General features: G+C 45.2%; 2 protein-coding genes across 2 annotated transcripts; one reads left to right on the top strand and one right to left on the bottom strand.

The window, feature by feature from the left end:
- The first annotated feature begins 42,158 nt into the window (after nt 1–42,158).
- Nucleotides 42,159–95,937, top strand: B3GAT1 (beta-1,3-glucuronyltransferase 1). Its single transcript, XM_020792165.3, has 7 exons — nt 42,159–42,277; nt 43,311–43,436; nt 76,003–76,420; nt 82,639–83,147; nt 89,318–89,614; nt 90,711–90,838; nt 92,225–95,937. The coding sequence occupies exons 3-6, from the start codon at nt 76,234–76,236 to the stop codon at nt 90,795–90,797; spliced, it is 1,080 nt and encodes a 359-aa protein (XP_020647824.3). The 5' UTR covers nt 42,159–42,277; nt 43,311–43,436; nt 76,003–76,233; the 3' UTR covers nt 90,798–90,838; nt 92,225–95,937.
- Nucleotides 95,938–97,548: 1,611 nt separating this feature from the next.
- Nucleotides 97,549–142,039, bottom strand: LOC110078235 (beta-galactosidase-1-like protein 2). The gene is made up of 19 exons (XM_072979152.2): nt 141,847–142,039; nt 133,736–133,933; nt 132,609–132,677; nt 131,228–131,323; nt 125,892–126,000; nt 125,085–125,177; nt 121,062–121,143; nt 114,605–114,669; nt 113,126–113,210; nt 111,442–111,579; nt 110,759–110,839; nt 109,783–109,889; nt 108,989–109,135; nt 107,310–107,381; nt 104,876–104,954; nt 102,951–103,038; nt 100,897–101,011; nt 100,500–100,616; nt 97,549–99,947 (listed from the first exon to the last, which is right to left on the bottom strand). The coding sequence occupies exons 1-19, from the start codon at nt 141,990–141,992 to the stop codon at nt 99,861–99,863; spliced, it is 1,974 nt and encodes a 657-aa protein (XP_072835253.2). The 5' UTR covers nt 141,993–142,039; the 3' UTR covers nt 97,549–99,860.
- Nucleotides 142,040–144,179: the final 2,140 nt, after the last annotated feature.

The following is a 144,179-nucleotide window of genomic DNA, read 5'->3' as shown; positions in this document are numbered from 1 at the left end:
GGGGGGTTGTAACTAGATTCAGGGCTTAGGGACCCTCTGGTTCTCTGTCGCTCCTTGTTCTCCACAGGATTGGCACTTCAGTTTCAGACGAACGAGACACTCTGGTGGATGGACTTTTTTCTTTTTCTTTTGCTCTTTTGTGCTTGTCCTCATTTTTGTCTCTGGAGCCCAACAAGAGAGAAGATGAACGGCAGGCAGCTGCAAGGTCCCCTCCTTCTGCCTCCCATTCCAGAGCATTATTTCTCCATGACAGTGAAATGGATCCTTGTAATGAACAGGTCGTTCATTAGAAGGGTAAAAGGAAAGCAAAGATGGACAGCTGGTGGGGGAGTGTCTATCTCCCAGCCAGGGAAATGAAAGGACTCTTGTCCAAATGGCCTGTTCAAGAGAGACCAGCTCAGGAAAGCTAAACTGACAAAGGAAGAGTCTAATGAAAGTCTGTCTCTCAGATGTGCCTCTTCTCGTGGTGATAAGCTTGAGAAGAGTAGTGTTATCAAAAGTACTAGTCCGTCCGTCCGTCCGTCTGTCCATCCGTCCGTCCGTCCGTCCGTCCTTCCTTCCTTCCTTCCTTCCTTCCGTCCGTCCGTCCGTCCTTCCTTCCTTCCTTCCTTCCTTCCTTCCTCCCTCCCTCCCTCCCTCCCTCCCTCCCTCCCTTTTTCCTGCCTTCTTTCCTGTTTTCATCCCTCCCTCCCTCATTATGTAAAAGGGAAAGGCTTAGCCACATTCTTGACCTTGGTTTATCTCCAGTTCAGCCCTCCATCTATGACATGTTGGTGCTAATGCTACTGGCCTCCTTTAGAGATCTCCATGGAGACCTTTGTGATGCTGTTTGATGTGCTGCCTCTCAAATCTTGACTCCTGAATTCAAGGTCCATAGCACTAGGTGGTAACTTAACAGAAGTATCCACATGAACAGAATCAGCTCCCAGGAAAAGTTCTTAACATGGGCTTGTAGCAAAGTTTTTCCTCATCTAAAGGACAAGAGGGAAGTATTTGGAGGCTGGGATGTGCATGGACAGAAATGCAGAGTTAAACCCAATGCATAGGAATTCAGAACACCTGGAGGCATCTGGAATCCCTTGCATTTTTCTGTTTGAGCAGCTGTGGTACTGATCAAATAATAAGCAATTGCTACTGCTCCCAGTGTTTATGGAACAGAAAGGTGAGATGTGCTATAATTATTGCTTTAAATAAATAAGTAAAAGAAAGGTCCTTAGGGAGAAATAGGGCAGAAGGCATATTGTTTCTCTGAGTTTTTCATTATGTTGCCCATCGCTTGCATGAGGGACCCATGAGTAACAGATTTTGCATTAATATGCTTCTGTTTTTCCACTGCCTGGTTGCTTTTCTGCCTTTTCTCTCCTCCCCATGGGGCTGAATCAACAGCAGGCTAGAGAAGGGACAGAAGCCAAGAGATGCTCAACAGTGGAAAACTTATCAAACATCAGCCTTTTTCATCAGCAAGCATGTTTACAAAGCTACACTCCTTTGGATGAGGGTAGTTTGAGAGACTTGTTTGCTTATCTGCAAACCAAGCCCACTAGAGAAATAGTGAAAAACCGAGGGCCAGGTAGATAAACAAAGCAATGAGAAATCAGCCTCTTGTCAAGGACAAGGTCTATAACGATATGAAGTGACACTGAGGGTCATTATGGAGATCTGAATCCAAGTTTCATATGGGAAAACTCCACGTATGGCAACTGGAAGGTTCTTTCTGACTGGAGCCCAGTTCTGGTACCCCTTTGTGATCCCCATCTTTCTTATAGGAGCAATCTGGAGATGCTCCTTAGGTAGACATAAAGTTTTCTAAATGTGCACTCAAGATGCTCGTACACCTAACAACGTCTAACAGTTAAAGGACAGAAGACAATCCATACAGACACTAAAAGTGGACTCAGAATTAGCTGATGTAGACCTTTATTTTACCACTTGTGTGAGGAGAGAACCATTTTCTGCAGGTAGCTGTGCCATGTGTATAATGACTCACCAACTTAGAACCAACACATAGTGACCCTGATAACAGCTTCCAAAGTAAGTGAGATATTTAAGCAATGGTTTTACCAGTTTCCACCAATCTGCCCCTTGAATTTCCATGGGTGAGACAGGATTTCAACTCAGGACTCCTGAACCTACGTCCATTACTTTATTCATATGTGTTGCCACCTTTAGCCCATGATGCACAAGCAGTTCTTAGCCTGCTACCCCATCTTCAGTTGGGAGTCTGGGAGGAAATCACTGTTTCTCCACTGTCATCAGCAGTAATGTTTCTCAAATTTAAGGGGACCAAGGTGGAATGAAGGGTCTCTACATCCTTTTCCATTGATCCTGACCTGTTTTTTTTCCCATTTCTGCTAACAACACCGAAGGAGATATCTCTATCAGGACTGTAAGCACATTCAAGTGCCTGCAAGATTGTTTATGTACTTGTGTGTATGTGTGTACATGCAAATGTGTGTGCATTTATTCCCAGTCATCCTGCCCTAGACGTGGCTCTGGCATTAGTCATCAATACACAGTCACTCTCCTGTGTGACAGCTTCATATGCCTCTGACAAGGTTGTCCACTTATAGTTTCAAGGGTCTTGAACTCCCAGTCTGGGTTTCTTCCAATATCAGGATGGGCAAATGGTTCAGTTGCATTTCTTCCTGTATTTAAAATTTTAAAACCTCAAGTTCTTTTCCTCTTCAATATATGCTTTGAGAACTTTGGTAAACTCCTCAAAAATGACCTGAATTTCTAATTTCCCCTGACCATCATAGCTAAACTGAATCAAGTACAGCTATGCCCAGCATAGAGAGGACCATGTTGTTTCTGGCTGTCATACCTATATTAAGGATATTAAGGGGATTCATCAGCCTTGGAAGACAGCCCATCTAGGAGAAGGAAAACTCTGATCCCAAACCCCCATGCTGTGAGGAGAAGGAGGAGGTGTTGCCATCACCCATACGGTGAGCAAGCAGCCCGGGTAGGTGGGGCTCGTTAGCCTGGGAAGGCAGCCCATCTAGGAGAAGGAAAACTCCAATTTCAAACCTCCACTGCCTTGTGGCTATATCCACTGATGGAAAAGGCTTCAGGAGTTAACCTCAAGGCAAAATCCGGAGCCGGAGTCCCGGAGGCAGTTCGTGTCATTCTGGCAACTCCTGTGACGTCACCGGAACCAGTTGTATTGGCTCTTGCCTTTCCATTGGACTATTTCAGCGATGTGGAGAGGGGGGATTTGCTGCTTGGGTAACAGCCTATCCTCCATATTATTCTACCCAGGCTTCATGCTCTGGAGAGGACGCTTCAGCTTCGCATACAGTCGAAATCCTCCATACAGAACACGTTTCCATAGTTTCTTGAGACTGAAAGATGCTTATGAAGGGGCTTTTCAGAAGACCAACCTTGATTTAGCTCAAAAAACATGGCTGAATAGACAAGGATTCAAACCCAAATTTGCAAAGAGTTCTGAACAGAGAATTCTAGCAACTCTGTCATGCAAACCATTCACTTCTCCCCCACTTCAGTTCTTTCCATTCAAAGTACTGAAAGACGCTTGCAAATACTGAAAATTCTGACAAGCAGAGTCCCTGAAATAACATTCTCCCCCAGCCCTGCTCCAATGTAATGTGTGAAACATCTTTCACCGAAGACTTACAGGGCTGAGATTAGTCTGACACGTTGGCCTGGTACAAAGACTGCATTGAGGAGATAGTTAATCGCAGAATTGTCTCTTCTTCAGATTGTCACTCACGTAACGTTTGCAAAACCAATAGTAAGTGGGCCCCTTCCATTGCCAGCTCTGCTTGGTTCCCGCCAGCACATGAGGAAACTGGAATGAATTTTATTAATGTCTTCAACTGGATAATCCATCATCCCCTCAACAATGCATTTCTGACAGTTAATTAGATGCCGCTCAGTGGAATAACGAACACCGTGTTTCGAATAGTAATCCATTACTGAACAGCAGCCCGCATCATGAGCCATCTTACCAGTGTGAGGCCTTGGACATCTTAAGTGCTTTTCATCCCCGACGTCTGTTTAACCATGTTTGGTAAATATTTCTGCCGCATGTTTGCAAATGGCTTCATTAGCACAGAAGGGACTGGACTTGGTTCACTGGATGACGTCCAGGAGTCATTAACGCATGCAGTTCGTTACCAAGAGATGGGGCAGCAGCTAGTAGCTAAGTTGACTTTTTCAAAGGGAGCCGACATAGCCATGGAGAAACAGGTCTGTCCGGTGGTGAGCAGCCATCCTTGCTGAATGGAGCCTTTGTGTTCAGATGTTTCATTTCTCGGTGTGCCAGATATTGGGAGGGAAAGGATGGATCATCACCACCACCTTCATGCACCATGTGACAGCTTGTCACAACACTGCTGGGATTTCTTCAAGAAATAAATTACGGTGTGATTAAGAGAGGCATCTTGATGGCAACAGTGGTTACCAAACAAGGTTTTGAGCATGGTAGGTGACTCTCCCTTACGGGGGTCTTTTCAAGCTGAGCCCAAACAATCATCTGTCTTAGTAAGAAGGTGACCAAGAGAAGATGGTGGGATTCCCAGAGGCAACTGGTTGGCCACGGTGTGGATATAAACGCTGGACTAAAGAGCCATCTGAATTATTAAGAGATGCATCTTGATGGCAACAGTCGTTGCCAAGCAAGTTGTCCAGCAAAGTGGTGGCCTTCGTCTCCAACATGGTTCTTGTTTTGTTCTCCTGGGGATGCTGTAGCTTGTTCGATCTGATGCCCTGCCAAGCCCCTCAACCCCGGTGGGATGCATGAAATTCTGGAGGTTCGTTTGCAAGGACCATATCTGAAAACTTCATATGGAGTGCAAAGGCCATTGCAGAGTTAAGCTTTTCTGGAACTGGCAAGGATTTTCCTTCTCATTTCTTTTCTGCCACCATCCAGTGTTATCAACAGTGTTTGTCTCTCAGCCAAGGAGAGACAAAAGAGACCCCCCACTGAGGAAATGATGACAGCCGGGCTTGAAGGCATGAGCTTAACACACTTCCATTTATTGCCTGATGGCTGAAGAGCTGCTGTCGGCCAATGAGAAAAGAGCTTCCAGAGCGAGCCAGCCTGTGGCCTTGGAGAAACAATAGCCGCCTCTTACTCCGGATGCAATGAAGTGGTAATGGATTGCCATCTGAGCCTTGTAGAAAGGGGTAAACATGAGAAAGTGGCATACTTTCACCTGAACAGATGGCCCAGAGAAGCTACATATTTCTCCTTTGTATTCATTTTTAACACACCCCCTTTAAAAAAAAACATGGATGAACATGAACCCAGAACAGGCGTCCTAAACCTTTGTTTCTACCCTGCTAGTGACAAGCAACTGACATGGATTCGGCATTTGTTTGACCTGAATTCCCTCATGAAAATCTGTTAAGCAGCTGGACCCCTGCGTCCACACACTTGGCCTGCCTTGCTCAGCCAGGGGGACCCTGAGTTTTCAGCTATGCTGGTAGACTGATGCGCTCCACAGTCAGTTGAGTCAGATACTGCTCCTGTTTGGCCTGTACAACATCAGATTGTGTGGCAGTGCATCCTTGAACGCTCAGACACAGAGAACTGTGAGAAAAGGTACCTAGCAGAATAGCCCAGTGTCTTGAGGTACTTGGCGAAGGGCTGGGAGTAGATGTGGGATACTCGTCATTGTATCCCTGGGGACACGAATATGAATATTGGCACTACCGATGCTTGAGATTAACAGACCCTCTCCTTGGACAGGGGGGTCCACTTACAGCACACCGTGCGGCGTGCGCACTCAGCATCGGTCTCCTCGCACCAGTCCAGGAAGCAGTTTGGCCGGTGCTTCCCCATCATTCTCCATCCTGGGAATTCTATTCACCTTGCAGACACTTTACAAGCACCTCAAGGTGATGTACCGGGGAGAAAGGAAGGTAATTCTTTCATAGGGTTGCCATGGGTCAGAGGTGACTCGGTGGCCCTGAACAGCAACAGCAGCAACAAACTATTTTAAAATTGCATTCCAAGGATTAGAAGGATTTGAGAATTAACTAAACCACTGACCTCTCCCAGGACTTCCATCTCAGAAAGAAAGCTCCCAGCTAGCACTGAGGAACATGAAGCTAGGGTGCAGCTTGACCTAGCTAAGACTCTAATAATAATGAATGAGCCATCAAGTCAATTCAGACTTTTTTCAGAGTTTTCTGAGTAAAGACTATTCAGCAGTGGTTTATAATTCATTTCTTGGGACTCTCCAGCTTGCCCAAGGCTACACAGGCTGGCTCTACATCGCAAGGAGGCACAGCGGGGAATTGAACTCCCAACGTCTGGCCCTGCAGCCAGAGGCCAGAACCACTGAGCTATCCAGCCAGCTCATCGCTAAGCATCTAAACCTTCTAATTTAGGCCTTCCTCCCATATATGTAGGCATCACAGTGTTTGTAACCTATCTGCAAGGTAGGCAGAACTTCCACAATGGAAAATTGTGATACAGTGGACCCTCTACTTAAAGAATTAATCCGTATTGGAATGGTGGCTGCAAGTCGAAAAGTCTGTAAGTCGAATCTCCATTGACCTACAATGCACTGAAAACCGATTAATCCCATAACCAGTGGTTTTTATTCTATTTTTATTCCATTTTGGTTTTTTTCTGGTCTGTAAGTCGATTATCTGGCTGCAACTCGAATCTAAATTTTGCAGCCAAGTCTGTAACTCGAAAAGTCTGTAAGTCGAGCCGTCTGTAAGTCGAGGGTCCACTGTATTTCTAGTCCAAAAATCTGGATATCCTGTCTCTTATTGTGACTGCATTTGTTATCCATATTGGAAATCAAGTTGTTTCCCTTCCATTTAACATTGAGAGGAAAGTGGGGTAGGGGACCACCTCATTTCTGAAACGAATGCCTTGTAGCCCTGTACAGAAAGACCTTTCTCACGCACATCACTGAATTAATCATTTAATTCCAGATTCATCATAATATTTTAGAACATCTGCTGTAATGTGGCTCTTTTCCCTGTCACTCTTGCCTTCTCTGGCTCACCTCCCATTTCCCCCAAGAAATGGGGTGGGTTGTGGTTTTTTTTGCTGCATGCAAACGAAGAAAAAAATACATGAGATGTGAAATGTTTATTCACAGACAGATAGCCGGGAACTAAATGAAAAAGAAACATATGTGATTGCTTGTTTGTTACTTCTCCGTTAAAGCCCCTGGAGACTTTATTCCTATCACATTCCTTTATTAGATAAGCTGCCAAATAATCTCCCCCAAAATGGGTCTGTCTGATTGGGATAGAAAAAAAGAAGAAGAGGTTGTTAGCTTCAGGAGATAATATTTCCCCATTAAGGAAATGAAGCAAATTAATTAATTTGTATTCAGGCTGAGCGTTTCAATGGTATTACGGGAACTTTTGCTTTAGTGGGGTCCTTTCAAGAATAAGATTGTAATGCCTTTTTATACCGCTGAATGGCCTGCGAAGCTGTGCTTTCTTTCCTTGATTACTATTAGGATGTTACCAAATACACTAATATTATTAGGCGAGGCTGAGCTGGAATGCCTGCTGTGCAGATAATTTTGGATGAAGCTGAAAATATTGTCCCCATTCTGATCCTTTAAAAAAAATGCTTTTTGCATTCCCTGCCATCAGGATTGCCTGGGTTTTTAGGGATGGGATTTTTTTTTTTTTTTTTGGATTACAAGTCCCATAATTCCCCACCTCTAATGGTAAGCATATTTTGCCTCCATGTCGCTAGCTAGCATTTATTTCCTACACTCATCCTTTTGTTGGCTCCAGAGGTGAACCAGGAAATGCAGACCGGGACTGCCTTGTGGGATAATTCTACAGGATGTATCCTAAATGCTTGAAGGAGGGCCACACCCTTAATTCTTTCTTTGAAAAAGAATGCAAAGATATGTGGTATGTTCAAGTGAGGGCGGCTAAGCTAATTCTAAAACAGAATGTCTTCCAAGGAGCAGCTGCTAATAAAAATAATCGTCTCTGTAGCTTCAGCTCCTGCTCTGAGGATCAAAGAGAAAAGCTTAGCAGATTATTATTATTTTTTTCAAAGTCAGAAGCAGATGCCATAAAAGAGGATCCAAGAAAAAATTGGCAGCAAAGCCAGGAATTGTTCCAAAGTCATATTTCATACACCATGGCACAAAAGCAGAATATATTTAGCTATTGACAATGATTCAGTTTTAAGAAAATAGACTTTGTCATTCTGTTTCTCTGCTGATTGCTTCTTTTCCACGGCCACTAACGGGGACCTTTGTTGTTTCTATTACTGTTATTACTGCTCATTAGTAGCAAAGCAAGGGGGACCTAAGACGAAATATGACTGTAATCATAGGCTTCCTTTTGCTGTTCTGGTCAGCCGGCCATGCCCTCCTTTGTAACACGCCATTTCATCTGTCCACTCCCCTAAACTAGTTAGCAACCTCTGTCTCCTGCACAGCTTCAGCCCTTCCTGGGCTGTATTTTCCAGATAATACTTTTCCCCCTAAAGAAAATTTTTGGTCCCTTCATTTGCAAAGCTTGGTCTTCCCTCAGAGCTGATGAGACTTCCCTCTCATGCATCGATGCCGCCATTTTGACTGGACGTGTCCTTCTCCGCTGAAGGCTCTTTCCTCTTCATCCTTCTCCAAGTGAGCACACGTCTCTGCATCAGGTCCAAGACCTTTCAAGGGTCTGAGAAGAAGCATGGACTCTTAAACCCCTTTGGTTGCTACCCAAGCCTTTCAAGGACCCTGTAGACAATCCTCCCCATCAGGCCCAGCTTGCTTGTTTTTCCCCCACCTCTTCGGCTAATCTCCCAGTCACAAGCAAGAGCACAGACTTCTCTGCTCCACCCTTTTGTCTGAGCAGGAGATCAGCCTACAGGATCAGGCAGAGAAGTCTGAGCTGTTGCCAAAACTGGAAGATCAGTTGAGGAAGTGGAAAAAACAACAAGTAAGCTGGGCCTGTGGTGAGTGGCTTTTTGAGCCAGAAGAGCCGCCTTTACAAACTGGGATGAACCCGTTCATGTCCATCTCTACTCCTTATCACTGAATGTAGATCTACACCCATAAATTAATATGTGTATTTTTAATGCAAATCTGTGCCTTCATTCATTCTCAGTGTTGGTCAGTCTGAGTTCCCAGACTATGGTTAGACACCAGTTCCTAGAATCTCCCAAGGGCCTTGTTGGTTGGGGAATTCTGGGAACTGTAGTCCCCCCAAAGCTAACTTTTCATGCTTTCATGTTTTGTGGGGGCAGACATGAAGGGCCATCAAAACCTCAATGTCTGTCACCAAGTCTTTGCAGGATGGGATTCATCAGATGGTTGCATGCTGCACACTGACTTTGGAAACAAAGAGTATCCAGTCTCTCTCCTTTTCTTGCCATTGTTGAGCTCTTCACTGCCAAATCCCTGATCTGTTTCTGTGGAGGGTTTCTCAGATCTGGGCTCGATAAGACATCACTGTGTAGGCATTATATTAAACTGTTCTTCAACATCACAAAGCGGATATTTTCTTGCCTCACTGATAATTTTCAATCACATCTTCTCCTAAACAAAGTTTCTCAAGTAAAGATTCAATTTAGATTCTGTCGGGTTGCTCTTAAGTGTTAATTAAATGGCAGATGATTATGGAGAGGAGGGGAAATCATATTTATGAGGGTCCTAAAGCTCCTCACTAACTTTGTTAAAGATCCTCATAACAAATTATTTCCACCCCATATATTTCTTTTCCTTGGCCCCTTTTAAAATTTCCTGCAATATTCTTTATGGCAGAATGTATTTATGTGAAATTTTCTTACTTTTGTCTGCCCATAATAGCTTGCAAATCATAAAAATGAAAAAGAAGCTGATAGAAAGAGAAGTATTGTTCACCCACCTAGTGTGATGAATTAAAGCAGTTTTTGAAGCTGGTGGAAATGAAGCTCCTTAAAAGTAATTGGCTGACCTGCCCCGATGTCACAACAGAATGACTTCTGGTTGTCTCAGGGTGAACTGCCAGAATCTTAGAGAAGACGGGGAAATACAGAAGGAGAAAACAGAAATAATTTTATCACATGCCTGACGGGTACAGTAGAACCCCCATATCCACTGCGGATTGGTTCCAAGCCCCCCCCGACACACACACACTGATACTGAAAACATTGGATAATAGTGAATACAAGAGAGAGGGAATGGTAAAAAAAAATCACAAAAAACACATTATTTTCACATGCATTACCAGAACTGACTGCTAGAGAGTGCTGGATACTCTGCTTTATATTCTTCACTAAAAAGTATTCATAGCATGTTCTTTACCTCCTTCTAGTGGCCGGTTCTAGTAATACATGTGAAAACAGGGTTTTTTTATTTTACTATTTTCAGACTGTGGAGAAGTGAATCAGTGAATACTGATCCCGTGGATAAGGGAGTCCTGCTGTATATTAAAATGGTATCTAACACTTCATGTTTTCTCATCCAAATTGCATCCATGCTATCTCACTAGAACATCTACTGTGGAGAAGTGGTGCTTTCTCCATAAACTGAATTGTTATGATAACTGAGTTGTTTTCATATTGTTTTTATGGCTGCACTCAGCTCTGAGATCATAAGATATAAGGTGGAATATAAGTAAGTGTTCTAAATGTTGTTAATTTAAAAAAATGTGTTGGGAAGCCCTACAATGACATTCAACTTTATGCAACACCATAAAATGTGCTACCTACTACTGCAGATTCTCTGAGGAAGTCTGAGAAAGAAAGGTAGGGACAAACGGACAAATATTAAGGAAACCCAACCTGCTTAGCTTCTAATGTTAAATTAAATTGGCATGTCCAGGACTATATGACGACACCTGACTTCATGTAGTGAGTAATTCACCAGTATAGGTTGATGGCAACTGAGTCGTTAAACTACATCTTCCACCTACAAAGTTAGGTCTCTGATAACCAGATACAATGGGCAACATTAGGGAATGGTCACCCTCTTTCTTGAAAAAATACTTTGCTAGGTATTCTGACCAAGCCAAGCCGTTCCTATTGACTTAATTATTGGCCCCAACTAGAGCTGAGCCACCAGATCAATGGGACTTATGGAAGCATTGATTTATCACAGACTATTGATTCAGTGCATTTTCTCTGCTTGAAACGAATAACTGGTTTCAGCTCTATATTTTTATTTTTAAGAGAGAATAAATCATCATGAATTTCCTGACTACGAGTTGCAGATCTCATTCCTTCCAGCACTCAGATGGAATATAGAGCCTTCATCAGGATGTCTTGGAAGACTGATGCTGCCTTCCTTTCTTAGCATCATAACTATGGGGTGGGAGGGAGGTCATGAGTGTTTGATTTTTAAGTCTCTCCTTATTTGTAATGCAATTTCCTTAATTGCTCAGTTTTCACATAATTCATCTGCTCTTGCTTTCCGCAGCATCGTTTTTGCTAATAGCAGAGCTCTTGATGGGACCATCCTCTAAGGGAGAGGAAAGACCTAGAGTGGCATAGATTAAAAATGAATGGAGTGTTTACCTGTATGTCATTTTAATGGATGGCAAAATCCATTCTTGTGATAGACCCATAAATGTCACTTTCTGTCTGCCACAGCAAAATATGTAGGTAATGGATGGCATGTTGTGTTAATACCCAACAGGAAGCCTTTTCGACAAAGCCCGACGTGCATCCGTCACACTAAGAAGCTCAAAATGGGACCTTTATCAACTGAGGCAAGGAGAAATATTTATACTCCAATGATATGCCAATGATGGAGCAGATGTGGGATGTGCAGGTGAACAGGTAGATGCTGCTAGGCCACATGAAAATAAGTAGCTACTGTAACTGCAAAAGAGCCCCCCTGTTTCACCTCCCTTGTGTTCCATAAGCAACAGTACAAACACTGGTCCAGGCTAAAGAAAGATATCTTAAGTTAACATTGCCCAGAGCGTGCATTGGGCCCTTATCTCTGTGCACCTTTATTTAGCTGCGGGAGGCATCACACATACAGTGGACCCTCTACTTATGGAATTTAATCCGTATTGGAATGGTGGCTGCAGGTCGAAAAGTCTGTAGGTTGAGTCTCCATTGACCTACAATGCATTGAAAACCAATTAATCCCATAACCGGCCATTTTTGTTCCATTTTGGTTTTTTTCTGGTCTGTAAGTCGATTCTCTGGCTGCAAGTCAAACCTAAATTTTGCGGCCAGAGAAGTCTGTAACTCGAGAAGTCTGTAAGTCGAGCCGTCTGTAAGTCGAGGGTCCACTGTACCTGATTTGTAGAATTATAAACAGAAATGCATTTTAGAATATTTTATGGGAAAGTGTGAGGCCAAGAGGAGAAGCGGACGACAGAGGATGAAATGGATGGACAGTGTCATCGAAGCGACCAACATGAATTTGACCCAACTCCGGGAGGCAGTGGAAGACAGGAGGGCCTGGCGTGCTCTGGTCCATGGGGTCACAAAGAGTTAGACATGACTTAACAACTAAACAACAACTAATTGTTTGCTACAGTATGGTTTGGGATTCCCAGGGTTGAATTGTGGGTGGAGTGATGGGCTAGGATTCTGGATAACATGCCCCTGACCTCACTGGGGGAGCAGAACTGGTAAAACTACTCCCGAAATATCTTATTCACCTGCCAAGCCCTATTAGGGTTGCTATAAGCCACTTCCAGCTTCAGAGTACAGAACACACACCTAGCATGGTTTAAACAATGGGGCTGCAATGTGATGGGATGAAATAGCAGTATATGATTCTTGCAGTCCTTCCCTTAGTTCTGGTTGCTTCATGTTACCTCTCTTCTCAGGTCAGACACACTCCATTGCTGTCACTAGTTTGGTTCTTTCCTCCTTTACCGAGAACAGGTATTCTCTGGAGGGGTTCCAATAAATCACAACAGAGTTGTTTATCCATCTATGTGTTTGTTTTGCTTCAATCTGTTGCAATTTCCCTAAGGCTTTAATATTTTGGAAAAAAAAATTAAAAAAAGGAAGAAAGGTGAATTTTAGAGAGTAAGGAAGGAGGCATAACAGGTTTTTACAGGAAAACCAGCCAAGAATCTTATAGCACCTCTAAGATTAACGAGTTTTATTTGGGAAGAGCTTTTGCTAACAAAACCCACTTTTGGATATGTCTCTGTGTGAGGTATCTAGCTGCAAAGTCATTGGTCAAGGGTTCGATTCCTCTCTGTGCCTCCTGGGAGAAGAGCCAGCCTATGTAACCTTGGAGGAAGGGGACGGTAAACCATTTCTGAACACGCTGTACCTAGAAAACCCCAGAAAGGGGTGTCATAGGTTGGAATTGACTTGACGGCACATAATAATAATAATTATATGCACACTGGTTCTGGATAGGCCAAAGGGATAGAATGAAATGGAACACAGAAAGTAGCAATTGCTATTAATGCTGGTCCTAAACATTCAATACATTGGGTTACGTTGGAGCTTCTATTTAAATTGTAGGATTTCCTTGTATATTTGCATTTAGCCCCCCCCCCCCCCCAAAGTAAGCTTTTCCAAGTCTGGATGAACTGCAGTGATTGTAAGCGTGCCTCCTCCGTGCGAACCCAGTGCAGACTCTGAATTCCAGGAACCATCTGCAGCGACTTTAGTGTGCTTACCTCCCATCACAAGGAATATAGAAAGCCCAAAGGTGAAAGCCAAGATCCCAAGCCTGAATTGTAACACAGCGTGCTAGCTGTTTTGATGTTGTATTTAGGAATGTTTGTGTTGTTGCCCCCCCCCAAAAGCTCCAATACTAATCCTCTTTTTGGAACATAAATTCTGATGAATTAATAAAAGGGGGGGTGGGGGTGCCTGAAAAATAGGTGCACAGACTAATTGTGGAAGAGAAGACTCATTAGTCACTCAATAAATAGTGCTAAAGCCCCTTGGGGAAATTTTTACAAGATCACAGTTATTAACCTTCTTCATCTGACTAATTGCTTTTTATCTCCTCCCAATCAGCTGGGCCCTCTCCATCCTAGTCACTCTGTCCTGATGCCACCATTTCCACAGAACTTCGGCAATAGGGAAGGCGGGAGAGTCAGAATCCTCAGAGCCACATTGGCCCGGCTTTCAGGAAGGACTCAAGACTGCCAGGCTGTCTTTACGGCCAAAGACTTGGCAGCTTTAGCAGAAACAGAGGTTTGCCTGCCAAGAGTTAAGTTGCTTCTTGGATCATGCTTCCAAAGGCAAATATGCAAAAGGAAAAAATGCAAATAGAGAATCTTCTGTGGGTTCTGCCTTAGATCAGGCCAGGCTATTTCCCTGTCTAACCTAGTACAGTAATAATTCATATAGCACTGTCCTGTGTAGCGCTGATTCGCTATAGCATGTGTGCTTGGGTGGCCATCTTGTGTTTCTCAACAACATCTTGTGTTTCTCCAGGAGACTTGGGGACCAACATGCCCATTCCATATTGGTTGGTTTTAATTGACCCTATTTGTTGCTAATTCAGTTAGTACTCTATTTCCTTGGAACAAATCCTGAGCACTAAGTGGGGTATTATTGCATTGTCTACTGAAGACCAGCTACCAGATTATCACTAGTAGCAGCTCTCCATTATCCCAGACAAATGAAGAGCTGGCCTTCTGCTTGCTAGTTGTTCCTTTTTTCTTAGAACCTTTTGCAAACCATCAGTCTTGCCAAAGGGTTGGGAACCCGGCCCTGGTCCTCTGGCTACAGTCCTTGAGTCCAAAGTTGTAAGGCGATGGAAGAAGAACAGGAGATGACACCTTCAGGAACTAAAGAGGCAACTAGAGTCACAAGGAGAAGATCATCGAGGGCAAGGTGGACAGCACATGTCATGATTCACAAGCACAAATGACTGATAAGCCTGTTTTGGCTTAAATTCTGAGTCCTTGGAGAGCATTCATACAGATGTGGGTAAACAAGACAAATCTCTGTCACTGCCTAGTCTCTGCATAGATTTTCCTGGGGCTAGAGAGTAGAACCTAAATGTTTGAGGAAACCCATGGACCTCCAGTTAAGACTGTGGTCCCCAACCTTGGGCCTCCAGATGTTCTTGGACTTCAACTCCCAGAAATCCTGGCCAGCAGAGGTAGTGGTGAAAGCTTCTCGGAGTTGTAGTCCAAGAACATCTGGAGGCCCAAGGTTGGGGACCACTGAGTGAAGAGACAAGCCTTCGGAGCAACCTTCGATTTCAATCCAAGATCCAAGACACCCATGATGTTGCTCACATTAACATATGGATAGCAGAGAGTCTTGTGGTACCTTTAAAACTAGCACATTTTAATCAGCATGAGATGTCCTGCATTGTGGCCCACTTCATCAGAGACATAGAATGTAAACAGCCTAGGTGGATACATATCCAAGCGGATGTTGGATGGGGATGTGTGTATACACCCAAACAAACTTCTATGTATCTTACTGCTCAGTCAGACTCCACGCATCTGAGAAAGTGGACTGCAATCCACAAAAGTATGAAGACTTCTTAGTCTTTAGGGTGCTTCAGGTCTCCTTGATGCCAAGTTCAGGGCTGAGCAATACTTTTCCTGGATAACCTTGACCTTGCCACAAGATGAGTTCTCTGAAACTCTAGATCAGGCATGGTATAAAATTTGGGTCTCAGCTTTGCCTGATGAAGCATTCTAGAAGACTCAAAAGCTCTCCATATTTATAACTTTATAATGATCCAATAAAGTAATTGCCCCCCTCGGAATATTGTTTCTACACATGGTAGCTTTTTGAAAGACTGTTGTATTGTTGCAACGGTCTATCTCACTGATACTCCAAATATACATTTCTTAAAATTCCAGGTAGATACATTGGTCTGGAGCTTGTGAGCTGCACACTTAAGAGAAGAACACTGGGAATGCAATGACCAAATTTCAGGTCCAAGCTTGTTCTTGCATCTGGAAGTGTTGGAGCCTCTTGTGCAAAAGATATTCTATACATACCATTGGGCTATAGTGTTCTGTGCACGGTAAACTTCTGCTCCTGGGTGCTTTTGCTCACATGCAGGCAGTGGAAAAATTCATCACAATCCACCCCTTATGGATTGGCATCTGAATCTTGAACCTGTTGCCACTCTCAGGTGGCACCAGGAAGACTTGGAAGGGCAACGCGAGTCAATGTTTCAGCTGGCCTAGATCCTGTGCCTCTCCTCCAACACCTAAGGACATCTGTCGGGTTAGGAGATGCCAACAGCAAAATCAGAACATATGGCAATTAGCAGTCCCTTTGGCAGAACAGAACTGTCCTGTCACAAGATCTTAATTGCCCAGAGCTTGAAGAAGTTACTTTTTTGGACTACAGCTCCCAGAATCTCTCAGCAAGGATGAAGTGGCAGTGGGATTCTGTCAAAGTCCAAGATATCCCAGGCAGCCTCTCACCATGGACAAGGGCACCAGGACCCAGTCCACCATGCACAGTATCAAGTCCAAAGACACTCCCTGCACAGCTGGCCATGACCAAACAGAGGGCAGAGACCCAGGCTGGGAGCCGGGTCACAGGACCAGGAACACAGAGCCAGAACAAGGTGCCAAGATGCAGGAGACCTGCAGGAGCAAGCAGGAGCAGGAGCAGGAATACTGGAATGCAGGGACTCTAGAGCAAAGCAGTAAGCCTAGCCCAGCCAAAGACCTTTGTTGCTGAGGCCAGTTCTGGGAGGGAGAGCCGCTCCTTCAATAGGCCTTCCCTCCAGCTTTCCAAGTGAGCCTCATGAATGGCCCAGCAGGTGCTACACAGGCCAGGGCTTGATCCTGCAAACATCAGGCCATTCCTGGGTCAGGCTAGCCCTGATCCTCCCGCTGCCAGGGTGGTACGGGCCAGATCCTGACAGATTCTTTTGCAAGTTCTATATTTGGCCTCTATTGTTTTCTTATATAAAAATATCTGGGTGGTTTTAAGGCTAATTGCCAAGGTCTCAATCCATGGACTTGTGTACCACCCAGTTGAGTGACTGGTTGCACCTTTCCAAAGCTTGTGAAAACGGGTAAATGGCTTCTCGCCATTTGCCATTCTGTTTCCCTTGGCAGCATGACGGGCTGACACAGAACCACTGGATAGCTCAGAGGATCAGGTCTCTGGTTGTAGGGCTAGAGGCTGGGAGTTCGATTCCCCACTTTGTCTCTCTGACACAGGGTCCCTTCCAGCTCTACGATAGTGGTGACTATGATGACAATTAATACCTTTCATTTGGTGCATGGAACATCTTCCCTTCCAGGAATCCAGGTTGGGCACCGATTGGCTCACAGGAAACCATGGAGCCTCCCAGCCAGATTTACAGAATCTAGAATAGTGGCTCACAACCTTGGGTCCCCAGATGTTCTTGGACTACAACTCCCAGAAATCCTGGCCAGCACAGCTAGGGGTGAAGGCTTCTGGGAGTTTTAGTCCGAGAACCTCTGGAGACCCAAAGTTGGAAACCATCGTTCTAGAGTACTGGTGTCCAACCTTGGCCCTCCAGATGTTCTTGGACTTCAACTCCCAGAAATCCTGGCCAGCAGAGGTGGTGAAGGCTTCTGAGAGCTGTAGTCTAAGAACATCTGGAGGGCCAAGGTTGGACACCAGTGTTCTAGAGCAACTTGTCTGCATCAGGTCTCCTTGAGTCTGTAAGAAACTGGTTTGCTGAAGTATGGTACCCCTTTTGCAATATGAGGAGGAGGTGGAGAGCATGCACTGATGATGCAAGCTGGGTTTGATGCCTCCTTCCTACTGTCTAAGCCTGTGATCCCACACACAGTACATAGCCATATAATTGTTCCCTTTTCACTCCCGAAACATTGAATGGGATCTCATTCCCTGTGGACCCTTTGGATAGACTTGGTGCACGATTTCTACAGAATCATAGAGATCCTTCTGTTATGCTTTTTAAAAGAAGCTAACTTATTTCACTTACTTGGCTTACATTTTTCCACGTCCTTTACTCTGACAACCAGGACTCCTGTCTTGTTATAAGATTCAAACAAGTACAGGGGGAAAAAAACAAATTCAAGCAAATTTCAGATGCATAGACAAAATTTTGATGCTAAGACACAGCTAAATGACGGGTACAATGAAACATTGTCGAGTCAAAAAGCACTTGAAAAACACATTTAATAAATCATCCTGCTGTGACTCTCCCACCCCCGTATGTTTAAGGAGACTGAGTCATCATGAAACGGGTGGATCTCTCTCTTTGCCCCCCCAACTCCAAACACACATACTAGAGAATCATCTGCCTACATGATAATTAAAAGCCTATTGTAATCCTGTTGCAAAAACCAGTTTAATTTAACAATCAGTGGGGTGGGGGTTGGGGGAATGGCACTTTACAAAAACACATATCAGGTGTTGATTCCTTAGAATAATCATCACTGTATGGAAACCACTGTACCAGGTAAACACAATGCTTCCCTCATTTACTTTGGAATATATAAAGGCACACAGTCTAATATGCAGAGTGTGTGTTCAAGGTTATTTTGTTTTGTGGCTGTATTTAGGAAAGCACGACAATTATTGGAATCCATTCTCATGGTCACCGATCCAGATTTATATATTTAATTAATTTTTATTTTTTTATGTAGCCTGCCTGACGTTTCTTGGAACCAGCAGGAGTAGAAAAATAAAATAAAATTACAGGTGGATCTGTATTCTAGTGTAGCCACATTGATTGGATAGAGAAACACAGTTAACAAATGGTAATTGTATCATGATATTCCATCCAAGTTAGGCCCTTCCCTAGATGGAGTGATAGACTGATTTTTGGGTTCATGCAGTGGTGGGTTTTCTGTTTTGTTTTTTGGCTCTTGTGTTCTGTTTCCTTTCTCTTGAGGAAATGTTTACAACCTGACCTCATAAGAACTGAACACAGGTCATAAATTACTGCAGTGTGAGATGCAAGCGTACACCACTGACTCTCAAAGCTGGCTTGAGTGTTTTACTTGCGATCTCTCTATTTTGCTGTAGTTCACTCCATATGACCGAAAAAGTGGAACTGTCCACAAAAAATTCATGTTAAAAGATAAGAGTTAGTCTTTAAGGTGCCATGTTTTGTTTTTTTGGTTTTCTTGTCTTTTTCTTATTATTATTTTTATGACTTCTTGTCTATTTTGATTTTTGTACATGTTTTCTTGTATTATTATTATTTTTCCTTTGTGTTTCGCCTGAAAAGCTTGCACAGGCTAACATGGCTACCTCTGCGAAATGTATAAAAGGGGCAACCCAATTGGGGACCATAAGGTGTTCCCCGGGGAAACTTCCCATCCCAACCTTCGACCAACACCGGACTCGTCTGCAATTCTTGTCTCTTTTCTTTAAGGCTGCCCCTTATTTGAAACAGGATGTTAAGCAAGATGGATCTTTGGTTTGATCTTGTGGTGCACAGCCTAAGACTTGTCCACTTGCGGCGTGGATGGAGGATGACCTGTTTCTTCACCATGGAGCTCTTAAAATTCCTGCAAACAGAACCTCCCATATTCTGTGGCACAGATTCCATCCTCTTTTTTTTTCCTGTGCATCGTCTTCCCAAGAGACAGCTGCAGGCAGCCCTGGGCGCCCCCTCCTCCTCCTCCTCGAGTCCCTGTGTGTGCTTTTGCATGATAAACACGACGTGATTCAGTTAAATGGGAAAGCAAAGCAAACTCATCATCGCACGGTGCTTTCTTGTTATTTATTTGTTTTGTTTTTTTGTTCTTCTTATTCAGCAACAAAAACACCTAATACCAGCTGCTCGTGTAGGAGACACAATGGCCAATTTTGATTGCTTATGAGAAAAAGCGATGATCTGTGTCTCTCGAAGAGCGACGCTGCCTGCCTCCAGCTGCCTCCAAGTACAGCTTTAACCAAGTTTCTGGAACGATGTGATAGATTGGATCTGCATAATCCAAGGAGCGCAAAGGCGTCACCCAGCTACCCCACTAATGGGCAATAAAGCGAAAGCCCTAACATGCACAACATCAAGTGCTTAATCAATTACACATATATTTATGCAAAAGGGCGGGGATAACGGGGAGGGAAACCGACCCTATGGGTAGTTCTATCAGCAGAGAGGATTTCTGTGCTCTTGGGAGCAATGACTGGAGCATACCACAAATCCTATTAATGAATTAATTTGACTTTGGATTTGGCACAATTGGCTGCTCATACCTGGGGAATGAACCCTATTCTAACCCCTAACTTGTGCTAGAAGTCTCCCAGTCTCTGTGGATTAAGAAACCACTTCATCAGGTGCCGAGCTTTCGTGGATTCAAGCGCCACTCCATTCGTGCCACTGTGAAGAACGTAAAAGTCCAAACGTACGTGGCATGATGGGTTTTGCCGGGCACTTTGCTGTTGGGTGTAAAGAGGTGACTCCAATGAGCTACACCGAGTTTACTAAATGGTCACCCCGGATCTCAGATGGACGACTCAAGTTCTCTCTCTCTCTCTCTCTCTCTCTCTCTTTCTCTCTCTCTCTCTCTCACACACACACACACACACAGAGTCATAAATGGGGGAGGTGGGTGTATGCACAGGGCCTGTGATTCTTTGTTTGGAGAAATGGGTTGTTATACTCGATCGAGGAATGCCTAAGCAGTAACCATTAAACAGCAACCAGTCTCTGGACTTACATCCAAGGGAGACATTGAAGAGAGACCTGCCTGGCCATTTCCACCTTGCTGAGAAATTTTTGGACATTATATCTAAGAGTGACATCCCTGGCAAAATCCATCTTGTCATGAACTTTTGGACTTCCAAGTTTTTCACACGGGTGCAAACCTGAGGAAGGGGTGATTTAATCCACGAAAATTTGTGTATCGTTATGACAATTTTTTAGAGGTCTATAAAGGGATTGCCTATTTTAGTGTTTCTATCTTACAGACACGTGACAGCAATTTTAAGACACTGACTCCGTAAAGGAAGCCACAGCTCAGAGTTTGGAAGAATTGACTATTGATGTCAGCGCACTTTGGAGGGTGTTCATTCGTAAGGTTGCCATGAGTGAGTGGTGGCTTGATGGCCCATAACAACAGCAGCAGCAACAACAAAAAAAATCTGAAAATAACATTCAAATAGGTCTTGAGCTGAGGAACCTGGTCTTTCTTAAACAGTGTGACTCCATTTAACATCAGAGGCACACTCCATATATCTGGCTGTCTCTCACTGGAGAAATTCTATCTCCCTCATACTGGGAAGACCCTAAAGATTTCATAGTCCAGTTGGCTTTTGAACGATGTATTTTTTTAATTGTGTGATCTGCCCCCATCTTTTAATATTGCTTTTTGTTATCTCCTGCTGATAGTTTTATTTGATTTTTATTTTTAACACAAAAAATCTGATTTATTTATGCTTTTATTGTGTGGCTGTGTCAGCTACAGCTTGCTGTTGTGAAATTTCATTACACGGTTTTACTGACTGTTTGTGAAGCAGCCTGGAAGGACAATTTATCGTGACAGGCAGTTTTAAAATCCATTAATTATTATAATTATTTATTATAGTGTTCATTAATACTACACCAACGTAAACAACAGCAAAAACAACAACACTGTTATCATGACGAGTGACACCAGGAGGTCCCCCGTTCTTATCTGCTCCTACCTATTCCAAAACTGCCCCCAGACGGCTGTTCTGAGTCTTCACAACTTTCCTCAAGATGAGTCAATGGAAATGTGAGGTAGGGTCTGCACGTCATCCATGTACAGATAATACTTTCGTCCAAATCTTCAAACTATTTATCCCAATTTGGTTTGGAAACTAATTCCGGATTTCCAAACTTACCTCAATTCTGCCCAGAATTAGTGGTGGACCACCTTATTGGACTGGTGAACTCAATCCAATTTGATTTGCGAATTGATGAAACCGATACATTGGAAAACCAATCACCAAACTGTTTTTGCTTATCTCACTGATGAACATGAAATGTGAAGATAGGACATTTCTGAAGAGAGTACACCTGCCAGATTCTAGACAGCCTTCAAGGGGTTATGTGCTAGACACATTTGCGTTCGTTTGGGTTTTTTTTTCCCAAGAGAAGGAGAGAGAGAAAAAGCTGAAGTGATTTGTGCCCCATTCGACTCTATTTATGTCCCAGATCCAAAGACATCTATAAATTTGCTTCAGTTTGCACCAGAAGAGAATCTGTCACTTCTGCTCTGATCTAGACCTCATACATGTTTTGAATCAGGCTGATTCCATTTGTGTTCTATGATTTGTCCAAACCTGGTGCATAGCCCTGCCATGTGTAGATGTGAAAAAAAATATGGTGTAATTTCATGGGATCCCAAAGACACATCATCACAAAGCATGTGATGATGGGGTTCACAAAAAAATTGCATTTGCTAAAATTATATAGACTTTCTCTGAAAAGACTGGGGACAGGGTAGTAATGTGTGTGTGAATATATATATTTCATTAGGCAGGCAGGCAGGCAGACAGACAGACGATAGAGATAGATAGATAGATAGATAGATAGATAGATAGATAGATAGATAGATAGATAGATAGATAGATAGATAGATAGATAGATAGATAGATAGATAGATAGATAGATAGATAGATAGATAGATAGATAGATAGATAGATAGATAGATAGATAGATGGACCGACGGGTGGGCGGGCGGGCAGACAGACGGACGGATGGACAGATGATAGATACAGACAGACAGACAGACAGACAGAGAGAGAGGACAGACAGACAGACAGACAGACAGACAGAGACAGACAGAGACAGACAGACAGACAGACAGACAGACAGATAGATAGATAGATAGATAGATAGATAGATAGATAGATAGATAGATAGATAGATAGATAGATAGATAGATAGATAGATAGATAGATAGATAGATAGATAGATAGATAGATAGATAGATGTTGCCTCACCTATGACAGACGATACTAAATAAAGCCATTGAGATTACATAAAGTGACCAAGGAAAGTTTTAATTCACAGGATCCTGCTCCACAGACAGATGGCCATTTCAGACTTTCTCTATTTTAATCTTTTGCTCAGCAAAGCAAACATTCTAAATCCCAGATAATGTAGGCTTTAACCTCGCTGATGTAGCCAAGAGCATTAGGGACGGACCTGGTGATGGGGTACATATGCTTGAGCAGCTGGAAGCTTAAGCATTCTAAGGCAGCGGACAGCCATTTACCTGGCTGCACGCAGAGCCCTTGGGAGCGAGGGGTGTATCATGCAAACCGGACAACGGGCTCTACTTTGGGCCGTTTAACAACCTCCATCGTAAGGTATAGACATTTCATAAAGTGAATTGTTCCCCCACTATTTTGCCTCTCCGCCTTGCAAATTGAGTCTATAACTAAGGCACATGATTCTGGCCTCTACAAGCCGATTAGAAGGAATCGTTTGTGGTGCCTCTCAACAGACAGAAAAAATCAAATCCTTTTTTGGTTTTCTTATTCCAAAATTCCCTATCCCTGCTCACCTCGGTTCCATTCTGATCCATCAAAAGGAGTACTTAAAAGGCTGTAATGTGGATGGATAGGTCAGTGAGTCAAAGACCTGGCTGTGGAGCCAAAGGTCAAGAGTTTAATTGGCTACTGACCTCCAGGGAGAATAATTTGTTTTATTTATTTGTTTGAAATATTTTTATCCTGCCTTTCTCCTTTAAAAGAGCCAAGAACCAGCCTGTGTAGCCTTGGACGAGCTGTATCATCTCAGGTTCATCCACAGAAGAATGGAAGGGTAAACCAACTGTCAATACTCTTTAACTAGCAAACCCCAAAAAACAGCCAGCTTAAGTCAGAAGTGATTTGGGGGCACATGCTTATTAATGATGAAACCGCGGACGGTGAAGGAAAAGTTACTCTCAGGCTTGTGATCTGAGCACAGACTGCCTCTCACTTCAGGATATCAAAGATGATCTTCCTGCCATCTATTGGACACAGATTATGTCTGTTGCTGCATGAATCAGATCACCTCTACTACGAACATAGAACCAAAGAATGAAGAGTTCTGGGAAAAAATGATGTAAGCTGCAAGAAGGGTGTAGAGTTTTAGACAAAACATTAAGAAGACTATCCTGATGATAGGAGTTGTTTGATAATGGAATAGACAGCTTCGAAAGATGGTGGACTTCTTCATTAGAAGTATCCATTCACTCATTTCAGTATTTCACATTGACCCTAAAACTAGTAAATCTCAGGGTGCGGGACAAAACAATAACATCAAATTAAAGCCATCTTTTAAAATGCACACCCTTTGAACAATGTTACCAGATACTGGATGGCCACTTATCAGACAAGTTGTGGTCAAGGATTTCTTGTATGTATTGAAAGGGATCAAGCTACCTAGCCTTTAAGATTTGTTATTCTCTTTTTCCAACTGACTGCTTCCTTTTCTCCTGCTCAGTGTCTATCAGGTGGGCTGTATCTTAAAGCCAAAAGAGCAGAGGTGTGTTGATTGTTGCTGCTGTTAAGTGGGCAGCCTTAGTCTAAGGGTCAGAATATATATTACAGATACAGTGGGGTCTTGACTTGAGAACTTAATCCGTATTGGAAGGCAGTTCTCAAGTCAAAAAGTCTGTAGGTCAAGTCTCCGTACCAAAGGAGCACAGGGCAAATCATACTGACTTGGGGAATGTCAGACACCAGCAGAGAAGCAACCTAGGTTCAACACTGACACAAAGAGCAAATATTGTGATGAAATTAGTCCTGGATTGTAACATACAATTGCATGGGGAAGCATCTAAAGGTAGAATTTTGCTTTCAAATGGGAGATTTTGTCATACCTACAAAACTAGCATACACTTCCTTCCTTCCTTCCTTCCTTCCTTCCTTCCTTCCTTCCTTCCTTCCTTCCTTCCTTCCAAATTTTAATAGCATACAATATACAAAACCATAAAATAGTTATAAACCATCGTACTCTACATAATAAGCAGATCAAATGGTGTTCATAGTTAATATAACACATCTTTCCATAAATCAGAATGAGTGGCTGGGGAGTTACTAAGAGAATCCACATGATTGCAATACTGAATAAAAGGAAGTCACATTTTAGAAAGCAAGTCTATACTGAAATCCTGGTTGGTTGGTTGGTTTATTTTAATAAATGTAACTGTTTGTCCTTTGCTGCATTTCAAACCTGGGTTTTCAAAGTTCCCAGGATCTGGGCTCCACTTTTGAATTAATTCTCACCCTTCAGATGTTGCCACGTAGACAGAATTCTGCCTCTTCATGATCTATGAGATGCTCATTTATGTATTGCCCCAAATGTGCCACCCAAAACTAGGACAAAGGAGGAGGCTGATTTGCATCACGTTGCATCTGCATGTCCAGCTGCAAAATCAGAAATGATGTTTGTCATTTTTTTTTAAAAGACAAGATAAGAATATTACCAAAATAGTGACCCAGGAGATTGTGTGCCTGCTGAGTCCATCATCCAAGTTCTAACCACGGGAGGACAACATCAACATTCCAGATCTCTCTACTTGGACTTGAGAAGTCCTTCAAACAGAAGATCCTTTCAAAGGAGGATTTTTTTTTCTTGCCCAGGCCTTTAAACAGAGGACTAGCTTGCATTAAAAAAGAGCACAGCCCCATCCTACTTGCAACACTCCCACCATTCAGCCTGCTCTCACTGCCTCCACTGTGTAGACAGACGTGTCAAGGAGCCAAGGGCCATGATGGATGGAACTCAGCGGGTGCCGTCTGCAACTCTTGGCATTGATCAGCGCTGCTTTTTCCTGCATCCAAAATAACTCTTTGAGCGTGTAACTCTGACATTTTTCGAAATAGGCTTCTGACTGAGATGTCCTCTGCGGATGAAATGTGGCATTCTGGAATGCAGTTCGGTGGCCACTTGTAGCTGGGAAGGGAAGCCCGAAACGAGGTGTGGAAAGCAAAATAACCGAGCAAGAAAGAGTGGGGATGAAAGTTATCCAGGGAACTTGAGATGTCCTCTTCAGTTAACTTCCAAAATGGGAGACTGTATGAACTGGCAGAGTGTGAACGAGTACTCTTTTTAATTCTGTTGTAGGTGTAAATTTCAGCAAGCAGCAACATGGAGGTGCTACCAACACTTTGGTTATTTATATGTTCAGTGTCCTGCTAAATATAAAGTGCAGAACTTTCAAATTTCCTTGTAGTTTGGGGTGATCTTCTCATGAAATGGAAATGTTCAGTGGATTTTGTCCAGTGGGAGTAGGTGTGAGAGATGGTGTATTATGTGAACTTTCCTGTTCTCTGTATCTCATGCTTGCAGCTACTGGGTCTTCGTGCTTAGGAATTTTGGGTACCATGGGACAAAGGAACAATGTGGCAAAGCATCAAGATTTCTTGCTTATCAAGAATAATGATGTCCTCTGCCATCTATATCAAGATTCTCTTCTCTATAGCTATGGGAGAGCATGGAGGGGAGAGAAGGATGGATTTTCCAAGCCCCAAGAGGTTGTCATGAGTTGCCTCTGTTGTTTTACCAAGTATTTTGAGTGGAATTGGTATTCGGCCATCAAGACCCGCTGGCTTTACAAAAGACTTACTCCGGGTGGAAATGGAAACCTGGTTTGCTGATATGGACTGACAAGGGGACTGCATTATTTGAACCAGGCAGAAGGACAAGCAGGAAGGTCCAACCTGGCTTCTCAGGTGAGTGCATTCCATAGTCCGACAGCTGCTCAGGTGATAAAATGTCACATTCCAGATCTGCCAGTCCTTCAATGCATGACAAGATAACGATGGCCACTGCTATGTGAGCAAAATGCAGAATTGTCATAGTAAATTAGCAATGGCTGGAAAAGACACTTTTCAGGAGAGTAGTTAATCCAACTAACAAACATGGCTGTGAACACAATAGTGAAGATCAGGTAAGTAGCAGGCTACTGGTCTATGTGGGATCTTTCAAAGTGCATGACTTCAAAGGCTGAAGAGACCTCAGCGTACGCTAAGGTGGAGTGGGTGAGATCCTCTGAAGTAATTAGGTAATTATCCTGTGCATGTCTAAGAATGCCATGCCCATTCATTTCAATGGGACTTACACAGGAACCTTTCCAGAGGACTGGCAGCATCAGAGAGGGGAAGTGTCTTGGGTTTTCCTCATCTGGTACCCAAATACCTTCATCAGGCAGCTCATTCTTTCCCATCCTCAGTTTACCAGCTGCAAAAGAGGAATAAGAAGTGCCATGTACACAGTCCTGGATGAGGCTGAAGGCCTAACTGGACAATACAGTTAGCATGTCATTAGAACAGTGCTTCTTCAGCTGGTGAAAAACCACCATCACAGATTTTCCTTCTCCTTTGTATCCTGCCTTCCTGCAGGTTTTGTTTTGTGATTGGCTACTGCAAGACAAACAGGAGCTTAATTTACATATCTGACTGTGGAGGCACTTATCTCTGAAGAAAGCACAGTGTGAGATAAAAATGGCTAACCATAGGGGATACACATTTTTTTTTACCATCTAGTTGGCTCTTAGCAAGATGAAGGTTATTAAATGCTTCATCCATACAAGTGCCCAGATTTCAATGAAAGCAACAGAAACTTTCATTTGTTTTAGGAGAAACTCACAGAGCAGAACGATTTACAGAAGAGATTGCTTGTGTACCTTTCTTGGACATGGGTCGCAATCTGCCGACCAATCCAACACGTTTGAGCAATTCATTTATTGATTTAAATGAAGTGACTATCTGGCTTTCAAGAGATTTGTTAATTAATAAAATGTAAAGAAAATTATCTGCTGTAAGACCTTCATTCAGATCCCTCTTTGACGTTCTGAGAGGAAAACTGAGGACAGCAAGTGTGAAATAACTTCCTGATTCAAGCTATTTTCTAGCTTTAGAAATTATAAGAAATGTTTTCTTTAAGCTTCTTTTCACACTCAATTGGGCACAGTGGAGACCATCTTGTTGGCTTGTTTGTTTATGTTCCTAACATGCCCCCAAGGACTCAGCAGATAAAGCAATCTCTAAGATTTGGCTCTTTTGTCAGTTCTATAGATTTGAGTATGTGTGCGTTTGTGTGTACATGTGTGGAATTTTTATATATAAAACCATTAGTTGTATTATATCATCCTGTCCAACCAATTACAAGGAGGTGGAAGACCTTCTGCTTTATAGGCAATGATTTTGGAAATGAGGCTGTCAATCATGATCAGTTAATCTGTGGGATGGTTTTGTAAGGTCCTTGGGGCACTGATCTAAGAATTGCATATTGACACATTGCATCCTATGCACGTTTTCGTTTTCAAGAGTTTACAGTGTATGCAACCGGCCATACTGAATCACTCCCGACCCCTTTTGAGTGAAAAAACTGGGCTCCGTGTTTTCTTAAACTTGTATAGCAGTAGGTGCTTCTTAGTGACTATCATCATCAAGTTTCAGTATGTTGGGTTCCTGTATGAATTTAGCTGATATTATTTGCTCATGTCTAAAATCGACCAGCAGGGGAAGACTGGGGTCAACGTCAGTGCTGGAATGAAGGAACATTTATAGATGGCAGAAAAATATGCAGGGGACTGACCTATGGCCATTAATCACTAAAATCCAAAATGCGGAAATTTTGCTTTGGGAAGCCAAAAGCTCAGAATTCTTCTCCTTGTATAACAATGATGGGTGGAGAATTTTGGGAGTGGCGGTCCCTCAAAATTAAAATTTCCAAGCTCTGATGGTCATTCAGTGGAACTTCCATCTGTAGGAGTAGCATATCTCCAATATGTTTACTGTGATGTGCTATTTGCCAATAAGGAGGATATTATATAGCATTAACTAAATAGCAGTGGCTGCAGTCTGAAAAGATCAGGAAATTGCCATGCCCTTCCTGTAAAGGAGACACTGTGGCATTTTGTCCAGTCCAGCAAGACTACCAGTGTCATCAACGTTCTCCTGGCCTCACTGTGGTCTGCACCTCCCTTGTGCACCGAGGGCCAGAAAGTGATGCCACTATATTTTTTAACATGAGAAGAATTGTTTTCAACTGTTTCCAAGAGGGAATGAAAGATGGTCCTCGGCACTAAATAAGAATGTTGCCATTTAGCCCATAACAAATGAAGTAGGGTGGAAGACCTGGCTTGCCCAAAGAGATACTTATTAGAGGTTCACTGTGCGTCATTATTGGACTAAAACGTGCCCATGGGGCACCTTCCTTTGTCAATTGAGAAGAAAAATCAATGATGAGAAAAGTTAGTAGAAGGAGAACAGAAATGGCTATATGATCTGATCAGACCACTAAATCCACCCCTTGCAGGCATCCTAGCCTACGTTGCTGCAGAAGCATACATAAAATTTCCCCGGCCGTTATTACTTTGGGGTGGGTGGCCAGCAGAGAGAAGGAGAGAGGAGGAGACATAGATATCAATGACTTCTCCTTTGACTTAATGTGCCTGTGACGCAGTTGTCAGTGTGTATTTTTGGAGGTGTGCGTGGAATTAAATAAGTGCGCGGAGACACCTCCGAGGGGCTTTTCAGATGTTGGTAAATCTTGCTCACCTTATTTATTCTCGGCTTGCTGAAAGACATCTATCACTTTATCAATAGCAGTGCAAGGGGAGAATGGATGGGAAGCCACGCTATCAAACGGGAATGTAATTCTGGATCAGCTTGGGAGCTGAATGGTGATTATTTGGTTGCGCCTGACGCTCGGATTAGGCCAGCAGAGAGCAACCTATACCCCTCTGTGCCGTGGGAGGGAGGGAGGAAGGGAGGGAGGGAGGGAGGAAGGAAGGGAGGAGGGAGGGAGGGAGGCAGGGAAGGAAGGAAGGAAGGAAGGAAGGAGGGAGGGAGGGAGGGAGAGAGGGAAGCAGGGAAGGAAGGAAGGAAGGAAGGAGGGAGGGAGGGAGGGAGGCAAGGAGGGAGGCAGGGAGGGAAGGAAGGAAGGAAGGAGGGAGGGAGGGAGGCAGGGAAGGAAGGAAGGAAACAGTCTATCTCCCAGTTCAGTTTCTTGTTCTCTGGATGTTTTGGGTTGGGTTTTTTGGATGCTCAGAATCCTGCAACATAGCGAGAAAGAATAGAAGTAGGAACCATGACTTGACTCTGAATTACGCACAGACAACATTGCCCTCTTCTAGAGATCCAGGATTCCAAAATAATCACATACATGACACTGTAATGTAGGGAAGAAAATATTGTTCTCCATTCATCAAGAATCATAATCCATGTTCCCCTAATTTATTTATTTTGCCTTCTAAAGGCCCCTTCATTTATTGGCAAGCACCCACCCCACCCCAGCCCACCCTACTCAGAAAGGCTCTGTGACAAAAGGCTAGACATTTTTAGAATGTTGGTTATCCAGTGGTTTAGGTATCTGGCTGTGGAGCCAGAGGTTCAGAGTTCGATTCCCCAGGGTGCCTTTTGTGAAATAGAGCCAGCCTGGGTGGCCTTGGGGAAGCTGCACAGTCCGGGGGCACCAGAGGAGACATGGCCGGGTTAGCTGAGCCAAGCTTAGTTTTTCTGGGCTCACTAGAAATGGGTACCACAACTGGACACACACACACACCAAGGGGGGAAAAAAACTTCTTGGAAAGAAAATGAAGGGCAGAAAGGCCTTGTCTGGTCACAAAAACTGGGGGATTGACTGGTACCCTTTGAGTTCTTTTCTTCCCCTTTGCTTGAGCTCATTACATATCTCTCTGCCTGATTTGTATTTATATAACCAGACACGGCAGCATGGCGTGTATGCCTATTAATTACAGCCCAGCGACAAATGGCCTTTAGACACTGTTCTCTCACAGGATCTGGAAACTGAAATGTGGATATATGGAGAAATAAGTGTTGCATAAATGTCCTCAAGCGTGATCTACAGTCCATTCCTTCACTTGATGTTGATAGCAGGGGAAAATAACCAAGGAGTGGGGTTGTTGCTGGATGCTTCTGTCCCCAAGCTAGGACTCTACCCCAAGATGTTTTAGTTCTAAGGGAGAGGTGCCCATGGGGCTGCCCCCTCTACCCAAGCCAAGATGTGTAGTGCCCAAAAAAACAACCCAACTGCTTTGTTACATAAGGCAAAAACTCCCATGAGCGTCTCCTCCCCATCGCTGGCAATAAAACAGCAATGACTGGAATCCTGCTGGTGTTTGCCTAAGGCTGGCATAACTTGCTGCAGCTACTTGTACAATGAGCTGTGGCACATCTTGGTTGAATGACTGGGCATGCAGCCAAGCGTATGCCACCACCTCCTCAACTGGCCTCCACTAGCCACAATGTCACTAGGATCCTGACCAGTAACATTCACATGAATAACTGAGTATTTGTTACCTTATTTATTTATTTATTTATTTTTGGATCCTCTCAACTTTGCTGTCCAAGGCAGCTGATTTATTCTGCCTAATGATAGGGCTGGCTTTGCAGTATAGGATCCCATCACACATCACTCACTCACAACTTTGCACCAGTTGGGTTTGACTCCATGTGGCAGTTTCTGCCCTTAGTTTTTTCCCCAGAGTTCCACCTAGTGGAACTCAGAGATTAGAAATATTACTTTTTAAAAAACCTGCATCTCCAACAGCTACTATCCACACTGGTTGGGGTGTTGTGAGTAGTCTTGCAGAGTTGTGGTTTCTGCTTAAATTCCTCTAGTTGCACAGCAGAAATGCAGAAATTCACAGAGCAGAAAAGCTTCGTGTCCTCCAGATTGGTTCATCCCTTTTCTCCTTAACTGGCACTCGAGAGTCTCAATAACTCACTCAGACATTGGTAGGAGAAAGAATAAAGGGTTTCATTACTTACAAACCAAAAGCAAACTGACAAGCATGGCTTTCTTCCACAAGACTTCACTCATTGCTTCCAACAGACAAAGGAGATGGGAAAAGCTCCAAAGCAGAGAGGCGTGACTCTCTTTGAATTCAGAGGGAGATAAAGAATGATTGGTTGGTGCTAGATAGATTGACAGCCACCCCAGCCCAGAAAAGGTTCCTCCCAGCCATACCTACTAAAGGCAGCATGCAAGGCTGCAAAATCTCCAAGAACTGCAGACAAAAAAATTAACATTTTCCAGCATCTTTTTCATGGCAATAAGTGTTGTTATATCATCCTGTCTTTTGCACTGGCTTGGGGTTTTCATCCCACTTAAACTGCGCTGTTCCTAAGGAATAAATAGTGGTTTTCTTTGCCTGGCTTTTCCAACTGTCAGTTTCTATATAAATATAATACACACACCCCGGAAGAATAAGCACCGTTATGAATACATCCACTGGGACAGTCATAAGGGCTTAGTTGGAAACATATTTTCCCCTCTCACTACGTATTAGGACAATCTAATTTTCTCCCTTAGTTAATAATGAACACTACCTACAGAGTTCTCCCTTGCGAGCGGCTGCTTGAACTCTTTGTTCAATATTTTGTTTGCTGTTCTCAAGGATGTGTGTCATGTTGTCTTGTTCCTTTATTACCACTCCTATCAGCCATTAATGAGAAGCAGAAAGACGGACTGGGAATGCTTGACAAAAGAAATGACAGCTCTCTCTCTCCCTCTCCCCCTCCCAAGCCCCTCCATCCCACTCTTGGCGTACAAGCGTTTGTGGCTGTCAACGTGTAACAGCGCTATAGCACTCGAAACAAGGCTTTGGCCTACATCTCCCGCCGCAGGAAGAAAGACGACTTGCTGAAAGCAATGCATAATGATGGACTCTTTCCCCCTCCCCCCTTTTTTTAGTGCCTGTGGTTCCCTAATAATGCACAGGCCATAACAGCAAGAGGGGAGGGACAGAAAAGCAATTAGTGGGAAACGAGGAAGCAATTGAATGCAGAGGGCTGAGGTGGCCAAGAACACGAGGTGCGGTGGTGATTAAAAGCTCCATGCAAGGGGAGGGGCTCATATTGTTGGGAGAGAGTGTGATGGCGCTTAACGGTGAAGGTGACTCAAGATGATGATTACCTTTCTGAATGTTTAAAACCAGTAATGGAAATGCTGATGATCCCATCTCTGAGGACAAAGTTTTATTTTCAGCGCTTCTCCTGAGGGAACATGAGACTGTTTTCCACAACAGGTTGACTTTGGAGAAGTAACAGAGCAAGAATGAGCAAGAGTTCCAATGGCTTGAGGCAAGATGTTCTGCTCCCCCCCCACCAAAGACCCATCACTGACACACCCCCCCCAAAAAAACAGCAAAAGGGAGAGGAAGAGAAAGAAGGGAAGAGAAGAGAAGAGAAACAAGGAGTAAGCAGATACCCACTTCCACTTTTGTTTATGCTTTGTGAGATTAAGGACCATTGAAAGTCTTGTGAGAGCAGAAAATCAAATATTTGGCAAATATTTGGGGTCTTTATGATACTCTGAGTGGCTCAAAAAATAACCCTTGGAGGCCATATGTGGCCCCCAGACTCCCTCTTTTACCCACCTCTGCTGTAGAACCAGACTAGTTATCATTTATGGGTTTTGGGAGCCAACTTGACTTGAATCAGCCAAGTATGGATCTATTCCATACCTGCTTGAAGGGTTCTTGTTTGGATTAAACAAAGTAGAAGAGAACAGAACGAGATATAGATAGACTTCCTCTTTCCGTCCCACCGCTTCCACAGGTTTTTTTGTGATGAAAGGGTTAACAAGGGAGCCTGGAGAGCTAAAAGAGAGAAGTAGGACATTTTTAATTACAAAAAAAGGATTCGAGTCATTGGGTTTCGGCTAAAGCAAATGTTTGAAGCAAATTGTCGCAGGCGGCAGAGCTAATAACCCTGTTAGCCACAGACACTCCAGGTGACCTCAAGTGGCCTCTCTCCAGGGTTGCAGGGGGACAGTAGACATCCAGACTCCCAACCCCTGGCTCCATGGTCAGGCCGTCCAACTCACTGAGTTCTACAAGCTTCTGGAGTCCTAACAGTGGTGGTCTAATTCCCCAGAGACCAACAGTCTGTGGATTTGCAGTATTGTGGTTTCCCATATACTGATTCCTGAGCTCATCTCCAACTCTAGAATCGGAGCTTCTGGCAGCCTTTATTTGATTGGGCACGTTCCCTTGTATTTTTCCCCCTTCTAAACCTAATCCTGCTGCTGCAAGCTTCTGCTTCTGGACTGAATCCTCCAAGCCAGAATCATTTTATTTTTTTAAGACCAAAGTCTTTATCTGTGGCTTTGCACACTCTCTTCTGGCTTAGCTTTTTTTAAATGCAGTTGGTGGTTGCATAGCTCAGCCTTGCCAAAGACCTTCCCCCTCTGCCAGGAAAAGAGGGAAGCAAAGCCTCCTCAACCCACCCACCCCTCCCCACCTGTTGCAATAGCAGGCATGAATACCCTACCTCTGGCTAAGACTCAGCATGAAAATCCCACCCACGTGACAAGATATTTGCAAAAGGGGACAAAATCAGGAAGGAGCAGATGACTGGGAAAGTTGAGGTGCAATGCAGTTCATGTGCTAATAAAGCAAACAACATCGAAGTTCAGTGGTTTAGGACTCTGGCTGTGAAGCCAGAGGTCGAGAGTTCGATTCCCCACCATCCCTCCTTGACAGAAGAATCGGATCACCTTTGTGGAAAGAAGAAGGGGGATCTCATTGACTTTGTTCCCTTTGCTTTATTTTTCTGCTGCCTGCATTTTGTCTCCCCTCGCCTTCCCTCTCCTTCTGCTCTCATGATGGAACCAAAGGACGATCATGTACATGGTGAGAAAGCAACAGAGGTCCGTTTCTACTCACCGGAGATTTTGGAAAGTCTTTGGGTCCGACTCCTGAACCCATGTCTGGGTCCAAGTCTGAGTCACTGAAAAGAAAAGTCGAGTCTGAGATGAGTCACTGGCATGACTTGAGCCCAACTTAACAGCATGTTCTGCAACTCACGTTCCCATCCCTGCTCCTAACCCTTCAGTGTCCATAGGAAGAAGGGATGGCCAGCCATGTGAACCTGCCAGAGCTACTCAATGTGTAAGATCTACCACAAAACCAGTGATCTCTTTTGTCGAGTTTTGAGGGGAGGGGATGAATGGCAGTCTCTCTCTCTCTCTTTTGGCGATTTGTAGGGTCCCCCTCCTTCCTCCTGGCTCCCACTTCACAGCCAATGCTGCCCACTTTCTGTTTTGGTGAGCCTCGATGGTGATTTTGGCCACTGATCCTCAGATGGAGGAGCCTAAGTGAAACCCAAGCACTGAAGCCAGTCTGCTTTTGCAAATGCTCTTTGTTGGTGTTGAAGATAGGGGAAGCCGGGGCTCCCTTTGATTTAAGGGCAACTTTGTTGTCAAAGGAAATATAGTGAGTCTGGGCAGGGTGTAATGAAGGCTTTAACAGACAAAAGTGTTGAGTAAGTCAACGCTGCACCTTTGAATCCACAAGGGGCACAATTAACTGATAAGTGTAAACTAATTGTTATTCATATTAAATTAGAGCTCAGGTGATCTGGAAAATCTATAGACCCTCCCATATGTTTTGGTAATTTTTATTATTTTTTCCCCTTCTCTTACATGCATATGCTTTTTTTTAGCATTGTAAATTGCGTTTTATAGGGTTCTTCTGGGATTTAGCTTTCAGAATCTGGAACACGAAGCTATCTCTAACCCGAACACTTCTTTCCTGATTAACGATGTGATAAAAGCATAAATGTGCACATCAGAGGACTTAATCTGTTTTTTTTTTTTTTTTGCATATTAATTTTTTTTATTATTAACTTCAGGAAGTTTTCAGGGATGTGAAGAATGTTCATTGCTTACATTAGCATCGGTTGCAAGGATGCAGCTTAAGTAACATGATTCCAGTGTCTCCATGAATAATAAGATAATTTGGCTCTGTAGAGCCAAATAAATATTAATGGAATCACCTTTACACATATTTCTGTAGTGCAACATCACATAAATGGAAGCAAGGTGCCCTGTAGATCCTTATTTCAGGTAGTTATGATGTTCTCAGGCACTGGCTAAGCTTTTTTTTATGTCATGGAATAACTTGAGTAGGATGTATCAAGAAGCCACAGCCTGTTCACAAAGACTGTGGCTTTCATGGACAAAGTGAAAGGTCAATTTGCGGTTTGTAATTTGTGTGATACCTGCCCACAAACCCCACAGACATTGTACCGTTTGGGAAGAAAATAGAACAAGAGAATGAGGGAGGTGCTTGGTAGGAAAGGAAGTTGTAAGAAAACAGCCGAGGATCAGGAAGGCTGAGGAAAGCAGAATGAGAGGAGGGAATGTTATTAGAAATCTTGATGGAAATGAGGCAGAGGAAATGAAGAAAGAAGTCAAGGGAACAAGGAGCAAGCAGGGGTTGTGAGAGGAAAATTCACACAGTGCCCGCAAGCAATGCAGACGGCTGTTACTAGAAAGGAAAATGCCAGAGATACTGTAGATGTGATGGCTAAAAGACTAATGGTAAAACCGGACAATATGCTTAGCACATATTTAGAAAGTGTGCTCCCTCAAATGATAAAAGATATCTATTTGCTACAGCACCTAACTTTCCTCGGTTCCACAGTCTTGCATTTAGAGTGCTTTGTTTTATGATTGGTCATTAGAAGGTAAACCTTGGCTTACTTTGCAAGGCTGATTGACATAGCAGCTGTCTCTGAGGAAATCCTGCTGTCAGAGAGGAAATGACTGAGAATTAGTGATTAGTCAAATCCACAGAAATACAATTATTGGGATCACAACAGGGCACTAGTAGCAAGGGCAGGGAGTTGGAATACTCAACTTTTGTATTTTTTTGCACCAGAGTGTTGCACAATTTAAAATTATGGACAATTGGTAAAATTAAAAACAATGTGTTAACTTTTGAATGGAAGCGGGCTACTTCCATCGTGTTATCTCAGCCATTTGCATGATCTTGTTTTGTACGCGTTGTGGGGCGTAAATTGCTTGCACATAACTGCTGCCTTTGACTGGACTTCTCCACAGTCATGGAAAAAATATTCTTGCACGCAAGTATGCTTTGATCTTCCTATTTCACTTCAAAATTGATTAAGTGACTCCCAGATGGTCCAGCTAGAGTCTCATCCTAGTGGGATATTCATAATCAACACGGACACAACATGGACCCATGACACCTCCTAGGCATCTCCTCCCTACCAAATTCTGTACCTGTTAGTAAACATGTTCCGATGTGATTCAAGGGGGAAATGTTCCATCCCTCAACAGAAATGCTGAGGTAGTCATCCTAGCAGAACGATCTCTTGTGCCCGTGCAGCAGCTTGCAGGACTCTGCAGAAAGAGGGTGTGCACATTTTCTGTGCATCCTTCAAGGCTTGGAGAAACTCACTCTGTCTTCCTGGGGGCTTAAAAAGTCTGACTTCCACCTTGTTATAGCTTCTTGAAGCAGCCGTAAAAATGAATATTTACAAACTATGCATTTAAAATTAGATACCGTGGATCTCTGCTCCCACAGAAATGTTATGGTTGTCTGCAAGGTGTTCTGCCTCAATTTTCTTTTTTGCACAGAATTCTCTGTGTATCTGCTAGATGATTCTCTCTCTCCCTCCCTCCTCCTCTTCACTGAATGCTTGAAATTCTGTTAATATATAGATGTCTGGATGGGCAGTTTTTGATATTGCTCATTGTTATGTGTATAGCATTTTGGCTAAGCTAAAAAAGCAAATTGGGCTGCTCACCCCATAACACTTCAAGCAATCTCGGGGAGGGGGGGTCACAATTTAATTATGCAGGCTACACATTTCACTCCCCCCTCCTGCAAGCAAACTGGGAACTCAGTTTACCAACCTTGGAAGGATGGAAGACTGAGTGAACATTGAGTCAGCTATCTGGAATTGAACCTAGGCCATGAGCAGAGTTTTGGCTGCAGTACTGCAGTTTAACCACTGCGCCATGAGGCTCCATGAGCTATTGCTCATTGCTGGTTTCAGACAATGGTTTAATTGGGCACAACTTTGCACATATAATCACTTCTTGGTCTGGTTCCCCAAACTACACCACACAAGTCTTGGTTGGTCATCTCACGTCAGGCTTGGAAATGAAACCAATGTGTATGACTTAAAGTTGGAGTGTTCTGCTCCATCACACCAACCCCATTCAACACCCTGGTGGCTCCCTTTCCAATTATCTGAGATCAGATGGAACCTTTTGTATGCTTGCCATTTGTACCCATCAGAAATTCTGCAACCAGCCAGTCCCTGTCTCCAGAATTAAGGTGGACGCATCAAACAGAGGACAAAGTTCCTGAACCTCAAAGAGTGATGCTGAAGAAGGAAAATCCCGTTTGCTGAGATCTTCATTCTCTCCAAAGTGTTAAAGGCACAGAAATCCCATCCTCCATTTCAGGCAGCTACCCTGTCTTAAATAAGAGCACCAGCTGCTTGTTTCCTTCCATCAGCAAGATGATTGGTCAAAAATATTTGGACATGCTTACAGGATGCAGCAGAAGGAACCAATGCTACTGTGATTTTTTTAATTGGTTGGAGGACAAGTTTCCTTGTTAGCCTCAATCCCGTCTTTGGCTGACGATCCTCTGTGACTGGAGCGAAGTCAGGGCAATACGTGCAAGGAAATGGTTTTACCAAGTGGCTGGAGCTGGCCGGAGTAATCTAATAACTGCTGCGTCCACCGTCCATGACTGCAGCCTCTCTCTGATCATTACTTGGCGAAAGGCCAAGGTGAAGATTGTTTGGAGGCCAATTCCTCCTGCCCGGTGCTAAATCAAAAGCCTTTATGAATTGTCCTCAGTGGGATTTTAATTCAGTGGGAAACATTCCTCAAAAAAAACAAACAAACAAACACAAAACAATCTTCTGGCTCGCCCTGCTTTACTTCTCAGTAAAAGGGCCATTTTCAACCATCAGCAGAACTGTGTGGGGCAGCTTTCCTGGGATTCTGTGACTCCAGGAGGAGTCCCTTGCAAAGCTGAGGGTGGGGAGCTACCATTACACATGGGAATCTAGTAGGTCAGAAAGAAAAAGTAAACTGATCACACTTTCAGGGAAGGACAAGAGCTTGGTGACAAAGCACATGATTTGCATTAAAAAGGGTCCATGCCCATCATTTTACAGGGAGAGCTTTTATTTCAAATCCTAGACACTTTGTGCCTGTCCCAGTAGATGTTCCTGTATTAGATGCACCAATGCATCTAACGAAAGCAGCTTCTTGTGTCTTGGGTCTGTTGGCTTTCTACATTCAGGGAGACTTATCTATAGGTGAGCACCCCAGCATGCAATCTTCTCCTCCATGGGCACCTTACCTCCTTCACGCCCACCCTTCTTCTTTTTGTGCCAGGCTCAGGAGAGGTCGATGATTCGTATTTCACTTACAGGAGGATGCTGAATCTGTTCAGGGCTGTACTCTGAATTTTACCAGAATAGTCCATGGTGCTAAACCTAAATTTGGAGCGTTGCAATGAGCAACTTGGCTAGCTTGAAAGCCTGGACAAAACTTCAGAGTTGATTCATGGTCCCTGTGAAACCAGAGTTGCCACCCACTGAGCAATGTTGCCTATTGGGGGGTGGTGCCCATCCTTTCTGAGCATTCTGACATTACAAATGCAGCCCAGGCCATCTCTACAGTTGTAGATTTAGTGTTTGGTTCTCAGTCACCCCCTAGCATTACTTAAGTTCTTGACCTCTTCTTTGCTTGGCTTTGACCACATGCCAACTTCTGGGCCTTGGGTGGACCGCTCACTCTTATTGGTCTTAGCACCCAACATCCATTCTCCTTCCTGTGAAGTGCCAGTTTGAGGGCTTTCTCTAGCTTCCCAGCACGTGGTCTTTTGAAACTGTCGGGGCTGCAACAGAGACACAATCCAAACCAAAGACACAAGTGCAAAGAGAGAGTGTAACCAGCACAGGTAGCCTCTTGGCTTAAGTCAGCCACAGAGAGAAGCATTTTCATGGAGCAAGTGTCTACATCTTTGCCACTGTCCTGTGGGGCTATGCCTGTCCCCTGCCCTCTCCCTCCTGCTCCACCCCTCAGTTGCTCTAGACTGCCTCTCTGCTAATGAGGTGGTTCTTTAGAAGCAGAACGAGCCCTCTGGTGCCGCTGGCCTTGAGCTCCAGCTGGTTTGGGAGGAGATATCCTCTGGAGAGCTTCAGATGGTGAGCTCTGTGTGAGCTGGGGGAGACGGAGGGAAGCAGCAAACTTGCCCAATACTGGAAAAGGCCAGAGGAACCTGGCTATGCTATAGGCTGACTTTTCATTCCAGGGGATGGAAGAATGAATAAAACAGACAAGCAAAGGTCCACGGCTACTTGATGCTTGAATGAGCTTGGGTAGCTTCCATCTACTAGCCTGGACCTAGATGTACCTTTCCATCTCAGTTTTATTGGCTTCCTGTAAATTGGCCACCTGCATTTTCTTCCCATCCTTCTTCCACGTGACATTACAAGATTTTGTCGGGATTCCCTTGCAGAAAAATTCATTCATTCATTCATTCATTCATTCATTCATTCATTCATTCATTCATTCATTCATTCATTCATTCATCACCCCATTAGTGCAATGCTCTATTCTGGGTGGTTTACTGCCATGTGAATTATAATAATCATGTGCTTTCAATTCAGTTCTGACTTATGGTGACCCTTTTCAGGGTTTACTAGAAATGGTTTGCCATTCCCTTCTTCTAGAGGTGCCCTAGAACTATGCAGTTTTCCCAAGGTCACACAGGCTGGTTCTGCATCACAGCAGGCACAGTGGGGAATCGAACTCCCAACCTCTGGCTCCACAACCGGATATTAAACCACTATCTACCCAGCTGCCTAAACCTCTCAAATATGCAGATTTTTGAGGCAAGGTGTGTGTAAAAAAAGGCTATGATGGATGATATATACACAAATTTAAGAGTGTGAGGGTGGATTCAATGAAAGATATATCGAGTCCAACATTCTGTTTACATCCTCCTCTTAGAATTGCAACCGGTTACTTCTGGGAAGTGGAGCATAGGTTTATCTTGTGCTGTTTATCTTGTTGCTAGCCGCCCAGAGTGGCCTGGTTGCCAGATGGTGTGGGGTATAAATCCAATAAATAAATAATAAATAAACAAGAGTGTCCTGTCTCTTGCTTTCCCCAACAACTGATTTTTTTCCAGAGGAAATTTGCGTCTGATACTGAAGCAAAATGGACAAAAAAAAAATACATATAAGGCTCCAGAGAGGAGATGGGCCTGCAGGGAACCAGGGCAGAGCAAGCTTAAATATGGGGAAAGACGGAGCTTTGAGGCAGTAAAAGAGAACAGGTCTGCCAATCCTTCATGGAGAACTAGGATCTGAACCCATTCCTCTCTGCCCCAAAGCCAAAATTTATTTATTTATTTTATTTATTTATTTTATTTCTATCCCGCCTATCTGGTCGTATTAGACCACTCTAGGCGGCTTACAACAAACAACAACAACAAAATTTTAAAACATTACAATTTAAGAAAGATAGAAATAAAAAGGAATAGAGAGAAAATCGTCAGGAGTTTTCTGTTAGAAAGGCCCGCTTATACAACAGCGTTTTTAGTTGTTTCTTGAACATGCCCAGCGAGGGAGCCGCGCGAATCTCAGGAGGTAAGTTGTTCCAGAGGCGAGGAGCCACCGCCGAGAAGGCCCTATTTCTGGTCTTTTCCTTCCGGGCCTCTCTCGGCGTTAGGCTCCTCAGCCTCACCTCCTGGCTTGCACGAGTGACACGGGTAGATCTTGGTGGGAGAAGGCGTTCCATCAAGTATCGAGGTCCTAAACCGTTTAGGGCTTTGTAAGTAAGCATCAAGACTTTGAAGTCGATGCGGAACCGGATGGGCAGCCAATGCAATGCGGCCAGAGTGGGGGAGATATGTTGGTATCTTCTCACTCCACTGAGTAATCTGGCCGCAGCATTCTGCACCACCTGTAGTTTCCGCAGCAGCCTCAAAGGTAGCCCCACGTAGAGCGCATTACAGTGGTCTAATCTTGAGATTACAAGCGCATGCACCAAAGTGGTGAGAGCCCCAACATCAAGATAGGGTCGCAGCTGGGCTATCCGCCTAAGATGAAAGAAAGCGGTGCGGACCACGGACGCCACCTGGGATTCCATGGTGAGCGCCGGGTCCAGATGGATCCCCAAGCTGCGGACCCCATCCCTGGCGGACAAAGTCACCCCCCCAAAAGTGAGAGAGTTTCCCATATCCCCAAGTGTGGGGGCGCCCACCCTCAGTACCTCCGTCTTGTCCGGGTTCAGCCTCAGCCCGTTCTCCTGCATCCATTCCAGTACGGACTCCAGGCAACGCTGAAGGGACAGAACGGCATCTCCGGCATCTCCCACACATTGGGCCACAACTGCAGTTCTTCAGCCATCCCATGGTTTCTTCCACATCTGACCTCACTGGACAGCTCCATGGAGTCCTCCATTCTCTGTCCATGGTCCTGCAGCTTGAACGGTCACCAAGCACTTATCCCTAACTTAGGTGCCATTTCCTCAACTTATAAAGCTACACTTCAGCTCCACCTTCTGGTTTCCGGGCTAACACAAGGGAGGCGAGATCCATGGGATGAGGGAAATGGGAGAATAGTGAAGAGTTCCTTGAAAACAGGGTGTGACTGATGCTGGAGCAGCCTGTGGGGTTCACTCCCGGAGGAGTTTAAAGGGAGGAAGAAGAAATGAAGGAGATCCAGAATATGGTGCAAAAAGATCCCTTTTTTTTTAAAGAGAGAGGAGTTCTGGGGTGGAAAGTGTGGGTTGTATGTTGCAAGGGAAAAGGGTGGGGGTTAAAATACAGCTGGGTTGAAATAACTCTGTGTTTTCCAGTAGCCAACCTCAGAAACCTGTTTGAATCATACAAAGCCCAGCTCTTTTTAAAACGACCCAGTGAGCTGAGCATCAGGGTTGCAAAGCACCATGTGCTTTCGAAGGGAACCGTACCTGCCTCCACCATCCACTTTGATCCTCCCTTTCCATGCCAAGGGCAGGAATTTCCCACAGAGGCCCCTTCCTCTTTTCTGTTTGTCCCTCATCCTGCATCCTCGCTCCCCGGGTTGGGGCAGCCTCTCCCCTCCCCTTCATCCATTCCAAGTGCTTTAAAGTCTCCTGGGGATGGTGTTGCCAACTGGGCAGCGCAGGAACCAATTCGACTGGGGGAGTGGGGAGCATCGGGGAGGCTGGCTCGGCTTCCCTTCCCTCTTGCAGGGAGATTTGCCCCCCCTGCTTAAGTGGGATAAATTGGTACAGGCCATTAGCAGCCACAGAGGACCTCCTTACTGTGACTCTGGGAGGAGGGGGGCACGTGCATGGTGGGGAGGGGGGATTGTCAGTGTTTCTCTAGCCATAAACCCATCAGCCACAGATGGGAATCCAAGCTCTGCCTCCTCTCTGATGCTCCCTCCCTCTGGCCTTTCCCCCTTCCCATTTTCTCTTTTTCTTCCTCAAGCTCTCTCTCTTACACTCGCCTATTCATCCTTCCCTGCTTTCTCTCCATTAAACACTGCGCTTTTGCGCCCAGACGAGCCGGAGGGGAGCGATGGTCTTTCCAAGAAGATGGGGAGCGCCAAGGGAAGGGGCATAACTGTTCTGCTGTGATTCTTGGTTTTTTTTCCCCCTTCCAAAATCATCATCATTAGCCTCGCTTGGAGGAAGGGGAAACAGATTCTGGAGAGGTGGGGGATTGGAGGTGATTTTGCTTGGATTTTTTTTATTATTATTGTTATTTATTAAAAGAAAAGAGGCTTTGGAAGGACCGCGTGGAAGAAGATGCTTTGAATTGTGCCTCTGTTTCCAAGGATTAAAAGATGAATAGGCGCTGCTGAGATGGAGAGAGAAGGCAATTCAAGCTGCTGGAATAAGGTACAGCTTTCTTTCTTCCTCTTGATTGCTTCTGCTGAGCTAGACAGAGTTCCTTTATGCTCAGGAAATCTCCGTTTTTGGGGTTAGAGATGGGGAGAAAAGGGGAAGGGTGAGGGACTTTGTTTTTGAAGGATACAATTGGCTCTTGCTTATCTTTATTTAGAGCAGAGAAAGGAGAGTATTTGGGGGGTTACTGCAGGGGTTGACTGGGGTACAGGAAAGCAGCTGGTCTTCTGCCACCTTGAAGTGGCCAGGATCCCTAATTTTTTGTCTCCTACACTCTCTTTATATCTTCCTCCCCCATGGGAGCGACCTGGATTTTCCAAGCCCCTTCACTGTCTCACACTTGACATCCAGGTTTTCCCTTGGCTAGCCTGCTGGTGGTGGTCTCGAGAAGATATACCCCTTTTTGTGTGATCAACCCTTAGAGGCAAGCAGTGGACAAAGCACTGCAACCCTTTGGCACTTGCCTTCTCCCTGCCTTGTTTAACACACACACACACACACACTTGCACAGAGCTGTAGATATAGCATGTCAACCTTGATGGGGAGAGAACTGAGAGCTCGCATGTGATTTTGCTTGGGTGAGACCTCTTTTCTTCCATTCCCGCCTGCCTTTTTGACTCCTTGTAGCCAACTTCTAGACAGGTTTCAAGAGAAAGGTGGATGAAATGTGTGTGTGTGTGTGAGAGACACACACACACAAGGGAGACCAAGTGCAAGCAAAGAGGGGTGAGTGGCTTACTTAAAAAAATGGGGTGCAAGTGTGGAAATCAATGTGGAATTCATTGCGCAAACAATGACTCTTTTGTGTTGGGCCTCCCTTGTGCAACTTGTTTCCTAAACTAGAATCCAAAGAAAGAACTCTGACATTTTAAACTTGGGGCGTATGTAGGGTGGAAACCAATTTGGGAAAAAACAAAACCCTCCTGTTCTCTTAACCATCCGTGGCTGGCCCTGCCCCTTGGCCCCAGTAGTGTAATTCCATATGATTAGCACTTTTGTTCATGTATGTAAGCATCCCAGTATTTTAGGTGTCCTCTGAGCCACTGGGACATTTGAAGGTGCAGTGTATGTGTGTTTGCAGATAGAACCACTGGCTTGTGACCTACGGAGAAAGGTTGCCTCCTTCAATCAGGAGAGTTCAGTGATCAGGGCGATGACCTCCATGCACACATGTCTTCATCATAGTCTGGTTTGGCAATTAGTAAAGAAAAGGTACAGTACGTCAGTGCAAGGGTCCTGATAGCTTGGATCTGCAGTTTCCCCTGTCTTTTCAACCACTGATGCATCACAAAATAGTAGAACCACAGTAACGATGCATGTTTGTTTAACTCTAGCTTTTGTGCTGGTCTTAGAACTGTGTTCATCGTCAAACAATCTGGAGTGGATGAGAATACGATGATAACAGAATGATTTGAAATTTTGGGTTTTATTGCAATGTCAGAAGGGACCACAGTTCAATCATAAGAACACAAATGTGTTGCTTTTCATGAAAAAAAGGTCCTAAGGTTGGGGCTGCTGGTTTTTTCCCCCTCTGGGGATAGTGTCTCCAGTTCCCCAGAATGGTGAATTGAGATTTTACTCTGAAATTTACAGGAACTATCCAAGGTACTGAATTCTATCCCCAAAATAGGTTCAGTAACTTGTGTACTTACTGCAAAGTTCAGACTAAAAACTGGACCAGAGTCACAGCCATTATGAACCTAGAGTCACCAGCCGTGTCTGCTCAGGTTTGGTCCTGCTATCTCCAGATATGACTGAGATCCTGGAGCATCTCTGCCAGTGGGTGCAGATGACACTGAGCGAAACGGACCGATGGTCTGATTCTTTCTCCGACAACTTCCTTTGTTCCTTCCTATGATTCAGGGACAGTCCTGCTTTACACAAGCACCCACCCTGTAGATTATCATGGCCATATTGCTTCTAAAGGACAGGAGACCCCCCAAACCACTCAGTGCTTCTCATTTCGATCTAACATGGAATGACATGGGACAATATGCAAGCTTCTGAATGTCACCGAGTTCTTTGCCAGGCAGAACACCCACCCTTTGCAGTCAAGGCAAAGACATGGGCAGTTTCTGTGATAAATCAGAAATTATCTAGGTTAACCAGTTGAAATTATAGGCCCCAAACAGATGAGAAGAATTATTTATTCCAGGAGAAATAAATGTCAAACCCTGGATCCTCTGTCTCTTTACCGTGTTGGTGAATCAGTGTAGGAAGGGGAGAACAGCCTTGGTTTGGTGTGTTTTCAAGAGGAAAATGATATTTTGAAATGTGTGTCTTCCGTTAATAATTGACCCAGCATGCAGTCTGTGGTTTTGTGTCTATGGTGTAACTACGTCTAAGTTCAAAATATCTTGGGGAAAACAGCTCCAAGTCAGCTTATCAGTGCTTAATACTCTGAGCAAAAGAGACACTGACACAGTGATTCACACAGTGTGTTTACATGCCTTTTCTGACAGAATAATTCATCTCTACAGCAGAGTGGAACGAAGTTCTGTATGTCTGGGAGAAGGAGGGAGGGCAAGAGTACATGTGTATGAACAAAACTCACAGGGAGGTTGATGGCTTTGGTGCTCTCCCTCTCTCTCTCTCTCTCTCTCTCTCTCTCTCTCTCTCTCTCAAATTACATATTCCCCTAAAATTAGGAAATCCTGATTCAATGATTTCAGCCCTTCCACCATAAGGGCTGAAAGATTCCCAAGCAACTCATCGACAACCTTAAGGAGAGGTCTTCTTCACATCACTCAGAAATAGATGAGAGGCAGGATGAGGACATTCCCAGTGGCAAAAAAAAACAACAACCCTGAGCTTTGTGGACACTCATTCTGCCATTCTCTTCTCCTGCAGTGCTGACTATCAACATCCTTCCCAGAGGAGCTCTCTGGGAAGCCTCTGTGAACATCCTATCTTCCTCAGCAAATTGTTGGTCAGAAAACAGTACTGGATCACTATGAGCTTTGGTATTGTTGTTTGATAGGTGCTCCACTAACACAGCAAACAGCCATATACTGAGTCAAAATTATTGGCCCATCTAGCCCAGGATTCTTGACTCAGTCTGGCAGTGACTCTTCCAGATTTCAGAAAAGATTCTGTTCTAGAGGAAAGAGGTCTTTGCTACTCTCCAATGGTCTCCCATCCGGGTATTAACCAGATCTAATCCTCCTTAACTTCTTGTATCAGTGGCAAATATATGTATTCTGAGTATGTGGTAGCAACTCTAGGTCAAAGTTGACCTAACTTCCTGTAATACACAGGAACGTTATGTATCTGTGGTCTTCCACATCCTCTTGAATTTGATTTCACATCAGCCTTAGCTAACTTAGCCAGTGGTGAAGCATGATAGCAGCGTCAACATCTGGAGGAGTTCCTCAACATCTGGAGGAGTGAAGGTACTCCTCTACTGCTGGTGTAATGTAACAGGTCCTACACTGTTGTGGTCCTGTTCTTGGCCTGGAATTCATCCTTATCTATAGAATGTCTTTTTCATTTTTGCACAGTGCAAAACCTTGTTTCAGCATGAGCTGTTTCTTGACCCATCACAATTTGCTCCATATCTGTACAACAGGGCTTATTCAGGGGGCCAACAACAACAACGACAACAACATGACATCATGTCAATTGTTTGCAGGGTTTTCTAGATGCAGAGTATAAACAGGCAAATGCCATGTGATTCAAGCAAAGTGGGGAAGGACAACTATAATTGCCATCAAGTGCCATGAAATATGACCCTGAAGGTCTTTAACCAGGCGAAACATGCAGAGGGTTTGAGGGAAGTCTTTTTCTTTTTCTTTTTGTTTAAGTGACATCTCAGGGAAGGAAGAAGAAAAAAATAGAAGATAGGATGGAGTGTTCAGACATTGCTGTGTGTCGCCCAATTTTTGCCTGAAGTTAAATTTGAAATAAAATGGAAAGATCTTACAGTGGGGATTCTGAGCGAATTGTAATGGAGTTTTGATAAGAGTAATCACATTTCTCAGGGTGCTTTAGCTGTGTCCAGGACACTGTCGCACAGCCTATTCGCAAGAACAACGGGAGAAGATTTTTATGAAAAACATTTTCAAATGGGTGATTCACACAACCCGAGACATGCTGGGGCCTTCATACTGGTCTTCTTTATGAAATCTACTCAATAGAGAGATGACAATTATTTCATTGGCAGACAGCTCAAAAGAAAATTCTGGAATGAGAGTCGGTTTATGACGGGTCCGCACCAAGAGCAATAGAAGAGAGAGAGAAATTTTTGCTCTATCATGGCAGCCCCCTCCAAAACCTGCCACTTAAAAGCAATCATCTTCATTCCCCTCGTGACAGGATTGGCTTGGTGGAGAAACTTAGGGGCTTGGCTGGAGATAGGTGGTGGGTCATCTGCAAAATGCTGCATATCCTCCACAAAGAGAAACTCTTGAAGAGTCGGATGGTGTAATCAGAGTGGCTAACAAGCAGTTAAAAATGTGGATTTAATCTACCGTCTCAGTGCATACAAGGAAGAAACAGTTACTCTGTCTAGTGGGTGGTAATGGCTGTGGTTCCATTCAAGTGAAATACAAGGGTATGATCTCTTATAAGTGACTTACTTTATCTCCACAGGCTGAATGTATTGTTTCACTCTGCTGTCTCTCTCTCTCTCTCTCTCTCTCTCTCTCTCTCAATCTCTCTCAATCTCTCCCCTCTTCCCTCTCTCTTTCCCTCTTTCCTGACAGCATTCTGAGGCCACAAAGGGGGTTCCTCATCCTCTTCCTTAAAATTCATTGATATATACTGTCTGGTGGTGCATCAGTATTATTAGTTATGACAAGTAACAGTAAGGCTGCAGTTAGTATAATGACATATGAAAACTTGCCAGTGGGAGAATGCGTGCAATATAGATCTACAGATCTGCAGGAATGGGGCACTTCCTCCCGCCCCCCTCCCTTTGCATTTTGGAAATCTTTTTGTGAAAGAACAAAATAACTTGCTTTTTGACAAAATAGTCTCCGCCATCCACCACTCTCTCCCTCAACCTTTTCAGTATATTATTCTTTGAATTGATGCGTAATGATACTAATGAACTGACACCACGAGGTTTATGAAAGTGGAGGAAGTAGCCCAGTGTAGCCCAGGTTTGGACTAGAAGGTGGGATGGCAATGTTACTGGCAAGCAGACAATATTGCTTCTAAGGTAAAACCCATGCAAGAAAAAGCTAGGCTTTCAGGGAGTTGATTAGCACAGTGATACTTTGTACTGGTGTTCTACTTGCCATATCTTTTCCACATGGATTCCTCCACCCTGCCCCACCTCAAAGTGGTGCGGTCCATTGTTGCACCTCATATCTCCACCACCTCAGTCTCCCAGTCTCCTCATTCCACGGCTTGTTGCAGAAGAAACCAAAAATTTAGAAGGGGCAAACACTGAGCTTATTGCAGATGGGTGGGTGTGAGACCTCACCCTGAAAAAAGACAACGGCCCATCCGGTCTGGCCCATTTCCAGAAATGGCCATCCATCCAAATAGACTGAGAAGCTTCTAGTTGGCTGGAGTTGATTCAAGATGTTGACATTCATAAATACCTGGAAGACACCAAATTGAGAAAGGCTGTGAAATGTATGAAAACAGATATAATCTTCAACAGCAGGCACTCTGAATCATACTTGACCAGATGTGAGAGAACTTGCCTTTTTTTTTTTTGGACAAGAACTCCCAGAACCCCTCAGCTGGCATGACCACTGTGTATAATGGCTGGAGAATACTGGTAGCTCTAGTTTTTAAAAAAGTAACTTTCTCCTCCTCTCCTCTCTGGATGAACCTGCTGTTTAGCTACCCTGATTATACACTGCTAATGGCTCTGCCATCCTTGTGTAGGTAGATAGACATTATGTAATGTGCCATCAAGTCGGAACTCACCTATAGTGATCCTAATTGGGCATTCAAGGCGAGTGAGATATTTAAGGAGAGTTTTTAAAAGTCCACCCACCCATCCCGGTCAGTTTCTATGGCTGAGAGAGGGGATTTGAATCCAGGCCTCCTAGTCTGTCATTTTGTCCACTACACCACACTGGGTATCCGTAGGGGGGTATTCACTTATATCAAATCTTTATCCCAATGCAAGAATTCAAGGTGGCCTACAGCAGCTAAAAAGTACATGATTGCAACAAATTAAGATATTGATATTGAAATATAATTGCACTTAAACCATGTTAATATACATCTTGTAAAAAGAAAAGAGATTAAAGCAAATTCTTTCGTTTGCACAGAGAGGTGATGCATTTTTGTGTGTGCTTTTAATGCAACTTCCAAAATCCTACTAGTAGCACCATCCCTAGCCATGGTGACTGTGGGATTCTGGAACTTGTAATAAAAGAAAGAAATTGAGAGAAAGAATGAAAGAGAGAGAGAGTTCTCATCTAACCCTTTTTAAAAGCTATCTACACTGGCTGCATTCACTGCTGTGTCTTAGAGGAGTTAATATCCTATCTCACAGCTGTTCAGATCTCGCAGCATCTTGTACTTCTAATCAAAAGGAACGGGCTTTGAAGGGTTCCTTCTAACCTTCATACACAGCTATTTCCATTTTTAAACGCACTTTGGGCACTCCAGTTTCTGATCTTTACCTACTGAAGTGAAAAGCAACCGAGAAGTTTGGGTCATCAGGCTTTAGAAGCCAAATCCCTCCAAACAAATGACTCTCTGGTCCAGCAACCCATCTCCTTTTTTTACTTCCCCCCCCTCTTGTCCATGGTGATTCGTTGCTGTTCCACACACAGAGAATGGGAATCGCTTTGTTCCTGCTTGGAGTTGAGTTTCAGGCCAATGAGCCACAACCTGGCATACATCAGCGACCATGTTCAGCCAAGCAGGAACCATGCATTCCAAAGGTAGGCAAGAACCACATCCATCGTCTCAAGCCACTGAGAGTATTACAAATGCCCAGAGAATTTGGTATTCCATTTACTGGTTTGCTCCAAAGTCTTCGTCGTCATGTTATATACAGTTGTCTCTGTTTCATGCAAGCCAAGCTACATGATCACCAGGTCAGTTGTGTTTGGAATGTACCGTTGCAGATTGGAAGGGCGGGTTGCTTGCTCAAGTATTCCTCATTATATGCAGAGAAAAACATGCACTTGGATTTTGGAAGCCAGTAGAAGCTGCATGTCGTAGTTTTGCCCATCCTGTTGCTTGTCTCTGGGGACTCCTGAAACTTTCATTTAAATCCTATAAATTAGCTCTGTTCATAACATTGCCCATTAGTGGGAGTATTATATCTAGCAAAGGAACTGCTCTTCTGGTGTCTCTGCAATTGGTTCGGGTCTCTTTCCATTCTGCTAAACAATGCAATTTTTTATGCCTGCCCTTCCAACAGTGGCTGCACTAAGAAAAAGCCGCCAAGCACATAGGTTTTGCTAACAACCAAGCATGCTCTTTTCTTCCTCTGCCCAAGTCAATTGCTCAAAATGTGGGGGAGCAGTGGAATTACCTGCAAACTGTGCTCCAAATAGCATCTCAGATTTGCAGGCTGAAACTCGGGCATTTAGGATTTGGTTTGTGAACAGTTTGGAGTTATTGTTTGAAAATAAATAGAACAGTGCAACGAAGCGGAACCTAAATGAGGGCTGTAACAGATGTTTGTCAAAAAGTAGCAACCTTTCCCAATCGTTGTGCACGCTGGATTCAGACCGTGTAATTTGTATAGGCTTCTGGAAGCTGATGATTGAAGGTCTCTTTCAAAATTTGGCGTGACACAATAAAGTCGCCAAGAGAAGGGCTACGGTGACACATGCCTTAGTTGCATCTCAACAGGATTACTGTAACATGCTATATGTGGGGCTGACTTTGGAAAGTGCTTAGATACTCCAGAGGATTCAAAATGCAGATCATAGATAGATAGATAGACTTTTGTGCATTGCAACTGGTTTCTTCAAATGTATGCAGCCCTTGATAGGTTTTATTTATTTGTGGGGGAGGGTTGTTTGGGTTTGTTGTTTTTTGTTTGATATTGTGGCTTTTCTTGTTTTGATGTACCTGACTAACACAGCTTCATCTCTTGAAGTGCCACCAGTACCTAGAAAGAGGCATGAAAAAGCAACTTATGCAAAATGGATTAAGATGCTACAGGAATCAGGTTTACACCATACTTGAATCGGAACTTAGAGGTACTTTCCCAGGCTCTGCATCTGGATGACCCACCCAATAAGGTCTACATGAAATGGACTCTTGCTGTATATATTCAGGAATTTAGTTTTTTTTCAGCCTTGAAGGTGGCTCATTACCCAGAAAACCTCTGGGTAATTCACTAGCAGGTGAAGTAAAAGGAAGCTGGTTCTTCCAGGTTCATGGAGGAAATGAATTCATTTTAGGCTTCTGTCTGAAAATTTTCTGGAGCTGTCCAGGGTTCTGAACCCTATCCCCCCCCCCAAAGAGATTCATCACCTTGGATAGCTCCCATAAAGACAAGACTAAAATCCTGGGCAGGTTCTCCTGTGAACCACTGAATACCAACTGCTGTGGAGCAATGGTGGAAGAGAGCTAATATTTGCACATCCTACTTACCAATATCTAGTTGACCACTGTAAAAACAGCCTCTTCACCTACATCAAAGGTGGATAACAACTCTCTATAGTTTGTCCAGCTCTCATCACCTCCAGCCTCTGGCTATGTTTTCTGGGACTGATGGAAATCTGAGTCCAGCAGCATCAGAAGGTCTTGTAGGATTCCCATCCTTGATCTTGATAGTCTAATACACCAAGTCTCTTTCTATACCCTTGTGTTTGGATGTCACCTACAAGACACAAGGAACTGAATTCCTTCATTGCTTCAACAACTGAGCAACCTTAACCTGGAGACTTCAATATAAACTAAGGAGCATCAATTCTGATCCTGATGCATTCAGCCCAATTCTCAAGAGGTCACAGTCCTGGTCTAGCTGCTTTTGCCAAATTAACAAACATAGGACTGAAGTTGCCTAATGCCAGCTCAAACTCCTTGTCCCTCTCTAGCTCCATGTTGGCTACCCTGATTGTCAGACATTCTCCTGGATTTTTATCAGGGATCTGTTTTATCAGCTTGCCACCCAAGATTTTTAGACTACAGGAGATCAAACATGGGACTTCTCCATGCAACGTTGGTGCTGCTATGACTCTTGCTTGTCCACACACACACATATAGACACAACCACATGTACATCCACTCCAAACATTCCTCCTTTTGATTAGAGTGAGTCATTGGCATGTCCAGAGTTGGGGAAGGGTTCCTTTCTTGATTCTGACTCTCAGCCTGTGATTCTGGGAGGTTTATTTTGTTTTATTTTATTTTATTTTATTCATTCATTCAGTTTGTATCACACTCCCATTAGTGTCAGGGCACTACTCTGGGTGGATTGCTTACAATATATGTAATAGAAAACAAAAATAAAAATAGCAACAATAACCCTAAAAAAGTAAATAGCACCAAGTAATCATATAAACCCAGAGAGGATAGAGGAAGAAAGGGGAGGGAAGAAGAGGAGGGGAAAGAAAAAGGCAGCATCAGGGGAGGTGCTCAGCTGAGGTCAGTGTGGAAAGCTCTCTGAAAAGCAGTGTTTTTAATTGCTTCCTAAATGTCAGCAGGGAGGGGGGCTAGGCAGAGCTCCTCCAGAAGCTGGTTCCATAAAGTTGGAGACATCACAAAGAAGGCTCTGCCTTTAGTAGAAGATTTATGGGCCTTCCTCGAGGTGGCCACCCAGAGGAGCTTCGACTGGATGATCTTGTGGGTCGGGCAGATGCCATTAAGGAAATACACTCCAACAAGTAATATTCGTATAGGCCAAAAGGATAAATTTTCACTCCCCTGACTCCAAATTTAGGATATGCTGGAAGTTCAAATTCCAGCATCATCTTGTGGACCTTCTTTAAAGTTGCAACCAGCATTGGCTTTACATCACAGAGTTAGAGAACCAGTTGGGATCCATCCATGAATTATTTCCCCCCCCTCCAAAAAAAAAAAAAAATCTAAATTATTCCGGAAATTTCTTTTGCATGTCCTCACAGCACGTTAGCCATACAGGGAGCTATTTCCAGAAGCCATTAATAAAAGTGTCTTATGAGCAAGAAGATTAATTTAATAATTCATTTAGTATGTCTGAGGACGAGTTAGCAATTCCGACAGGCTGTCGTTAGCAGGCCTGGCCCATAACCTCTCTGAGTTAAGTCTTTTCCTTCCCTCCCTTCATCAGGTAAAATGACTGGATTTCTCTCGACGTGTCTGCCTGTAGTTATCCACTCAATGATCCATGAACGTATACACAGAAAAACATAAGAGCCGAGCTTGTAATTGTATGCATGGTAATGGCGCGTCTTGCGTCTCCCTACATTGGCATGCATTCATAATTCAGGACCTGTTTAAGCAATTGACAGAATGGCAGAGGGCAGGGTTTTTCTGGAAGTACAAATAATAATAGTAGTCTTGTAGGCGTGGCTTCACTGCTTTGCTTGAGCTTCCTTATAAAGGCAAAGAAAATCTCCCTGGTCATAGAATCTCAGGGTGTCAGGGACTGTGGGGTTCAGCTGATTCTCAAACCTCAAGGAAGATCTTCCTTGTTTTGATAGTGAGCGTTGAAACCAAAATTAGAAGAGTATACAGCTCACGTTGACTTTTACCACACAATTCGGACACTCATTTTAAAGACCTAGCCTATGGTGCGAAGAAGGAAAGACATCATGCAATTTTGAGGACAAATCCGTCTGATTTTATTAGGCAGGAGTGCAATTTTTTGTGTGATCAAGTCCATCTACCAGGGATCGCCATAAGACAGTGGTTCTCAACCTTGGCCCCCCCAGATGTTCTTGGTCTAAAACTCCCAGAAGTCTTCAGCACTAGCTATGTTGGCCAGGATTTCTGGGTATTGTAGTCCAAGAAACATCTGAGGACCCAAGGTTGGGAACCTCTGGCTTGGGAAAATGACTTTTGTCTAGTGGAGAAACTCCATTCCCACTCTCAGTGTGACTACCTGGGATCGACAGCTGAACAACTAATTTGGCTGAACTTGGGAAAAATATGCACCCTATAAGTTGAGAATGTGGCTAGAACCCCATATTTCATTTGTGACTGCATTGAGTGTTGGAGGTTTGTTTCTCTCTCTCTCTTTCCATCCTGCCCTTCCCACAGCCAAGAAATAAGTCAAGCAGAATCTGGGCATCAAGAATGAAATTTAATGGAGCCATCTTCATAAATGTTTAACAGCCTCTGGCCTCTGGAAAGTCTTAAAATGGAACTTGCAGCTTCAGATTTTTAATTGGGGAACTTTTCTGCATTACAGGCCAGGCAGGCACCTTTGTGGATGTATCTGCTGAGCTTTTAGTTTCCTTGTCAAAAGTCCTCCAGCCGAGCAATTCAATTCTCCCCAAGTGACAACATAGTTATTATTATTATTATTATCAGAGCTTCCGGAATTCTTCAGGATTCACCGACCATAATGCCAGCTGGAGAATTCTAGGTGAAACTGAACATGTCCAGTCTCTCAGTCCAGCTAAACCTCTTGCATGTTTGTGAAATGAGAGGACTGGGAGAGATGACCTCCATTCAGGCATCTTTCTCTCTATAGGTCTAACATGGGACATGAGGCTTTAGCTCAGTGATGCTTAAATTTTGGTCCCCAGATGTTCCTGGACTACAATTCCCAGAAATCCTGACCAGCACAGCTGGAAGTGAAGGCTTCTGGGAGTTTCAGTCCTAGAACATCTGGAGACTCAAGGTTGGGAACCACTGGTGTAGCAGAACAATATGGGTGGCCCCACTGAGTTCAGCTGAAAAGACTCAAGTTAAAAAATGGGATGAAATGAGACTGTCTAACTTGGGCCAGGAACAGAAAGTCTAAAACTGGGCTCTAACCCAAGTGAATGACCTCAGCCTAGGATGGCTATTTGCACATATATTGCAAAACAAAGAAATGCAACGCCAAAAAAGTGAGCAAAATAAGACATTGGTTTTCATAAAATGTGCATGAGGAAATTTGCAATTCCTAATGCAAACACAGATTGGGATAGAAGTAAATAAGGAAACAAAGCATGTCCTTGTAATAGCATAATAATGGTTCCCAAAGCCTACATGGTGTAGTAGATAGAATGCCAATGTCTTGGCAGATCTGGGTACAAATGCTGTTCAGCCACGGAAACTCACTGGAGGGCGGCCACAGCAAACCACTCCCATCTCACATAACTTGAAAACCAGATGTGGGTCATTCTAAGTTGGCAGCAACTGGGTGGCATATAACAACCACCAATGTATCTCAACCTATTGGGGGCATGAGAGTCCCGTGTGCCTGATCTGCAGTTATGGTCCAGGTGTGAACTTTGGAAGGACATCTTGAACAGTTCTTCCAATGGAGGATGCCCATAAGCAGTGGCTTGTACTCTGTTAGATCTTGAAACAGATTATTTGTCTTTCACGACTAAGACACATGGTCCCCACCATTTAGGCCAGGTTGGCTCAAGTCTTGGACTCCTTGTTCAGCTGTCAAAGGGCAACAGTGTAAATAATGCAAACAATCGTAGAATTGAGAAATCCAAAAGGTCCCACGCACCATCTGGTCTAATCCCTACCAATGCGGAGAATGAGAGAAGCTGGCAGACTGCATAAAACTTTGGAACCGGCTAAGCCTAATGTAAATATTAGAAGCCTTACCTGGAACATCTGGGGCTGGAAATGAAGACAAAGATCTTATGCTTTTTAACCTTCACTCTCACTCTTGCTTGAGACACATCATCATCTGCTTTCTCTGTCATTTGCTTCTTGGCAGCTAGGTTTGGGATTGTCCAAATGAACTTTATCTTTCCTTTTTGGTTGAATTTGGTGGTGGAACTGCATGTATGGGTCACAGCTTTGTGGTGTCACTGCATTTTATCTGTTCCTCTTCACTTTTCATTATTTTGAATAGGCTTTCTTCTTCCAATACAACTCATGAAACTGCCCTAATGCCAGCATCTCCAAAGCTGGTGCCCTCCAAATGTCTTGGCATATATATTCCATGAGCACCACCAAACCTATTAGCCAGTGGTGCTGTACTCTGATGCAGTGCATAACATCTGGAGGGAACCCAACTACGATGGCTTATATTAAGTTAGAGAGCTACCAGCCCAGGTACTCTAGTTTGCTTGCTCTGATGAGCAGCTTCAATTAAGATCCAGGCAGAGGTCTTTCTATTCCTGCTTCCTAAAAGCCATTGAGAAACAGGTGGTATAGTCATGTAGATCAATAGTGATCAAGGAAAGTAAGGATACCACCCCATTCTGCTTTGGTCAGATCTTACCTGGGGTGCTGTGTCCAGTTCTGGGCACCACAGTCTAAGAAGGAGATCAGCAAGGTGTCATGTATCCAAGGTAGGTCCACCAAGATTGTGAAGAGTTTGGAAACTAAACCTTAGGAGGAGCAGGTGAGGCAGCTGGCGATGTTCAGCCTGGAGAAGAGGTGAAATCCAGGGACAATATGATAGCAATCTTCAGATCTCTAAAAGATGCAACTGGAGCAAGTGCATCTTTTGCTTCTCCTAGACCAGTGGTCCACAACCTTGGACCTCCAGATGTTTTTGGACTCCACCAGCAGAGGCCAGGATTTCTGGGAAGTGAAGTCCAAGAACATCTGCAGCCTCAAGGTTGGGGACCACTGTCCTCGACTGTTGGAGACGAAGCAATGGATTTAAATTACAAGTAATGAGGTTTTGATTCAGCTTTTGGAGGAACGTCCTGGGCCAGTTGGTAGTGAAATGGACTTCCTCAGTAGGAAGTTATTAGAAGCACGTAAGCAGAGGTTATGTGTGACATCCACATGTTTTAACTCTGGATTCTTGTAAAGGCAGAGGGCTAGACTAGATATAAGAGTGCTGCTTATATAGTACTCCATAGAGCTTAAAGCCATTTTTGGGTGGTTTACAATTTAATTATTCAGGCTACACATTGCCTTCCCCCCTACAACTAGGTTCTCCATTTGCCTGCTTCAGAAGGGTAGAAGGCTGAGTCAGTCTTCTGGCTACCCAAATCCACTGGGATCGAACGCAGGCTGTGAGCACAGTCTTGAATGCAGTACTGTAGCTTAACTCCCGTGCCATGAGGTTCCTTTGGTATTCCTTCCAATTTTGGTATCCTAACTTACAATGCTATGATTCTATCATCTACCACTGTGTTATGGGCCCTCTGCTGTAACTCCTCTGAGTATCTTTTTCAAACCCGTAGTGTCAGTGGCAACAGGAAAATCAAGGAGCCTTCTCACATTGACCTTTTAGCATTGGACAAGGTTGTCCAATAGGCACCTGTAACAGCCAGGGTTGCAAGATAAGCTGATGTTAAGGTATCACAGGACCCGTTTGTCAGGAGGTTGTGACCACCAGGTCCCGCAGTTACTCTTCTCAGTTGCATATGTGCAATGGTGTGTGAAGGCGTCTGTGCCGCAGGGCATGTCTCCGATTCCACAGCATGCCCCTTGCACCAAAAGACAGAGGGCTGAGGATGATGTGCTGAGCAGGCAAGAAGAGGACTGTTGTCCCCATGAATCTCTTTTTTTCTCTTTCTCTCTCTCTCCCCCTCTGCCCTCGTATTGAAATAGCGGAAGTGACAGCTGCCCAGGGCCAGGGTTACTTTGCCCAGAGCTGGGCTATAAATACAACACTCCCGTTCTAGCGCTATGGCTAATGTCTGTGATCACCGCTTTGCCCCGTCTCCCTCAAACCCATCTCCCTCTTGCCAAAAAAAATCCAGACCAGAAAAGAAGCCTGTGCATAAGTTTCAAGTTATGCAAAAGGCAGGTGACCTCGTTGGGAGCAAGGCTAAAAATACAGGAGATGAGTCAACTTGCGTCCTGGCAGAACGATCCGGTGGCCTTGAGGAACTGGAGTACCGAGGCTTTCGGAAACATTTCCCAGGGCTGGCCTTGATTAGTAGGGAAGCAAGCTCTCTGATTTGCACACAATATTGCACCCCCCCCCAAGAAAAAAACCCAGAAGAGAGAGATATGCCTCAAAGTAATGGAGCAGAAACAAAGAAGAAAAATCCAGTTAAATTGGTTGGTGGCAGGGAGTGAGAATCAGTCTGCAAATCCAGCATTTTAAATGATCCATAGGAAGATAATTGCAAAGTGGAAGGAATTTTTTGGAATCTGTTGCAGGCCTTTTGGAACTCAGAACTTTTGAGACTTTGATGAAGCTAAGCAGAGGGATATGATTGGTCCACTTGATGATATCACCATGGCCCTTTTACTTCTTGATGATGTCATAAGCCTCCCCCCCCCACTGCTCCTAGAATTGGAATTTTGCAGGTTTCAGAGATGACTGTTTTCCAGACGTAACTTCAGTTCATCTGCTCAGCCCTTTCTGATCCATAATGGTCCTTATATTTGCTTATGCTGATAAATCAGATCAGGGAGAGGAGAGGGTGACTGAGCAGAACTATTTCCAGACATCAGGAGGATTAGTCACTACACAAGGGTTCTTACAAGGTTAGAATCATAATGCAAGTCGTGCTGATGGTGTACATGTTTGTGTGCGTGCTTGCTGTCTTATGAAATATGTCTTTACCGGGAAGGAAGGCAGATATACAATATCCCCCACCATGTCCAAGGAAGAACATTTTCCTCAAAAGAAAAAAGAAACAGTCCCAAAGGTGACATTTTTCAATATTGTAAAGATCTTATTTTTGAGTGAAACAAAGTGTTCCTCACTTCTTTTAAGGGAGCACCATTCACCCTAGAGCAGTGGTCCCCAACCTTGAGCTTCCAGATGTTCTTGAACTACAACTCCCAGAAGCCTTCACCACCACCTCTGCCGGCCAGGATTTCTGGGAGTTGAAGTCCAAGAACATCTGGCGGCCCAAGGTTGGGGACCACTGCCCTAGAGGTTTCCAGGAGTCTGATTCTCCCTTATTTTTAGTGAGATGTGTTGGAGGTAGAGGGAGTCTGCAGGCTCCAAGGTAGTGGTGGTCGGAATGACCATTTCCAACCATTTCCCAACCCAGTATGACCTGCAGCAGCAACTGGGGATAAAAATAAATAAATACACCACCCCTTAGCCCTGATCCACCACCGATCGAAAGGGTGCAAATGTTCTAAGACAGTGGTTCCCAACCTTGGGTGACCAGGTGCTCTTGGACTGCAACTCCCAAAATACCTGGCCAACACAGCTAGTGCTGATGGTTTCTGGGAGTTGCAGTCCAAGAACACCTGGATTATCCAAGTTTGGGCACCATGGCTCTAAGACCATTAAATTTGGAGTCTAAATTACCACACTGCATGGTTGGTAACTTATATTTAGTTTTGTGCACCATTTCCCAACTATATACATCCATATATGTACATTTTCTTTGATGTAGAGGTATTTTTGTACAGTTTCCCCTAAAAGCGCTATTTTTGCAGGGAGCTTTGGCTGATGGGTCATCTTTGATGGTGCACAGAAGTCCACAGTCCAAGAAATCACTGAGTCTAATCTATTAGCCTCAATGTGGATTGGGTCAGTCTGATTTGAAACACAGACCAAAAATATGGTCTCCCATCTCTGCAATTCACTATAAATTACAAACCAAATAACAGCAGTTTCTTCATTGTCACTCGATCTTATTCGCTACATTTTCTGTGTGGTGCAGACTTGTTTCCTGGCACTTCAGTCTCCTGTCTCTCCCCTTATTCTGCCCTAGAAGTGAAAGTGAGGAGCTGTGGTTGAAAAAGACCCAGGAGAAAGGGAGAGTTGGCAGGGCACGTGGGGTGGGAGGCAATGGCCACTGCTGTGGCTGTTATTCAGACACATTATCCAGATGATCAGAGAAAGGTTTGCTGGTGTTATTAACTCTCATCTCTTGCATAATGCAAACACCAGAAACTCATCAAGGGTTGGCTGTCAATTGATCCTTCAGCCAGTGTGTAAATCTCACAGAATAAGTCATCAAGCATGGGGATTCTGGGAAATGTAGGGTGTTTTTTTGTTTTTGTTTTTTTGCAGGGGGAATATTTTCTCCATCCCTGATGTGTTGATAATTGAGACGGATTCATTAGAAGGGCTGTTTGGGCCAAGCCGATTCAGAGAGAGGCAATTTCTCCATGACCCACGCTGGCTTGGGCAGATGGGATTTGGAGTCCAACCATGCCTGGCAGACCCTGTGCTCGCCACCCTGCTGGAAAGGACCCTAGATGCAATCATTTCACCCTCCGTCCGTAGTGCAGCAGTTGAAGCCTCAGCTTCTCCAGGCAGAACTAGAAAACAGCAAGCTTTGGAACCCTAGACAATTGCTGTCAAACAATCCCTATTCCATATAATGAGGCTTTCCAATCCTGGGCCTTGTCTGTTGAAAGGTGATGATGACAGTGTGGAACTCTGGCTGAGATCCAGAGTAGATAGCCCTGGGTTTAGGCCACTGATGGTCTCACTCAGCAGAAAGGTGCTTCTTCCACCCAGAACCCTTTGATTTCTCATCTAGCCGGCACCACGATATAGGATATTTTGCACGGCATTCCTCCTTGCCCTGCCGTGGCCTCTGCCTCTTCTCTTCTCCTACTCGTCTCTGATGCTGTGCGCTGACAGCCCTGGTGCCCTAGGTGGTCGTGGATTTGTTACAACATTCTAAACCCTTCAGTCCGTCTTCCCCCACCAATTTATCTTTTAATAATGCTGCCAACATTATTTTTCATCTCAGCTTCACGCGGCGCTCTCCGCTCGCTCGCCGCCCGTCAGTCCCTTTCTTGTCTCGCCCAGCTTCCTCGCGCGACGGCTGTTTAATGGGAAGAGACACCGTCTGCTGCAGTTAATAACTTATGGTGCAGCCTGAATCATCCTTCTCTCTGGGAGAATCTCAGAATCTTCACTAAGGCAGTCTCGGCCCAAGATCCAGGGTGAAATACAGGCAGAACCTCTCCATCCACTGAGAAACCTCACCAATCACAGACTTGCATCCCTTCTGGTGCCCATCCGAACCCTTCAGGTGGTTCTCCTCCATGAGAACATCTCAGCTGACATCCAAGCTGGGGATCGGATGTGGGCCAGGACAAGACAAAAAAGAATCTGTGTTGCTTCTCAGTGCCAAGGAATACCCTTAGAAATAGAGTCCTAAGTGCCTCCAATTACTTGTGAAATTCACTGGCTGTCTTCATACAGTATTCTGGAATTTGTTGACATCTTGGGACAGCTTTAAAAGGACCTGTGAGCAGACATTGGGAAGCTTGTTTTGTTTTGTTTTTTGTTTTTTTGGATCGTAACTCCCATAATTCCCTCAGCCAACGGAAACATCAATCAATAAATTAAATCAATAAATTAAAAAAGAATAATTAAATCAAGACAAAAGTTTCTTCACTGTGCCATTGACCAGCAAATTTTAATCTTGCTACTCAGGCTGGAGAACCGAGCGCATGTGCTGCAGGCAATAAGGCACTGAAATGTGTTACGGGAGAAATCCAGGTTTTAAATCTGAATTTGCAGGAGTTATTTAACAAACTGAACTCTATTCTAGCTGTAGCACCATGGATAGCTCCTTGACCATTTGGACAAGGTCCGCATCTTGATGCCTTCTGGGTATGTTGGGCTACAACTCACATCATCCCCCATGAATACGGTCAACAGGAGGCTCCTCTATCAAAATTCATATCAGTTGCCATCAACTCCTCAGACACTCCTCCCCGAGCAGACATTTCTATATTGGCCTCAAAATTCTGCGTCCTGAGTGGCAATTGTTAAAACCTGTTTTTAGCAGAAGACAAAAGCGAGTCATTTGTAAATGGGCTTCCATTTCAAAATGGACCTGTTTGCACCATCAAAAGAGAGGCCAAGGGGTTGTTTTGCCCGTGTACTTACTCTGAGACAACATCCTTTGCTTAGAACAAAGAATGCCATTATGTGTTCCGTTCGCAAGATGGTGCTGAGATGAAGAGCGAATTTGCAGCTGCCTATAGGTGTTTTTAATGCAACCGGTAGTTTCTGAATTAGTAGGGGTGTGTGTGTTTGTGCAGTCATATATCTTACCTTTCTTTAAACAGTTCATTTGCTTCTACAATGACAGACTATGGAAACAGTCATCAAAGAAAGGCACGCCGGGTGTTTCTGTCCTCATTTTCAGCCAGAAAAAAAGTGTATTTCCTATAGAAAAGGAAGGTGATGGCTTATATTTCCTTAGACAATTCCTGATGGATCGTCGAGTCAAGCCCCTGCCCAGGAGGCACAGTGGGGGCGGGGGATCCAACTTGCAACCTGTGACTCTTATATAAAAGGGCAAGATATTCTCAGCTGGCTTGAACAAGAGTTTTTGCGTGAATAACTCAAACTACACAAAACTGCCCATATGTCCAAAACTATGACCGCTGCTGCTTTGTTTTATGAATTTTTAATACACAGAAGCACACGATGGGTTGCTTGCATGTTTTTCTACAAGGATTCAGTCTTTCTGGGCTGTATGTGTGTTTGTGTACTCTGGCCCTCATATGGAACATATGCAAAGGCATATTGCACAAATTGCAGAAGCCTCTTTTTTCTTTCTTTCTTTTAAGGAAGTGTTCCTTATTTGCCCTCCCCCTGGAGGGGAGAAGTCTGGAATGGATTCAAAATTCCCCAACAGGGTTTCTCAGTGTGATGAGACAGTGTGAACCACCAAGAGCTAGGGATTTATAAGGAATTCTTTGCATCCCTAAGTTTTCCCCAAGCCGGTGCCAAATGCTTCAAACTACAGCTCCCATCAGCTCCAGTGGTGAAAGGCCATGAAAACTGATGTCCATATTATTAAAAGGCACCATGTTTTTTAGAAAGTGACTGGAGACTCTGCCACCCCCCTCCAGCTGCTCCGTGCTGATATAATGACCCGTCTCCCTCCTATGCCATCAGAGTAGTGATGAGTGTAATAATAGCAATATAATTTGGCGGGCTGATTTGAGACATGCCATAATCACCACATGATTACAGTATTCTTACACCAGCTGATACAAGAGGGTGGGGGGGGGAGAAAGAAAGAAGAAAAATCACCAACCTTCCGCATTCATTTACATCTTACTCTTGAGTGCTCATCTCACTGGCATGTGTTCCATGCCAACCTGCAGGAGCGCGCTCGCTCCAGGGCTGTCTGTCTGTCAGCTGTGCCACTGGACGGTCTTTGTGTCTGGCACATTCAGCTTTGGTTCCTTGTGACACTTAATAGCACCTCTTACTGTAGGAGTTCAACAATACCTCGGCATTTATTTCCTGAATCCAAACGAAGAACAGCCCAGCCTGATTCTGTGCCTGCATTTTCCTGGCAGTGACAAAACCACATCCTCCCTTACTGAGGGTATTTTTTTTGTTTTCCTTAAACCTGGCATTGAATGATTGGGAGATGCATTGGGATAAGCAGGTATGAGGCATCAGCAACACAGATCCAAATTATCCTTGCACGGTGTGTCAGTATTATTCTCCAAAATTAGCTTAATTGTTTATCTCATTCTCCCTTTGCTCTCATCAGTATAATGTACTTCTCAGCCACTGGTGCCATCTTGTCCCCCTCAACTGTTTGTTAAAAGGGCAAGCAGACTGCACAAGACGAGAGGAATGGACCCATATTTAGTTTTCTGTTGCTGCTCTCCACACAGAGAAATGACTGTCTGGTGAGAGAGGGACTGTTTTATCCACACAGACCAAGGACAAAGAATTGTTCAGGTTCCAGGACTGGATTTCCCATCTCAAGAGCCATCATGGACCAGCAACCCAAGCAGATCCAGGGAGACAGGTTTTCCTTGCTATAGACCTGTGTTCTTCTCTCCATCAGTCCTTACCCCTTGGGAGAATAGTCTAATTTCCATGAACAAAAGGATGTTGCAAGATGTGGGCCAAATAACACCATATTAGCTGAGCACCATGGAGACCATCAAAGAGTATATTCCTGGGAGGAACTAGGTGAAACATCAGCTTTCCAGTTAGAAAGTCTTTAAAAAACCCCACGTTTTTCTTTTAGAGACAGACTGAAAATACCAAAAGAGCAATTGGTGACCTTTGACTTCTTCCAGTTTGCGTCATCAAGCTACTTGATTTGTATGGATGACAGCTACAGCCACACGGCACACATGTAGATGACATTTGAATAATCTGCCAATGTCAAATGCACTTTAGACATATCTCCTTGCTCCCTTATCCTCACCTGTGAGGTAGGAGCAAGCTAAGGGAGAATGACGGGTCCAAGGTCACCCACTGAGCTTCAGAGCTGAATAAGAATTTCCACATTGGTTTCAAGGGTCTTAATAAAACATTTTAACCACTGTACAATCCTGCTTCTAGGGCAGCCTCCTCCCCTTTGTTGACTTCTAGATATATGGGGAACAGATAAGTGGGATCATCCCCACCAACAAATTTTGCGCAGGCCATACACCTTTCTAAAGCCACGTTAAACAATGATGTACTTAGGGCAAACACATTCCCAAAACACTGGACCACAGTGGCAGTGTGACTCAGCCCTAAGTTGGGCTTGCCACATTTTCTTCCAGGAGCGTTCTTGTGTCTTTAATAGCTACCCATCATCATTGTCATCTTAGAACTACAGAACTGGAAGGGACCCTGTAGATCATCAAGTCCAGCCCTTTTCTAGAAGGCTTAGGGAATCAAACTCTCAACCTCAGCTCCGCAGCCAGAGACCTAAGCCACTGAGCTATCGTAAGACACTTCACCTGCTGCATTTCCGCCAAACATCCAGATTTTATAGGCAGAGGCCCTTTGATAGTAAAAAAAATAATAATAACATCGACCCCCACCATAGATCTTAATCCTAATCATTTCTCACAAAGCCCTGCAGCCATCAAGTATCCAGTATTCTTTCAATCTGACAGTGTTTGTGAATTTAAAGATGCAAATTTTGCTGCTGCTTTATTATCATGCTCACCAAGTTCCCAACTGCAATGTGTTTGCTTTATGAATGGGCAATTTATTCTTCATCACTCATTATGCCAGCACACAATTAACTACCGTAGCTTCTCCGTGCTACCAAATACCTGACTGTTGATATTAATAACTGCGACTTCCAAAGTCGTCCTGTGAATGCTGTGAATAAAGATTCAGCAAATTTCCAGCGAGAAGCAAGTTGTTTAACACTCCCTAAACTCTTAAGCAAAATGGGTTGGAAATTGATTTTTCAAGTGTTAATATTCAAAAGCTTTTGTTTGGCTGGTGATTTTTTTTAAAGACACCTCTACTCCAGAATTGAATGTTTAACTCAGTTGGTTAGTTCTTTCAAACAGATAAGCAATGCTTGATTTCTCAGATGTAACTTCCCATTGTGTTCAATGGTTCTTACTCCAGGTAAGTCTGCAAAAAAGTACTGCAGTGTTTTAAAAAAGCTTGGAAATAACTAGTTATACATTCAAAGTTATTTGTAATTAGTTTTGTCACAGAGGGGAGAGAGGATAGCACTTTTCAAATACTTGAAATGCTGTCATACAGAGGAGGGACAGAATCTGTTCTCGATCTTCGAAGAGTTCAGGTCACATAATAATGAACTCAAGCTACAGGAAACTAGATTTTGGCTGATTATCAGGAAGAACAACCTAACTGTTAGAGCAGTATGACGATGGAACCAATGACCTTCGGAGGTAGCAAGCACTCCAACGCTGGAGACATTCAAGAGAAAATCAGACAACCCTCTGTCAGATCTGCCCTGGTTTGGATTCCTGCACTGAGCAGGGTGTAAAACCCGATGGCTTTAGAAGCCCCTTCCAACTCAGTTATTGTATGATTCTAAGATTTTATGTCCTGTTGTTGTTGTTCAGTCGTTAAGTCATGTCCGACTCTTCGTGACCCCATGGACCAGAGCACAACAGGCCCTCCTGTCTTCCTCTGCCTCCTGGAGTTGGGTCAAATTCATGTTGGTAGCTTTGCAGACACTGTCCAACCATTTCGCCCTCTGTCGTCCCCTTCTCCTCTTGCCTTCACACTTTCCTAACATCAGGGTCTTTTCCAGGGAGTCTTCTCTTCTCATGAGATGGCCAAAGTATTGGACCCTCAGCTTCAGGATCTGTCCTTCCAGTGAGCACTTAGGCTTGATTTTATGTCCTAAACCCCCAGAAGACTACAGAAATCTAAACCAGAGGCCAGAGTCAGTTTGGGGGGGGGGGGTTGATCCAGAATTTAGGAAATGTCCTTTGATGGCCTACAGGCCCGGAAACCACCCGTTCTCCCCTTGCTCCAGCTTTTTCACTTCCTGTGGTTTTGTTGGCCAAGCTCGGTGTGCAAAAAAAAAAAAGCCAGCCGATCTTGGGTTTCAGACAGAATTACTGCTTGCTTTCACACTCGCGCACCTTACATTTTTCATGGAGTTATTAATAAATGTTTAAAATAGACCAACAGAAGGTTACTAGAGATTTTTCGCCTTTCTTTCGTGTCTGTGTATTTAAAAATAAATGACGACAGCTGGCGAAAACTGCCTCTGATAAAAAGGAGCTTGAAGGAAGCCTTGAGGTGGGAGAAACCTCCTATATCCATGATTGCTGGGAACTTGAAGGCAGAGAAGGAAGGGGCTTCCCATGGCAGTACCCTTTCCTCCTCATTTTTAAATGTCAGAAGCCAGCTATGGGTCTCATTACTGATGCCCATTTGGTTTTATTTCTTACTTTAAAAATGTATTTTTCTGTGCTGCTTGTTGCAGAGATAGAAGAACTCCATCACTGTTTTGCTGCGTAGGGATGATGGGCTTTGCAATCCAGAAACATCTGCAGGAGAGACACGGAGGTCTAGTGAATAGAGCAGTTGTTCCCAATCTTGGGTCCCCAGATGTTTTTGGACTAACCCCCCCCAGAAGATTTCACCACTAACTGTGCTGCCCAGGATTTATGGCAGTTGTAGTCCAAGAACATCTGAGTAACCAAGGTTGCAAACCACCGGAACAGTGTGCCCAAGAGAGCTAGGCTCAAATCCCTGCTTAACCATGAGAAATCATGGGATATCAATGGTAAACCACTGTTTGAACATCTCATATATCTCAAAAAGCTTATTAGAGTCAGAAATGTCACGATGGCACAGAACAAAAGTATCTGCAGGGCGAAGCAGCAGTTGACTCCAGTTTCTGGGGTGCAGCGAATCCATCCCAGTTTTTAGTCTGTACTCTATGGAAGCTATCAAAGCCGTTGAGCCTCCGAATAAGTTCAACACCTTGCATAGATTCCAACTGAAAGATGGAATGGACTCTCAGTACCTGCAAAACTGGCATGGTCAGCCACCACTGTCTGGAGGGGACCACCCCTGCTCCAGGCCAGGTCTAAAAGGGATTAGGGTGCAAGAGGCCATGAAATCCAGAGCCTCACCATTGCAAAGAAGGAAGTGCTTCCAGAGAAAGGCATGGCTTGCCCTCTGCTGCAGACTTGGAGGCAAGACAGAAAACCAGAGTGGAAGATGGGGGATGAAGTGTCCACGAAAATAGCCACAAACTGAACATGAAGCCATCTGGGGGATAAAACTAGAGAAGTCAGACCTAGGGGAGAGAAAATGAGGCTGCTAAATCCTCTATTGAGCCACTTACATTCTCTCCTTGCTTTTCCAAGGGAAGAGAGCCAGCCTGGTCCCTGTGACATTTTAATCGCCCTTAATTTAGCATGCCAAGGTGCCACTTGGCCACTGGCTGCTTACTCTTAACTAGATCTGTGAAGTAAGAGAAACAGCAGATTTGGCCTCTCTGCTCCACACCACCTGGGCCCATTCATCAATTAGGACTGCCATGTCTGAAGTTTCAAGAGAACAATGCTGTTTCCTTGGGCTTCTGAGCAGAAAGACGAGTCTCTTGGCAAGATGTGCTGGGCGAAGAGAAAGCTTAATTTTTTTTTCTGTGTGAGGTGGCTTTCAAGTCTGGAGCCCCTGTCTCCTTTACACTCCCAACTGGTGCCAGGTCCACCATGAACACGTTTATATACTTCTCTCTTAAACCTTACCTGCTCCATTTAGTAGAATCATTGGGTCCTCTCCTCATTGGGTTATAACTACAAGTCATCCCTTTGATACTACAAAGGGCCCACCGAATGCTCTCTGGTTTTCGTCCTGAAATCATGGCAAATGGGATATCACTGATTTGGCAGTCCATCATCCTGCTGCTACGAAGCCCACCTTGTTCAGTCTGCCCTGTTGCTTGCTGTATATTTCACACCGATTCTTCCTTGCTATCTCTCTGCTCATCCCCTCTTTAATTGCATTTTTTTTCTCCCATACCTTTTCAAGAATGCTTCTTCTTAAGGTGGCTAATAAATTCTAAACTTCTTCCTGTGCTTTTATCTTCAGAGTTAACCTGTGAAGTAGATTAGCCAGATGGAGAGAGAGAGAGAGAGAGAGAGAGAGAGAGAGCTTCCCAAGGATATCTGGTGTATTTGGAGACTGGAAAATAAATGATAGATAGCTCTGAGATGAGATCAACCAGCAGAGTAAGCATTGGCTTGCTAACTCTGATATCGGTCCCTGTGATGTCAATGCAACCTGCTCTCCAAGTTACTGGTTACAGATTATTGGATCTCACCCCCCCAAAATACTTGCCCCCCCCCAAAAAATAAGTGAGTCTTCAGGTGTGAACCAACCATTCTGCAGTTAGTCCTGAAATCCACATGTACCTTTTGCAAATTAGTTCATGATGAATGGGGCATTTTCTCTTGATTGGGGCAGACTGTCTCACTGTGGTGAGATCGCCCTGATGAGGTCTTATCTCCATCACACCCAAGGGGTGTTGTTTTGTTTTGATTTGGTTTGTTTTGTTTCATTAATTTATATACTGCCCCGTTAGTGCAATGCACCATTCTGTGTGGTTGGTCTCCAGTATCAAATTATTCATAAAGCAGCAAAAATCATAAAGATAAAAATCAGATCCTGTCAAGTTTAAAACCAAGATGGCACAACATTTTCAGAAGATAACGGCAGGGCAGGAGGAAACAGAATTCTTACGGAGTTGCCGTCAAAAGCCTCTTTGAAGAGCATCGTCATCAACCATCTCTTAAGGTAGACAAGGAGAGGGGGCAGGGGCTGTTTGAGGTACAGGCCCAGCTTCTAGTTGATGTTTTCCTGGCCTCCTTCCACATGGTCACCTGGAGAAGCCTTGCCTGGGAGGATCTGGTGGAGCAGATCAATGATCTTGGGGAAAGACGCTCTGCCAGATTTTTTCTTAACCAAGTTTTCTACAATTTGTGCAAAACATCGACACATTAGCACCAAAAGGCTGATGGAGCTGAGTGTACAATTTATCCAGCGCTAAAACGTTGATCATGCAAGAAGGCAATAACAGTGGCTCTTCCTCACATTCCATCATGTCTCTTGAAGACGAGGGAAAAAGCATTGGCACTTAATGGCCAAGAGAAACGTTGGCGTGTTGTCTTCTTCCACAGCCCGCGGATGAACTTGATCAGAGTTTGCAACACTTAAAACGAATACCTGCAAAAGATTCACAGCTACATGCATAGGCTTCCTTCCCTAGAAATAGCTTTGCCATTTGTCTGGATCTCTTCTTCTGCTTCTCTCGCGTGGCATTATTATCTCCCCCTGACAGGCTGGCATACGACGCATTTCATGGAGAAAGGATCAGAGAGATAAAAGGGACCAAAAAACACAAGGAAAACACTAAGACATTTCCGATTATGATACGTGTGATGGACAAGTACCTCTCTTGCACAGATATTGCATCTTCATGGGATCCTGCTCAGAACAAGATAGCTCTGGAATGAAAACCCACCAGTGCCATTTCGAGCACTGGTGGAGGGGAGATAATGATTCTGAATGATACCCAATTAAGAAGTTAGAAAATTAGCACCTCAGGGATATGTTTACTATTTTTTAAAAAACTGTTCAGTGAGGTCATTCTTGGGGAGATGACCCTCCAGTTGTAGCCTAACACAGTCAATTTTATTGACCTAGGAATCTGCCATTCTTTTGTAGAGAGAGAGAAACCACGTCTGCACTGCTGGCTGCTACCAGAAAAAGAGAAGGTGCTACCCTTGCATTGTTTCAGAACCGGAGGACTCTATTTTCCCCTCAATGAAGGGCAGGTCCTGACTAGAGATGGGCACGAACCGCAACATAGAGGGTTCATGATGGTTTGTGGTTCATTACTAACCACAAGCCATGAAAAACTGTGAAACCCCAGAAAAAAAATGAACCAGTTTGTGGTTTGTTTTTCCAGCTCCTGTCTGGCTTGGGGGCAGCGGGAGGCTGCCTGTTCCGGCCACCTCCGCCATCGCTGGCACAAGCAGAGAGACAAGCAGCAGGCGCCTGGCAGGGAAGCCAGGTCTGTTGCCTCTCAGGATGGCACCTGCAGCCGTGGGAGCAGGAGCAAGCCGGTGGAAGAGGCCGGTGCAGTGGAAAGGGGACCGGAATCCCCTTTGGCCAAGTCAAATGAAACACCAAAGGGAAAAAAGTTTGGCATTTCATTTTGCTTCCGCAAAACGGGCCGTTCGTTCATTCGTCTGTCCATCCATCCTCCTCCTCCTGTCCATCCTCGCTTACTGAGGGCGCGAAAATGGCTGCCGCTATGGGGAAACATCGCAGAACGGTGAGTTTTGTGCCCATTTGGAATGCATTAAACAAAGTTTAATGCGTTCCAATGGGTTTCCCCGTTCCGTATAGCGATGTTTCCCCATAGCGAAGGTTAATCTGGAACGGATTAACCTCGCTATGCGGGGCACCACTGTATGTATGTATGTATGTATGTATGTATGTATGTATGTATGTATCTATCTATCTATCTATCTATCTATCTATCTATCTATCTATCTATCTATCTATCTATCTATCTATCTATCTATCTATCTATCTATCTATCTATCTATCTATCTATCCCTTCTTTCTTTCTTTCTTTCTTTCTCTTTCTTTCTCTCTCTCTATCTCCCCCTCTCCCTCTCTCTTTCTTTCCTTTCCTTGGTTCGTGGTTCATTTTGTGCTCATACCCAGTATTGACATCTCAGAGAGGCCCCATACAGAAGTAACAGGGAGAGGTCCAGAGCCTCCCTCCCAGAACGTGCAAACATGACTTTTCCCCCCCTTAAAACAAAGAAGAAACCACAGCCTCCAGGAAACCCCAGCAAGCCTGGCTACACAAGTTAATATTTCCCAAAGCTTTGTTCTTTCCCCAGCTGTTGAAAGTAAAAAAAAAAAAAAAAAAAAAAAAAAAAAAATGAAGTCAAGCAGAAAAGTTACGGCTGTGTACTTTGGTTCAGTTCCCCTTCCAAGGCGGGCATGCCCGCTCTGTTCTCTCTAATAACTGCACAGTAATTAGTTTCACAATTTTGCTGCTATACTTTATAATAGTCTCCATTAAAGTTATGGGTTTTTTAGGCAGTAATGGCTTACAGAGTAATTAATGGGCAGGAGGCTTTATTGCTACCTTTGGTTTTTTGGCAGTTTCCCCATGTCTGTCTTCTCCATCAGTATCTGCTTTTGCAAAGTGTGAACTCAAACGCAACCCCACCTCGTCTTGGGCAAAGTTCTGGGGTTCCTTACCCCCATTTCAAACAAATCATTATTTTTTTTCCCTGTCAGCTTTCTTTACTGTCCAGCCTTCACACCCATACATGGAGATCAGAAATACAAAAGTGTGGACGATCTTTGTCTTGGTCTCCATTGACACCTCCTGACACTTGATATTTTCTAACTCCTTGTGGTTCTTCTGAGTCTCAGTCTTCTGATTTCTTGGCTGCGGTCTCCTTTGGACTGATGACTGAACCGAGCTAGACCCAACCTTTCTCATGTTTGCCAACATCAAGTTCTGCTGTAGTCATGATTTTTGCCTTCTTCGTTTTCAACTGCAGTCCTGCTTTGGCAGCCTCTTCTTTCACTTCCACTACAAGTCATGTCATGTCCTTGCCGCTTTCTGCCAGTCAGAAGGAGTCATCTGCATATCTTAAATGACCAGTGCTTCTTCCACCTCTTCCACCCACTTTCACTCCTTCTCTGTCTGAATCTGGTTTGATGAAAAGCCTATTAGTGTTGACCTAAGTCAGCTCTGATTTGATGGCATATAACAATGACAACACACATGTGCGCACACCAGAGTCACAGAATCAAGCGACAATTCTCAGCTCTGGAGCCTTGTTGAGGGAGCTATTGTCCGACCACCTTTTGCCTCCTCCAGGGCAGAAGGGCTGGAGAACAACAACAATTATGTGTTGCCAACTTGTTTCTGACTTACACAATCCTTCCCAGGATTTCCTATATATGAAGGACTCAGAATTGGTTTACCATTCTAGTGTTGCTCTGGGAACATGCTGCTTGCCCAAGGCCTCACATGGGGCAAGGTATATAACCGACTTATGCGCCAGGTGATCTTGACTGCTCTCTGGAAGCACAATGGGGATTCAAGCTCCTGACTCCTGGCTCCACCGTCAGGTGTTCCAACCCACCGAGCAGCACTAAGCTCTCAACTGCAAACTAGATGGGGAGGCTCAGATTTGAAAAGATCTTTTTGAGCTACTGGTCAGGCTGACCGCAGTATTCTGGGAGGTTTTGTCCAAAAAAAGTCCTTCTACATCCCATTTCCTTTTTAGGGATGTGACGAATACGCACTAAGTGCCTCCGTTTAGGTTGTCTCCTCCCGAGTAACATTGATGTGGAATTTTTAGGCCTCGTGTGATTCCTCATCTCCAATGCTAAAGCAAGACAAATGAGCATTTTAATTTTCGTCAAGGTTTCTGACCTTGGCTCACACAACGCCTTTGCCTAAAAGGAGTGTCTCCTCCCTTTGTGAAGCTTTGTGAAGCTAGGTGTGCATAGCAAGTGCAGACGGACAGACTGATTGAGAAAAAAGTCGCAAGCAACCCATGCTATGCTTTTAATTTTTAAGGGTCCGCACAACAAGGCAGCAGCTGTTGTGGAACTGCTCCATTGTCCTTATTTGCGTACAGACCATCGACTGTGACAGAAAATATCTTGTCATCTGATACATGAAAAGAGAATTCCCATGGGGTTTTCCCTGACTTCAAGCACAAGAGGTTTTATATCCCTTCTCTTTCCCAGTAATACTTTCACGCCGTCTGCAAATCCTGTTTATATCTGTGCTTTCGCGCCAATTGTATATCTCCTGGCTTCCACTGCCCTTCCTTACAGGGTGCTCACACGTAAGCCACTACCAGTCTCTTGTCAATGTAAGATAAACCCTTCCTTGCTGTTGCATGGTGGCTTTGCATTAATTCAAACCATCACCACCCTTTCCTGCCAAAATGTTTCCCAGCGCCGGGGCAGAGGTGGCCCCTGTCTGCCTTTCTCCCGTTCTCCCTGATCTGGATCTCTACAGTGGTGGTGCTGGGGAATAACACAGGCAAGCATCCCGCTGGCCTGCCTGTGGACTTCCCCTTTCTGGAAAGTCGACATCAAACCATTGACCAGGAAACAGTTAAGCTTTCTGGGCCCAATTACAAGGAGGAATTGATAACCAAGTGAGGACGGGCAGAAAAAGCAACCTGTCTCTCTTCCTCCTTTTAAGCCTTTCCTGCAAGATGCTGTAGAGAAGGATGGGCAAAATATGGTCTTCTTAATGTTGTCGGACTCCAATTTCCATCAGCCCTAGCCAGAAAAGGATGCTGGTGAAGAACCTCTAACAACATTGAGAGGGTGTTGCATTCAGCCACTCCTATCGTAAACATTTTATTAACTTACTTCTTTATTTAAAATATTTTGATCCCAGTTTTCTCCGTCAAAAGGAGACAAGGTGGCTTACGTCATCCAAAAACCATATTTAAAAGCTAAAAACAGTAAGTATACAAAAGTTCGACTAGAGTTCTCAGATGCTGGATCTGACTAAGTTGGTGCTCCCCTTTCCTATGGGGAGGCAGCTATAAATGTGTCTGTTTCCTACCGACAACCGCCGTACCTCTATGCAAGAAAGCCAGCTGTAGGGGCTTCTGTAACCAAGTTTAGGATTGTTGCTTTTTCCTCCTGCATGATCACTGAATGGATTTCCTGGTGCAATAAACCCAGGGGAGCTTAATGGCTCCACTCTCAGTGGGGATGGTGAATCAATTCCAGGTTTTAGTACGAACTTTAAAGACCATGCCATCGCAATCGTAGGGTATTTTTGATCAGCTGGCGAGCCAGCAAGCGCATCAGTCCTGCCTCCCTTATCCCAGAGTGACTGAATTTAACTGCTTTCCCATCTTCACAAACTGTCAACCCCCTGTGTCACCATCTAAATGCTGCGCGCTGCCTGCCAAGATAACCCCAGGATAAAATACAGCCCTGCTTAAATCTTACGTGTGTCCCTGTTAGAGCATCGGAGCTAAGCTTCAGCAGCAGCAGCTTAATAATATCCTCCGGCCGTGAGCATTTTGGGGAGAAGGAGCAGAAGAAGGCAGGGGCAGATCACTTCAAAAGAAGTGGCAGGACCCATCCGGGAGCCCTCTGGGTGGTGGTGGATGACACTCCCCATCATCCCGCAGCAGCCACAGGTGTTGTGGCTCACATCAGGGCTGTATCAGCTTTCTAAAGGCAGATCCACACTTTCTTGCATTCCCCCCCAGTGCAAAAATGAAAAATGTTTCTTTTTAACAAGGAAGGAAGGAAGGAAGGAAGGAAGGAAGGAAGGAAGGAAGGAAGGAAGGAAGGAAGGAAGGAAGGAAGGAAGGAAGGAAGAGCCAAATATTTATAAATACTTGATGCATTACTCTAAGGTAGCCAGGTGTCTTCTTTGGTCAAAGGCAGTCTTGTATCTAAAAGGTCATCCCATGGAAGTCTGGTTTGTAGGTAAGGCGCTAGGGGTCTCATCGGTATTTGGTACCTGGCTGGCAGATGGAGCTGAAGCAAATTTCCCCCTGGTTCCCATCATTAGGGAGAGGCAATTACTGTTAGAAGGATGCTCATTGTTTCTAAATTTGCATCTAAGAGCATTTGTGCACACCTGGGGCAAACAGGTGTCCTCTTTGTTTGCCCTGTTTGGTCGCCATGGGGCATTGTTCGTACTGCACGTTTGCCAGGCCTGCTGATTGTGATGGCTTTAAAAGATTATTAGAAGCCGAGGAACATGATCGGTGAATGCTAGGAGTATAGATCGTCTATGGGAGGCTTCCCTGAGTCTCACTTTCTGTGGGGAACATGGGTGGGTGAGTGCTGCTGCACCCATGTGCCACCTGCTGATTCCCTGCAGGCATCCGTTCGGTTGGGAACAGAATGCTGGACTGTGGTGGCCTTTGGCCGCCCTCCCATGCAGCCCTCCTTGTGTTTTTAACACCAGGGAGTTATAAAAGACTGCGTGGGTCCAACCTGCCATTGTGGATCAAGGAGACCCGGCCCGTTGTCCTACAGTGGCAAAAGCCAGCCCCCCCGTGCATGTTCAGAGTTCTTCCCTTGTATCTCAGCTAGAGCTGGGGATTCGATCAATCTCCGGTCACTGTTTCAAACGGGGGAGCCAATGATTACCGAGCCAAACTCGGAACCCATCTCTCCCTTTGGGTCTGAGCCCCTATTAAAAGCAAGCTTCCCCCCTCCCGAAAAAAGGGAAGGGTGGGTGGGTTTCAAATTAGGAGTCTGATCTGAGTCATGGGGGGGGGAAGTCTGAGTCAAGTCCGGGTCGAGAGGCCAGTGGGACTTAAGCTGACCGCAAGCCCCGCAACTTGATTCCCCACCCCTGCTTCTTTCTGCTCCCCCATCTCTCTCTCTCTCTCTTTTTTCTCACTCTCTGCCTTTTGCTTGCAGGTGTCTTTATGAAAGGGACCCTGAAAACCTCACCCCCCAGCAGCTCCTCGCCGTCCCTCCGGAGACGCCGCCTTCGCTCCTCACCGGCAGCTGCCTCTGCAAACCTGCTTGTGCAATGGGTGGGTTGTGAGGGCCGGTAAGACCGACGAGCCGCCTGGCCTTAGCCACTGTCTTTTCTCTCTCTCTCTCTCTCTCTCTTTCTCCTTTCTGGCCCATTTCTTCCTCTCCTCCATGTGCTCTGCTGTTCTGTCTCTGGGGTTTTCGCTGTCAGGTAATGAGGAACCCTGGGTCCCGTCAGCCTTGGAGATGCCGAAGCGACGCGACATCCTGGCTATCGTGCTGATAGTGCTGCCCTGGACGCTGCTAATCACCGTCTGGCACCAGAGCACCATTGCGCCGCTGCTTGCAGTGCACAAGGGTGAGGAGACCGCCACCGGCCCGTGTCCCCCCCCCTCACGCCCACCTCTTTGCACTCACCGCCATGGCTCATCCTCATCTCCCTCCCAGCCATCTTGCTCATTCCACCAACTCAACTAGCAGGCCCACCATCACACATTGAGCTTTGCAAGAGTGTTTAAAAATCAGTGGGTGGGGTTGGATTACAATGCTCAGTATCCCTCAGCCGCTTGTCATGCCGTTTGAGAGGTGCTAGTGCTTGTTCTCCAAACAAAGAGGAAACAAGGGATCCCACCTCTGGTGACCTCCATGGTTCTGTAGCAAACAAGGAGCTGAGTTTGACTGTGTTTTTCTTTTATTTGGACCTAAACTAGATTGTCTAGTGAGCACATCATTAGAAGCAGAGTTTGCTGAAGCAGCAAAAGGCTGTCTGATTGTCCTCTCATGAATTGGCCACGTTTGCTTTTGTTTCATGGTTGATTCTTAGCAGGTAAACACAGGCTTCATTTGCTACTCTGATGCTTTGTATGAATTGCCTGCCTGGAGGAAAAACAGGAAAGCAGGTTAGATGTCTTTCTTTTAGTGCCGAATTTCACTCTTAAGAGGCATTCAGATGAGTGTTTGTTCATCTCGTAACTGCTCCGCTTCAAACAGGATTTTGATAGAGGATCCAGAGAATGACATCTCTGTCTACCTTTTATGTTTCCTGCTCTCTTCTTTCCATTTTTCTTCTTACCATGCATACACAACTACGATATGTCAACGAGGGATAGATGGAATAGCTACACAATGTGTTTCATGCTAAGAGCCATCTTCCGGAAAACATCCAGCCAAGCATTTTAACAGAAAACCATCAGGTATGAAAGCCTATTTTTGAATCCCAAGTGCAGAAAGGAAGCAAAATATAAAATCCTGTCTATTTCAAAGGGGAATTCATGTTGAAAATATAATACATCAGCACTTCAATTGCACACAATAATAATACACCGAACTAAAATTCAGCGCTGGATAAGACAATAATGCTTGGAAAGGTAGAAGGCAGCAGGAAAAGAGGAAGACCAAATATGAGATGGACTGATTGCCTAAAGGAAACCACAGGCTCCTGTTTACAAGACCCGTGCAGGGCAGTTGAAGACAAGACTTTTTAGAGATCATTCATTGCCACGAGTCTGAGGTGAGTTGACGGAACTCAACAGCAGCAAAAATACAAAATACAACTTGGTGCAAAGGAGAATCCTCATTCATGTGCGAGAAAAATCGATACATAAAATTCAAATACGTTACAACACTTTTCCAATACCAGTGCAATAAATAAACGGAGCAAGGCAGAGCAAGGTATCTGGGCCTCTAGATACTCTAGCAGCCATCTTCCCCGGCTTGATCAATGGTGAGTTGTAACTCAGAGGTTACAGCTCAAACTGGTAGAAGTAAGTTGTCCAAGCGTTGGTCTCTATGCTGTTTCTAGAAGGGAGCCAGAGGCTAACCAAGCCCTATTGTGTCTGTGGATTCGCTGGGAGTTGGCTTGGGAGCGCCAACAGATGTAGGCATCAAACCATGAAGGTTTGGGAGGTTCTGGGAGGCCAGAATGAGCCCAAGTAGGAACAAATCAGCTGAGATCTCTCTCCAGACATCCTGGCCTGTCCTTCTGGCTCTGCTTGGCAACTGGTTTTCCTGCCAGCCAGCTTCTGAAAGAGGTTGGCAGGCAAACTGTTTAACCAAGTGTTTCCATTTTTGTACTTCTTGTCCTTTTTGTTAGGGATGAAAAATGCTTGCTATATTCCCTCTTTTCATTTAGGCTGTATGGACATGAGAAGAAGCCTCAGCAGGAAATGATCCAGTCCCCAAATATTCCTCACCCACATTCAAGAGCGAGACATTTGAGTTGTCTGGCCCCCACCCACCTTCTGAAGGCCTCTTTAATTTAGATAAAATGGCTCTGGCTTCCTTTCCCTTCAGGGAACAAAGCACACAAGGATACAGCAGGTACAGAAAGACTGGCTGAGGGTTAAGAAGGATACAAACAACCCATCTAGGGCTTCAAGCTCTTAAACAATATAATAGCCTTCCCAGTTTTGAGCAATAGGCACGGTTGAATTGTGCCGTTTCATACCAAAATGGGCAGCAAGGTTTTTTTTTTTGGAGGATGGCACAAAATGGACGATTGTGCACAACCGTGGGCATTTTGATACGAAACATCGTGCCAGCATGAGTGTGCTGTCAAACGCACCAAGAAATCCCTTGTATTTTCACCAGGGGGAATTTAGCTCTTGCCGTTGTTTGCAGAGGAGAAGAGAAGCAAGAATTTACATTGCTTCTCATCCAAAGCATCTTTCAGTTCTGGCCATTCCTCTGAGCAACTGCTTCTTTTTCTGGCACTTCCCTGCTGAGGGAAATGGAGACCAGCGCTTTCCCTCCCCCACCTCCCTCCCCCCACCCCAGTTCTCCACTTTTGCGCTCTCTCATCCCTCTAAGTCAGTGAATGCCTTCAAAAGATGAGTTAGACCAGAAGACCGCTTCAGGAGTCTGTCTGATTCCTCTGAGCAGTTTCTAGAAGACCGGTGGGAGGGAAGAGAGGGTAATGCCACCATTTCTAGGCTGTGGAGAGCCAAGTATTTTGTACTTATGGGAAATGCAGTTTTTTCTCAAGAGAAGGCACTTCATTACAATACTGGTTTGACCTGTGGTGGCTTGAGGGGTGGCCGAACGGCACGGCACAACCACAGGATCAAATTCAGAGGTGGGAAGTAGCATGTTATATGTACCATAATTACCTGCATCTAGTTAATTCTGGATTATCATAGAATAGTGAAGTTGGAAGGGGCCTATAAGGCCGTCGGATCCAACCCCCTGCTCCATGCTGGAACCAAAATCAAAGGATATCTGCCAGGGTGGTTGTCTAAGTTTCTCTTGAATGTATTCTCGAAGGCTTTCATGGCTGGGATCTGATGGTTGTTGTGGGTTTCTTGGGCTCTTGGGCTGTGTTCCAAAGAGCCAAAAAAACCCACAACAACCTTCTCTTGAATGCCCCCAGTGTTGAAGCACTCACCAACTCCTGAGGTGGTGGGTTCCATCGTTGTACTGCTCTAACAGTTAGAAAGTTTTTCCTGACATTCTACCAAAATCTTGCTTCCAGCAACTTGAACCCATGGTTGCGTGTCCTGCACTCAGGAATGACTGAGAACAGATCCTGCCCCTTCTCTGTATGACTACCTTTCAAGCATTGAAAAAGTGGATCTGGACGTTGAGTCATGGCAACTGGATTTCTTTCCTATTTCCTTCTTTCAGTCTAAAAAAGCTGCTCGGATGAGTAGCGAAACCTTTCAACCAAATAGGAAAGAAGTCCTGTTGCCAAGACGCAGCTTCCAGATAACTTCACCTGGATGACTGAGGATCTCCACAGATATATTTGAAAGGACTCTCATTTCTCTTTTCAATCTTCTTTTCTCAAAGTTAAAAACATGCCCAGTTCCTTCAGCCTTTCCAGCGACCTAATCATCCTTGTTGCCCTCTTCTGAACTTGTTCCAATTTGTCAGCATCCTTCTTAAAGTGTGGTGTCCAGAACTGAACCCAGATCTCAAGATGAGGCCTAACCAGTGCCAAATAGAGGGGAACTAGTACCTATATTAACTACATTACATTAAAAAAGAACAGTAATGAGTCGTTCCAAAGTTATTTTGAGGGTACACTAAATAATGCCTTCCAGTGTTCTAATTTAAATATTCCAAAGCTACATTTAGAGACTTCTCTTAAGGGGTTTTCAGCTTTATGCTATGCTCTCCTAGTAAGTATCATCCTGTTTTGCATTTTGTATTTCCATCGTTTCAAAGTGTAACAACATAATTGGCCAGCAATTAAGAAAACTGTGGATTCTACACTGGTGGTGGCAACGCAACACATCAAGAAAGGTCAAGATAATAAAAAAAAACGTTTGTAGGTAACACAACGGTGAGCTTGGCAACTGCCAAATACTTAGCAACAGAACAAGCTTTTTTCTTAAACAAATTAATCCAAGCTCTGTTCACACTAAACATTCCTGAGAGCTTCTAATTTTCACAGGCAAAGCTTTTTGTGTCACCTGTAGTGTGCAAATAGATTCACTTCATTTTGTATTTAGCCTTAGAACACAAGCAGACACTTCATTTGCAAGTCTGATTTCTCAGACCTGAAAGTCTTCTGGAATCATGTCTCTAGAACATTGACATTTTAACTGCTAAAGACCCGGCATTCGTAATTCTTGCTTGGCACCTAACATGGTGTTAATTCATACCTACTCTGGATCTCTAGCTGTTGCTTTCACTGCCTTCCGCTTCTCCTTTTGTTAAGCCTGAAGGACATGATGGGAGAGCTTGAGTCTTCAAAATGATATCCAGCGTCGGTGGGGACAGATACTGGGGAAAAGTGAAGGCAACGAAAAGTGAAGGCTATTGGAAAAGAAGAAGTGGTCTTATTTGGAATCAAAGTTAAGGTTTTGATCTAGCAACTGAAGCTGAAGACTGAGGAGAGTGTTTCCTAGGCAAGCTACTACCACCAAATGTTATTACTTGTCATCAAGTCACTTTCAATGTATGACAATCCCAATAAGGTCTGCAAAGTATGGGAGATATTCAACAGTGGTTTACCACAATCACTGCCGACCCCGTGTATTTTCATGGCCTCGCAAGGATTTGAACCTGAATCTCCTGAGCCCTAACCCAACACGCTATCCATTACACCACACCGGATCTCACCATTACACTGGATCTCATGTACATATGTACCAGTTCAGGAGGGAGTGGTGAAGGGCTTTTGTTCCAGATTGTGGAGAATGGGCAAGTTCACATGAAACCTACATAGGGCCCCAGGACACACAAAACCCAAGGTATGATCCACGGCTGAAGGGTCAGACCGTTCACTTAGAAACTTGAGAGGGAATGTTTTTGCTCAAAGAAAAGGAACGGTGAGGAAAAGACTTTAACATTTGTTCAGGCTACACCGAGGGCGAGATCAGAACAGTTGCAAGAAAGAATAAGCACTGGAAAGAGCTAGAAAAAAAGATGGTGCAGGGGGAGGGGGGGGGAATCTGACTTTTTCCAAATGAATAGGTCTATAGGCTGATTTTCCATTCGTCTTTTGGGAATAATTCTTTCAAATGGAGGCATGACCATGTCAACTGGTGTTTTGCAACCCCAGAAAAGACACGTCTTTGTAATTCTTTTAGCTATCTCTTTGGTAATTGGAGGTGTCATCACCATCACCATCATCATCCTAATTATCACTATGATTATGTCTTCTAAGACAAATATTTCTCTGTTTTTCAATTACAAAATTATTATTAAGAGTTCCAAAAGTGTATTATTATTGTTGTTGTTGTTGTTGTTGTTGTTGTTGTTGTTGTTGTTGTTGGTAGTAGTAGTAGTAGTAGTAGTAGTAGTAGTAGTAGTAGTAGTAGTAGACGACAATGTTTACTTCCTAGATCTATCTTGCCTGCAAAATATGAAGGGAAACAATAATACTGGCTTTTTATTCGGACGTTCAACCAAAAAAAGCTCTCCAGATGGCCTGTAAAAGAGGGAATAAGATGGTCCCTGATAAGAATTTAAAATGTAAGGCATGGCATGAAAGGAATAAGGGATGTGGTGAGAGAAGGAATAAAATAAGCTCAGTCCATATTTGCTGGAAGGGGGTACATGATTTAGGTGTACCGGCCTGCTCATCTTCCTCTTTTGTAACACCGCCCCATGTTTCTGAGCTCTGCTTTGCCAAATAATCTTCATCCCGTGGATTACGAATGATGCTGATGGTAAAGATTGCTGCCAAAATCTATATACCATGATCAACGTACCGGCCATTTTCCAGAGTACAAGAGGGCAAGTTTCTTCCTGAAATATTTGGAATTTAAAAACTGGCCTAGGGGAAACAATAGATGAAAACGAGGGAGGTGTAAGAAGGGTAAACAGCAAGAAAGACTCCATGATAGATGAACACATTGCTTCAGATAGCAGAATTAAGATTGCGGAATTCAGGTTGCAGAATTCAAAAATGTGATGGCATAGAGCTGTCCAGTCAGTCAGGTTACAGAAAACTTCGCAACTTGTTCTGTCCCCTTTTGGCACCATTTCCTGCTCATGGCTTCAGCTTCCCCGGCTTGCTTTCCTGTGCCCCCTTTCCTTCCTTCCCCAAACCAAGAGAGGGTTACTCTCTGTGAACGACCTCACCAAGATGACCTTCTCTTTCCTTTTCTCTCCGATGCGATGCCACAGACGATGGTGGGGACGCCCGTCGCGACTTCTCCCAGGGCTCCGACTCCAAGGAGTATTGCCTCTCAGACCGGGATATTGTGGAGGTGGTTAGGACAGAATACGTCTACACCCGCCCGCCTCCTTGGTCGGACGCTTTGCCCACCATCCACGTCATCACACCCACCTACAGCCGACCGGTCCAAAAAGCGGAGCTGACTCGGCTCGCCAACACTTTTTTGCACGTCCCGAACCTGCACTGGATCCTGGTGGAGGATTCCCAGCGACGGACTCCTCTTGTCACGCGGCTCTTGAGGGACACGGGGCTGAACTACACCCACCTCAACGTGGAGACCCCACGCAACTACAAGCTAAGGGGGGACATGAGAGACCCAAGGATTCCCCGGGGGACCATGCAAAGGAATCTGGCTTTAAGGTGGCTGCGGGAGACGTTTAACAAGAACAACAGCCAACCGGGAGTGGTTTACTTTGCCGACGATGACAACACCTACAGCCTGGAGCTGTTTGAGGAGGTAAGAGGCTGACAGGGTGGCCCAGCTGGACAGGTTAGGTTCTTGCTCTTGATCCTCAATGGTGCAGACCCTCCTGATGTAAAACCTCAGTGGCCCTCTCCAGCGACATGACTGGCATCTGTCAAATGTATGAGACAGAATAGAGGAAAAGTGGGTGAGACGCTCAGTGCAAACGGTCGCTGCATCGGCAGCTTCCCATCCCCTCCGATTTCAGAGCTCTACCGGAAGATCTCGGGTGAGGTCACACTGAATGACGCCCGGTGATGTCACAGAGGTTGGGTTCTGGTGATGCGACAGATGGGAGACTTTTGTGATGTCGCCCTGAGGTCCCTTGTTATTGCAAAAGAAGACCTGTGCTTTGTGCAGGGGGAAGAAAAGCTCAGGAGTCCATATAAAAATGCTGTAACATCTGCTTTGTTGGCACCAACAGCAGTATATCTGAAATGTTTTGATTAGAGATGGGCCCGAACTGGAAAAATGACAAATCCAGGCGGTTCATGGTTTGTGGCTGCTCACAAACCATCCACAAATACTGGGAAAATAAACTAGTTCGTGGTTCGCTTTTTTTTTTGTTGTTATTTGTGGTTCGGGGAGGGGAACTTAAGACCTCTATCCCCTCTGCTACCCATCTACTCCCTTTCCTCTTTGTGCTACGCTGCTGCCATCTTTAGAGACAGTGGCTTGACTTCCCTTCCAGGAACCGACCCTGCCGTCTCTGTGCAGGAGCAGGCCTATGAGCGGGGAAAAAAGGTTCAGCATTTCGTTTTGGCCAAACAGGATCCCCAAACTGAACTACGAATCTAACCCATTTGTTTTCCAGTTGTTCATTGGGCTCAGGCCCCTCTTGAGTTTTGATCTAACATTTCAACTTTTGTGCATCACTCTGCAAAGGAAATATTTTTTGAGTGCCTAACCTTAGCCTTCTGTAATCCAGAACAGCCTTGTTTGAAGGACTGTTTGATGCTTGACAAAAATCATCTATACCCAACAATGACCCTGTACAATGAAACTAAATCATGCCATGTTAGTGCTGGGTTAATGTTTGGTCCCTTGGTGTTTTTATTGCCCTGTATGATAATGGGGCCACTGTTTCAGCTTCCTCCAGAATTTCCTAGGCAGCATCCCCCCAAAAAAGGTAATGTCTCCCAATATTTCAATAGAGTACTTTCTATCCTGGAAAAGATAGGCAGAGCCCTCGGGATGGTCTAGCTGGCAAAGGAGGCAGAAGAAGAGAAACGAGTTCCTGTCTATGGCCATCGTAAAAAGTAATAAGAATAACCAACATGAAATTGCCCCGAGGGACAGTTTCAGTTCATTGGCAGCCCCAAGGACAAAGATCATAAAAGGAATGTAGGTATTAAACTTGTCGGGTGAAACAGAGCATCATTGGGCTGCTGTTTATTTCCAAAGGATGAATCAACATGAGTCCATTTCAGCAGGATTCCGACAAAAGGAAGCTGAGGTTTATTGTGCAAATCGAATGAACAAGAAAACAAAACTGGTTATTTCTGTAGGACAGTGGGTAACGTCATGAGTTGTTGGTTTTCTCCTTTTTCTTTTTCCAAATAATACCCAGCATTCTGTATCCCTGGCCTCTCGGCGCCCTCTGAGCTAAGCTTCATTAGCTGGAAGAGGATGTGATTTCTCCGCAATCATAAGCTGTTCTGAGCTTTCCCTGCTGTGATGTAAAGTATTTTGGAAAGGTTTGGTCTGGAATGGGTCCTTAAGATCCATTAGATTTACATAAGACTTGCTCCTGCTAGGAGTGCAAAGGGGGTGTTGATGTGGATAAATACAGCTGCTTCCACTCTTCTTTGGGAAGGTCCAGAGCTTAGATGCTCGCTGGTAACTGGCTGGATAGCTCAGTGAGTTAAGCATCTGGCTGCAGAGTCAAAGGTTGGGGGGTTCAGTTCCTCCACTGTGCCTCCTGGGGAAAGAACTAGTTCATGTAGCCTTGGGCAAGCAGCACAGTCTTGAGGCACTCCTAGAAGCAGCGATTGGGAAACCAGGTCTGAGTACTCTCTACCTAGAAAATGTAGGAAGTCTTGATGGCTCATAATTTATTTGTTTATTTATTTATTTTTTGGACTTATATACCGCCCCATAGCGCTACAAACACTCTCCGGGCGGTTTACAATTTTAATTATACAGGCTACACATTGCCCCCCCAGCAAGCTGGGTACTCATTTTACCGACATCGGAAGGATGGAAGGCCGAGTTAACCTTGAGCCGGCTACCTGGGATTTGAACCCCAGGTCGTGAGCACAGTTTTTTTAGCTGCAGTACAGCGTTTTAACCACTGCGCCACGAGGCTCTTCTTGCAATATGTGCGGGTAGATTTTCCAAACTGTAGCCCAGAAAATTTCCCAAGTTCTGGGGTCATGATAAACAAGTCAGAATCTATCTTTGCACCCCTGGAATGCACGTCGAAGGTGACAGTGATTTTCTTTTGGGGGAGAGAAAAAAAGTAGTTTCTGGAGGCAAACACAGCAGGATTCCCACCCACTTCTGTGCCTCAAATCATCCCTCCTCTGCATACTACTGCAGTTAAAGGATATTAACTCTGATTCATTACCAGCTGTAAGTGGAGGCCTTTTTTTTAAGAGCACAGAAATGACACACTCACTCCCCAGAGGATTTACAAATGAAACCGTTTGCCACGAAACGTGATGCTAATTAATTTAAATGCAAGCACATAAAAAATTATCCCTTGCCCGAGCCTGAGCTACATAAAATTGGCAAAAAAAACACAAAACCAGCCGACAAGGGAGGGCACAAGAGAGGAAAGTGATGGAAGAAGAAAGTGACAGATAGGTTTGTAACGGGCCACGATCCAACTCTGGGCGAAGCGACAAGAACCGGGACAGAGGCTTTAATTCACAGGACGGGGAAAGGAGCACCCGCTCTTTCAGATGAGTCCAGATCTTGAGCTTTTCTCGTGCCGTCAGAGAAACAGAGCTTCGGTACATGCGCGCTGAGCAGGCTCTCTGGGATGGGGTGGACATTGCTCTGCGCGAGTGACATGCTCCATGTAAGGTCATGTGGCTGCTTTAATTCTAGGGGAGCACACAAGACTCAAGGAAGGCAGCGTGGACTGCAGATTGTAGTCTCTTGCTGAGATTGCCAGCTTTAATTGACCTGAAAAAGCAAACAGAGGAGCTGACCCACTTATTTCGTGCTCCAGGGCAGTCGTTCCCAACCGTGGGTAAGCCAAGTGTTTTTTTGGACTGCAACTCCCAGAGTTCTTCACCACTATCTGTGTTAGCTGGGGTTTCTGGGAACTGCAGTCCAGGAATACCTGGGTTACCCAAGGTTGGGACCCATTGCACTAGTATCATTCATTTAACTTAGAATTATACGTATTTAACTTGTGGAACTCTCCACCACAAGATGTAGTGATTGCTTCCAACTTGGGCATCTTAAAAATGCAAATGCAGTGAATTCATGGAGGAGAGAGCTATTGGTGACAATTAGTCAAGATGGCTTTGTATTTCCTTTGGATATTATTTGCTGAGGTAAGCCAAAAGTGAGAGTACAATTGCACCCTTCTCTTGCTAGTGATGTTTCTGTGGGCATCTGGTTGACCACTGTGAAAACAGTGAACCCACTGAACCAGATGTGCCTTCAGTCTGATCCAGAAGGGCTCTACTTATTTTTGTCCCATTACTTTTTTTTAAAGGTCCACCCCTTAAAATATACCAGAGGGAATTGCCTCCTGGGGAATGTCTGCAAGAATCAAGCGCAGTGACAGGGGTGGAAGAGTCAATGCCTGGCTCAAGTTCCCATAGCTTTCAGGGTCGTAGTGAAGCCCATATGGGGTAAATGCCCTTAGATTGCATCCCTATAGGTGTCTACTCAGAAGTACGACTCACTTTCCGTGGAGCTTACTCCCAAATAAGTGGGTTTAGGAGAGCTTTCCCCTCAGGTGTGCGTGGTATAAAAATCAAAGCACTGAAAGGTTTCATTTGTTTGTATGTGTGCTGTATTATATCTCAGTACAGCTTAGTGAAAATGTATTGTGTGTCATTCACAATATTTATCAAATGCTATTGTGCTCAAGACCTTCCAGACGGAGCAACCCTCCGTCCCTCATTCCTTCTCTCCCTTCCCATCGGCAGTTGACGTCAGTTGGCCTTACATACTTCTCTCTCTCTCTCTCTCTCTGTGTGTGTGTGTGTGTGTGTGTAGTTGTGTATGTCACAGAGGTTCCTCTGGGTCACTATGTGCATATGAACCTGTCCACAGATATAGGGAAATATGTATCTCAGAATAATGAGGGAGATCAAGTTGACATATTTGTTTGGCTGGTAGAGGTAATAGGAAAAAAAATCTAACTGAATATGTTGTGTACAGAAAATCAAGAGCCATCATTAAAATAACCAAATGCATACACAATTAAAGCTTCCCCCCCCCCCCACATGCAGGGTTCAATGCAGAGGCAGAAAAGGAAGCCCTTTCATTTTGGAACCTAGGGAAGTAATACACTCAATCTGACAGTTGATTAATACCGCCCTGTCGCCTGTACTGCTTACCAGTGGCTTTATTCAAAACTAAGTGCAAACATAACATAGATAGTTGCCTTATACCGAATCAGTCTCTTGGTCCTTCTGATCATGTATTGACAACTCCGATTGGCCTGGAGCGTGCCAAATTGTCCTAGCCCTGCCTGAAGATACTGGTATGAACTGGCGGCCTCCCATTTCATGGCAGGTGTGGGCAGTTGGGAAATGTTCTCCAGTCCCCAGTTGATGCGGTATATGCATCGGACGTGGAAGCTCAAATCACACCCCACCCTCAATCCCAGGGGGATTTTCTTTAGCTATGTTTTGCTCCCGCTTCTGCTTGCACAAGCAATTGCACAAATAGTTGCACAAGGACAGCATGATTAAAGACCCTTTGCAAAGGGATCCGGCTGCGTTGTTTTCTGGGGCTTCTCCTCTGCCTGTAGGCTTCCTCCAGGAGGACTGGATGCCAGCAGGGTCTCTCTCGGCAGTAGCGAAAGTGCAAGGTCGCCATTTCGCTCCTTTCCCCCCTCACTGCCTCCCTCTGGGCAGCTCTTAGCGAGCGCGTATAATGCAGGAGGGCAACCGCTTCGGACCCCTCCAGGGTGTCTTGCTGTAATTAGCAGAGACGAAGGGAAAGACAAGCCGGGAGAGTTCAGGTCTGAGAGGCTAGCTGAGCAGCAAAGGTGGAGAGAGAACTCCTGCTGGTGGCCTTCTCATGTGCCCTGAAGATCAGAGAGGTGTTCTGCGAACCCGCACTGAATTTCACAGAGCTGCCTGTGGTGCATCTGAAATGTTACACCTTAAATGCAGGTGCCCTCCCCTCTCTTTTTAAAATCTGCAGTCTTTTAAGTCTTTCTTCTAAGTGGCTAGTCCACCTGGAGGAGTGTTGATGGAAAGAATCTGAGCTGATTTCACACCTCATGGCTGGTCCTGGGGTTTTGGCCTGCTGGAGTGCCGTACAGCAGTGGTCCCCAACCTTGGGCCTCCAGATGTTCTTGGACGACAACTCCCAGAAGCCTTCACCACCATCTCTGCTGGCTAGGATTTCTGGGAGTTGAAGTCCAAGAACATCTGGAGGCCCAAGGTTGGGGACCACTGCCGTACAGCGTCGTGCAGTGGATAGGGGTCAGGAGATCCCAACTAGAGCAAATCAACTGGATTTACCTATGTGTTGACCTGTCATTCAGTAACCGGTTAAATAGATCTGGTGAGGGCGAGTAATTAGATTTAGGCCAAGGTGCATATTTCAAGAGTGCTTCGGGGAAGGACTGGGGAGCCCTGTTATCTGAGTTTGCTGTTGGAGGAACAAGTTGACTTGAGATGATAGATCAGTGGTTCTTAACCTTTGTTACTCGGATGTTTTTGAACTGCAACTCCCAGAAACCCCAGCCAGCAGTTGGTGGTGAAAGCTTCTGGGAGTTGCAGTCCAAAACTCCTGAGTAACCCAAGGTTAAGAACCAGTGTGATAGATGATGTTGCGTTTCATTCAAACCCAATCTGCATTTGGAAGGAGGTGCTTACCAATGAAACTCTGTTGTTCCAGCTTCCCTAAGGTAGAAGTGGAGAGCCTTGTGCCCTGTCCAACTATGGACCAGCTGCTGGATGCTCCTACTTCTGTCATAAAGATGCCCTTTGACTGTGCTGTTGCTCTCTCTCTGTCTGCAGATGCGAACCACCAGGAAAGTGTCCGTGTGGCCGGTGGCCTTTGTGGGAGGTTTGCGCTACGAATCGCCCAAAGTAAACGCGGCTGGGAAGGTGTACGGCTGGAAGACCGTCTTCGATCCTCACCGCCCTTTCGCCATCGACATGGCAGGCTTCGCAGTAAACCTCAGGCTCATCCTCCAGCGACCTCAGGCGTACTTCAAATTACGAGGGGTCAAGGGCGGCTATCAGGAGAGCAGCTTGCTCCGGGAGCTGGTCACGCTGAACGACCTTGAGCCCAAAGCTGCCAATTGCACTAAGGTACGGTTTTCGTGGGATGGGCAAGAAGAAATGTTGCGTTCCTTCTACAAAACGACTTGTAGCCTTTTAGGAATCAGGTGCGTCAGGTAAACGGATTGTATCCTTTTGAAGAGGCAGACAGAGGTTTGCATCTGTGTGTATCTGTGCTTTGCTTCTGAAAGGGAAAGGATATACATTTTGTGCAGTGGCAGTTTGCACAAATTTCAGAAGCCTTAATGAGAAAAAAAAGGGGGGTTCCTTGCCTCACTCTTTCCATGGGCAACCCAGGCCAATGCCTAATACTGACGAAGAATCCCAAAACATCACCATTCCTCAGAAGGATGTTACCCCCCAGCTCTCTGTTCTTGGCAACTGAGCAAAAGGCTAATCCTATTAACGCCAATATTCTTCAACTAAAAGACAGTTTGTTTGCCCAGCCTTCTGGAGGCAGCTAAAGAGGTAATCTTGCACAGTGCATCATGTCTTCATTTTGGACCCTGTGAGACGAGAGGATCCCTCGTCCACACGCACGCACACACACACACACACACAGTATCAGAAGGCTGGCAAACTATAAATTCTGCCCCACATGGGCTAACAAAGAGGACCACTTCCTGGCTTTCACAAGCAAAATCTGCTGTTTGTAGCTAGCCGGGCTTCTGTTCAGGAAGGCATGAAATGGGATCGATTAAACATGCAGTTCATTGTCATAGCAACCAGGCGAGAGGCCTGTCAAGGTGAGGGGAATCAAGAGGAAGGGTTGATGGGGAGCAGCCGAGAGTCGCTCCCAAAGGGCTGCTGTGTGTCCACAGCAGACGTGAAGATCTGGATAAGGAGAAACCTTTAGCCCCTGTGCATATACCTTAGCGTAGACCTTGTGGACTTTAGCCAAGGAGGCCATGCACCTGCTTGGTAAGGAACAAAATTTGCTGATCTGTTATCTAATATATTCTTTCTCCCTCTCTCTCCTCCTGCACACATACATGCATGCGCGGAGCAAGCACAGAGGTTTTTTTTTTAAAAAAAAAAAAAAAACTTGTCCAAAACATAATCCATATCGCTCCCTGTTATGTATGAAGCTATTAACTTCAACTCCTTTTCTCCATCTTTTCTCCAGATTCTCGTCTGGCACACAAGGACGGAGAAGCCAGTCCTGGTGAACGAGGGGAAGAAAGGTTTCACAGATCCCAATGTGGAAATCTGACATCACACTACAAAAAAAAAACCCAGAGCAAGTATTAACAGGTATGATTGTATAGCAAAAATGTCATGGGTCTAGTTGCCCTGGTAGCTTTAAAGGAAACCTAACCCAAATCCATGTCATATCTCTCACAGAGCCATGGATCTTAAGGACCTTGTGTGCTTAACACGAATAACAAACACACTCCTTGTCTTCAGACTTCACACTTAATTAGTTTAATGGCACACACACACAGGAACCTACATTTTCCCTAAGTGTGCACCACAGACTCTCCCTATCCCTTCCTCCTGCCACAAAGCTAAGGAGGGTTGCTAAGTTTTTGCTTCTCTTATTAGATTAACCAGATCTTGTACCGTTGCCTGTACTGGCAACTGTGGGTTATCTCAAACACAGTTAAACAAGCCAACTTCATAACTGGTTTTTGAAGTGGGCTTGTTTGAAGATAACCATAGCTAAAATCACATCATTCCACCAAAGGGCTTTTGGCCAACGGGATCAATTTTTACAATTGGCATTTGGAGGAAATCGGATCGGCTTTTGAAACAATGTTTTCGATTGGTTTTTCAAAATAATTGTAATCTATTGTAAGAGCCCTGCTAAGCAGAGAAGCAGTAACAAACAAATGCTGTTTTGCTTGTCATGTGGTGCCAAGTTGCCTGAGATGTATGGCAACCCTATGAATAAGTGATTTCCAAACCGTCCTATCGTTAGCAGCCCAGCTCACCCCTTGCAAACTCAAGTCATGGCTTCCTTTATTGAATCAATCAATCTTCTATTTGATCTCCCTCTTCTCCTACTGCCAACTTTTCAACAAATGCTGTACATACATACATACATACATACATACATACATACATACATACATACATACATACATACATACATACATACATACATACATACATACATACATACATACATACATACAGACAGACAGACAGACAGACAGACAGACAAGACGAGACAGATGGACAGACATAGTGTGCTATTAAGGCAATTCTGTATGCCTTACGGCAACCCCTTTTAGGGTTTTCCAGGTAGAGAATATTCAGACGTTGCCCTTCTTTTGGGGGCATACATAAAACTAATCAGTGTTTCTATTAAGAGAAGATAGCAAGTTGCAGTTGATAAAACACGAGCAATACAAGTCCTCCATTTCTTGCCTGCCAGAGGGAGAATGAATGATGGAGCATTGTGATGTCATGATACAGGTTGTGATGTCATGATATATGATACAGAAGAGAGCAACAGAATGAGGGACATGGCTACATTTTCTTCCACATGTCTCAGTTAACATGTACAGCTGGCCAGGGATTCATTGTCATGAATACCTGGACTCATGCTGATAAAAACAGGGTTGGATTTCGAAAGCCAAAGGGTGGCTTCGTCCAACAAACACCTGACTTTCAAGGCTATGTTTTATTTTGCAGTGTATTCCTTCTCGTGGAGTCCTCGAGCCGGCCAACCGGGTCTCCAGGCTATCGTCTGGATACATTAAACCAATTGAGAGCAACTGAGCCGAATCATCAAACCTACCAGACCGCTCAAGGCTCTCCTGCGCTTCCTCGTAAAACTCTTGAATGAAGAAGGAAGGATACACACTTGGGACCTTTGGAGACAAACCAGTTATTTAAGGGAGGGAAAAGCCAAGAGGAAAAACAAATAAAAGCACAGAACCAGTGGAGTTGGGATCCCTTTTGCACTGAGATGCAGAGGCCAGTGGGGATGCTGCAGGTGGGAAGGTCTGAATGATGGACGTGGAAGGAAGTGTGCTTGAAAAGTACCGTCCAGGAGCTGAGAAGCAGCCCAAGGGACGGGCTTCTGCAAGATGTTAATAAGGACAAAGGTCACCATTTTGACCAGGGACGGATTGCACCGTGCACATCCTCCACCCGCTCCTCCGTCTTCACCCAAGCAGGAATGGAACTTACTTGGACACAACCATACAAAGCAGCATTGAGAGGAGGGTGGTGCCTTTGGCTGTGGCACTCTTGCTGTTGAAATTTATGCCGTTAAAAGATGGTCAGATTTGGGCAAGGCATAGGAAGGATGGTAGGGGTGGAAGACTGCCAGTTGTAAACTAGCGCATGCCCAATGTTACCCCCGCTTTCCTGAAATCCATACCTCTTCCATCAGCTCTAGGGAACTGGGTTGTATCTTGCGTTCTGTTTAATGTGACCAAACCCACATGACAGGTTTTCTCACCAGGGCTCCGTATTCTGTGGATCGGGACATGATATTTCTGAACCAGCCTGATCCCAGTGGCACCGATCCTTCAAGGCATCAGGCTTCTACAACCTAAGTGCCAGTCTCAACTTATACGAAGACTTGCGAGATGACCTACCATGCTCAGCGCCAAGCAATGCTGCAAAAGATCTCATTCTCCCGGGGATGAACACACTCCCATTGGGGCCCTCGAGAAAATGTCCAGAGAAATAAGAGAAGGAAACCGGAAAAAAAAAGGGCAGCAGCAATCTTGCTTCTCTCATGGAGTGAGTCCAGAATTGATTTCAGAAGCATGTCTCCGGCCTCAAGATGGGCTTGTAACTTTGGGATGCTGTTCATGGGACTACTGAAGGCCAATGAGGGGGGTTAGGGTCAAAGCCAGAGATTGTGATTCACAAGTCATCAAGGCGCTATTATCAAAGCCTAGAGCAATCTCTGGCTAGGATTATGATCTGCCAGCAAATCCGAGGAAGGCTGGGGTGTGTGAGAAAGATGATGCTGGCAGCACCTTTTGAAGCAAACTGCTGTCTTATAGCCGAAGAAGCACACTAGAGGGAAGAAGGTAGCAGCACTCAGATCTGTACCACTCAAATGAGGGGGCGAAATCTTTGTACATCTTGTTTTTAAAAAATCTCCCAGCAAGCTAGCACACCAGGGGATAAGATAGTCAATATCCTCCTTCTCTGCTGTGCTTAATCATAAAGTAATAATCATGTGCCTCCAAGTCAATTCTGACTTAGGGCAACACTTTTCAGGTTTTCCAAGTAGAGAATATTCAGAAGTGGTTGACCCTTCCCCTCTTCTGAGGGTGCCCTGCGATTGTGCAGCTTGCCCAAGGCCACCCAGGCTGGCTCTACTCATAGGAAGCACATTGGGGAACAGAACGCCCAACCTCGGGCTCCACAGCCAGAGACCCAGTGTCTCGTCAGAAAAAAAGTTTTGTTCGAAAGAGTGCTTGGGTACAGAAACCCACCCATATTCTGCCCAGTCCAGTTCTAGCGGTAACATCTGGGTTTCTCCCACCTAATTTTGGATCTTTCAGAAACACTCCCGTGTTACCTTGCTTTGGGGGAAAAATTGGGGGATTTTATAGTGTCTGGAACCCACATGGTCCTTTTCACAGGATGCTGCCTGAGGCATGAAACCACATGGAGATCTTTCGGTGTGGCTCCGGAATGAAAGAGATTTTGGCTGAACCTCTGTAGTTTTGCTCAGGCTTTGCTCAAGCCAGATAAGGGAGAGTTAGGAACACACAGGGTGTTACATTTATGAGGTAGATCCTCCAAAGTCAGACTACTGCAAAATAATAAGACTTTCATATAATTAAGATCAGCAGACTCTCTTACAGATAAACATTTTTAAAAGGATAGGACAAAAGCTATTCCCCCGGTTTCTCTTTATTCCTGCCAAACTGGGGTGTAAATTACACCTGTGGAGAGAAATGATGTCACCAGATGAAGGAAATTTCTGGTCATTAAATACTTCCTTCTTCTGTCTTGCAGCTTGCTCAGCTCACATATAATCAGTTTCATTGTACTGAACTGGGGACGGAAGGAAGACGTCTTTAATTACTGAAAAGTGGCACTGTCATCCAGGGGTGATGTCATCCATTGGTGGAGATTTTTGGCAATTTAAAACTTCTTCCTTCTATCCCACAGCTATCAGATAATGAAAACAATTACTCCTTAGTTAAACAAGCTGAGGGACAAAAGGAGGAAGTCTTTACTGAAAATCTTCCTCCACCCAGAATGTCATCCGTCACCATTCTGCACGCATAATTGATTCTATATTGTTTTGACCAATAATTGCAGGAAAACGTTGAAAACTTGGGAATGTAGGAATTAGCACTGAAAAGAGGCTTATTTGCAAAATAAGCCAACATTTGGGATCACACTGATAGATATGGAGTGAAAAACAAGTCATTTGCTTATAAATGAAAAAAACACATTTGTGTCCTGCTCTTGTTTTGCTTACAGGATGCAGGCTTTGCACTTGGTTACCAGCTTGCACAAAAATGGCAGCGCATGGTCATAAACTAAAAACAGGACATAGGCAAGATTGTATCTCCCAAGCATACAAAATATCTGCACCAAGAAATCTGGAAGGTCATTTCCTAAACACATATTGTTCTAATATTACAATTAGATTATAACTATCTCAGAAAACAATCCGTGATTTCTGTATCTACAGTAGAGATGCATCCAAGTGTCATCCAAAACTACAGATGTATGGATGTGCATACCTCTAATGGTATAAAGTGGTACAGTTTCAAAATAATACTAGCCAGGGACAGCTTTGTCATATGATATACCAGCGGCACAAATTAACATTTCCACCTACCAAGTTGCAGTGGTGTTTCTGCCACCATGAGAGATGCTACAATTTATAGGTGACCCCCCCCCAAAAAAATACTCTCCCAGCTGGAGTCAGGAGAAATAAGATAATCCAAGACAACTCCCCATGTAGAATTAAAATACAGTGGTGCCCCCGCATAGCGGGGTTAACCTTCGCTATGGGGAAACATCGCTATATGGATTTTAAAAAAAAACCATTGGAATGATGTTTAATGCGTTCCAAATGGGCCCAAAACTAAACTACGTGTTGGCTCACAGAAGGCTCTAAGGAAAACTGTCTGCAGCTGAATTTTGTATTTCTGTAGATGCCACCTATGGCAAGTAAATAAATAAAGAGACCAAAGAGAGATCTACCCATTCCAAACGCCCCCTCTAAATTTTCTTTTTAAAAGACTGCCTCTCTAGGTTCTAGTTTTCTTCAGACATCTAATAGACTCCCACTGTATCTTGGCTTTTCTTTAAAAATTGATAATGATTAAGTAAAGCACAATAATATATGCCAGCTAAAGAAAAAGTAATGGAATCCTGTACATGAAAATAAACTTATTTTTTTAATCCTTTAACCGAACTAGCTAAGCTGCATAGACAAGTGTGAAATCAAGTCTTTCTTTGGACGAATGGCAAATCTCTATCGTGCAATATTTAAAGCAACTGTCAACATCATAACAATAACAGACACAACTTTTTATTATTATTATTTTTCATTTATGGCACTATTTATCAAAACAGTTAACTGGAAAAACAACAGGAACAACAACCAGCCTTAAAACCAATAAGGTTCTTCCCACCTTCCCGAAGTATGAAAAAGTGGTGTGAATTTTTTGGTATCCTTCTTTTGCTTTTTTAAAGGGGGGGGGGAATTCTTGGAAACAAATTCAAAATTCAAACGTATGGAATTCTGCCCTCCAGAATATTTTGCATGGGCCTTTAACTCCATTATAAGCAAACGTGAGAAGCCCTTCATCAAATGCCACCCAGACCCAGTTTGTTAAGGAAAATTCAGGGGCATTTATTTAAAAAGACGAGGTTTTTCCGCAAGAGGTGTTCTCCAAGTGCCATCCCCTCCTGTCTACATGCCAGCCTCCTTTATTCACAGCAGTGAATCATGGAGAAACCCAATCAGTCCCCCAGAGCCATGCATCCTAGGCATTTTGGCTTGGGTTGCAGGCGGGCATCAAGCCCCCAGGCCTTTGATGCCGCTATGGTGTGAGCATGGAAAGTGCCATCTCTGAGCCTCAGGCTGCCAGCCACTCATGAAGGCATGTGTGTTGGGGTTGGGTAGCACACGGTCCAGAGGGTGGAGGATGGATTTGTTTTGTGTGAGGTATTTTTCCCCCCTTCATTTTTTTTTACGGCTGCACTGTCTGTTCTCAACTTTTAATTCAACTGTATTTAATTTGTTAAAATAAAAATTCGAGTACAGTTTTTAACGGCCAGGAGCCCCTTGAAATCTCTTACGCCTGGAAGTTGTTACGGTAAGAAAGAAAATGGGGGCAGGCCGGGGTGGAGGAAAATTAATTTCCTGAACGCTGACCTGGGACGGTAGATGATAGGTTTGGGTGCCATATTGAATTCTGGAAAAGGTTGAGTTGTGTTTTGGGCTGGACCAGACCGGACCCCTTCAGAAATCTCCCAGCCGGCATGGACCAGAAGCTGAGGATTTGGGAAGTCACAGAAGCTCACTGAGGGCAGATGCTCCCTTAAACCAGGAATAGTGAAGCTGGTGCCCTATAGCAATGGTCCCCAACCTTGGGCCTCCAGATGTTCTTGGACTACAACTCCCAGACTCTTCATCACTAGCTGTGCTGGCCAGGATTTCTGGGAGTTGAAGTCCAAGAACATCTGGAGGCCCAAGGTTGAGGACCACTGCCCTATAGGTTCTGGGGCAGCAGACCCTAGAATTCTTGATCATTTGCTACCCTGGCCGAGACTTGTGCCCCCAAATATCTGGAAGGCAAACGGTTGGGCTGTCTACACCAGTGGTTCTTAACCTTGGGTTACTCAGGTGTTTTTGAACTGCAACTCCCAGAAACCCCAGCCAGCACAGCTGGTGGTGAAGGCTTCTGTGAGTTGCAGTCCAAAAACACCTGAGTAACCAAAGGTTAAGAACCTCTGGTCTACACACCAGGCTTATGCTTTTTCAGCATTGTGCTTTTTCCTTCCTTTAAGCGAAAGTAAATTTTTTACGAACGGCTAGCTAGCATTGGAAATTGCTGGGCACTCCAGCTGACCAATGGACATACGATGCCCGTCCCTGCCGACGCCTCCGTTTCTTGCATTCTCTCTGTAGGCTAAGTGTTTTGAAAAGAGTCGTCAGGCCTGCAAGAGAGGGAAGCGCAGCCCTTTTCAAGACGACGGTCTAGTCAAAGGCTGCCCCAGTCTCACGGCTACAAGCAGGAGGCATTTCAGCAGGAGAAAGAGGCTGAAAGAGGCAGAAGACCTTGCACCACCACCACCACCCCCTCACAGGTGATGCAGCCCTGAGGACTCATGGGCACGAAGCCATGACGGCTTTAGAAGATGCAGCAAAAGGTGGTGGCAACCTGGTCTGTTCAGGAATGAGCGTGGATACCTGGCTTTCCAAGTCAGAACTTCCAGAGCCCTCCATCAAGCTTGGCCGGGAGCCATGCTGTCAGGGGAGGCTGTTATGGGAGTTGTAGTCCAAAACGTGGCATTTCTGAGCTAGGTTCTGCCTGAGATTTAGCCACTGTTTTCATAGGAAACATGTAATAAAGAATGACAGCCAAGGCGGCTTCTTCCTGAGACCGCTATTTAGCCCTCCCCAACCTGGCACTTTCTTGAAGCACTAAAGTGCCCATCATTCCCAGACACCAAGCCCATGGCCACATTGGCTAGGGAGGATGGGAACTGTAGTCCAAGACATGTGGAGATGCTCCATTGGGAACAGCTGTAACGTCCTACTCTGTGAAAGGGGACTGTTAAACCATAGGGATGTGCCATTCGGATTTTTTGGAGGTCCCAGCCACACAGCAACACCTAGAAATAGTTATTTTTTTTGTCCACTTGGAGAAGGGCCTTGTTCGAAGGTTCCATGGCCTAGCTCTGATCTAGCTTCCTGTTAAAAAAAGGAAGCTGACCAACTACTACCTGGGAATCCTAGAGCCTTCTGGGAGATGTAGTCTTGCCACCCTTTAGCCTCTATAAAGGGCCTATAGAAGAGCTTTGCAGGAAACCCCCTAGGACTTCCAGGTAGCACTGGCATTGCTTCCTTTTTGTTTAAAACAGGAAGCTAGGGCATGAAGCTTTGAAACAGGCCTCCTCCAGGTGAGCGAAATGTAGGTGTGTCTCTAGAGGTGGGTGTGTGGTCTGGAACTCCCAGAATTCTTAGAATCCAAAAAAACACACCTCTATTAAAAATACATGGCACCACTCCGAACTTGCTTGGATAAACCCAGTATGTGCTGTTCTCAGCTCCACCTCTATCCCTTTCCATGCACCTGGATGTAGGGATGACCAGAACTCCACTGCCTTTTTTGCCTCGATCTAAACGTAATTGGTGTACTTCCTGAAAACAGATGATAGGGCAGCTTTCTCTTTTGCAGGATGCACCTGTTTCCAGAAGCTTCTCTAGTCTCTTTTGGCTCTGGACGGTCAGCTACAGCCAGCTTCTCATAAAACAGACCCTCCCCCCAATAACAATGCATCTGTGTTAAGATTTCTAACTAACATAGTACCAGCAGATTAGCACATGGAAAACCATCTACTGGCACTCTCTTGCCCATAGTGGGGAGAACATATGGCTGGGCTATGCACTCTTGACATAGAACTGTCAAGTGTGCAAATCCTCAAGAGTCACGTGCAACCTTCCACGTGCAACCTCCCACATGGCTTGCACAGATCTCTCCACCCATTCCTGGCATTTGTAGGACAAACCTGAGGTGGCTCTTTGGGTGGTCTTTCTTTAGCTCCTGTGGCTTGGACTATCAGATTAATGCAAAAGGGTAACGGTTACATTCTTACTCTGCCCAAACAATCAGCAAACCAGGGTCTAAAAACAGAATTTAAAAAATCCCCTATTCTTCACAGTAGCGAGGGCTTCGTCTGGAAAGTCCGAGAAGGAGCCCAGTTCAAATTGAATCACTTCAGGTCAGCTTCTGAAAGTCAGTGATCCCTGATGGGCTTTGCCACATTGCTACATCCTCAGCATCTTTTTGTTACAGCTGGGGCAAGACGCCAGCAGTAGGGTTGAACTCCAGAAAAGAAAGCTTCCTAGATGGGCTTTCTGTCTCATTTCATGTTATTTGGAGTCAACCTCCTAATTTCGTTACTGATCACTCATACCTAGGAAATTCATCAACAGGGGGCAAACCCTTCATGAGGATTTCATGGAGGAACAAGGAGGGGAATCCTTGCCCGCACCCAGGCTTTCCTGCCCCACAAATTCATTTCAGGAGCTGGCCCTCTGCAAATGTTTAAGACGAAGCAGCTGGAAGGCAGAGCAGGCACGTGGCGCACCCTCTTCAGCTCAGCTCACGTACTGGATGCTCCCTAGGAAGGGCAAATCCGTTGACTGGACGATTCGGCCTGCAGCACGCTCTTCGAAAACAATGATCTGGGGAAGAAGAAACAGAGTCACATTGGACAGGTGACCGCGTGCATTTCTTTCTCTCGACTTGACTGAGAAGAAATTCAGGGGGACATAATAGAAGTATACGTGTAGAGTTTAGTAACAGCTGGCTTATGTATCAGTAGGACAGGACGCATCGGTCCATTTCAGTTTCTTGGAATTCCTTAGTTCTCCTCTTCTGCACTTCTAGATTCCTTTTGCCCCTGCATCTGCTGCTCCAGGGGAGTCTTTAAGAAGATCCGGCTACAAGGAAGCAAGCCTTCGGACAGAAGTTCTCGTATCAGCCAACTCTCAACACTTACCTTCTTCTGCACAAAATAAAAATGGAGCATCCTAAAGGACCGACCACCTACGCACACCCTGGAGCCTTCGTTCTTCAACAACCTGCCAACTTTTCAAAGTCAAGCTCCGCTTCAATGGGATCTTCACACGACCAGGGGGTGCCAACATTCACCTGGAGGTCGCGCTGGCCTGTAACAAGTTGGGTGACAGTTTGGGAGATGCAAAAGACTGCAGGGTGGTGCTTAAGCCGCTCACCTCGTTGTGCCCCTGCTGGAGCCATGTCCCCGGGAGGTAAAGCGTTTCCTGAGGACCAATTTTCCAATAGCGACCGAGGTTCCGCCCGTTGACAAACACAACTCCCTTTTCCCAGCCCTAGGAACAAGAGAATAAGGTAGCACAATACCCAGGTGTTTCACTATAGGGCAAAGGACTGAACTTAACACATCCCCCCCCGCCTCAAACAACACTGTGAATCTCTCAAGGGCATGAAGGCGTACCACAGCAACACCTAAAAAAACAACAGCCAAGCAGGAAGACCACCTGGCTTGTGAGATGGTGGCAAGGAGTTCCACAGGGCTTGGAGATTTGTTGTTCAGAGTGAAGAATTCTGCAAACGTTCTTGACATGCCTGAAAAATAACTCAGCGGCTTACCTCGAGCTTTAAGAATGTGTCCTGAGGCATATATTGCACTTGAAGGGTTCCTCGGAAGAAGGCAGGGCCCACGGCGCTGTCCGGGACAGCGCTCCAAGGAGTAGATCCACGTAGGCTGGCAGGAAACAGGGAAAAAAACTATTAAGAAGCAGATTGTCTCTCAAGAGTGGTCAATAACCCCTTGAAGAATCCAGTTGTCTCAAGCTTTTGCCACAGGAATCAATCGCCACCCTTCTCCTTCTATACTCCCTCGCTTTTCTTCTCTTCCCCTTCAATACTCAAATCCCCAGATGGTCACCCGGATAGGAGTTTTTGCCACCAGCATGACACCCTGGAGGCACAGGCAAGATCTCCGGTGCCACCTTTCAGAGGGGCAGAACTCCCCCCCCCCGCCATTCTCACCCACCAGCCTCTCTGTCTGGAAAGGGAGTGCCAGAGATGATGGCATTTCAACAGAGAGCTGGGGGATGTCACTTCAGTTCTCGTCTCGTTTTGCTTCAATTCCTTCGGGCTGTGTCTATTGCCTTATTTAAAAAGCCCCCTGTATGCCCAAGGATGACAGAGACATAACCAACTTGGGCACTAACACAATGAAGGGTTGCCCCTGGGGATGTTGAAACCATATACAGGGGAAAGGGAAGGTGCTGCTACAGGTGAGGTGGCTGGTCCGGCAGAATTATAGGTCTTTCTCCCATTGGCAACAACATACAGGGTTTCGCCATAATTTGGGAGAGCCGACGAGAGCACCAGTTGACTCGTGGACCGGATTAAAACCTCGGAATGAAAAAGCAGGAGCTCTGATGAACTAAAGTGAACTATACTTCGGCCAAGAGGGCTCTTTCGCCCACATCCTGCTGGAAGACATCCCGGAAGAAAGCGGTTGGCTTTGGGTAAAAAGTTGGTAGAAAAGATAAGAGTTTTGGTCTGATCTGGCCCAGTTCTTCTCGTGACCTGCGGTAGGTTGTCTTTAATTCAGAACGACAGAGTTAGGTTTGATGGAAGGCCTGAATCCTTTCGTGGGGTGGTGGCTGCTGTTTAGTGAACAAGCACCGGCTGAAGGAGGGGGTGTACAGCTTTTCTTTTCTCTCCCCAGACAGGCCAATTTCTAGTGTAAGGGTTCGGCACGCACTTTGTACAGAATTCATTACTGTAAGAACTTTAGATTTGAGAGCTTTCTTGGTTTAAGGAAGGCCTTTCTTGCTTGAGGGATAGTCAACCTGTAGAATTATTCCCCACTAGAGACGGGCACGAAACACAGTTCGGCACAGTTCAGCTGTTCCGTGGGCAGCCCGGCTTCCCTTGCCCCCACCTCCTCCAGCGAGCACCCACTTAGAGGCAGTGGTGTGGCTTCTCGGCCCTTCCCAGCCTCCTCCAGGCGTTGCCCCCCAGTGGGTGCCCACCAGAGGAGGTCGAGCAAGGGAAACTGGGGCATCCGCAGAACAGCTGTATAGCCGAACCACCGAACTGTGCTTCGGGCCCATCTCTATTCCCCACTGAATGCTGTGACGGCAAACACTGGCTTATAGATGGCTTTAGAAAGGGGATTATATAAAGGGGATGATATATATGGGTTTCTAGAGTTTAGGGAACCACGGGGCTCCATGGCTATGTTTAGGCTTCCCATGGACTTAAAACAACGTCCTTCGAACTGAGGTCACATGGGAAGTGAGATCAAATCAACACATGCTAGCTGTAGTTCCATCCTTGCACGAAACTGTGTTAGGGCCAAATGGTGCTTGAAACCCTCAGCCAAAGACTTCCTGTTTGTCTGCTCAGAAACTAGAGGAAACTCAAAATCAGGCATTAGTAAAGGGGCAGCTGCAGAGCTCAGCAATTTTGTTTTGTTTTTATTCATTTTTTCCTTTTTTTTTTTTTTTTTGCTTAATCTGTCTTCCCCGTCCTTTGCCAGATGCTGGCTTGCTGGCAGCTGGAGCTGCTAACTAGGTTTTGTCCCTCTGCCAAATGCGTTTGCTGTAATGAAGAAAAGAGGAAAACAAATAACTATGGAGGGATACGGTGTGCATATTTGAGCGGGAGAGAATGATGGCCCCAACCTTTCCATGAAGCTGGGTTTCATTTCCAGGCTGTAAATCTTGAAGTTCCTCAAGGAGGTTTTGTTGAGAGAGATGTCACCAATTAAGCCTGCGAGAGAAATGAGAGAAAATGAGGGGCTTAAACAGCCACAAGGCTGATGAATCGCCTTTGGAAGCAGAGGGAACAGAGAGCGGCTGAAAACTGGAACAGCAGCGGCCGTAGCAAATTAAGGCCCACATGGTCTCCATTATCCGTGGACAGAAAAGCCTGCAGGTCCTGACAAGTCTGGAGGCTCCTCCGTTTCATGCCCAGGCAACTAGGCTGGATGTTTCATTCTGCTCCCAGCAAATAGGATCTTGTCTCTCGTGTGAGAAGCTGGCTCGTGGGTTCAAAATAAAACATGGAAACCATGTTGGCCTCTGAAGTGCTACCGAAGGGCTGAAGGTTTATGCGTGCTGGGAATAGGGGCGTTTGATTTGCCCAGGACTTTAAACATCAAGATCACTGGGGCCACTTCTCAGACAGCGTCAGAAGCTGTTCCTGGTTTTGAAAGCTGAGAAGCAGGGGCTGCTGTTCCAGAGGCACAGATCAAATCGCTCCTTGCAGTAAACAGCTAATTTGCCATTCTTTGGCTCCTGGAACCTTACTCTCTCCCAGATGTCCCCCAACCATTCAACAGAATGAATAACTCTATAAGATTGGGGTTTGAAAGCAAGCGTAACCAACCTCTGAGACCAGGGAAACAGAGGCAAAGGAAGGATGGCTTGGGTTATAAAGCGATTCAAAAGCCGGCTATGAACTGCCTAGATTGATCACTCTGACAAGCTATTAGTAGAGAAAGAAGTAATTCCAGAAGTCTTTCAGTTTCAAGTTGCGGCAGAATTACTGGCTGCTTTGCTCAGTGAATAGATCTTCCACCTTTCAACAGTTCGCTCCAGAGGTTCCAAAAAGCACATGGGGGTGGGAGGAAGAGGTTCAAGCCTAAAGCGGGTTTGAGCAAAGAATAACACCAAGACCACACTCCAGAAGAACCAGAAACAGCCTTCTCATTAGATCACATAATTCCCGAAGTGAGCAGCTCTGTATGGCTTCGCCTGACTTCTGCTTTCAGTTTTCAGACCCGGCTGCAAAAGCTACAGCATCAGCCAACGATTAGATAATGAAAGCGAAGGCAGTGAAAAGCCACAAGGCTCAAGGCTGTCAAACGAAGTTTTACAAACACTCACATTGCTCCAGAATTAGCAGCACCGGCTATTTGAAAAAGAGAACAATTGTTGATGTAAAGCATATCAATTAAAACACCCCATTCTGTAATTCCCCTTTAGTGGGTGGAACAAAATTTCGTGGGGCTAAAGGTGACATCTGAACGCTTCTTGCCACTCCAACTGTTTGGCAGAAGGAGAAAAACTTAGGTAAAATAAAATAAAGTATGCATACAAAAGTATGCTTCTTTTAAGACCAGTCACAGAGTTCAGCGCTTTTTGTCACAAAATGCACAACGGTCTTAATGGCAAACTGCAAGTTGCTAAATTCAATATTAAAACAAAACTGTGATGACTAAGGTAAAGATAAAGGTTCCCCTTGACATTTAGTCCAGTCATGTCCAACTCTAGGGCATGGTGCTCATCCCCGTTTCCAAGCTGTAGATCCAGCGTTTGTCCATAGACAGTTTCTGTGGTCACATGGCCAGCGCGACTAGACATGGAACACCATTACCTTCCCACCGTGGTGGTACCTATTTATCTACTCGCATTTTTACATCTTTCGAACTCCTAGGCTGGCAGGAGCTGGGACAAGCGACGGGAGCTCACTCCGTCGCGTGGATTCGATCTTACGACTGCTGGCTTTGATGACTAACTATGTGATTAAAAAACTATATGGAGATGCCTTGTTAATGGAACTCGCTGATAAAAAAGTAATGATAGGGGAAAGTAGTACAGCCCACCTTTCCGCTGGTTGTTCAAGTTACGCCCATAGTTGACTCGCCCGCAGTTTTCAACCAGGAGCCTAAGTTGCCTATATCCCTGTAAGGAACAATAAAGAACATCCTTGAATCCAGGAAGACAAAGAAACAATATGGGCAAAGACAGACAATGAATGAATTAATGGATAAAGCATGGGATGGCTGAACTGCAGCTGAGGATGAAGACCAAAGCAATACTGGCATTCATCTCAGGGAGAGTATTTCTGGAACACCCTAACCGCACTAAAAATGTTACCTCTGTCTTCACCCTGATGCAGCTAAACAGACGACACAGGGTTGATTCTGAGCTAAAAAATTCTGCAACTTTAAAGGGCAAAAATCGTAGAAAAGAAAGCCATATGTTTCAGTGCAACTGCTCATGCAGTTTCTCCCACTTGCTCGCTGTTTCTCACACAGCCAAAGGCAAAACTAGTTGCTTGACTGGAAGATGCGGGGGAGCACAAGCAACGGCCAACTCCACAGGCAAAATCAGTTCTGCAATTACCCTTACACAACTGCATAAGGTATTAAGATTCTGCCTGAAAGCAGAACTATTCTGTGCATGAATACCTGACCACCAGGATGTTGGTCAGAGATCTCCCTTGAGCCTCGATTTACAATCTGTAGAGTTTTTGCCTTAAAAAAACCCAGCATGATCTGGTAACGAAGGAAGGCATCAATAAACAAATGTCCACGTGGTGCTTTTCAAAATGAAGAAGGGAAGATGGCAGGATACCCAGAGCAGATCAAGACTCATGGCATAAGGTGATCCCCACAACCACGGCAGTTTCTATCGCTTATAAAGGCAGGGCCCTGCTTGTGGTTGTGATATCACCTCCCACACTGCCTTTGTCATAATGCCTGGGGGTAAGAATCAAGGAGCCATGGCAACAGACACTGGGGGCTGACTCTTGCTGGCAACTATGGAGTGCAACGGCTGCAGCGGTGGAGAGCGCTGCCATTCGTGCGGCAGCTACCGAAGCCCAGGATTGCCCTGTCAAAAACAACAGTAGGACAGAGGACAGTGAATGCTGACTTGAGCCACTGGTGTAAACAAACCAACAAACCTAAAAAAGCATCGGCCCATACAATGGGCAATCACATCTCTCCGCTCCACCCCAAAAAAGGTAAAAGTTCCCCTTGACAATTTGTCCAGTCATGTCCGATTCTAGGGCGCGGTGCTCATCCCCATTTCCAAGCCGTAGAGCCAGTGTTTGACCGAAGACAATCACGTGGCCAGCACGACTAGACACGGTACACTGTTACCTTCCTGCCGAGGTGGTACCTATTTATCTACTTGCATTTGCATGCTTTCGGACTGCTAGGTTGGCGGGAGCTGGGACAAGTGACGGGCGCTCACTTTGATGTGTGGATTCGATCTTACAACTGCTGGTCTTCTGACCCTGCAGCGGTTTAACCCGCAGCGCCACCACGTCCCACCCCCCCCAAAACAAACCCACCAAATGTTGCCAGTTCAGACCAAAAGTAATTCAGCCCCCATTAGAGCACATGTGGGCATCAGGGAAACTGCACTGTCAGCCTGTGAGTTACCTCTGGACTTCAGAATAAGTTCTGATGAAGTCTTCTGAGGATCTGTATTCCACCACCCCCCAAACCACCCCTCACAGTGTTTATTTTATACATTTGTTACATTTATATTCCACCTTTCCTGCAATGAGCTCCAGGTAGCATCCCTCGCTCCCTTCCTCCCCACCCTATCCTCTCAAGAACACTGAGAGGTAGAACAGGCTAACAAACTGTGAGAGGCCCAACGTCACCCAGGGAGTTTCACGTCTGACTAAGGATTTGAATCCAAGTCTCCAGGGTCCTAGGTCAACAGTCTAGTTCCCAGTTCAAGACAAGTGTATGATCATGGGACCACAGAATCATGGAGTCATTGAATTGGAAGGGGCCTCTAAGGCCATCGAATCCAACCCCCCTGCTCAGCGTAGGAAATCCAAGTCAAAGCAGATCTGACGGAGGGTGGCCGAATTTTCTCTTGAATGCCTCCAGCACTGGAGCGCTCGACACCTGCTAAGATAATTGGTTCCACTGTCAAACTGCTCTAGCCGTTAAGATGTTTTTCCTGATATGCAGTCTAAAATTGTCTTCTTGTAGTTTGAGCCCATTATTGCATGTCCTGTGCTCTGGGATGGTGGAGAACAGATCCTGCCCCTCCTCTGTAGGACTACCTTTCAAGCATTTGAAAAGTGCTTTCATACACGTTAGTCTGAGCTAGCACATCAGGCAAAAAAAGAATGGTTCATTCTGGTTGCTCCCCCTTCTACTCTAGCTTCTCCTCCTGGCGCAGATCCAGCTGCAGAGAGAGAGATACCTTGGCAGGGAACACACCTGGATAAAAGATAAGAATGACACATTTGCAGTGTGACTCGCAGTGCCTTCTCCAGCTGCTTACCTGTCCATTAGGAATCAGCAGTTCTTGTGTGTTGTAATCAAGGAGGCCAATATACTGAGTATTAAGAAACACCTGCAAGACAGGAACAGCCAGCGTCTCATTTATCAATCACAAAAAGCCAGAGGATTAGAAGAGGATTTTGGGGGGGGGGGGGGCAGTGAGATATGAGGACTACCTGGCAGGAATGGGGATTGTTTGGGGTCTCTCTTCAAAGCTTTGACTGTAAGCCTATTATTATAATCAAGCGAACAACACTTACAAGCAGCAGCAGCAACGGGAGAAAAAAAAAGTATGCAGTCTACACAACACCAACATTTTATGTTTAGATGGAAACATCCATCTGTCCTCGCATGATGGCCAAATATTGTCCTTTTCGCAGGCTGAAATCCTGTTGCCTAGCGTAGTAATTTTAGAAGAGGTAGCGGTGTTAGTCTGTGTTGGCACATCAAGCAAAAACAGAAGAAGAATAAAGAAGACAAAAACGTTGCGGCACCTTGAAGACTATATGCTAAATTTTAACGTGAGCTTTCGTGGGCCGGTCCACTTCCTCAGGCAATGTACTGGGATGCACGAGTACAGGCCCACGGAATCAGTGGGGATTGGATGAACCAACTCCTCCATAACTTCCACGGATACAAATGGGTCAACTCTAGTTGCAACTTACTTACTACACTAATCAACAGGATCTCGTCCACAGGACTCCTTTCTGGTCCAGCGCACCTCATTGCCACCATTTGTTAGATAGACACAATTGAGTCACATCACAAACTGCCAGCAGACCTTGCAAAAAGTTAGTCCTTTTGCGCTGCCTTCTCAGACAGCTATCCCACTGGCCACCGTGGCTAATACCCAGGCTATCTGCGACTTTTTGGAAGCTGTACTGGAGGACTAGCCTCTAGAGATGGGCACGAAGTGGTATGTCCTGGATCATCCCAGTCCGTAAAGGCACGCTGAGCCTGATGGGTGGCTCCCCTCCCATGCCTTCTCAGCCACTCATCAAGCCCAGCTTGCTTGTTTTCCCCACCTCCCTGGTGAATCTCCCAGTCACGAGCAAGAGCACAGACTTCCCTGCCCCTCTCCTTCTGTCCGAGTGGGAGATCAGCCAAGAGAGCCGGGCAGAAAAGCCTGAGCTGCTGCAGGGACTGGCAGATCAGTTGAAGAAGTTCAGGAAACTAGCAAGCTGAGCCTGTTGAGTGGCTGACTGAGCCAGAGGAGGTGGGGGAGGGGAGCAGCAGCACCTGTGCTGCTGCCGTTACCAACTTGGACAAACCCGGTTTATTATGCCCATCTCTACTAGCCTCTTCTTCGGTTTTCTAGAGCTAAGATTAGAGAAGTGGGCAAAGAGAGCAGTCGATGTGCTGGTTCCCAGACCAGTATTTTATACCAAACAGCTTTAGCTCTCTGACCAACAGAAAACCTAAGAGGATCTTGGTAACTTCTCTAAGTTCTAACCCATCCACAGCAGGCTGATAAACCCACCAAGAACAAAAAGAGCCAAACCTAAAAAAGCAAGCGGAGTTTCACATATTTGGCGTCAGCGAAAGCCAGAAAGGGAAAAGGTCCTCCTTGATCTAGGGGTGGTCTTAGGGATATGTGGACAATAAAGACAAAGCCAGCATCGTTTCCTCTTTCAGATCTATAGAAAAAGCCAACTGGCTGATGGCTATTAAGTTGGCCACCTGTGCTCTGTCCCGGACGTGGTCTTCAGAAGACAGCCGTCCTCCACCAGGTATGACGGTCTCATAGAGGGTGTATCCAAACGCTTGCCCGTTGCCATGGTTGATGGGGAGATTCTCCATGTTAAGGGGGAACTCGGACTTGGTAGGCTGTGAAGAAGGAATCAAACTTGCAACAAAATCCTAAGATCATTTACTCAGACATGTCTGCCTAGGCCATACGTATGTTCTGTTCAGTCCTACTTAAGCTTAAGGATGGCTATGGGGTGTTACTAAAGCTCCCAATAGGGTGGTAGAGGGGGCAGAGGAAATCTCTCTAAGTGGGGACAAAGTGCATGGCACTCTTAGGAGCCTCCATCCTCCCCAATCTTTGACCAATCAATTGTTTTGGAGTTTTACTGGTATGAGACAGGTGGAAGGTAGCCTGACATGACATTAAAATGGCAAACCGTGCTCACTGGGCAGGCAACGTGACATTTCTATGACCTCCACGGTCCAAGGAGGGCAAAATGACCTTGACACACTCTGAACCAGCCCACTTCCAACCTTACATGGATAGAGGCCTTTGTTTTTGGTAGCTCGTTTCTCATGCTCCAGCGTCTGCCAAATCAATCTGAATACCCTCCACATCCCCCTTCACAATGAAACACGTGTATAAATATCTGCCTACTCAAACAATATCTGCATAATACTCATGCATCTCATGAAGCAGGCTGAAAGTCCACGCCAAGGAAAAGGCCACAAGACTGGGGTGCTAAAATCTGAAAACACTCCTCGGCAGGAAGTGCAGTACCTACCTCTACCAGAGAGGGCAGCACTTCCCATAGCGAGATATACTGCTGCATTAGGATGGCGCCGTAGGATGCCTTATTGAGAATGATAGGAGGCGGAGGTAATGGGCTCCCTTTGAATAAGGAAAGAAAGAAAGTGTGGAGTTCAGATGTTGTGTCAGCTGAGTAGCCACCGACATGTAACGCTGCCCCAAATAACCTCGTGGGCGCATCTCAACCAACAATCAAAGTCAATTGTGTTTTTTTTAAATTAATTTCTCCCAAAACGCTTGGGTTTTGTCTGTGCCGTCTTTCCTCCTTTTCTTTACTCATCAGTTAAATCTTCCCCCGGCCACCTTCCTCATCTGCTCTCAGTCTCCTTGTCCTCAGTCCTGTTCTGCCCAAGGCTGTGGGGGAAACCACAAGGCATTGCTCGCAGGCAGCGGTGGTGTCGGCACAGCTTCTGATCTTGCCATCAAGGGCAGAATATGCACGGGTCACTGAGGCCAGCTAAAAGAAAAAGCACGGGAGGCCAAGGGGTCTGGAACCGCTGCAGGCGGTAGAGGGCACTGGGAAAAGGCAGTGGTCCAATGAATACTTGAATGAATACCCAATAGCCATGAACGGACTCCTGTCCTCTGAAGATGCCGGCCACAGAGACTGGTGAAATGTTAGGAAGAAAAACCTTCAGAACACGGCTAAAGAGCCCGAAAAACCCACAACCCCCATCAGAATATATAGAGTTTCTCTCTTTTCTAATTTGCATTTAAGTTTTCCAGCACGGAATATTCCCTGGCAGAGAGATTATTACTCCACACACGTGACTGACTGCTGCCTCGTCATCCAGCTATGATGGACCACTTCCAAAGCAAGATGCCCTACCATTCCAGAGTAACGGGGGCTCTGCTAGAGGCACCACCCACCCCTGAGCCCATTTTCAAGCTTTACTCAGGAGGCGCCAGCTGGCACTCGGAGGCGGCCGAAAGGACATCCGGGGAATTACCTAGGATCTTTGAGAAAAGGTGACGCAGTTTGAAGAATTTAGAGGTATAGTCTCCGGACTCGGTCAGCACCGCATCATAGTCTGGAAAAGAAAAGTGAAACCATGAAGGGCAAGAGAAGGATGCCCAGCAGGGGACAAAATGGTTAGGAGGCCGTGTATTCTCAGTGAATTTTCCTTTTGCTCAAAGGTTTTTAAAGCACCACTGCTGAGCCGTGGAAACTGTCTTAAGCGAGAGAGAAAAGCTACTTAATTATTAAGAATTGACTTTACTCTGATCCTTGTGTCCTTCGGCAAATGTGTGTGCTAACATTTCTGCTGGCTGAATCTGCTACGGAATATTCCTCTTTGACTTTCTGCCCTGCTCGTGAGACCAATTTTGCCCCCCCGGGGTGGGCATCAAAAGTCCATACAAAACAGGACCGTGCAGCGCTACTCCTGATACTTGAACCGCTAGGCCACACTAGTTATGAGATAAAGCCCCCCCCCCCAAATCATCCCTAAACTGTCACAGTTTCCAAGCAGCATCCCTTCCCAAAAGAAACTGTACTGTATGAAGATTGCTAACTGGCCACTTTGTCCCTGATCTGCTACCCAGATCCTTTCGGCGTGGCCCAAAAAGGCAGTCTCGTCTTCCCTCCCTTCCATCAACACAGCACACTCTTAAGCCAGCAGCATCACCTTACCATAGCTGGTGATGGTTGGCTTGTATTCATTAAAATGCAGTGCTCCATTCAGGAAACCGAAGTTTGTGCCTCCGTGAAACATGTAGAGGTTAATGGAGGCTCCCATCTTGATGATGCTTTTCACTGTTTGCACCATGTCTGGACAGAGAAGTGGCGTAGAATGCGTTAGAACCAGCGAATACTGTGAGACGTTATAGCAGAATAAACAAGATAAGATTGTTGTCGAGAGAGAGAGAGAGTCGGGAAAAGTTAGGTTAGGAACTGCCCATATTCTCTAGCCCACCTTGCTCATGGCTGTACGGACTGAAGGATTCTGACAGTTGCAATTTTTAAGGGAAGTTTCCAAGCTAAATCTCCAGGAAATCACATCTGTTATACAGCCTCTCCAATATAAGCCCAACTCATGCCTGATAGTTACCGTATTTTTCGCTCCATAAGACGCACCTTTCCATAAGACGCACCAATTTTTTAGGAGAAGAAAACAGGAAAATATAATCTGTTTTCTTCGCTCCATAAGACGCATAGACTTTCCACCCCCCTGTTTTGTGGGGGAAAAGTGCGTCTTATGGTGCGAAAAATACGGTAACTCTCAATGTTAACTCATCTACTTTGCACTTAGTTTTCCTAAGGTGATAACAGTTCCTACAACAGCAACAATACATGCATTCATGTTCAGAAGAAGATCCTTCCTCTCCAACTCTAAGCATCCATATAGTAACTGGGTGGTTTTTGTTTTCATCTGTCTTTTCACACAAGATTCTCAACAAAACTGGTAACAAAGCATTCAACAAACCAGAATCATAGAAAAGTGAAGTTGGAAGAGGCCTACAAGGCCATCATCTCCAACTCCCTGCTCAACACAGGAACTTAAGAATGACTTTTTATAACTGAAACACCCAATATCTTCCTGCTACCACGGCCGCTGGCCATGCTGACTGGGGCTTATAAAGAACTGTAGAGGCCAAAGAAAAAGTAACTTATCTAAATTCCGACCAAAATGTGGGTAAACAAATAGCAACAATCTGGCAGGGTGTCATTTTTAAAAGGAGTCACAAAAGCTCAGGGATTCTTAAAAGCTATTCAAAATCATTCAGAATCAAACTAAGCTCTCCCTCCTGTGAACTAAAAAGCCATCCGATTCCGAACATGCAGATGGATTAACATACTTTAAGTAAATTAATAAATAAACCATGACTAGGGAATCATTATTGTGTTGCTGGTAATTACCCACTCTGCATCAGCAGGCTGAAATGCAGATCAGAAAAGGTAGGAAGAGGGCAGAGCAATTAACATTCTTCAAATGTGGTGCTACAGAAGGATTGATTTAAATATATATGCATATTTAATAGATGTAAATATGATTTCTGATAACACTGGAAAGAGCTTGTGGGCCGGCTCTGTTGATTGTCTGGAGCTAGAACAGATCAAGACAACAGGCAGACAGAGGGAGTAACTGCTGGGGAGGCAGCCATGAAATATCAGACCAAGGTGCAAAATGAGTGGCCCTCCCCATATGGCTAGTCTGCAAAACCCGTCAGCCCAAAACTGGCATAACCAACATTGAGAGACCACATGAACAGCAACCTGGTAAGACCTGGAAGGCTACCCATTGCCTGCCCGTTCTTGGTATTTAACAAAAAAAAGGTGCACCGACATTAGTAAGGAGGAGAGAGCGGTGACTCACCCTCTGCATCGAAGACATTATGGGGTCCTCCCCAACTATCAAACCATCCAGTCCAATATTCCATCACCATCTTTGGCATGTTGTGCTGTCAAAAGGGCAAAACAAAAGATCTCAGGAGATGGTCTTGTTCCTCCTGCCCAACCAGCTCAAGATTGTCTGCTCAGGTCCGCCGTGGGCTCCCCAGTGTCCTCTTGCGTGGCTGTCTCACCCAACAGCCTTCCATCTGATCAACCCATTCCAGGAAGAGGAACCTCCTGGTTGTTCTTCCTTGGTGCCTTTAAGCAGCCCAGTCTCTCTCCTCCAGCCGGCTTCCTGCCTGCTTGACTGCTTCTGATCTGTCAGCCAAAGTGCCTGCTCTCCTGTTATCACCTGGGCAGCACTGGTTTCCCCTCCTTGCTGATCAATCTTGGCAAGGACTGTAATGGCCTGAAGCTAAGGCAATGAACTCAGTTGCACTGATAATGGACAGAAAACGCGAGCAGAAAAACCTGCCACTGGAATGATGAGACTGCAGCGCATAACGCAAAACAGTTTGTCAGCCTTACGCTTTGGCAAGAAGGGTCCCTGCCTCTTCTGCTGCCAGCCCGTCCCCAACGTGAGCTATGGAGGCCCCTGCCTTCCACAAAATGGAAACCGCACTGCCGAACTGCCTCTTGCCAAACGTTGTTCGCTTTCATTGCTTAATCAATTGATGAGTATTAGAAAAGAAATTACCAGCCTGCTCAAATTGGTTCAACATGAAAAAGGAGACACGAACACAGACCCCATACTGTAAAACCAGGTCAAGCCAAAGCAATAATTTAATCCCGCCCCACTGGGGGACAAAGCGAACCCACTGCAAACAAGCTGGAACTCCGTTCTCCTGCCAAAATCAAGCTAGCTTATTTTTTTTCTCTTCTATCAGGAATAAGTGGAAAAGAGAGTTCTGATCCAAGAGGGAAAGGACACCTTCACATCAGCAACAGATGAGATAATCTGCAGGTTATCTGCTTGGGCCAGTCCAAAGTTGTTTGGCTCCAGCTGAACCCCCCAGAAGCCACCCGGACATCCATCATCCTCTCAAGGCTCCCAAGGGTGATTCGACGAGGCAGCTTGCACATCAGAGAGATCAATGTATTTAGGCAATGATGATTCCCCCCCCCTTGTTTCATCACTGCCCAGGAGGGAAGGCACTGCACAATGATTCCATTCATCCCATGAGAAGGCAAGGTATTTTGTAGTTCCCGCAACAATTTTTTTTTTGGCAAAAAAATTAAGCAAACTAAGAAAAAAAATCATAATTGATTATGACCCAAAATGCACCTGCAGGGTTTACGCCAGGTTCCGTGAACTCATCTCTGCACCTGGAGCCTCACCCCCCCCCCGGTTCCTTGCAACGGGTGGCTTGCTGTTTGGTCTTCTTTTCCGAACGGGAAGCGCCCTGCCCTGCACAGGAGGAGGACAAGAGAGCGGCAGGCCTGCTCCGAGGAGGCTTCTTACCTGCACCGAGCTGAGATAGGTCCAGATCCCCGGCTCTAACTTCTGAAAGTTAATCGTGGCCAGCGCTGTTGTGGGGAGGGAGGGAGAGAAAGAGGGGAGGATGTTAAAGCAGCCGTAAGGTTTATATTCCTCGCTCAACCTGGGCCAGAGATTTAGGAGGAAAACATTAATTTCACGAAGGAATTCTGGTCTGCCTATCAGAGGGGGCAGATGTTCTCCTGCACCTGACTCAGCCATCCCGGGACTGCGATGCTCTTGGTAACTAGCCACCCAATACCACACTAAAGTTCGTATTGTGACATCATAAAGATCCAGGTGTGCACGCAATCATTTGATGCAGGGCTCGCTGAGCGACCAGCCCACATAAACGTCTCACAGGAGATATAGCCAAACACAAACCTACGACTAACGCTGGGCTATATCATTTAGTACCATCCTGGTTTACTCTGCCTCATCCCATACCTTCCTACCCTGAATCCTACAGATTCTAGAGTCCAGTGAAGGTACTGAGAATTCTCCCCTCCAAACTGCCTCCCCTCCCACCCATCTTTTCTTCCTGGCAATTTACAGCTCCTTGGAGAGAGGAAATTACTACTAAATCACTTACAGTCCGTATTGAAGGTGTGCCCTTCAGTTAAACCTGCAACACTTGCAACCTCGCAGAGACAAGCGTTGGGGGGTGGTTGAGACAGGTACCATGAGGTTTAATTAGTTCTGGTGGAGCAATTCGAGCTGCTAGGATGAAAGCCTGCATACCAGCGTCACCCATTAGCATCTGAAGTCCCATCCAGATGCTGCACTGATCTTCTGGGCTTCAGAAGCATGGACAGATGGGAGCAGCAGGGTTTTGTTTTTACACCCGTGCAAGAAGATGGGCAGAGTAGAAGGAAACAGGCGTGCAAGTGCAACAGAGAAGACAGGCCAACTCTCCCAGTCAGAGTGCACATGCTCACAAACATATACCCCTGAGCTCATGGCAGTTTGAGAACCTACACTAATAATGCCATGTGCAGGGTGTAAAAGCTATTCCATGGTCTGCAACACCTCTGCAATGATGCAGCCCAGACGTGCAACATCTTTTCCAGAGGTGGAAGGAAGCATTTACTTAAATTGGATTTTCTTCCCCTCTGATATCAAGGACTCAGATGCTGGCTGCAATGCGCCTTGCTTCTTGTCTAATCCTCACAACAATCTTGTTAGCTGAAGAGACAGAATTCTGTCAATAATCTCTCAATAAAGCTTTGTGGAGGTGCAGAGGTTCACTGGGGTTTTGTGCATCCAAATCCAGTACTGAATCTATTGCAACATGCTGTCAGCTGCAACATGCCAGGCTATGCTCTTCTCTGATGGGATTTAGTCTTGCTGTTTGTACAGACACACAAAAAGGGCTGCTGGATCAGACCTGGAACCTTCTTCCAACATTAGCTTATTAGATTCCTCCAGGAACCTGTCTCAATGGGCCATCTACTGGTTGTTTCCCTGTGGTCTTGTACCAATTTGCAATGAAGTGTACAAGAAAGAAAGGACATAGCTCAGAAGGAGGCTGCTGAAAGGATCTGAAAGGAAGAGCAACCTGAAGGGCTGGGCCAGAGATAGCTACGTTGGTAACCCACAGTGGATTGGCAAGGACATCACACTGCACACAAAACTGCAGAAAAGAAGACAGAAAGACCACAAGTTCTATACAATTCTGCCGTTCTAAACTAATTCCTGGCTTCCATTTTTTTTTGTAGGTAAAGGTAAAGGTTCCCCTTGACATTTAGTGCAGTCGTGTCCGACTCTAGGGCACAGTGCTCATCCCCGTTTCCAAGCCGTAGAGCCAGCGTTTGTCCATAGAGTTTCCGTGGTCATGTGGCCAGCACGACTAGACACGGAATGCCATTACCTTCCCACCGTGGTGGTACTTATTTATCTACTTCATTTGCATGCTTTCGAACGGCTAGGTTGGCAGGAGCTGGGACAAGTGACGGGAGTTTATTCCGTCACTTATGACGGCTGGTCTTCTGACCCTGCAGCACAGAGGCTTCTGCAGTTTAACCCGCAGCGCCACCATGTTGGTACATGTGCGTATATTCTTTGCATCAGGTTCCAGATAGTGGATCTTTGTGTTGTAGTAAGAAAACCAAAATGATTCTTCAAGTCTGAATTCTGCCCATCCCTGGAAAAAGAACCCAAGTCATAAAACACCTGCATGCACTCACAGGGAAAGTATGGAACAGATTGATTTCTGTATTGACGGGACCACTGAAGACTAGAAGCATATTTAAAAAAACAAGGACAATTCTTATTCATTAGTGTCACCCACGGCATTTTTATCCTGTCTTTTCTACGATCAGCTCAAAGCCCTCTTCCTCTTTGCTTTATCCTCACAACAATGGAGTGCCAGGCTCAGAAAGAGAGACCAGCCCAAGGTTGCTCCGTTTGCTTCACGGACCTGCAAAGACTAGAGGCTGCCTCTCTTAAGTCCAGATCCAGCCCTCGAACCACTCTACCACGGCGGCTTTTAGGCAGGCTGCTTTTTGGGAGAATTGCATGCCCTCTGTTTCCACTAGGAAGAGGCTTTGCTGACAACATCCCCGGGGTCAACAGGAACAACTGGCGTAGAAGCAGCTTAAGAAGACGTAGGCTGCAGCGCACAAAAACTTGCTTGAGTTTTCAGGGTGCCACAAGATTCTTCATGGTTTTCGCAGCAAGATGACATTTTCCGCAGGCAGTCATCCTTCGACCGACCGGTTCGCTCTTCTTCCAAGCACGGCTCTTTATGTTTTGTCGCAGCCACCTTGCTGCCGCCGCCGCTTCTCCCTCCCCTCCCCTCCTCCTCCACCGCCTCGTCTGCCGCCACCACCATCTCACTCAAGAGTCCTAGTTATTCCACACTCCTGATTACTTGACAGGTTGACTTTAATGAACAGATTGTTGTGACATCTGAGGCACGAGGTAGGATCAAGGCACGCTCTCTCGTCCCACGCGCCTGCCGGAGAAGACGACTCCAAATAAGAAAACGAGCCAACGCTCACACACAGTAAACACATGCAAGGGAGTGGGAGAGGGAGAGAGAGAGAGTGCCGCCTCCAGATGCTCCCCATCCTCTCTCTTCCTTGTCTCCTGCTGGAAGGGAGAGAATGACCCCATGTGGACATGGCTAGGATGTGCGGCAGCTTAAAGATAAGGTGGTTGGATGGGGACATGAAAGGACCGGATGCCACAGGCTAACAATTTATGCCGGACACCCCTTGAGTCATGTACGTTTGGGTTTTCATTTTAAAAAACCTAAATGCAACAGAGAGCAGTAAGGACTACACCGAACTGCATCAGCAAAACATCGGCTGGCTGATCTCAGCTGACTACTCCCCCAAGAGGCACAGCAGGGATTATATTTCTGGACTCCTGGCTCCGCAGGCAGACACTCCAACTCACTGAGCTCTCCTAGTTCTGATCCAAGTTAAACCTCGTGCCCCTACGTTAAGCCTTTTGAAAAGGCCAGACAGGACATCCTGATACAATAACTCCTAGTAAGTGTCAGTCGAAGGTCCCTCTGGAAAGAAGGTGAGGGTGGAACACTTGGCAGATCTTGACGTGCCGGTGTTTTTTTCCACACCCAGCTACCATATCCACTTGAAGGAGAGGTTGCTCCACTCTCATGGAACTGCCCCTCTAGGAAGACAAGCGAAGCATCGTTCATGGGCTTTCCCCAAGGATGGGGCTCATGCGGGTGGAGATGAAGGAGAAGGTGCAACCTTTCAAATATTCACCCCAGGGCTGCTCCCGGTTTGGATCCCAACCAATTATTCAAGCCATGCAAGATATCACTCTTTTTAAACTCACCCTCAAGCCTTATTTGACTCTTTTGAAACGAATCACCTGCCGGGGCAAATACTTCAAACTCGCTTTAACAGAAGCCGCCTGCTGAGCCATTTTAAAAACTTGTGTTTCTCCCACTTGCAATGAGGAAGGCGGACTAGACCTACCCCCCCCCCCCCGGTCTGAAATAGGAATGTCTGAAGAGGAGGTAACCTTGCATTTGTGGAGGAGGCTCTGCAGGGGAACCAGACCCCCAATTCTTCCATGTTATGGCCCACATGGAGAATCTATACAGCTAGAGAACTTCTCTTCAGAGAAACCACTGTCGTCTGAGGAAATGATGGCCAAAGAAGACGGAGCTAGCGGGCTTCCTTCGTTGTGTACAGTATGGCATGCACAAGTTTAACGAAGGTCTGAAGAGGGATCATGTGAGCGTGACATGACATCTAAAGAGTTGTTGATTTTTCTTTGTTTGTTTAAATTGGTAAGCCAACCAAGAGCTTGCTGACCCAATCTGTCAAGAGGCTGCACATTGGCAGAACCAAAGGCAGGTAGAGTTAAACTTTCTCTTTCTTTATCACACTCCTTTCTCTCACGCAGCCCTTTCACCCTCTTCCTGCCTACCAGGCACAGAGGAATGACACGCTGTGTTTACAGTTGGTCTCTTTTTCACAGAAGGGATCTGACATTAGACGAGGCTGCAGGTGGCTTCCACGCCTATCGTACAATATCCTAAAAATCTCCTGACATAAAGCACAGAAAGACTGACCGTTACAAACCGTAACCTCACCAACTCGCTGGGCAGACGGAGGGGCGAAAAGCAACCCATTTTGTGGTCACCCACTTGATGCCAAACTAAGCCCATTTCTGTCGGCGATGACAAGGGGAGCCGAGCCCACGTTCCATCTCTCTGTTCAGATTATTGTGACTCGCTATCATAAAGTCCTCAACACTACTTTTACAGCTTTGATTTGATTTACTGTTAAGTGCCTTCTGCAATTTTGATTTCAGTGAGCTGCCTCAAGCATGCTAATGGAAGGAAGATTTTATGCCGCGACGCAGGTAGACTTTGCGTGTACAAAATAAATACCTCTTTTTCTGGAGGGGAGAAGACATAAAGACATAAATTCTGGAACCAGAAAGCACAAATTATGTGCATTCACACAGATGCACAATAACCTAAGGAAAATACAGGCAAGAGGAACGGAGTGTTAGAAACCATGGGAGTGGGAGACGGAAGAGTAGAGAGTCAAGTGGCTCCATGGAGTTTATAATCCCAAGAAAAGAGGACCACATCCTACAACTGATACGTAAACACCAGTCCACAAGGTTTACACTTCAACATATTTCCTCTACCAGAGAGAAGCTGGGATACTTCATTTGCTAGAAATTTGAAACTGTTTTGAGGTTCTTTCAACTCCAGCAAACCCAACAAATTCTTTACTGTGTCAAAATTTCGCACACAATCGGACAACACTGTTGGGTGCAAAGATCTGGTATCCATACACACAGTCAACATGCACGCCTTGAGCCACCTCCCTTAATTACAAAAGCAGGCAGCAAGAAAGGCTACACCCTGCTTATTCTTCTCACTACCTCTGGTGTCAAGATTACAGGACATTCACTGACTCAATGAGAACGCTGGCATCACTAAGGGGAACACTTTGGAGGAGACTGCTTATTGGAAAATAATACATACGTATATTTTTAAAAAGGAACAGATGACACAGACCGCCTGAAAAAGAGAGGAATTAATTTGCTTGAGAAGCTAAGATGCCTAAGCCAAAGAGGGTGAAGGCCAGAGAGGAGTCTGGGAGGCTCAGAGCCAAGGAAAGAAGTTGGAAAATGAGCCGAGGGGAATTGTTAAGAGGAGAGAAAGGAACAAGGAGCCCCAGAGCATGATGTGTGAAAGGGCATTTATTCCCTGCCAAGAAGAACCAGAAATATATATATATATCCAAAGCACGCCCCAGGTGAACACAAGATGTCAAAGACAGCAGGCAAAGTCAGGGATGGGATAAAAGAGGCCCTCCACAGATTGCTGGATTACAATTCCCATTGACCTTTGCTAAGGGTGAGGAACGCTGGGAGTACCAATCAAAAGTCACGTGAACTGTACCTAAGAAAGAAATGTCCACAGAGCCCCCAGCCCCCCCCCCAACGTGCTGATTTATGAGATTCTGAAAATCATGGTTTAACACGTGTGGATGGCAACAGTCCAGATTAGGCTGATGCTGATTAACAAGAAAGTAAAACACAAGAGACAACGGCATGACAAAAATGCGTAAAAATTCTAGGCATTCATGGTTACTTCTTAATTATTTCATTCCATTTCAGTTTTCTTGATTTTGCTCCACTAACTACACACAAAGGGAGATATACATTATGCAAGATCCAGCTGACTCCGTGACTGAAATCTTGGTGTTACCTAGTAAGCCACCCTAGAGCCAGTCCATTGAAATCTGTAAGGATTTTGAGTTTGACTCAAAGGAATTTAGGAAGGAGCTGACTCACACCAAATCCCCAGATTCGATAGATCTACTCTAGTACAGGTTGTTGAGCTACTGGATGCTACAGGATTTCAGCCGCAATATACAAGTGCATTTCTGGCTTTCTTCCGCCCATTTCACTTAAGAGAAACCCCTACGCTCCATACCTCCTTCCACATTGCCAGCGGCCAGCCCGTCTGTGTTGTCTGATGTCATCAAGAGCTCCACAATCTTCCTGCTCAGCAGAGACTGTGAGAAGAACAGAACAATCAGTATAGCAGGATTTGACCCTGATGTATATAGGGAAGAGGAAATGCCAGGTCTGGGGGTTTTGATGGAGGGAAGTGAACAGGACTGCAGATGGCAACTGGAAATATCACAGAAGGAAACCTTCATTGACTTGAAGATATTTCTACCTAGCCTGGCCAATCTACAGACCTCATACTGTCTGCCTACTTGTAGGACTGATGTTACATGTGTCAATTGCAAATGGCTTCTTGCTTGGGAAGATCACCACTACAGCCAAAATTCAAGAGTTTATGAGTTCATATTTGTTTTTCATTTAAAAAAAAACACTCTTTCTTTGGGTTGTGTGCCTCCCTACTAGCAAGGTCACATGAAATGGGGCTCTTCAATACCTGTTAACAAATGCTCTTGTTAAGGCACACGGTGTAGCTGTGAGCAAACGTGGTTGATAACAGCCAAGGAGGTGTTAAAAATCAGGAGTGTCGCATTAATATTGTTGCAGGGTGTGAAAGTGGAAGACTGAAAAACATCCTCGGTTTGCAGGGTGATGCAAGAAAAACGAAAATAGAAACAGCCGAGGGAGGCCCAGGTGTCTCTGTGAGCGCAACATCATCTTATGCAGCTTCTTTGAATATTTGCTCAAGTGTCTCATGCAAGATGGATACTGGAGCAAGGAAAACTGAGGCGGAGAGATCCCGAGATCAAATTTATCTGCATTGTGTTGTGTGAAATGTGTCCCACAGATTCAGATCAACACTCTTTCCCCCATTGTTTGGAAGCCGCCTAGAGTGGTCGAAATGACTAGATAGGCGGGGTATAAATACAATAAATAAATAAAATAAATAAATAAGGTTATCTCTTGAGCCCGTTTCAGACAGCCTAGCTCCCTGGTAGGGAACCTGCTTTCATCCAAGGGCCAGCTTTGATTTCAGAGAAGTTTTCAAGGCCTACCTTTTAGTTGGAACCAAAAACATATTTAGTCCCACCCACTGCTAAGCATTAAGACCTGCATTATTTCAGGTTAAGAATTCTTAATGATAGGTAGGACCCAATATGTTCTTCGTGCTTAACTGTGCCTTAGAAAAAACCTTTTGAAACAGGGAACAAAATTCGTACAAAAGTTAGGAGACCATCCAATCATGGAGCAAGGCCTTCTGGGCCACCCACAGAATGCCAGATTGTAAGCTTGGGATCCCTGGAGTCTAAAGCTCATTTCGCTGCAATAGAACAGACTGACTAATATGGCTGCCAGAGGGTGTCTCTCCATTCCACTCTGAAAAGACTTTCAGTGGGAAATCGGAATGCGCATTTCAGACTAGATGTTCACCAACCAGCTCCTCAGCCTTCAACAATGAAACTATGAACGTTCACCCAGCCGCATGCAGTAGGTCAGTCTCCAGTGCTGCAGTGCAGAAGCCACCCCACGTGGCCCCTTCCCACCTCCAGCAATGAAAAAAGCAATAACCTTCTGCAGCTGAAGGATACACACCCTTCTTCTCAAGGCTGAATGGAAAAAGATTGCAAGTGACATTATTCTTCCCAGAAGGATTAGGACCTCATCATGCAACTTCCTTGAGGAAGGTCTGCAGACTGTCTCAGTGAAAGGCAGAAGGTCCTTTTGACTGGATTGAATCCTACTGATTTTCCAGTAGCTTTTTAGAGAAGGATGCCTTCCTGGAGGGCACTGGAAGCCAAGTGCAAGAGGATTCTCAACAAGTGACACTTTCAGATAGGTCTGTGCACTTATTTATTCGGGACACATGGATTCCAGCTTTCCTCAACGAGCCCAATGTTGCATATATAGCTTTCCCGCTTTCTCATGTTACCTTCCCAAGAACCCTGCAAGGTAGATCTAGCGGAGAGAGAGAGTGGCCTGCCCAAAGATGCTCAGTGGTGTGTTTTGTGGCTCACTGACAACTAGAACGTGGATCTTCCCCCCAGTCCTAACTTTTCCCTCCAGCCACTAGGCTACACAGGCCCTTAAAGCAATCATTCTCTCCCCACCACCACCACCACCACCACCACCTTAGGGCAGCGTGCAATGCAACATCTCCAACATCCCTCTTCTGCCACTGCCCTGGACTTGAACCCAACCAAGAGAACTAAAAAAGGGTGCAGCTTAGAAAGGATTTGCCAAGCTAAAAACAGCCGCTTCTCTGAAGGCCTGCCAACTCTGGTTGCCCAGATGGACAGGCACGGCCGGCCGTAGGGAGAGAGCTGCTGGACGAGGCAACAGAGGAAGGCATTAGTAAAATTAGCCTGTCTCCGGCTGAGCTTCAGATTACAGCGGTTTACAAGGAAGCCAGGGTCTGGTCTCTACAGTAATCTCTTGCAGGGAGGCTCTTACGCCCAACGCCCTTTTCATTGTTTGTGCCCTGTCTGTTTCAGAAGTGGAGCAAAGGATCTAACTGAGCATAAAACTTCTTCTCTGAAAGGAAGGGTGTCTCCACCTCGCTCTTTTGGGTCACTCAACAGACCCCCTTGGATCTCTTAACTTAACAGCTCAAAAGAGAAATCTGCAGCGAGATGAAATATTTTGGGGCAGGAGATAAGGCACCTCCCTTTCTCAGCCCAACTGTCCTACTGGGTTGACTACGGGCTGGGTAGAGAGGGCGTTTCACCAGGAATTTGCAGGAAGTAGCCATATTTTTTCCTAGGACAGCAGGCCCATCTCAGCAACGTTGCTTTTAAAGGGATGTTAGTCAGCTTTCTCAAACGGGCAGAAAAGCACATAAACTTTGGAAATGAAATGCTTGAAATGCAATTTAAACGAAAACCCTCTTGACTACAAAAACATGGTTTGATTAATTTAGCAGAATGCTGTTTCTAAATTATATTACTCGGAATAAGACTACTTATGTTAGAACTCTAGATGGAAGCCTCTGTTTTAAAAGAAGCATCCCTCGGCTCTCACTCACAGAAGGAAATGTGCCTTCCAGGACGGTGAATTTCTGCTTGCTTAAGGAACCAGCCCTAAAAACGTCTGTGGGACTCGCTTTCCAGAAGACAGGTAGAAGGTGGCACTGCTAAATGAATCAATAGAGTCGCTAGAACTTGTGTAATTAATATTAAAAATTTACACAGGCGTGCAGCCAATGATGATGACGAAAACAGCAAAGAGAGACTAACAAAAATGGTAGAAATAAGAACAACAGATGCACAAGGGGGTTTTTTTGGCAAGAGAGCAGCTGTTTATCAGTGGGAAGTCCACGACATGTTTAAAGACGTTCCTTTTGAAATTACTTTGTATGTTCCGAGGCTTAATCCTGGAGCTGCAAATAGGTTCTGGGGCTAAACAGGGAGAACCTCTCTGACCAGGCTTCCAATAGCGAAGGGCTCAACCCATTCAGTATGGATTGGGCAAGATGGGTAGCATCTATGCTAAGGCTGTAGTGAACGGGAATGAGAAAACTGCTGAAGGATCAGTCTAAAAACCTCTTTAGTCCATCATCCTGTTTCTCACGGCTGGCAACCAAACACGCATGGATGACACCACGGAAATAGACCTTGCCCATATCATTATTTGATCCCTTTTAGTTATTTGTATATTCACCGTTTTTAGCTTTAAATACTGTCTTTTAAGGATGTAAGCCGCCCCGGGTCCTTCTTAAGGAGAAAGGCAGGGTAAAAAATACCTTAAATTTTTTTTAAAAGCTCTTTCCTTGAAGGTTTTGAAACAGAGACTAGGCAGCTGTGTGTTGGAGATGTGCTAGCTTTCGCTTCCCTGCATTGGTAGCGTTTTGGATGAGATGCTCCTTGAGGTCCCATTCAGTGGCATGATTCTGTGCAACTTGGCGATGAGGTGGCTTCTCATCCCAGTGGCAGGACGGATCCAGCGTTCATACTAATGGCCTTGTCCTCTAGACCAGCGCCCAAAGGAAAGAGTAGACTCAGAAACACGAGAAATCGCTTTTTTTAAAAGAAGGAGCAGTGAGAAGCATTACCATTTTTATATACGTCATGTAACTTGGGTCTTCCGCGTAGGAGCCATATTCATTCTCCACTTGCACAGCAATGATGGGGCCTCCGTATTTGTACTAGAATGTTGGAGGAGAGAGAGAAAAATAAAAAAGCAATTCCATAATAAGGTAAAGATTTGTGGTGGTATTTTTCTGACCTGTATTTTTTTTTTAACAAAACAAGCAAGCCAGCAAGCCCACCTAGCACGTGGCAAATGGCTGAAATTTGAGGAGATCATTCGTTATTGCCCAGGGGACAATGAAGTACTGGGGCCACATACAGCAACCCCTTCCAGGCTGTTTTGGGGCCTGCCGGGGCAAGAGAATTGGACCCTTGGCTTGCAAAATTTGTCCACGCTTCATGTAGCAGAAGGCCTCCGTCGCTGGTCCAGTTTTGTGCAGAATCTGCAACAAAACTGTGATTCTGGAAGATTGCAGTGGAGATTGTGGTTCAAAGAGGCTGAAATAGATGCCATGGGGCCAAGGGCAAAACCCTTCCCAGCCATCTGCCAGAAGAACGGAGAGGACAACAGCCATCTTTTTCCACCTGCCCCCTCCCCCCCAAAATGCTTCTCTAACAGAGTGGGAAGGATCAAGGCCAGTTTTTAGCGGGGAAGAGTGCTCTTTCAGAAAGTGGAAATGTCACTTATTTGGCTGTACAAAACCATTCCAGCAAGAATTTGTCATAGCCAAACAAACACCCCCCTCTTGCGCCAGGCATCCTTAATGTGGGTGTCTCAAAATTCAGCCAACTGAGCAGAGAGGAACAGGGCGACTCGCGCTCTCGTTTACCTGAAGATGGACTACTTCGGGCATCAAGTGGTCAAAGTAGTTATCCACCGCCTCTGTGAAGCCCTTGTAGGTTGTCCTCAGCTGCATTTCAGGGTCCTGGAGTAACCAACTAAGGAAGGACAGGAAAGTGGGAAAGTTTGTAAGAATATGAAAAGAACTCAGCTGGACTGAGTCCTGTCTAGCCCACGATCTGGTTTCCCACAGCAGCTAAATGCAAGCCGAGGGGAATCAGAAGGTAAACCCAACTTTGCCCTTCGACGAGTGTTTCTTCCACATTTTTTCGATTTCGATTTCAATACCTTTATTGGCATATGAACAGACAGGAGCAAAACGTAGATACAAACCAAACAATAATCAAGAGAAAAGTAAAGTGAGAAATACACTCAAAACAGCAAGTAATATCATAGGTTGTGGGTTAAAATAGAAATTTCCAATAGATATCCTGCAACGGCAGATGTAATCAAAGGACAAGAATCACTCAGGAAAAAGGCTAAGGAGTTGGGGAAAAAAGAAAGCCACGGTTCTAGGAAAAGCTTTCTCAGAGAGGAATGAGCCGGGCAATGAAATAAAATATGGTCCAGGGAGTCTAGCAGAGTATGACAGAAAAAACAGAGCCTGTTTACACGGGGAATCTTGGAGAAACGGCCTACATGGACCGCCGAAGGGAAAATATTCAGGCGAGCTAGCATAAAAGCTCTTCTCTGACCAGGATTAGTCAGTGAAGAGAAGTAGCTGGAAGGACGTCCTAGGGAAGGAGGAAGACTGAAAAAAAGAGGAGAACAGGTGGGGTTCAAATCGGCTGAAAGTGTCTCATACTCAAGCTGCCAGAGTTTGTGCTTGATCAAGGAGTGGGCCTGTTGTAATCCAAGGCCATGGATCCTGCAGATGGCATACAGTTATTTGACTGGTAGACTATGACATCCCTATCTTCCACGTGTCTATCAAGTCTTGACAAAGATGCTCATATTAGTGACCATGGCATCTTGGAAAACATCTTTGTTTAAACAAATGCTGTACAAAGAAGCTGTTCCTTTTAGTCCAACATGCTGGGTTCGATATGCCCTGAATCTCCCATGTTTCAACTCCAATGGATATTCCCAGTATCTTTTGTTCTGAGAGAAATAACACTTTTTTAAAATTTGTTTTCTCTGCCGAGAATTTTTAAGACCTCCAATCTTACTCCATCTTTTCCTACATGGAACAGTGTCAAACACTATAACCCTCCATCAGGATTATCCTTCACCAGTTTTGCAAGATGCTTCAAATTGTGGTGACAATCATGCATATATCCCATTATACCAAGAACAGGTAATGTCCAACTCTAGGGGGCGGTGCTCATCCCTGTTTCCAACCCATAGAGCTAGTGTTTATCCAAAGACAATTCTCCGTGGTCACGTGGCCAGTGCGACTAGACACGGAACGCCGTGACCTTCCCACCAAGGTGGTCCCTATTTATCTACTTGCATTTTTACATGCTTTCAAACTGCTAGGTTGGCAGGAGCTGGGACAAGCAATGGGAGCTCACTCCGTCATGTGGATTCGATCTTATGACGGCTGGTCTTCTGACCCTGCAGCACAGAGGCTTCTGTGGTTTAACCCACAGCGCCACCACGTCCCTATCAGGGAGATAAGGACCTAAAAAATAAACAGGTACTTCTGTGCAGGTCTGATGCAGTTTAAACCACTTTGCATATGTCATAATAATCTCTGTGATGTCATGCCTCCCAGGTTATTGTCCTTATTCCCATGGTTTAGCTGGGATTTGAACCGGTTTCCTGAGTCACAGCCCATCACTCAATCCACTAGACGACTGCAACTCTTTCTACAGTAATAGCCACCATTTACTCTACAATCACCACAATCCCAATCACCATCACCATGATGATGTTTTAAAAGACTGGAATGAAAAAAGGGTAGCTTCCCATTCCTTCTAAAAGTAACGAGAGGGAAAACAGATTGCAGGTCTGAGCGGAGTGCCTTGCACAGTTTGGGAGCAATACAGAAGATGCCCTCCCCCAAGCCAGCACTGCATGCGAGTCAAGCGAGCGTTTGTGGCTGATGGTATCTTCAGGAGGGGCCCTTCTTGCAGAGCAAAAAATTAAGGTGGGTTTGCACGCAGACAAGCAGCCCCATAAGTAGCCAAGCCCCAAGCTGCTTAGGGCTTGCAAGGTTAAAATAAATTTTGAGCTGGTCTTGGAAAGCAACTGGCAACCCGCTTTCACAAAATCTGTAAGCTGCCGCAGGCTGTACAAAGTGGGGTATAAATATTTAAATAAGTAAAATACACAGCGACGTTAAAGGTGACAAAATCTGCCAAAGTCAGGTTAGTGCAAAGGAGGAGCTAAAAGTGGAAACGGTTAATGGAGAAACAGAAGCAGGAGCTAGTTTTCTCTACTGAGGCTAAATCTCAAGGGGAAAAGACAAGCCGAGGCCATACATAAGGAGGCTATGTGTGTGATGATGATGGTACTCTAGAGATCTGGTAACCAAGAGAGTCTTTCAGTGTTGACACTGCACTCTTCAAGCTTACTGCTCTAAGCCACGTTGAGTCAACGTGCAGTGGAAGGATAGGAGATAAGACTCTACCCATCTGCCTCAACAGACCATTCACAAGAGAGAAACCAAAAGATGCAAAGTGACTCAAGAAAACAACTCAACGAAATTAAGGATATATCGATTTGGACAAGGAGGGAGATGGATGCACTTGGTTGGCAAATCCAAAGGATAAAGGCAGCCACAGGTTGTCCCTTGCTTAGTTCCATGACCTAGTCTGCAATGGCTGCACCCATTGCAATATTTCTATCCTGAGAGAATCATGGCATTGGAAGAGGCCTGTAAGGCCATTGGGTCCAACCTCCTGCTCAAGGCTCGATGCTTTTTGCATGGGAAGTAACATGTAACTGGCATTTAGAGAATCGCAATTCAGAAGAGCACACTCCCAGGACACACGCATGCCGTAAGAACAAAAAAACAAAACAAAACAAAAAAAAACCCCAAGAGCAATATCCACATGGTGACATCCAAGCACACTGTTTCTTAGATTAAACTGCCTTCCCTCTAGCAATGTTACAATGGGCAAAGAGCTTCTCAAGCAGCCACCTGCCCTAAACAAGGTGGCTAGACTACAACCTTGACCCTCCTTGGTCAGCAGGGCAAATGATAACGATGTGAACTATTATCCCATGGCATCAGGAGGGGGCCAGGTTGAGAAAGGCTTCCTCAACGGATCCAACGTGTAGAGCTGCTCTTTCATGAATGCCTACGCTGCAGAGCATCTGGGAAGATGCTGATGCCGGGGATAAATTCCTTGAAAGCTGTCTGCTTTCATTTCCATAGAAGTATTTAGGCTTGCTGGTAGCCAGGAGAGGTTCAAAACTGGGAGCGGTGTTTTGTTGCAAAAGACCACAACATAATGAGGCTCTCTTTTTTTGCACATTTGTGCTCTTGGCTACCTGTGGACGAATCCAGGCTCTGCTAATGCAAAGTGTGAGCGAGCATGCCTTGTTTATGCTCCCGCATCTTCTGGAGGCCTATAATCATTCCCGTTGGACCTTTATTGATGGCTTTCCTACAGAATGGTGGAGGCAGTGGGGATAAATAATTGCTTTTGTCTGAATAACTGGAAAGAGCAGGGGCCACGGACAAATGTTCCTTTCAGTCCTGGCGACAAAAGGAAACATTCTGACATTAGCATAAGCTTGTTCGTCGTGAACCCATCTCTCCTAACGCTTCGCTCGCGGCTACTTAGATCTCACTGACTCTTCTTATGCTGCTCCTCCTGCTGTCTCCCTTCCCCCCCCCCTTCCCAGTTCATCGGGCGATGTCCGTCTTTTACTTTTAAGTCCTGAAAGTGTGCGCTGGAGAGGAGCTTAAAAGAACGCAGGCCTTTCGAAGCTTCATGTTTTATAACAATCCCAAGGTGAGCCATCGCTTTTATCAGGCAATTAAAGATCACAAACCATAAGCTAGTTTTTTGATCCTGCACGGGTCTTCTTCGGCCTGGGCACCACGCGGGAGGAGGCCGCGCAAAACAAAGGCAAAAATTCAAAAAACCAGATGCTTTTCGGTGCCACCCCTGGCTCTGCGGTGCCTGATGAAGACCTCCTGCGGGACAGAAAGCTAGCTTGTGTTTCTGATTTTTCTTCTTCTTCAAAGTGGTCTAATTAGGTTATCATTCACCCTTGCCTTCTCTCACTATGTACAAGGACCATGCGGCTCTTGGGGCTTTTGTAACCGTTCAATTGGGCACTGTGATGTGGATAAAGACGGGGTGTGGATAGTTCTCAAACAGAGATACCTGCAAGGCAGCTGGCCAGGGCTGGCTTGACTGAGTCCTACCCAGGCGGAGCTGCTGCGGAGAATAAATAAAGGAAATCGTTTTTCTCACTTGGGGCTGGCGGTGCCAGAGTCCAGTCCTTGGAAACAAAGGTCGTTTGTTGAGCTGGCTGGGGAGGAACCTTTTTTTTTATTATTTATGCACTGCATCTCGACAGAGCTTTGCAAATTACTTTCATGGACTACAAAGCCCAACATCCCCCAGTCAGCATAATAGCTTCAAGCCATTTATATTGAAAAATATATGGACCACAAAGAGTTTTAAAATGATGCACAGAATTGGGAACATATGAAATCACAACAACAACACGCATAAAATCAGAGCTGTTGCCATCTGCTCTGGGGAAGGCCTGTTCGTAAACGGATACGTTTTCAGCAAACGTTCAAAGCCGAACATGGATCATTAAAGCAGAACTGCAGGGGAAGGGATGGGAAAAAAAAGGACCGTGAGCCCCCTTTCTCAAGAAGACTCAGCATCCTTGCCATCCTAGCCTCTTTCTCCAGAAAAAAACCATTCTCAAGTTTCCATGGGGAAAGGAGGGTATCTATTAAAGATGTTCTAAGTCTCTTGTATCAAATATGAAGTCACTTTTAAAATGACTAGCCGTTGACAGGGGGAAAAAAATGAAAAACGAAAACAACATCTTGCCAGGGACTCCTACGGGAAGGACACATGGGATGTGTATAATTTCAGCAAAGCAGCACACCTGTTAAAAAAAGAGAGGTTTCCCAGTCATCTAATTGTAAGAAATGAGTGTTTTGGAGACAGTGCTCGGAAGCCTTTCTAGAAACAGACTGGAGGAACATCCACTCTTAACCTCTGAGGATTATTGTTGAAAGAGGTGGCCTCCCTGGATCCTTTGGCTGAGCATCGCTGCATCCCACATCCTCGTGAGATGCAACCCTCTTGGCATCTCCAGTCCATCTGTACCTGGTCACTGTAGACAGGATAGTAACAACTAACCTGCAACAAGAGGCCACCAAGTCTCACGCAGCCTTACCTGGGCAACCCGCCGAGGTCCCATTCGGAGCAGATATAAGGTCCTGGGCGGAGGATCACCCACAGCCCAACTTCTTCTGCCATCCTAAGGAAAGCCCTAAAAGAATGAGAGGGAGAGAGAGAGAAACTTTTAGGCAGCAAAGCAGTTATAACTGCAGGGAATCTGAAGGACCGGCAGGGAAAATTAGAAGGAACAGCTGGTATTGAATGTTCTGCCTGGCACTTGCTGATCTACACTGATGCCACAAATGCCAGCAAGAAAAGCATGAACAATGGAGAATGAAATAGACCAGCATTGCTAGTGGTCTAGAGAAGGTTATTTGGCTGGTTCTAGATGAGAACCTCAGTCTTCACTTCTTCAGCATCTAACTTGGTGCATCTCTCCTGTCTTGGTATTCCCCTTCCAATTTTTTTCTTTCCTCTTCCCCTTATCCCCTTTTCCTTGATTTTTCTTTCAAGTCATCTCTGTGGCTGTTAGCCTATGACTTCTAAATTTCTAAATTCCCCCTTTCGCTTTGCACCTCTTCATTGGCCAGCACTTCTGTGACATCAGAGCATGATAGCCAACTGGCACGAATTAGTTTCTTAAATATAGGGCGTTCTCACAGAATGCAATCGTCTGTTCCATAGGACCAGTATTCTGTCTCCAGAAGAGAGCAAGTACTGTAGATGCTTTGAGACCTTACATGAAAGATGCAATGCTTTTCCATAGTATATTAGCTTGGAAAAGAAATAACTAAGGGTCAGATTAAGGGAAATCGACATTCCCTGAGATTCACGTTTTCTTTCCTGAGACTGACTTTCCTCAGAGATATGTGCCTCAACAAACAGGCGTGCAAATTAAGCTGGGCAAAGTTCAAACTGGTGGAAAGCGGAAGTGACCCACAAGGACTCAAATATTCCATTTGACGTGTCCTGTGATGCCTCCCACGTAAACATCTCAAGATGGTGAACAGAGTAGATGGACCTTTTATTCTGACTAATGAAAGGCAGGACATTGAGCTGAAATGAGCCTCGACTCAACACAAAGACGACCGGGCGCTACACAAACGGTATTAGCAATGTGTCAAGTCCGCTTTAACTATCCTTGTTTATCCAGGGCAAAGTCCCTTACAGATTAAGCTGGCAGCTTCCAAACAAGTTTTATTTACAAATGGGAGTGAAGGAGGAAGGAAACGTTCTGTACAACACTAGCAAGAGAATTCCAGGACAGAGATCCACCAATTATTTAACCTGTCCATTAAATTTAGAGGAAAGGATCAAATTATCCAAAATCAGCATATTTACCAAAATAATAATAATAATTTTAGGGTTATAGGATTCGGAATTTTATGGGGTCCCCCGCCAAATAATGGGATAGTATTAGATCTTCTTATACATACTGTAGATCCAGGTTCCCGCTGAAGTCAAAGTTTCCTCTTGCGGCCTCGTGAAGATTCCAGGGGACATAACTGGAATGCAGAACAAACTGGTTGAATGTTCAAATGCCAGTTTTGGAGCATAAGATGGCAAAGCAATAAAATGACAAACCGTTCTCAAACTTGCCCGCTGTGTCTTTTAAGACCTAAATACGGCCAACTCCCCAACCTGACTGAACCTACAAAGCAATATGATCTAGCCTCTGGAGGCCTAACAAAGATTAATCCATGTTTTCCAACCAATGCATTTAAATCAAAAACAAAAATCATGTCAAACTGAGAGAATCAGATATACAGGACATATTTCTAAGATCGTATATCCCCTTGACTTTTGCATGTTAACATCCACTTGGTATGTAAATCTGTATATTTGTCTGTGATGTCCATGTAAATGCCTGCCACAATCTGAGAACGTATCAAACCATGATTTCTCGGTCCCATTGATACGCATGGCCTCTGCAGAAACGCCATGCCTTTCAAAATGCACTGGGCTAATAAAACATGCACAGCCCATCTACGAGCAGGGATGGGCACATCTATCCTCCCTCTTGTCCATGCTACAAGTTTTTAACTAGAACACTATTTTGCTTCTACATTAATCAGAATTTATTTTTTTTAAAAAAACTTCCAAAAATGTGTATTTTCAATGGTACTGAAATTTTCATTTTTACTAAAAATGATTTAAATAGGTATTTTGAAAAGTTGAGGCTTCCGTAAACAGTATCACAACTTTAGGAGAATGATCGATAGCTCCAGTCCAATCAACACACTAGTTAGGCAGGCATTTCTGTACCAGAATTTCGAGAGAGGGAATTGATCGAGCCTCTTATACTGATGCCGACCTGTCTCTCTGCCTGACCGGCTGTGACCGGTTAGACCCTGAAAACCTGTTGACTGACGCTCATTTCTACATTAGAGCAATTATTGCAGAAGGCTGAAGCTCAGGAGAGACCATAGGTTTTGCAGGAAAGCGGTCCAGGCAGAGGGGGGAAAAAAATCACTCTACGAAATTATAGAGAGTCCCAAGCTATTTCGGCCAACTTGGCAGCTACAGCAGGGTAAAGATGAATAAGAAGGCAACGAAGGCTTACGTGGTGAGGGTGTTCAAGCCGCAGGCCTTCATCTTCATCAAGCGGTCTTTCCAGTATTCTCGGGGCACCCGGAAATAGTGCACCGAGCCGCCAAAGATGCGGAACGGCTTCTCCTCCAGAAGGAACTCGGAGTCCCTAACCTGCAAGCCGAGCACTCTACCCCTCAACCGCATGGGGATCAGATCGGTCAAGTTCATCCTAGGGGAGAAAGAGAAGATGAAGAGCAGGCAAGCCAAAGGGAACACATGCTGATCCGAAAGCAGCCGCCACATTTAACCAAAGCAAGGAAAAGTTCCTCTCTGAACGGTAACTCCCCCAAATTAGATTCCGGGAGTTGCAGAAAAGGAAGTCGTCCAAGCTCCGATTTTAACCATCCCTTCAGGCCAGTTTAGCTCTCTGGATGTCATGAATCATTGAACAAAAAAGCAAGGGAGCTTAGCGTGTAAGGTGTTAATTCTATTCTAAGGTGTTAATTTTATGCACACACAGGTCTAGTTCTTGCTGATGTGGTAAGGCTCTGCCTGGGATATGTCATTTCAAACTCACATGGTTGCTCTTCTGTGCAAGAAAATAAGAAGAAAAAGGAAAAATAAAACATCTTCATAGAAGATTAGCACATGGGGGGAGGAACAAGAAGAAAATTTCACTTCTGTGCCCAAAGACCTATTATGTACAGCTTTAAAAGTACGAGTCCAAAGTGTGCACAGCTTGTGACCCACCAGGCGATGTTTCGTTCGGCTTTCTAGTCCTACCTTCCGCCAAAAATCTAGGGCAGCTTACACTGTGGGCCAGTTGGTGGCTTTCAAGACTGCAATAAAACATAATAGCCATGGTCCTGCAAGCTTGATATGCAGGATATGACTTGGAGAGGAAACTAAGTCAATGATGGACAAAGCTTTTACTCTTTAAAATGAATTTGCTGACGACTAATTAACTTTGCATTCTTGCTCACCTGCCCTCCTTCACATCCTTTAATTTGTCTTCGTTGTCCCTAATTTTACCTGTCAACTTGCTCCCTGGTCTTCCAGCCATCCAACTTCCTTGCCCTTCCTCTCCTCCTTCTAAATCTTTTGTTCAGAGCATCAGGCTCCTCTCTGCTCTGTACCTATTATCTGGGCTTCCAAGGACGCTCACCTGCAATCAACCTCTTACTATTCTCCTATTCCACCTACAATAGTTCTGAAAGAAATAAAGGAAAGAAAAGCTCACAGCTGGAGGCCTCCTACCGATACTCCAACAACATTAAGAAATGTCACTGGTAGTCTGCAGAAGATGATGCTGGCTATCAAAATGGCAGTAGATCTCCTTAGGCGCGTTAATAGGATCACTGTTTTGAGACCCCCTGATAGGGGTCGGACTGGATGACCCAGAGGGTCCCTTCCAGCTGTGCAGATTGTTTGGGCTCTCACACGGCAGGACTTAAAAGCCACATAAGCACAACGGAAGCAAGCTATCTGGTGCAGGGTAAGGCCAAGAAACAAGGCGTAAAGACAACTTAGGATAAAGGGGAAGCAGTGTGTCACTAACAAAAAAGACGCTTGAAAAGGGTAGAACAGCCATTTAAGGGGTTTGTGGAAGAAGCGTTGGGGAGGTGGATTCTCAGCAACAAAACCGCACAAAGGAAACTAAACTGAACATTGAGAAGGGTTGCCTAGAAGAGCATGGGTAGTACCTCTGTAACCCATCATCCCCACAGGCCTCTGAAACCACAGGCAGGCAGGAGTAATACCTGGAAAAGGAAGCCAGGATTAAATACAACACTTCGGGGGGGGGGGCAGGTGGCTCAACCCAAAAATGTCCAGAGCAGTTTTCACATTCTCTTCTCACTCAACCTCTTGCCCATTCAGACGTCCAACACTCCTGGATCTGATGGGGCTTCAAATGTGGCAAGCCTGATAATAACGCGGAAAGCACCAAACAACTCACAGGAGCCAACGTCTGATACAACAGCTCACGAGGGATACAGCTTCGGAGCAGAGTAAGAGAGGACCGGCTTGTCACCAATCAAAGGGCTTTCGTGAACAGACAGACATGAATATCTAAAGGGGGGAAAATCCCACTTACAAGCATCAAGGTCAACACAAGTTAGCATTAGCCTGATGTAGGTAGGGATTTACAGCTCCGGCATTCCATCCTTCCCTCCTCATTACTTTTTATGATAGACAAGGAATAGCTATATTATGTGCAGTGATTATGAAAAGCCGTTAAATCACACTGCGCTAGACTCCCTCCCTCTGACACCTAATGGGGAACATTCTTCCATGACAAGACCCGACTTTAGTATGGAGATACACCCCCTTCCCCGCTTATCTTGAGCTGTTTCAGCTTCACCAGAACTTGCTAAGTCTGCCTTAATGGAAGCGCTCGCATATCCCCTCCCTAAATCTTCAAGCTTCAATGTTTCCCACTGGTAATTACCACTCTCTAAACGCAACAAAAATTCTAATGAAGCACATTTGAATGAAATAAACCCACGGAAAACCACTAGCCCTGCTGAACCATACAATGACGATGCTTAAGGCTGCAAACTTGTGACCTTTTTTCGGGCAGGTAAGTTCAACCAAATAAAGCAGAGTTAAGTAATTCATTAATTTCATTGGTACGTATGCCTCTTTTCTCCCAATTAAGGGACCCTATTTGCTTCTGAAGAGGCATTCGAGGGCCACGTTGTGCATGTGGCTGTAGAATTGAAGCTTCCAGCACCTGCGGAACATAAAACAGCTCCATATATCCAAAATAGTATTTATTACATTGATATTTTGCCCCTCCATTAACCAACTTATGATGACTTACATGGTTTTCTTCAAAACAGTATCCAAGAAAGGTTAGGGCAGAAGAGACTGACTGCCTTCAGTTCATCCAGATGTGCTTCTTGGCAGAGGGACGGTTCAAACCCAGGGCTCTCCAGTCTTACTCTGAGATTCCAACAGCTACACTACATATAGTTCCCAGACACTCTCCCCATAATACAGGTGGCAGAAATGAATTGCTTTTCTGCCCACCGAGGCTTCCAAATCTCTGACTTATGGCAATCCTATGAATGAAAGACCTCCAAATGCATCATGATGCACGGTGCAAATCAATTGATACTGTTCATCAGAATTATTTAAAGAAAAACAAAACATGTTAAATGTATTAGCAACAAACTTTAAGTGCGGTCATACATATTACACAATCTTGGCTAATCTTCTCCTGCACTTGCTGCTTCTCACAAGCACTAATCAAGTTTTACTTAAGCTCTAGCAAATACCAGCCAGACATAAATTGCACTAAGAGGCCTTAGAGAACACACTCCCCCACTAACCTCAAGGCTCTGCTTATTACTCAGGTTTAAACAGGCAAACACAGATAAGAATGGCTGTGACATCTTTCTTTGGAGGAAAATAAACCCAGAAGCAATGGACAAGAGTCTAGTAAAAACCCCAGCAGGTGAAGGAGAGGTAGATCCTGGATGGCTCCAGGAACGCACGGAGGGGCTTGCAAATGTCTTATCTAGTCAAGGAGATTCAAATGCATAATGAAATTTATGCTCAAGGATCATCAGCTGGAATGGAAGCCTCTGGCTTAAACTGGATATGCACTTGTATGCACATCTGAAGGGCCAAGATAGTCTATTCACAGTATGTTCCCCTGAACAGAATATACATTAAAATGAAGGCACACTGATGTGTCATTTCAATATCCCTACAGATGGTTCAAAAAGCCTAATTTCGTGCTACAGATGTCATAAGAAGTTGAAAGCTGTTAGCCTTCCAGAAACATGATTCGGCCAGTCCCTTGGGGTACATGCAGATAAGACCTGTGCTTACCTCCTGATGACCAATCAGAAAACAAAGCAAGCCGCTGGGGAAAATATGGGACTTGGAAAAGTTCCTGTTATTGCAACCGGACATTCTCAGCACCTAACAAACTCCCTCTTGCCATGCTAGGACATTTGTAATGTCCACTTTGGCCCTGGGAAGATGGTTTCTAGGACGAATGCAGTTAAGTAGGCAAATCAGCGTGTTTATGGTGCAGCAACATCATCAGCCGCATCACGCCATATGCTAAATTATGTTGCTAGTAGCTGTCTTTGCATTCCCATTCCATCAATTCATAAATTTTTATTTGATCTTGTTAAATCTAAGCCCCCAGGGTCTTCAAGACAAGCCAGCCAATTTAAAAAAAACATGAAAGAGGCATGCATATTAATATCTTCACAAGAAATGAGACCAGACATTTAAGGTATAGAAGACTGAGCATGGGGATTAAGGAGTTGCCTTTTTCTATTTGCATGACTCTGTGAAATCCTTTTTTACTGAGGTAAGCAAATCCCCCTCTGATTTGTCTCTGCAGTTTTCTAGTCCCCAAGAACAAGTTTAGAAAGACCAGCTTAAACTTGGAAGAAACACCAAGTAACTTGTTTTGCAGCTAATCTTTTTTTTCTTCAAGGAGATGCGCTTATTACGTCTCCGACTCCCTGAAGCTTTAATTTAGCTGTCCCCAACCTTCAGTCCCCAGATGTTCTTCCAGAAGCCTTCACTGCTAGGTGCACTGGCTTGGAATTCTGGGATTTGTAGTGGAAGAACATCTGGGGACCCAAGGCTGGAAACCACTGCATATAATTCATACAAAGTTTATCAAGTTTTGCTTCCACGCTACATTGGCCGTGCCTTGAACAACTACACTTGCTAGCCATTCGTGATACGGGATTCTAGCCAAGCAAGTGAATAGGCTGGTGAAAGAGGTAAAGACCACTTTGGCCCCTCTTCTATCCACAGAGCAGCTGCTTAATCTCATTTCCTTGCAACTAACACAGAAAATCAAACATCCTGGCTGAAGACAGACAGATAGACTGTGCGGTCCCTTTCTCCTAGCTTTTCTTTCCTCATTAGCCATGTGAGGGGGTCTTTTTTACTGCCTGGAGCCTGTTAAAAATATAAGTTAGTAACTTTTCTGAGATAACCAACAGGGCTGCACTGCACTGATTTAAGAATGCACATTTCCATATCACACAGAACTATTCATCAGACGTAACAGGGAAAACCAAGAACAGAAAAAATTAAAGAGGACAAAACATTGTGGCACATTAAAGACTAGGTGCTATGTTTTTAAGGTGAGCTTTCCTGGTTAAGTCCACTTCCTCAGACGTAAGAGTGTGGCTGCATGGCAAACATTTATCCATGGCTGCAAATAAGTGATTGCACTTGGGCACAAGTTGTTGACCTGGTAATGGCCTTTAAAACCCTGGTTGAGTCTTCAGACAGAACATGACACATGAAGGAAGTAAGGAAAACGAGCCCCCTCCCCTTCTTGGGAACTGACAGGCGTACATCACACTCCAGTCTGCGCAAACGTTTCTTTAAGATAAATCAGGGCCAGTTTGCACCACGAACAGAATCTCCTCTGCTGTGCAGAAAGGAGACGAGAAAAGATCCAATTGTTAGTTGCTGTCATGTCCAGATTGTTTGATTTGAGGCCCGGGAAATACTTTCTGTTTGTCAGCTTGTAAAGCCAGGCTGCAAGATTATAAACACATTGCAAGCCTCTGTTATACTGGAGCAGGTGAGAAAGATGTCTTTTTTTAAAAGTCTCTGCACTGATGCCCAAAGCCAGAGGTTGATAGGTGTCTCCTGTGTGTAGCCCATGCTGCAAAATGAACTCTTCACAATAAACAGTGTGTGTATTTTTTGGACATTGACTTCACATTACTGCCGCTGCCTGGAAACTTGCAAAATCTTAACTAAGCTGGTGTGCTAGCACTGTGTGTTTTACAGCTTGGGGGGGGGATATTGTGAAACTATATTAAAAATGAACATAAATTGTGAATGTATAAATACACAAGTCTTTCCCACAACCCACTGGAAAGAATTTGACTCTTTGGGGCCATTAGTAAGGTCCTATGATATTTCAGATTAATTTCAGAGGGAATAGCTAGTACTACATATTAATGGCACAGGTTAGAATCATCCCTTGTAAACATTTTGTGAACGCCAGAGGGAGGTCGGAGTTGGATTATCTCCCTCTGCAATCACGATGACCAAACTGGACCGATCAGCTTTGAGTGCTAAGCTGCTTTGAGTGTTCACGGAGGCACATGCTAGAAGATGGCAATTCTGGAGAAGATATGCCTGGGTTTATCATTCTGTGCAAATTTTTCCCCTCTAAATTTTGCTGGGGTTAAAGCTGGCCGAGTTTCATTGCATCAAGAGAAGCAATCGTGTCGCTTCAATCTAGCTATCTATGATTCTCTCCAAAGAAGTAGCCATGTTAGTCTGTCTCCTCCTGTTAGCAAAGGAAAGGGGGGAAAGGGGGCAGAAACAAAATATTGCAGCACTTTAAAGATTAACGATTTTATTTCAGTGGCAGCTTCTGTGGATCAAACTCCATTTCTTCAGACACCTTTATGACTGAAGGGGGAAAAAGAACAATAAACCTGTACGGTTTCTCCAGTACAAAGATTTACTCCCCAAAGAATGATAACTTTTGGAACATAAAAGAAATATAAAACTAGGCACAGGACATGTCAAATAACTCAAGACATGTTACCGGTCACTTTGAACATCCTGATGAACAAGAACTCCATCGTGGGGACAAGACCAACGTATGAAACAGGACAAGTCAATAGAGGAAATGGTTTACCAGGCTACTTTCTAACCATGCTAGATAGACTAGGTTTTTTACACAGATCTGACACATCTCAGTGAGTTGGAAAGCCTGGCTGTGGAGTCAGGGGTCAGAAACTGACATGCCCACTGTGTCTTCAGGAGAAAGTGTTTAAGCAAATACATGCTCCAGGTAATCCATGGAACAACCACCTGTATTTCACTATTGGCTGCAGAATGTGGCCAGCATGGAAATGCATGATAGTAACTCCACCTCACTCCACGGTGGTGGTGGTTGTTGTTGTGGCTCCTGAAGTTTGATCAGTTTTGTGGACTTGCATATAAGGTAGTAGAGGCAGTCACACCCCTTAGCCAAAACTGCCATTTGCAATGGTCCCATTATTTCTCATTGTTTTCTAATGCTATTTCAACATTGGAGCAGCCATCATTTGAGAAAGAATCAGGATATTGAGGGTCCAATCACCATGAATTACGTCTGTTCCAGGAGCAGATGACATTTATTTAAGGCACACACTGTTACACATAAAGAAGCCCTGTTTTGGAAGGAGAAGACTGATCTGCAACAACAGAATAGGGATCGTGCCCCTCACAAAGCCTGGAGAAGATTCACCTCTTAGCTTTTGGGGTGCTTTTAATCTAAATCTTTTTTTTTTTTTTTTGCAAACTTTCATTTTGTTAAGCACAGAAAACGAGAGAAAAGGAAAGGTTGCCTAGTAGAGAACATTTCCAGCCGCCCTAAACTTTTTTTAAAATTTATTTTGCTTTCTCTTTCCTGTACAATAAAGTTTCTAATGTGGAGGGACTGGAGTAAAAAAAAATAATAATAATTTGGTCTCCTTTATTTTGTGCACCGGACAAGAAGAAAACCAAGAAGCCGAAACTTCTTGCAATGTTAATTTTAAAACAAACACACACACAGGAGTGGGCAAAGGTGGGTTGGCACCATTCCCTTTTTCCTGGTTTGTTGGAAAGTTTCTAGTTATTTATTCAATCCAGGGAAGGGAAAGGTGGGCAACAGACAGTCGAGGAGAAAAATAATAGGATAAATGGCAGTGACTCCAGAGATATTTGGGGGGGAAAATAATTCCTATTTTAGGAAAAAAAAAAGGGGGGTGGGGTGAGGGGGCCAAGATGAAAGGGAGGGAGGGAGGGGAGGCTCTGGATGGGAGGCAGCTTCCTCCCCCCAAGGCAATGAGGGGTCGAACTACAAGACCCATCGTCCCCCGGTTCCTGCTGGCCGGGGATGATGGGGGCTGTAGTCCATAGGTCAAGTGGGGAGGGGAGCCCAAGGAAGCGGATTCTGTGCATTTTAAACCCCCCATTACATGAAGGAGTGACATGGGGGGGGGAAACGAGATCTCCCCGCGTTCCTATTGGTGGAAAGCAAGGCGCGCGCGGGGGGGCGTTGTGCCAAATTAAGGGCGGGGGTGGAGCCTTCCCCAAACGAGGGGGCGGGGCTTAATTAGCATGCGTGGGTCCCCCCCCTCCCCACCCGCTTCCCCTCACCTGCGCAGGACGACGGCGGCCAGGAGCAGGACGACGACGCCGGCCAAGACCCGCCGCCTCCGGCGCCCCCCGCAGCTCCACATGGCGGGAAGGAAGGCCGGCCCGGGAGCGGCCCCGTTGCCTAGCTCTCCCTCGGCCGCCACCATTGGCGTCCCATTGCCGACACAGGGGCTCCTCCCATTGGAGGAAGGCGGGCCCCGTGCTGCGGCGCCATTGGCTGTTGCCGGGGCAGCGCGCCAAGGGGGCGGGAACAGCTACGGGCGAGCTGGGTGGAGGCTTTCGGGAGGAGAAGGCGGGACTCGCCTTTGGCTTCTGATTGGGCCGCTTCGCCGGTCAATCGTGCTTCGCGACAGGCGTCCCCCCCCGTGCTCCCGCTCAGCGCTCTCTCTGCACAGGCTCAGGAGCAAAGGAGCCTTGCTTGGCGGGACCCATTTGCTAGGGGGGGGGGGAACAAACAACGCTCTGCGCATGCTCCAACGCCCAGGACGCCTGGCAGAACCGTCTCCCCTTTGGGGTGAAGTGCACTTTGCACATGCTTGAAAGACTCCAGGCTGCTGACTCTCCCTTGGGCTGGAGGTCCCAAAGGCTCTCTGCCCAGCCAGGAGAACTGGCTCTGCTGCAGAACAGGCGACCCCCCTGCCCTCCATGCACAAAGCTTCTGCACATGCTCAGAGGCACCCTCTTCATCCTCATCAGTCCTGCTATTTAGGGAGGCAAGAGTTTCCTGATTGCCTCCGAAGGGCTCCAGCTCAAGGCAAGCTCAGAGGAGCCCCACCTCCAAACAGCAAAGCCTAGCATCTCGTGCAGGCTTAGGATCCTTTGGGCTCAACACACTAGATTTCTACATACAGTCCTTTTCGTCCCCACGTGCGAAGGAGCATTCAGATTATGTCATCCCCTGACTCTATCCTGATGTGACTCTGTAATACAGCACTTAATTTTCCCGGATTAAGCAAACTGTTCTGTCTACCGCCGTCGCGCCACAGAAATTCCCTGGAAAAGACAAGAATGCTGGGAAACTTGAAGGGAGCATGAAAAGAGGAACACGAGATGGATTGGCTCCATAAAGGAAGTCCCAGAGTTTGCAAGACCTGAGCAGGGCTGGGGGCTTTTTAGAGGCAATAAATTTACAGGGTGGCCATAAAGCGATCTGATTTGAACCTAGTTTTTCTTGTTCTTTTTCCCCCTCCTTCATACATTTTCACTTGATTGCTGCCTTTATCGCTGCCCTTGCAGGCTGTTTGCAATTAGCTTCTGCTTGTCTTCGGCCCCAAAGAGGGAGGGCCGCAGCGAATGGATCTTTTAAATAATTTTGTAATTACCTTAAGTCTTCCACAGAACTCATCTGCTGCGCTCCTATAAACAAGAGATTTGTTTGCAAGTGGATCGGCCGAGGTCAAACTCCAAACAGGAAGTCCGAGAGAAGGGAAATGTTTATGATGTTGATCTGAACTTGTTGGGTTTCTTCAGGAGGTTCTTTAAAGTGTCACAGAGAAGGAATGGCTTCAGCTGCTACGCCAGAACTGGCTGCAACACCTCTTTTAAGAAACTTTCCCTAGATTTGGAAGGTTGCAATGGTTATTAGTATTTCCTTTTTGGTCAAGGTGCTCAAGAACATGGAGGAGCTCTAATCCCACGTGTTATTGGATCAAAATGGATTATCTGGACCCATTTCGTGATTCTGGCATGCAGACAGTCCTGATGGCACGGATGGAGGACCTCCATTGAGAGACGGAGAAAATAAGAACCACCCTGTTGCCCCACTTTGATTTTCTTAGGAATGTTTGATATTAGCAGTCCTGGTAACTTGTCAGACTGGCTCTGTGTTTTCAGGGCCATCTGGAGGCAAAAGATCAACCCATACCTGCAGGATCGGGTTTCAAAAAGCACCCTAGAGGGAATTCTGACTCAACTCCATGGAGCTTCAAGCCGTGAGTTCTGTACAAGATCTACTATAGTTTGGGAGCTGTGCTCGTGTTTTGAAAACAAGGCTGCCAATATCTAGAATGAAGGTGGTTGTCTCTTTAGCTCAGAAAGGGTCATTGTCCCAAAACTTAGGGGAAAAAGGAGAGCGAGAAAGAAATGGAAGACAGGCTGCAAGAGAAAAAAGGAGACAAAATTATCACCATTTATTAATTTCAGCACTGATAACAAAAAATAAGTGACCTAGGATCAGCCCCTCCGAAATCCTTCTACTGTATCATTGAATTGCTGGAAATTGCCAGTTCGTGAATCTGTTGTGTATTAAAAGCATTTTCTGTTGTGATTCAGAAGAACTGATGGAATCAGAGGAGAAGGAGGGAGAATGGGCAGATCATCAGTGGCACTGAGTA

The sequence above is a fragment of the Pogona vitticeps genome, chromosome 8 (genome assembly GCF_051106095.1).
Source record: "Pogona vitticeps strain Pit_001003342236 chromosome 8, PviZW2.1, whole genome shotgun sequence".
Lineage (NCBI taxonomy): Eukaryota > Metazoa > Chordata > Lepidosauria > Squamata > Agamidae > Pogona > Pogona vitticeps.
This window is presented reverse-complemented; position numbering and strand designations above follow the sequence as displayed.

Bases quoted from the DNA above. Each gene is read 5' to 3' on its own strand.
- B3GAT1 (XM_020792165.3), top strand. From the start codon at position 76,234: ATGTGCTCTGCTGTTCTGTCTCTGGGGTTTTCGCTGTCAGGTAATGAG. The intron at 83,148-89,317 runs GTAAGAGGCTGA...CTCTGTCTGCAG, and splicing joins GCCTGGAGCTGTTTGAGGAG to ATGCGAACCACCAGGAAAGT. The intron at 89,615-90,710 runs GTACGGTTTTCG...TCTTTTCTCCAG, and splicing joins AAGCTGCCAATTGCACTAAG to ATTCTCGTCTGGCACACAAG.
- LOC110078235 (XM_072979152.2), bottom strand. From the start codon at position 141,992: ATGGTGGCGGCCGAGGGAGAGCTAGGCAACGGGGCCGCTCCCGGGCCG. The intron at 131,324-132,608 runs GTATGTATAAGA...TCATTCTTTTAG, and splicing joins AGCGGGAACCTGGATCTACA to GGCTTTCCTTAGGATGGCAG. The intron at 125,178-125,891 runs GTAAACGAGAGC...CCAACATTCTAG, and splicing joins CCGAAGTAGTCCATCTTCAG to TACAAATACGGAGGCCCCAT.